This window comes from Maylandia zebra, linkage group LG22 (assembly GCF_041146795.1).
Source record: "Maylandia zebra isolate NMK-2024a linkage group LG22, Mzebra_GT3a, whole genome shotgun sequence".
Classification (NCBI taxonomy): Eukaryota; Metazoa; Chordata; class Actinopteri; order Cichliformes; family Cichlidae; genus Maylandia; species Maylandia zebra.
The window spans coordinates 22,620,319-22,764,497 of record NC_135187.1 but is presented as its reverse complement, the minus strand read 5'-3'; the positions used below and the strand labels follow the sequence as shown (position 1 = coordinate 22,764,497).

Here is a 144,179-nt window from a genome sequence, read left to right as displayed (position 1 = left end):
TTGCCATGTAGAAAACATAGTTTGTTTGGAACACATCAGCAGAGAGGTAGAATTCATCGCTGTTCATAAGAGTTTAATTTAATCAAACCTCATTTTACGGATCTAAGTGGCTCCTCATCACTAGCCAATTCACCATTTTATTTAAATATCTGAATTTTCAGAATAATGATCCAAGCGGGACACAGAGGCTGCTAGTTTTAACGCACCAGAATGCAAATATAAATAAAAGCCTGGCTATCCTGAGAGCCTAGCCGCAGCAACACCTTTCTTTCACACGGTTGCCTGGATGTGCGTTGGAGCCGACTTTGCTACCCGCACAGAGCGTTTCTGACAGTCGGGCGTTGCTTATACAACAGAGAAAAGCAACAATACAGCGTGTTTCTCTGCTCCAAGACATCCGCGGTCCTTTCACACGGTAAGCATGTCTGTTATACCCAGCGCATAAATGTCTGTATGTCAGCGCTGATTATTCAAACCCTGTTTAAAATGTGACACATTTGTTGTCCAAAAACAATTCTTCTAATTTGCAAAGTTACGGATTTAAAAAATATATTTTTGAATTTTTAATTGCATGACAAACATATGATAGACTCTTGAGCATGTTTTTATAGCTAATTTCACAATGGTATAACCGTGCTAAATAAAAGATGCCCAAGCACCAATGCACTCTAATGCAAGCCTCTGAACTGTATGTTGATAAGTGCATGAAGTGTACCTGTACCTCTGAAAACAGTCTGTATCCACACTTTGAGGATCTGCTGAAATGTTGTTAATGGCACTTTTTTTTTTGATGAACTGCAGATGATGAATTTCTCTTTATTGGAGAAACTGTCCCTAAGCTATTGTTGTTCATACTTACTGAGTTCCCTAGCTACTTCCTTACTATGTCAGTAGACATTTTGAACAATAAAAGGTATGGTAGATTTAAAGACACATTTTAATTGAAGCAAAGGAAAAATTAGAATGAATTTTATGTGACTGTTCATATTAAATCCAACAAAGTGAAAATCCAAAACCTGCTGCAATCCTTTGTATTAATGACCTCTCTCTCTCTCTCCCCTTCTGTGTGTGTGTGTGTGTGTGTGTGTGTGTGTGTGTGTGTGTGTGTGTGTGTGTGTGTGTGCGTGCGTGCGTGTGTGTGTGTGTGTGCGCAGCAGACGTTCTTGCCAAAGTAAAAGTCCTTTCCATTAATAACAGTTTGAATGTAAAGACATACCAATCCCATTCAACTCAGTCATACCGATTCACTTTGCTCTCCATCCTTTAATCTCTGAATCACATGCAGAAAGAAAAAGGGGGTTATTTCAGGAAAGTCAGAATGTATTTTCTTTCTAAACTCCTTCCTTTGTTCCTTTTTCTTTGTTTCATCCAGGACTCTAAGCTTTTTTTTCTTGCAACAGGAGCAAGAAATGTTAGCTTAAGGAATAACACTCAACGTGATGTCTTAGAAATCATGACAGCACTGCAGATGGAAAACATGCAACCAGTGTGCACTTGGTTAAAAAAATAAGAAAACAAAAGAAAGAAAAAAAAAGTCCTGCCATCTACAAAACCACCTCTGCTTAAAGGAGTTTTAAACTTTATACTAACTCAGTTTGACATTTCGCTGCATGGGACAGTCGGCTGTTGTTAATGGTCTTTAACAGAAAATTGAATTTTCAAACATTTTTTAAAAGAAATCTAAGGATACTAAAGCTATTGTTCTTGAGGAAAAAACAGTTTTATCTGTGGAGACAGCCTCTGAGCTCCAAGCCTGGTTTTTGGTTTTTTGGGGTTTTTAAGTACAAACAGTTTGACTTAACTTAATATCTGTCTTTTTTTCAAGATTTACCACTTTTGTGGACCCACTTTTTTATTAAATCCCTTAGATGCTAGCTAATTTTGCCTCTATTCTGAAACTGAAAACTAGTTTGCACGTTTTTTGTGGGGGGAAAAAAAGAGTCAGAAAAACAGCAAAACACCCTTTTTATGTGAGCGCAGAGTCTGAAATAGAAAGCCAGAAAGGGATTTCCAGTATTTCTTTTTTTTTTTTTAATGATTGGTGGTGGCAAATGAATGTCAGGTTTGTCACTTGTTGGCTTTGTTAATCTACTAAGCATGTCTCAAACATGTCTCTATCCTTTTGGCACAACACCTAACACATAGTTGATAATCACTGTCATGATACCGGTTGTCTCTATCTGGGAGTTAGAGTGGAGCGAGCGCTTTGGTGACAGTGGGAAGGAAAGACTCCCTTTTAACAGGAAGAAACCTCCAGCAGAACCAGGCTCAGGGAGGGGCGGCCATCTGCCATGACCGGTTGGAGTGAAGTAGTCCCTAATCCAAAGAAACGCTTCTTAGGATAACAGGTGATTGTGTCCCTTTTATGGTTTTCTCATATAACAACATATATTGTCACATTTTCCCAGACTTTAACCTGCAGCATTGACATAAGGCCAGGTTATGAAATACTCATAAGGAAGTACAGAAGTGTGAACAATGAGACCAATAGATAAAAAAACATGCATATCTGGAGCAAAATACCCATCGTTCCAGAAATTCACTTGTGTTTATTTATATGAGCCAGACAATTTTTCAAAACTAAATCCCAAGCCGGCCCTAAAGTTATTATATTTTTCACAATTTCCTATGGAACAAACAGAAATCAAAGCATCATGTTCTGTATGGGTACTATCAATTTAAAGTTATGTTAACAAATCTGAATTATTAAGCGAAATCCATAACACGTGAGTAAAGAAAATCATCTGTGTCTGAGTTAGTGAACACAAACAACGTTTTTTGTTCCGTTTCTTCATATGATAAATATTTATACCTTCATACAAAGAAAATACACAGGCAAAAAGGCAATCACCTGGCTCAGCTCACATGGGCCTTAAAGCCTGCCAAAGACTCAAAGCTCGCATGAGAGTTGTAAGGCTGCGGCGTGTAGGAGTTGTTCTCTAAAAGCCTTCACTGTCTGGGATCTGATCCTTGAGCTAAAAATAAAAAGAGCCTGCAATGTAAAGTTCTCACATTTGATTATATAACGGGATATCGGCTCTGGGGGGAACAGTATGGAAGCCGTATAGGATCAGGGGTTACTGGGTTCATAAAGTAGTGACATACACCTGTTTTTTACATGCTCCATGTGCATGCACATGCACGCAATTATGATTATATAACGTTGAAAAAAAAGCCTAGATAGACAATAAAAAAGGAAATCACGCTATCTTTTTCTAAATAGTTTATAGTGTTCATGGTCATCCTATCTTATACGGAATACACAAACACACACAGATCCCGGCACATGCGCGCACACACTCGTGCAAAATGTTGAAAACCAAACAGTGCAGACATAGCCTGGAGCAGAGTTCAGCTGTGGTGCAGATGTGCGGCATAGAGTGGACAGATGGAGTACAACATACACACGTGCACATATTCACACACACAGTTTCGCGCAATTACTTGTCAGTGGAGATAAAGAGGGAGTCTTAAGACGAGGCGAAGGGTGAGTGAGAGATAAGCGTCACATAACCTCTTCAAACAGGTACGATATTAAGATGGGGAAACAAAGGAAATATTCCTCAAAAACAGCTGCAGGGTCAGGAAGACAGAGTGAGAGGAAGTTGGAATGAAAGAGCAGAGGAATGAGGATGGCAGCGAGTGGAACTAAGACTCTGACATGCAATTCAGATTATGATTCGCTGCCATGGGCATCCTAAAAGGAGAAACCCGTGTGCCGATCCCAAAAAAAAAAACTGGCATTGTGGGGCTGGAGGCTCCTGAGAGGGCATGAGCGTTCTGCACTACTGGCAGTGTGGTGAAACAGTGCACGAACAGGTTCATTTATTAAACACAGTACTTCCCTGAAAGTAGGGACATTTGTGTCCCGTGAGGAAATAACTCACACAACATTTAACACGCTCAGACAAAACCTTACTCACTTGTTGGCCATTCCTGTTCCCACGCTGTGTCAGACAAAGTCAGCGTGCATCTCATTTTAAATAAACTGTTTGGAAAAAGCCAGCTGTAATTTGCACACACAAAGCAACATGAAATGATTCATATTTTTTCAATTTCTAATCGCTTGTAATCATGTTTTGTCAGTTAGGCAATGGAAAGCTTGCTCTCATGGTTTTTTAACTTAAAAAAGGCACAACTTTTCCCGAACAAATGATTTATGTTTTTGTGTCTGAGATCTTAATGCACCACTGATAAACAGGTAACACAAATTAGGCACAAACTCTCATATTGAAGTAATCAAAGTGAAGTAGTTTCTAAATGTGTTCCTAATAGGGGCCAGGGTGAACTGTTACAGGGTCTGTTTCTGATCTGCAAGAAAACAAAACAAAAAATTCCACTGAACTCCAAGCAAAAAGGAGGCTCCAGCATCCAGAGAAGGACCACCAGCATCATGTGGACAGACAGGAAGTTATTAGTAGTGTGTGTCATAGTAACAGACAGCCACAATACTTCGTCATATTATTGTTATATCATCTCTTGTTCTCATGTTCTGATAAAATGTCCCCCTAAAGTAATGGTGTTTGTTGGAGTGCCTCTTTGTAGTATTCCATCTGTTCCCCTAGCAGGTACAAATAGTATCTTTTCTGTAAAGAATGGGTCTTATTGGCATAGCAGTTTACCAAACCCTTCCACACCAGGCTGTTTTCACTGATTTGTCATAAGAGTCCTCGGGTCCTCAAACTCATCTGCGCCCCCGAATGGCATTAGGAAACCAGACAAAGACAAAGACACCACACACATTTTGGATGGACTCTACTATCCCACAGATATAATCACTTCTGGAAGAGTATCCAATAGTCTGTTTCCCATTTCAAACCTCAACGAATCCCATCCTTATCCTTTAAAAGCACACAGACACGCGTGCACACCATGGCCTGAAGACATGGTTACACTATGTCTACTCAGTGGAAAATTTCAGAACCACAAAAACAAAGGCATTTTTGGTAGAATAGAACTTTCACACCGGTCAGCCACAACACTAAAACCACCTGCCTAATATTGTGTGGGTCCACCTGATTCTCACATTACAGGTCACTGCTGTTGGTGTCTTTTTTTGCCCTGACGGCAGCGGTGGGATCTCTGTGAATCAGGCTTTCTCCTTGAGTTGTTGGATCAGACTGGAATCTAGGGAGTGTAAACCAATGCGTTATTGTGCTCCTTAAGCCTTTCCATGAGCAATTTTTGAAGCGTTATACAGGGAAGGCTGGTCTAAGCGAGCTGGACTTGGATTAAGAGAACTAAACAGAGGGTTAGAAGGTCCTTAACCCATCGGCAAGACCAGTATGTGCTCCTTTACGCAAAGAGGAACACTGCCTGAGATACAAAATGACCTCTGTAGAATAGGTAACAGCAATCTAACTGCCATCAGGTATCAGGATGAAAGCGTTGGACCCAGTATCAGACCCTACGCTGGTGCAGTAGATCCTGGGTTCTTCGTGGTGAACGACAATCCCCAGCCTTATGTGGCGGGAGGGTGCAGGCAGTTCCTTGACAATGAAGGAATGGATGCCACTGAATTGCCCCCACTAGATAGAAAACCTCTCACATATTATGTATCAGTACATCTAACCCAGCCGGGTTATAGATCAGACTGCCCAGGAGGATGCCCTAACACTGTTAGGCATGCATGAGTACCATTTTGAGCTGCTGCAATGGAATTTACCGTATCCTTTTTTCACTTTGATTTTCAGGGTGTCTTTGAATTCAGCCCTCTGTAGGTTGACATTTATTATTTCCCTTAAACAATGTGGCATCCTTTCTTTTCTAACACATTACCCGTTCCATATTAGTATGGCTATAGTCATGTTTTCTTCATCGATCTTTTAATTTTACATATCCCATTGATGCATGAAATGCCTTTTCATTTAGTTAGGTTCTATGCTGCCTACTTATTTATCCAGCTTGTCAATATCCTCATCATGTGTGTGATAGGGAAATCAATAAGTGTTTAACCTTTAAAGAGAACTGGCTATTTTTTTTTTTTATTCCAAATTTGAGAAATAGTCTACTTAGATGTTTGTGTCAGATTAAAAGCAGAATGTTCCTCATTCATGTTTTTGTTTTCTGCCTTTTTTAAGAACAGCAAAGCCTAACCTTCCAATGAGTTGATCTATTTAAAGACAGTAGTAAGTCCTAAGGCATTCTGCTCTTTCCTTTTCCGTGCTGTATGTCGCAAAAAAAGGAAAGCGTGTTTTTAAGCTGTAACATTCGGTCGTATGCCCTTGTTACAAAAACGGTCTTGGCTGGAGCTGTCTGTTTCCAATGTGGGTTCTGAGGATCAAAATGGAAACATATTGAAACATCGGTACAGATCCAGCTCTCTTTGAGTTGTGTACATTCTTCAACAGCAGTGAGCACTGCTGAATCAGAAAGACTTACATAACAAAGTTGCGAAACAAAGAGTCGCAGGGCAACCAAAAGCTCCTGGTTGTCCTGTTTGTGGTAGTTTTACCTCAAGTCCTTATAAAAATGTAAACAAATTCAGTGCCTTTCACCTGTAAGAAAACCTGTGCATATTTTTGCCATTTCATTACTGTGATCATTCCTGAGAATCTCCTTTTAAAGAGTTTGCAGGATATGATTGTAGACTGATAGAGGCCTTCACTGCCAGTTTGGCTCTGCAGATTCAGCCAGAATTGGACAACAGCAGTTTATTTTGTGCCTTTCCATGGTAGTGGTGGGAGTGATCAAATCATTAATGTCATCTGTATTTACAATTCAATTCACAAGGGAAGAAAGCCAGACTGACCACAGACTGTGCAACCTCAAAGTGGGCCTGAACACAACCATATCCTGCTTGCATCTGATTAAAATCCAACAATACAGCAGAAATGCTTTTACCATAAACAGGGATTACAGTGACACAAAACATGTCTCATACAGGGTAATAACAGGATATTAGGGACAGGGTACAACCAAAACACACCCGATAGTGCTGAGAAAGAGAGAGTTGGGGTAATTATTGTGATTGTAGACATGCAATGGAGCAGTGGTGGTGTTTTGGTCTCACTTGCCACTCTGGGCCAAACTTAAAACTATAGGACGGTTTGTTTCTCATGTTTCTCTGTTTATAGTGCACAGAGAATATCTGTGTGTTTATTGATGTTCCTTTTTAATTAGCACCAAAAGCAGAAGCAGTGAATCAAAGTTGTTACTTGTTAACTTTTTGCATTAACATTGACTAGACCAGGAATTTAGGTGCAGACCCCCAAAGCTAAAAATGAAGCCACTGCACTTAAAAGCTTAATGGAATTATTTCAAAATAATATTACTCATCCAAGAGATTTTGCCTCAGTTCTGGTGTGTGAAACGCTAGAATTTTTTATTTTTTATTATTATTATTAGGGGTTTTTTTTTTTGGTTTTCTTTCATCTGCTTGTTAGCGCTTAATGACTAGTGGTAGTTTCCAAAATGCTAACATTAGGGTTTCACACTACAGAGTCAAAAAGCCAATGAGTGGCTTCACTGTGGCTACAGTCTATGGTGCTAATTAGCTTATTTGTACTGACCTAAAATGGCAAGCATGCTAAGTACTCCATCCATCAATTTTCTACTGCTCATCAGCTTAAGCACAGATGCCCAGACCTCCCTCTCCCTGGCCACCTCCTTGAACTAGTTCCTTAAACTCAGCCAAGCCAGCCAAGAAAGATGTTCTTTGCAACATGTCCTAGGTGTGGCTCCTCCTGATATGCCATGCCTTTATCACCACACTTAAGAGAGCCAAACTTCCTCTGGCTCCACAATGAAAGGAATAATAATATCACACAAAGACTGATGGTGTCCTTCTATCGAGCTACCATTGAGAGTGTACTAACTGATGGCATATGCATTTGGTACCCTAGCTGTACGGCAGCTCAGAGGAAAGCACTCCAAGGGGTCATTAACACCACCCAAAAGATCACTGGCTGCCCTCTCCCTGTGCTGAAGGATTTACATGAAAACCATTGCTTGGAAAAAAATTCAGAACATGATTAAAGACACTTCTCACCCCGGCTATTCCCTGTTGAAACTGCTGCCCTCGGGCAGATGGTATACGACAAACAAAGCAAGAACAAACAGACTTAAACACAGCTTCTACCCAACAGCAATATCATATTTGAACATCAGCATTAGCAACCGTACCCTGTACCATGCTGTGGAATAACTTGCAACTAATTGATCCATATGTATTGGAATGAATGTGAATGTTCTGTTGTTTTATTGGTATTTCAAGGTTTTTAGCTGATCAAAGACAACTGTTAATCTCGTTGTTCAAGCGACAATGACAATAAAGATATTCAGTTCAATAAAAACAGACATGTCTGCTCACCTTTATGAAGCTGGATCCATATGGCGTTATTTTTGTGCCACTATTCTGAGTGGACGTAAAAAAAAAAAAGAATTGAGCGCACGTAAAAGAATTTGCAGGTGCAAGTGTTGCATTTTGAGGAGAAATTTATTTTGAGCGAAGAAAAGCTAAATTTGAGTGAACAAAATTCATTGCTGCGTGCAAAAAATGTATTTCAGTGTTTGCTGTTATCCATACACACACAATAGCAGCCCCTCTCGCTCAGTTTTTGCATTTGCGCTCGCTCGCAATGTCTTGCTTGGGATCTCAACATTTCTGCCTGTGAGCGCTCAACTCTTACAAAACTCTTACAAAACTCTTACAAAACCAGCCAATCACAGACTTGAAAAAAAAACTCAAACGAGGCAGTGGCGGAGGAACACAGAGTGGCGGAGTTTGAAATGTTACTCTTTCTGGGTCACAAAATAAACTTTTAAGATATTTTCATGCGATAATGTAGCTGTGTAAACTTCAAATATCTGCTCGATTTATCAAGACATCACATATTTGCATAAGTGCTCTAACATTTTTGGAGATGCCTGTTACCCACCAGCTGACCGCATAGCTGGACTGGCCATTGGGCATACCCAGCATTTACCCGGTGGGCCGATGGTGATTTTTCATTTTTATGTTTGCTTGTTTGTTTTTGTAATGGTATAAACAATGAAAGGTGGTGGATTAGCCAGTTGGTCATGATCAACTCTGAGCTGGACCAATTACAGTACAGCTGTATTGAGATGAAAAGGAACGCGATTCGTCTCGGACTTCAGCTAGAATGAGAAAAAAAAGACACAAAGCTGGAGTTATTCTGTCTTTACGCTGTCAGCTGCCTCTTCTCGTCTCATTCTCCCTCTCCTGTTGCTACTTCAATCATGAAACTGATCAATGATCAGCTGATCATCTCTCTTGTTTGTTTATCACCCACTTTGCGCCAGAAAGAGGAAACCAGCGGATGTTGCGCTAAACAACAGCAGCACGTTCAAGCTTGATAAGCTGTTGTTAGAATTTATTTAATATTACTTTCTAGTATCAGCTGATGTTTGCTGGAGCCACAGCTGTAAAAGCTGCTGGTCATGATATCGATTTGGATACGTGGTGAGAGGGAAACATGAAGGTGATACAAATCATACATATATACCAACAAGACAGTGTACATCACTGTCACAACAGCGTTTGTTTTAGTTCAAAGGCTTTATGGTTTTTCCTATAATACCTGGTGGTGTAGTTGGTGATTTTTTGTCAGTTCAGCCTTATATATTATGTTTAACCCGAGTGACCACCCGGGTTAGCTGGTGGGTAACAGCCATCTCAGAAAACGTTAGAGCACTTATGGAAATATGTGATGTCTTGATAAATCGAGCAGATATTAGAAGTTTACACAGCTACATTATCGCATGAAAATATCTTAAAAGTTTATTTTGTGACCCAGAAAGAGTAACATTTCAAACTCCGCCACTCTGTGTTCCTCCGCCACTGCCTCGTTTGAGTTTTGGACAAAATGGATTCTGGGATATTGCATTTCGTCATTTCCAGCTGATTGGAGACCAAAACAGCCAATCAGATTTTTTTGCATCCAAGTCTGTGATTGGCTGGTTTTGTGACATAAATATAACGGTGTACAGAAAGAGTTGAGCACGCACCGGCAGCAATGTTGAGAGCGCGAGCAACACATTGCGAGCGAGCGCAAATGCAAAAACTGAGCAAGAGGGGCTGCTATTGTGTGTGTGTGTGTGTGTGTGTGTGTGTGTGTGTGTGTGTGTGTGTGTGTGTGTGTGTGTGTGTGGATAATAGCAAACACTGAAATACATTTTTTGCACGCAGCAATGAAGTTTGTTCACTCAAATTTAGCTTTTCTTCGCTCAAAATAAATTTCTCCTCAAAATGCAACACTTGCAACTGCAATTTTTTTTTTACGTGCGCTCAAATTTTTTTTACGTGCGCCCAGAATAGTGGCACAAAAATAACATAGATCCAGAGGGGAGGGTGTGTTTCTGACCACAATTTAAAATAATTTAATATTCGAGTCAGATTCACAAACGTGTGTTTTTTATCATGCATTCATTCTACAGAATGTCTATTAATCAGGTCTGGGTACTGCTGTAATTTTTCATAATTCCTTCCTCACTTAAACAGCAAGAGGCAGGGAGCCATTAAAAATACTCTGCCTGTTTTAGGCGAGGAATTTTCTTGGATTAGATTATGAAGGAGACCTCTCGTGACCTGCAGTTCACCTGCACTATTCTAACATTATCCCATATCAAAAGCTGGCAAGTTAAAGACTGTTTAGTGTCCAGTCACCATTCTCACATGTACCTACACCAGGTAATGCTTAGGAAAGTTCAGGGTTGCAGTATGTATCTGGAAAAAGTTGATGAGAGACCACGTTTCACTTCTGGTGGAGCAAATCAAAACAATTTCCTCCGATTTTAAACACACCAGTTCTGATAAACCTTTTGTCTGGACCTCATACAGCTGCTTATACGGCTGTAGAGTCTTGTTGTTGTTGACAAAGTAGGTCAAATTGTGCTGTACTGCCCATTGTGCAGTAACTATGAATGGCTTAATAGCAAGCACAAACTGATAAGAATCTGGGCTCCGATAAATTGTAAAATGATTCTCAGATTTTCCTTTACGACCTCATTTTAGTGACCTTGTGTTGAGTCTGGACTCGCTTTAGGGTTTTACTCTGGTCTTTCTTATCACTCTATTTATTTATTTATTTATTTTATGCACATTGTCTATCCAAGCAAAATTATTTTGAATGTGTAGACATGATGTAACAAAGACTGAAATGGTAATTATGGTGCAAATTTTGTCTGGCTAAATGTTTTCATCCATGAACCTCAAGGCGTGCGTAAGGACTACCACTGAAACCACCTGTTAATACTCCCGTGTACAATAAAAGCAACGCCCACCCTTTGTCATGCTCACTGGTGAGGAAACAAATAGAAAATAGAAGCTCAAAGTGTTCCACAGACCAAAACAAGCACGTGGGATCAGATTTGTGTATGAGCGACTTTTCGGGTTTTGATTGGGAACATTCCACATTGGTGTTTACATTTGAAAGGCAGAATGTACAAAATATATCAGCTATTGGAGGGGGAAAAGATGGAAATAAGGTAAAAGTGGAGTCTCTCCAATTAGAAAATAGAAAACACATGTATTGGAGGAAGGTTGCCAATATTTTGTAAGTCTACAGACTTCAAGAATGAAAGCTCACATGACTGCTGTGCTACACATGTGCTACCCATATCACAAGGCTGAAAATTCATGCGTGTTTTTGTACTCATACACACACAAACCCATGCACATTTATTTGCACCACTTTTGGATCCCATGCCATGATTAGCATCGAGCTCAGCTTCTCTAGGGAGTTCAGCAGAGGGGGCAAAATTCTCTTTTAGGGCCCGCCACTAAAAATCTCCAAGGCTTTGCAGCGCATCGATGGCCCAGTGCTTCAAAACACAGTCCAAATCCTGGAGATCACGCTGAGAGGGAACATCTGTGGACTGGGACAGGCTGCAGATAAGACTCCAGAGTGTGTGTAGGCATGCATGTGTTTGTACGTGATTAGCAGATTGTGGCTGAGTGTAGTTAAAGGAATAGGTAGGCCATGATTTATGTGAAACAGTATTTAAATTCATGTACACTGTATAAGCCCTAATTACTGGGGTCACTGTAGTGTGTGTGTGTGTGTGTGTGTGTGTGTGTGTGTGTGTGTGTGTGTGTGTGTGTGTGTGCATGCGCACTATCAAGTGATCCAGGTCTGACTCCCTGAAATCCCAAAGCCATCAGTGTTTCTGGGTATATAATTCTGTAATTGGTATCATATGTGTAAAGAGACAAAAAGGAGGTATGTGTGAGGTATGTGTACATTATCCTTACATTTAACTGACAAGTGACCTCTTGAGTGCATTTAAATAATGATTACAACTGTATAAAAAAAGAAGAATCAGAGTTTTCTTTTCACCATCGAGTCCAAATTTAAACACCCTTAATCTTGACCCTGATGCAGTTTTAGAATGCACACATTCTCAGAAGGATTACACTACTAACAAACTACCTCCTTGTAAGTTCGGTATAACGACTTGGAAATCCCGCTTTGTGCTAAGGCTGCAAAGCCTACACCTCTCCCAGCTACAACGGCAACAACAGACATGCTGTAAAAGTTCACACACAGTGCAAAGACTTGATTACTGTGCAACCAAATAACCTGAACGTTATATGGACAACGTCCTTGAGTCCACATCCCTCACACATGCTGCGCTTTGAGCCAACAGCAACTCTGACAGCTTAAGCAGATTGAGTCTATTTGTTCCCGTCAGGTGCGTTGACTGGCGAGCAGAGGGTTTAAATCCAAAACGCCACTCTAAACAGAAAGTGGGCGTATATTTAAACAGGTCACCACCAACTAGCCAAGGAAAGCAGTGCTAAGTAGCCACCTCAGCAAACAGCTCGATCAAAAAGGATCTACCACCGATTTCTGGGTTAAAGTTACAGTGGAAACATTTGGAGAGAGGGTTGCTATCAACATGAATTACCATTGACATGTTAGCACATTTCAAAAGGAAGGGAAAGGGGGCATGGCAAACAACATAGCAAGGAGTGGAGAAATACAGAAAACAAAAGAAAAGAATAGGGAAGGTGAAAGCGTGGTGCTGATTTTATGAGAGGGGCCAACGACTTCCCCGATATGCGTTTCTCTGCGGGGAGCATGTTGAAGGCTGAGTACGCCCTAGTATGTGGTTTTTCCAAGGCCGAGCTAAACCAGGCTGGCCCGTCTCTTTTTCATAGATACACTGAGTTATACAGCACTTCTCAGAGGGAGGGAGAGGCCGGGTTTTCCTGTTCATGTGGAAAAAAGGGAGGGAAGAATGAGTGGAGGTAACCCTAGCCGCCGAGGTGGCCCTCTGGTAGGGCCCAAATTCTGCTATTCTCCTTCCTGAATGTCTCAGCCGCTCTCACATTTACAGACGCATACGAGCGAACTGAACACATGGGGCGAGGCACCGTGTATGGATGTCGTTTGGTAGGGTGGGCTCTGTATGCTGCTAAAGCCTCTCCCTGTTTTTGACCACAGTTATGGTACTTGCCAGTGGGTGTCTGGTTAAGAAAATAAAGCAGCGTGTTGGCCACGTCCAGGCTCATATATAAAGCATATGTCTCAAAACACAGGAATCCAAATTCCAAAGGCAGGAATTTTAGCAGAGTTCTTAAGTTCGACTTCACTGCAGCATTGAGTGCTTTGGATCCAAAGCGTGATTATCCTCCTAACAAATTGTTTTAGAAATGCATGGGTTTGCAGCATTGTGGAGAACTGGATTTAACTATAACTGTCAAACTCTGGGTTATTTGTGTCTGTCCGTATCTGGTGTCTACTTTCTTTCTGCTCCCTCCATCATCATGTCTTGCTCTTTCCTTCTCACTCCATCTTTCCCTTTCTCCCTTTCTTTCCCTCTCTGAGACACTGTGCAGGCAGCCCAGCGAGGGCTTGCTGAAGAGGGATGTGGATTCCATAAAGCGCTCGGCTCTATAAACGTCTCCCAATCCACATTCAGCACCTGGGTAAATATTATCCCAGCAATGCTGTGGTGACATCCTCAGAACACACGACTGATAATTAAGTTGATATTGATATTGCATATGGCATATTTTTAAGAATATTCATGGAGTTGTACGATAAAAACTGTCCAACAATAAAATACAACAGAAAGCACAAATATTCAGATAGACCATGGCTCACTAAGGGTTTACAAAATGCATGTAAAAAGAAAAATACACTCTATAGGGAATACCTAAAACAAAGAACAAAAGATGCTGAAAATAAATATAAAAAATACAAAAATAAGTTGACCAATATTATACGTGTATGTAGAAAGGAGTATTATAGTAAAATATTGAACAACAATAAACATAATATGAAAGGAATATGGGATGTTTTAAACGGTATCATTAAAAATAATTCTGGACAACAAAGTTATCCACAATACTTTATCGATAATGGCAATATTATGGAAAACACTGCTGATAAGGTCAACAGCTTTAATCATTATTTTGTAAATATTGGACCAAAACTGGCAGAACAAATTCCTGAGTCACTGCCATCAGTAGAATGTAGTGAAAACCTGATTGATAGGAACCCTAACTCAATGTTCCTCACATCAGTGGAGGAAAAAGAAATAATTGACATTGTACACATGTGTAAATATAAAACATCTACTGATTGTAATGATATTGACATGAAAATCGTCAAGAAGGTCATTGAAGGAATTGTAGGACCTCTAACATATATTTGCAACTTATCATTTCAGACGGGAAAAGTGCCAAACAAAATGAAAATAGCTAAAGTTGTGCCGCTGTATAAAACCGGGGATAGACGCCACTTCACAAATTACAGGCCTGTTTCTTTACTACCACAATTCTCCAAAATCCTAGAAAACCTGTTTAATAAACGATTAGACAAATTCTTAGATAAATATAAATTACTCTCTGACAGTCAATATGGATTCAGATCAAAAAGATCAACATCTCTGGCATTAATCGAATCAATTGAGGAGATTACGAATGCTATAGATCAGAAACAGTATGCAGCTGGAGTATTTCTGGATCTCAAGAAAGCATTCGACACAATCAATCATGACATATTAATTAATAAACTGGAACGGTATGGGATTAGGGGGGTTGTACTGCAATGGGTGAAAAATTATTTAAGTGACCGGAAACAATTTGTGAAGCTGGGTGTCCATTCCTCATCATGCTTGGACATTGCTTGTGGTGTTCCACAAGGCTCTGTACTGGGTCCAAAATTATTTATTATTTATATAAATGATATTTGTAAGGCATCTGATATATTAAAATTAGTATTATTTGCAGATGACACAAATATTTTTTGTTCTGGGGGGAATCTAAAGGAGCTGCTGGATACAATTACTTCAGAAATGTGCAAAATTAAAAAATGGTTTAACAGGAACAAACTATCGCTAAATCTAAGTAAAACTAAAATTATCTTATTTGGGAATTCCCTTAGAAATGCACAAGTGCAGATTCATGTAGATGGTGTGGAAATTGAAAGAGTACTTGAACATAAGTTTCTTGGTGTGATTATAGATGATAAATTAAACTGGAAGTCTCATATAAATCATATACATAACAAAATTTCAAGAAGTGTCTCAATCTTGAGTAAAGTAAAACACATTCTGGACCACAAATCACTCCACAATCTCTATTGTTCCCTGATTGCACCGTATTTGAATTACTGTGCAGAGGTTTGGGGCAATACTTACAAATGTTCGCTATCATCAATCTTTATATTACAAAAAAGGGCCATAAGGATAATCCATAAAACTGGTTACAGAGATCATACAAATCCACTATTCTTAAAATCAAAAATTCTAAAATTCACAGATCTGGTTCATTTTCTCACAGCACAAATTATATATAAAGCAATAAATAACCTGCTTCCTGACAATATTCTAAAAATGTTTTCTAAAAGGGAACAGGGATACAATTTGAGGGGGGAATTAAATTTAAAACATCCTCGTATCCGTACAACATTAAAAAGTTTTTGCATCTCTGTGTGTGGAGTGAAGCTGTGGAACAGACTAAGTAAAGATATGAAGCAATGTCCAAGCATGGCGCAGTTTAAAAAGCGGTTTAAGGAAAAACTGTCCTACGTCGGCACTACATATAACACAGCACGACACGATATGACACATCACAACGTAACAAACAACACAACACAGTATATTAACTTAGTATAAAAAAAGAAGAATAAGTGTATGTGTATTGCACACTGTTATTATTGCACATTAATTATTATTGCACCTTGTTATAAATATAAATATTATTGTTATCGTTTTAAACATTGTTACCTCCCCCTAAAAAGTCCAGGGAGGTATCCAGTCAGGTCAGCTATTTACATTGATCAGGGCTATTGCCCTGTTGTAAAAGCTGTCCTTGAGTCTATTTGTTCGGGACCTCAGCAGCCTGAACCTCCTGCCAGACGGCAGCAGCTTAAACACCCGGTGTCCTGGGTGTGTGCAGTCCCGTAGGATGCTGCGTGCCCTCTTGAGACAGCGAGTGCTGTACAGGTCCTTCAGGGAGGGAAGAGGATGTCCAATGATTTTTTGGGCCATGTTGATGACCCTCTGGAGTGCCTTTCTGTGTGCTGTGGTGCAGCTGGAGAACCACACACCGATGCAATATGTCAGCACACTTTCAATGGAGCAGCGGTAGAAGACGGTCAGCAGCTCCTTCTTCAGGTCCATTTTTCTGAGGATTCTCAGAAAGTGGAGACGCTGTTGGGCCTTCTTTAAGACCGCAGAGGTGTTAGAGCTCCATTGGAGGTCTGTGTCTATGTGCACACCCAGAAACTTGAAACTGGAGACCCTTTCCACGCACTCCCCGTTGATGCTGACAGGCTGCAGCTCGGACTTCCTCCTTCTGAAGTCAACTACCAGTTCTTTTGTTTTGGTGGTATTGAGGTCCAGGTTGTTGTCTGCACACCAATCTGACAGCCTCTGAACTTCAGCTCTGTATGCAGTCTCATCTCCCCCTGAGATGAGCCCCACCACAGTGGTATCATCTGCAAACTTGATGACTGTGTTGTCTGGGTGGGAACTAACACAGTCATGTGTGTACAGAGTGTACAGTAGGGGACTCAGTACACAGCCTTGTGGAGAGCCGGTGTTGAGGCTGAGGGCTGAGGAAAGATGAGGCCCCACTCTAACTCTCTGTACACGGTCTGAGAGGAAGTCTCTGATCCAGCGGCAGGTGGTGGAAGGAAGTCCAATTTCCAGCAGTTTATCTATTAGTCTGTCCGGGAGTATCGTATTGAAAGCAGAGCTAAAGTCAACAAAGAGCAGCCTGGCGTAACGGCCCTGCACTTCCAGGTGAGAGATGGTGGTGTGGAGCGTTGTAGCAATGGCATCTTCAGTTGATCTGTTAGCTCTGTATGCAAACTGGAGCGGGTCGAGTGTGGGTGGCAGGCAGGACATGATGTGACGTCGGACCAGTTTCTCAAAGCACTTCATTATAACAGGTGTTAGAGCAACTGGTCGGTAGTCGTTGAGGCTGCTAATGTTAGTACGCTTTGGCAGTGGGACAATTGTGGCTGACTTTAGGCACGGCGGGATGCAGGACTGGGACAGTGAAGTGTTGAAGATCTTAGTGAAGACCCCAGCCAGCTGGTCTGCACACTCTTTTAGGACCTTTGCGGTTACCCCATCTGGTCCGGTGGCCTTCCTGGGGTTCACTGCCCTCAGTGTGCGCCTCACCTCATATTCCTGCACTATGAGGCTTGGGCTGCTGCTGTCCGATGTTTTTGCTGCTGCTGCCTCTGGTCCCTTCACCTCAAAGCGTGCGAAGAAGTGGTTCAGCTCCTCTGCAAGCTCCGCGTTACCCTCAGTCAACGTGGTATTGCCAGGTTTGTAGTTGGTTAAGTGCTGAACTCCCTGCCATACCTGTCGTGAGTTGTTGGTGGTGAAGTGGTCTTCGATCCTTCTCTTGTACGCTGCCTTGGCCTCTCTGATGCCTCTTTTCAACTGAGATCTGGCTGCACTGTACTGCATACCATCACCGGATCTAAAAGCGGCGTCACGTTGCTTCAGCAGGACCTGGACCTCTTTAGTCATCCAGGGTTTCTGGTTGGGATACACCCGGAGACGTTTGTCCACAGTGACACTGTTGACACAGAAGTTAATATATGAGAGCACTGATGTTGTGTGCTCTTCAAGGTTCTGATGTTCGAACACGCTCCAGTCCGTGTTTTCAAAACAGTCCCGCAGCTGATGTGATGCACCTTCTGGCCAGGTTTTCACAGTTTTTGTGACTGGGGGGGCTCTTCTCCTAATGGGAGTGTATGCAGGGATCAACAGCATGGACATGTGGTCTGACAAACCTAGATGTGGTAGAGGGGTTGCTCTGTAGCCTTTTTGGATGTTGCTGTAGGCTTTATCCAATGTGTTTTTCCCCCTCGTTGCACATTTAATATGCTGTTCAAATCTGGGGAATACTGACCTTAAATCAGCATGGTTGAAGTCCCCAGCTATAATGTGCACTGCGTTTGGATGGGAGTTCTGCTGGTTGCTTATTGTCTTGTGCAGCTCCTCCATGGCAGAGTTAGCATTAGCATCGGGTGGTACATACACGGCCGTTACCATGACAACAGTAAACTCGCGAGGTATGTAGACGGGTCTGCACTTCACAGTCAAGTATTCCAAATCCGGGGAACAGTGGCTGTCTACAGTCTTTGTGTTTTTGCACCAGCTGTCATTGGTGTAGATGCATAAAGCCCTCCTTTGATCTTACCGGAGTGGCCGTTCCTGTCGTGACGGTGAACCGTGCGGCCTGCTAGCTCAATAGCCGAGTCCGGAATTGATGGCTGCAGCCAAGTCTCTGTGAGTAATATTATGCTGCTGTCCCGTACACACTTATTGACTGCAATTTGTAATCTCAGTTCGTCGATTTTGTTGGTTATGGACCTGACGTTGGAGAGGAAAATACTCGGAAGCGGTGGCTTAAATGGCTGTTTCTTTAGCCGAGCTAGTGGACCCGCCCTGCAGCCACGCTTTTGCCTCCTTTGTTTACGTTTCCTCTTTGTCTTGCTGCTGGGAAGAACCAACCACGGAGACCCTGGAGCTCTTATTATGTCCTCCGGAATGCTGTGAAAGTGGTGGTAGTCCGATGTAATGCTCCTTGCACAGCGTAATCCCAAACTCAAAAGGTCCTGACGACTGTAGGTGGACTCTACTCGATGTATAATGATAAAAAGCACACACATCCACACAGATACACGTAGAGAAAGTAAAAAACAAAACACCGAACGTGAGGAGCAGTGAGCCGCTGCGTCTGTGCGCGCCGCCATCTTGGACAACAACATCTTGGAATGCTACGGCGGAAGGGGCTACATGAATAGGATGACGGACCTATGGATTCTTCGATACCCAACATCCACAATGACGGCGAAACAACTAGTAGCTCAGTGTTCCAACATTCGAAAGAAGGGACTGCTCTCACAGCTAGAGATTGACGAGGTACAACACAAATGCTACGGCAAGGAGGAGTCAGGACGCCAGGTCAGGGGGGAGATATCATCACCCCCACCCGAGATTGGGTACATAGCCCCAAGTGCGATAGGAGAAGTATCGTTGAGTGCGAGAGGAACTGACCTGAAAAATAGGATAATGGCCAAGCTTGAAACCTGGATACCCCGTAGCCGGTTACCAAGATTACGTGAAGTACCCTCAGAAGGTCTGCTAGATGATGTTAATGCAGCACTACGGACAATACCTACAACCACGATTACCGACACTAACAAGCTGATCTACAATACGGCAGCAGTGATCAGTGAGATGCTTGGCTACAAGTTGAACAGCCACAAGGGGCAGTACCCTCCATGGAGAAGGAGGCTAGAGGGCAAGATCAAAGTAGCACGGAGGGAGGTTAGCCAACTAACGGAGTTGCAGAAAGGTGCGACAAAGAAGGTGCATAAGAAATACAGCAAGCTGTCCATACCTGAGGCCTTGGAAACTGCCAAGCAAAGACTCACAGCCTTGGCCAGCCGCTTGAGGAGGTACACCAGAGAGATAGAAGGCAGGAGAATAAACCAGCTGTTCTCCACAGAACCAGCAAAGGTGTACTCTCAGTGGCAAGGGAACAATAATAAGAGAACAGCACCACCAAGGCCGGAGACAGAGCAATACTGGAAGAGCATATGGGAGAAGGACGCAACCCATAACGGCAATGCTCAGTGGCTAGTGGATCTGAGGGCAGACCACAGCGACCTCCCTGAACAGGGTCCAGTAACCACCACAGTGGCAGATATCCAAGAAAGGGTCTCCAGTATGAAGAGTTGGACAGCACCAGGGCCCGACATGGTTCACGCCTACTGGCTAAAGAAGCTGACTGCACTCCACGAGCGTCTGGCAGCACAAATGAACCAGCTGCTAGTTAACGAGAGACACCCGGAATGGCTAACCGAAGGTCGGACGGTCCTGATCCCCAAGGACCCCAAGAAGGGACCGGTCCCCTCCAACTACCGACCAATAACCTGCCTCAGTACTACATGGAAGCTCCTGTCAGGCATCATATCGGCTAAGATGAACAGGCACATGGGTCAATACATGAGTGGGACACAGAAAGGAATTGGCAAGAATACCAGAGGCGCAAAACACCAGCTACTGCTAGACAGAACAGTCAGCCGAGACTGCAAGACCAGACTGACCAACCTGTGCACTGCCTGGATTGATTACAAGAAGGCCTATGACTCAATGCCCCACAGCTGGATACTGGAATGCCTAGAATTGTACAAGATCAATGGGACCCTAAGAGCCTTCATCAGGAACTCAATGGGGATGTGGCGTACAACACTAGAGGCCAACTCCAAGCCCATAGCACAAGTCACCATCAAGTGCGGGATCTACCAAGGAGATGCTCTGTCCCCACTGCTGTTCTGCATAGGCCTGAACCCCCTCAGTGAGATCATTAACAAGACTGGCTACGGATACCGACTACGGAACGGAGCAGTTGTCAGCCACCTCCTGTACATGGATGACATCAAGCTGTATGCCAAGAGTGAACGAGACATCGATTCACTGATCCACACTACCAGGCTATACAGCAATGACATTGGAATGTCGTTCGGACTGGAGAAGTGTAGTCGGATGGTAACAAAGAGAGGGAAGGTAGTCAGAACTGAGGGGATTGAACTACCAGAAGGCAACATTGCAGACATAGAGGACAGTTACAAGTACCTGGGGATCCCGCAGGCAAATGGGAACCATGAAGAGGCCGCTAGAAAGGCTGCAACCACCAAGTACCTGCAGAGGGTCAGGCAAGTCCTGAGGAGTCAGCTGAATGGTAAGAACAAGATCCGGGCCATCAACACGTACGCCCTGCCCGTGATCAGATACCCTGCTGGGGTAATAGGCTGGCCAAAGGAGGAGATAGAAGCCACTGACATAAAGACAAGAAAGCTCCTTACCATGCATGGAGGGTTTCACCCCAAGTCCAGCACCCTGAGGCTGTACGCTAAGCGTAAGGAAGGGGGCCGGGGACTGGTGAGTGTCAGCACCACAGTCCAGGATGAGACAACGAACATCCAAGAATACATTGGGAAGATGGCCCCAACTGACCGAGTGCTCAGTGAATACCTCAGGCAGCAGAAACCCAAGAAAGAGGAGGGAGACGAGGAACCATCATGGAAGGACAGGCCCCTGCACGGTATGTACCACCGGCAGATAGAGGAGGTGGCTGATATCCAGAAATCCTACCAGTGGCTGGACAAAGCTGGACTGAAAGACAGCACAGAGGCACTAATCATGGCAGCACAAGAACAAGCTCTGAGCACAAGATCCATAGAGGCTGGGGTCTATCACACCAGGCAAGACCCCAGGTGCAGGCTGTGTAAAGATGCCCCAGAGACAATCCAGCACATAACAGCAGGGTGCAAGATGCTAGCAGGCAAGGCATACATGGAACGCCATAACCAAGTGGCCGGCATAGTGTACAGGAACATCTGTGCCGAGGTCAAAATGGGACATGCCCCCAAGGGTGGTGGAGAATGACCGAGCTAAGATCCTGTGGGACTTCCAGATACAGACGGACAAAATGGTGGTGGCTAACCAACCGGACATAGTGGTGGTAGACAAACAGAAGAAGACGGCCGTAGTGATCGATGTAGCGGTTCCGAATGACAGCAATATCAGGAAGAAGGAACACGAGAAGCTGGAGAAATACCAAGGGCTCAGAGAAGAGCTCGAGAGGATGTGGAGGGTGAAGGTAATGGTGGTCCCCGTGGTAATCGGAGCACTAGGTGCGGTGACTCCCAAGCTAGGCGAGTGGCTCCAGCAGATCCCGGGAATAACATCGGAGATCTCTGTCCAGAAGAGCGCAGTCCTGGGAACAGCTAAGATACTGCGCAGGACCCTCAAGCTCCCAGGCCTCTGGTAGAGGACCCGAGCTTGAAGGATAAACCGCCCGCAGGGGCGTGCTGGGTGGTTTTTTTTTTATATATATATATATAATTGTAGGTTGTGTATCCTTGAGGTGTTAATGGGGTTATTGAAAATGTGTATATGTGCGTATGTGTGTATATACGTATGTATGGATAGATAGAAACATATATGTGTATATATTAAAAAAAAAAATTACACATAACATATAATGTAATTGCAAGGAGGTATTTCTGTAGTCTATTGATACTAGATAGTGGAAAAGGGGTGGGATTAAATAAGCTTATGCTTCTTCCTGCTCCTTTTTGAACATGGACGTTATTTGGAGTTGTGGTTGCTCGTTTTCCTTTTGTTTGCTTTGTTCATTTGTCTCTTTTAATTCTATTTTTTTTATACTTTTTCAACATGTTCAAAATAAAGATTCAATCAATCAATCAATCAATCAAAGTTTAAAAAAATTGTTATACAAACTTCGTACAAAAACCAGTGACTTCTTAATATTTACTTATAACTCATATTTTTTTAAAATGTCAGGTCATAAATATTCAGTATTGGGCAAAGGTCTTGAGACAGCCCTCATGTCAAGGAGCCACACTCTTTTGTAATTTTTTTAAAGTGGTCTTGAGCAACAGTTCTCCAGGTTTTCTGAAGGATGTAGGAACGAGCCAAACCATGAAGGCCGTGTAGCCAAACAGGAGGATCTTGAAATTGATTTTGAACCTCACTGGCAACTATTGGAGAGCTAAAACAGGTGTGATATGATCTCTTTGTCGGGTGCCTGCGAGGAGCCTACCAGCAGCATTCTGGACAGGCTGGAAATGAGAAAGAGAGGACTGAGTGAGTCCAGTATAAAGTGAATTGCAGTTTTCCAAGCGGGAGGAAATGAGAACTGAATGACAATTTTGCCATCTCTCACAGAAAGGAAGTGCTTCATTTTTTTTTTTGATGTGACGCAGAGATGGAAATAACCTCATCACAATTAGTAACACTGGAAGGACGTCACGGCGGCTTATGGAGGGAAGAATCCAAATTTAACATTTTTAGTTCAAGTCGTCATTATATGTGAAGGAGAGAGGTACAGGAGTGAGTGTCTCCAACCATCTGTAAAACACAGTGGAGGCTCTGTCATGGTTTGGAGCTGCATTTTAGCCAGTGGTTTGGGGGGTCTAGTCAAAATTGATAGAATTATGAATAATGAAGAATAACATCCGCTTTTGATCCACTATGTTTCTGATTGGCAATGGCTTCATGGTAATGACCCCCAAACACTCCAGTAAAGGCATACCTGGATAAAAGAACACACAATGGGTGGTTGTAGCTAAGGGAGAAAAGCAGTTCATCTATTAATGGGAAGGTTGGTGGTTGAATCCTTAGCACTATAATGAATTATCCTATGAAATAGGAACAATTTATTTTAAAACATCATACAGGAATTTACTATTTATGTCTGGCTATCATAAGTTAAGAAGGTTACCAACTAAGTTTAGCAAACTCTCAGCTTAGGTATAACTTGAGCTAATTTCTATCTTCATATTCTTATTCTTGGACTAGCATTGCAAGAGTCACAGTTCTAAACAACCCTTGTTTATCTTATACCAGGCCTTGGTGCAGCCCCTCAGTTTACCCACAGTCTAAAAAGAGACATTTTAGTTCTTTTCCTTTTAAGGTCAACTTGGTTTTTTATTAGCTGTAAATGGCCAATTTGAACAGCACATGGGTGGGACTATTTCTGCCCTCACTGACATACAGAGCCAGCAGTTCTAACAGTTCAGACTAATGTGAAGCCTGAGATTTAGCATACATAATTTTGCACTCTATTACCTTATTATCTGCCACTTTATAACATTATAACCTTTATTAAAGCGCTTTGGGGTCCATACAGGCCATTTACCATTTATTAGAGTATGTCCCAAAAGGTTGATTCTGTTCATCTGGATATAGCGTTTTCAGTGGGAGAAACACTTCGTCACTTATACAAGAGACTTCTTCAGTCTCAGCTCACTGCAGGTTTCCCCAACCTTATAAACAGTACATTTGCACAATAACTGAAACCAGCCCACTGAATGAACAATGGGCTGTGAGGTCAGTTCCTTGATCATTAATATGCAAATTGTCATGAACATTGATCAACAACCACTGATTAAAGCCCATTGATTAAAGGGTATGCAAAATAAATGACAAAAAGTATAAAAGTCTCCTTTAAGCATGTATAATAATAAATACTTGCATACATAATTTTGTTTTTTTAGTGGGGGGTAATGCTACACATCTGTTGTGTGGCTCATTTTTATTGGCTTTGTTTATGTGACCTCTAACCGCAATAGGAAACTAAGGTAGGAAGTGAATGGATGCCTCGGGAGAAAAATTTGGTTACTATATTACAGCAGATGAATGCAGCATTCAGCAACACATTTGCTCTTGTGTCTGAAAAGGCATATCTTCCAAACTCTTTGAAAGCTGAAAAGCTCCCTTAGATACCCAAGAACGCTGCTTTGGTACACTGAGAACTGGCTTGCTGTGTTTAGTTGCAGTTGCTAGGCTAGGGCTGGACAATCGCTCCTGTGTGGAGCAATTTTTCCACTCACACGCAGCATATTGTGTGTTTGTGAAATAAGTAGTTATTTTTGACTGAATCTGAAAGCTGCAAACACACACACGTAGGGCAGACCTAATATGTGACTGAGACTGTTTATTAGAACTCCGGCACCAACCTCCTCGACCACACGCAACTACAAAATCAGAGAAGTTTGTGAGGATGAAAAAGACTCGAGGGTATGGTACTTGTAAGATGTCTGTTCTATTTATCATATATTACCTTATTTTTGGTGGTTTGAGTAATGTAACAAATAAATGGCAGCACATTAAAAACTTAAATTACCATACTGTATTTAATGAGAGAGAGTTCATGTGACCCAAACAACTGGAACAAAAGTATGTGACAGCTTTGGCCCCCAGAAACTCTCCCCTCTACTTGGAATGAATTCTGTTCAATCTCTGTGTAAAAGAATGTGTTGCATTTTGAAGTACGACCACAGTCACGTTTTTAGGATTTTATGACGAGAATGTCTTAACTCAGAGGCATACTGCACCGTTAATAACTGCAGGCTTGCTGAGGAAACAGGCCAGGGGTAGTTACGGACAAATGAAGGGGAAGGAGGAATAAAGGAGCGATGTCTCGTCTCATTTTAAAGAATCTGTGAATTAAGGTGTTTGATAAATTAATAGCACGTCACTGGCTTGCAAATTAGATGCATTAGCAGGTCTTGTTGCAGCTGGCTTAAAGTCGATCCAAGCCTCATTTTAAATCTCACGTGAAGTCAACAGATCTTCGTCTAGAGTCAATCTGATTTTAAAAAAATGGTCCTTTTAGTTTAATCTCATAGCTAGGCCCAGAAGTCCAACATGCTCATTTTTAAAGGGCTTTGGTGGTTCAAAATAAAAAGCGCTCGAGTTACCGCAGCTGCACTCTGCACGGATCAATTTGGGAAACCAGTTTGGAAGGATGGATCCAAGATAGAGATGGGTTCCAGTGGACTCAATACGACCTGGACTACCTCAGCCAGTGCACACTGACAGTGATGGAGAAGAAAAACAAAGGGCCGCAGGGAGGGGGGGCGAGGAGTCGCAGAGGAAATGAATATCTTACAGTAACACATGGTGTGAAAGAAAGAAATGTCTCTCTGCTGACCTCCTTGTGCTTTTCATTCCTCCTCTCTACCCCCCCCCCCCCCCCCCCCCCCCCCCCCCCCCTCCCTCCTCCACCCTTCACTTGTGCTCCATGCCGATTGAAATATGCAAGCATAATAGTCTGGGAAATAGGATCAAGAGGTTTATGTAGAAAAGTGTGTTTGGCCTGGGGCTGCTATGCAGTGGTAAATGACTGTCTTTGATCGACAAAAAGGATTTATGCTCTTAAGGTAAATTGAAGTTATCACACTGCAACCACAAAACCTCAAAGAGAAAATGATGCAGAGAAGTGTAAAGGACGAGGATAAAGGAGAGTACTGAAGAAAGGCAAATTAATCAATGGTTTAGGCTTGAATGACTTACTGGACAAAGGGGAATTTTACTTATTTTATTCATCGTGGGCCTCACAGCCTGATGCAGCTCTCCAAACTTTAATTGCTAGCTCACCGACACATGCTGAAGAACAAGCTGGGTCTGGATAGTGACAGCATTCGTCGGTCCATACAAGGTCCATACAAGGAAAATGGACGAGCCAGGCAGACTGTGGTCAGACTACAAAGATTTAAAGATAAACAATTAATTTTCTCATCTGCCAAAAAACTGAAAGGTACCAATCTTTACATCAACGAGGATTTCTCAGAGTCCAGAACTGTTACCACAGCTGAGAGCGGCCAGAGACAGAGGTGATATTGCCGTCCTGAAATATGACAAATTAATTGTTAAACCGAGGTCACAGAACGCCGGAATTAATATTTAGACTTCAGCAATGTTGTCATTTGTAGCTGTTGAGATCAATCGGTCTGCAAATGTCTGACCCTATACTTGTTCCCGGATTCTCTGGTAAAGATTGTTCAGTAGCTCATGTCAATATTTGTAGCCTTAAATATAAGATTCTGGAAATTCAGTCACTGTTGTCAATAAATACGATAAGTGTGCTGGCTATTTCCGAGACTCATTTAGACGATGCCTTTGAGAATAATGAATTTGAAATAAAAGGTTATAAATTGTATAGGAAGGACAGAAACAGATTTGGAGGGGGCGTAGCCCTATACATTAATGATAATATGGCAAGCAAACTACGTATGGACTTAACACTTGACGATCTGGAAATTGTGTGGGTTCAGTTACACCCGCTCTATGGCAGGCCTGTATTAGTAGGTTGCTGCTATAGACCCCCATGTAGTAATATGTTGTATGATGTAGAACGAATGTGAAATGCTGGAAAGAGTAACTGAGGAAAACAAAGACATGTTCTTATTTGGAGACTTTAATATCAATTGGTAAGCTCCTTGTTGTCCTTTAAGGAAAAAGATAAGTTCATCAGCGTTGGCTTGTTGCCTGTGTCAGATGATCACCATTCCCACACGGGTCACGGTCAACGCAGGAGGTCATAGGTCATCATCGTGTATTGATCACATATATGCAAATGTTCCTGAGCATTGCTCTAATATTGTTTCTATTCCAGTTGGTTATAGTGACCATAATCTTGTAGGTTTGACCAAGAAAATGAAACCACTGAAAACTGCACAAAAGATTATTTTTCATAGATCATACAAAAATTTCAATGCAGATAAGTATATTAATGACGTATAAGGAATTCACTGGACTGACATCTGCCTCGAGCGTGACCCTGATATGGCATTATCTATTATTATTGAAAACTTTTGCTACCTGGCTGACAAACATGCCCCCTTTGATTTACTGATTTACTGTTAAAAAGAACTACGCACCTTGGCTAGATAATGAACTTAAGGCTGCAATGTCAGAAAGGGATATAGCAAAAGCACATAAGTCTGTCAGTCCACAAGAGTAGGCAAGATATCGCGAGTTAAGAAATCAAGTAACTAAATTGAATAGGCGCAAGAAGAAAGAATATTATCAACTCAAGCTCAAGGAGGCCAATAAGGACAGAAAGAAGGTGTGGAAAGTTTTAAATAATATAATGGGTAGTAAACTGCTCAAAGTTGCAGCCAAGTTTGTGTCCCTTCCTATAGGTCACATATTTAATAGATCTTTGGCATGCAGCTTATTTCCATTGCAGTGGAAAGAATCAAAAATAATTCCCATTCCTAAAAACAAGAATGACGTTTTTAATAGTGTCAATAACAGACCTATTAGTCTACTCCCCATTCTAAGTAAAATTATGGAGAGGATTGTCTATGAACAAATTCAACATTACCTAACAGAAAATCAGTTACTCACTCAGTTTCAACATGCCTACAAACCTGGTTATTCCACCAGTTCAGCTCTCATTCACATGACAGATAACTGGTACAAATATCTAGATAATGGGAATTTGGCCGGGGTGGTATTTTTGGATTTTAGTGCTGCATTTGATTTGATAAATCATGATCTTTTGATAGATAAACTAAAATGTTATGGATTTTCACCAGCTGCTTTGTGCTGGATAGAAAGTTATTTGTCTGGAAGAAGGCAAAAGGTTTATTATAATGGTTATTTCTCGGAGGGCTGTGAAATGAACTGTGGTCTCAAGGCAGCTGCCTCAGTCCACTTCTCTATTCAGTCTTCACGAATGATTTGCCGTACGTCCTGGATAAATCTCATCTTGTAATGTATGCTGATGATTCCACCATGTTTTATTCAGCCAGTAGCCACCCTGAATTGACAAGCGTATTACAACTAGATTTGCTGAACGTGTTTGACTGGATAAGTAAAAACAACACGATTTTAAACGTGTCTAAATCCAAATCCATGTTAATAGGAAGTAGAGTACGCTTAGTCAACAGCCCACAATGAAATCTTTCCATAGCTGGATCGGTATTAGAACAGGTCACCCAGATTAAATTACTTGGTGTTACCATAAACCACCACCTTTCATGGTCTCAGCACATCAACTCTGTTATTAAGAAAATGGGACAGGGCATAGCTATAGCTAGGAAATGCTCCTTTTATATTACTTCTTCAATTATGAAAGATGTCATTAATGCACTAGTATTATCTCATCTAGAGTACTGCTCAATCATTTGGTCAGCAGCTAATAAGACAGTAGTGTTAAGGTGTTCATATTATACAAATATTGATAAAATGCACGATAAACTTTCTTGGCTTTCTGTACAAGCTAAATTATACTATGGCTTACTTGTATTTTTAAAGAAAGCAATATTGGTAAACACAGTATCCAGATGAAATACATAATCATGCTACACGATTCTCAACTAACCACAATTTAGTAACTCCTCGAGTTAAAAGTAACTTTTTGAAAAACTCTGTTATATTTAGAGCATCTTTTCAGTGGAATAAGTTGCCTTATACAATTAGAGAATTGGCTTCTATTCATAATTTTAAAAATCACCTAAAAGCCTAGTTAGGCTGTTTTTAAGAGGGTAATGGAAATTGTGTATTTTGTTTGAGTGTTTTTTATGTTTTTTTTATATTTACATGCTTATATTTTCAGAATTGTAAAACCTTATTGTCGATGTAAGAGCCAAATTATGTGGATATTTTGCATTCACTTCATTGAATGCAATTAGAGAAAACCTGGCAGATGATATTTACGATAATAAAATACAGGAAAATACTCAAATAGAGATGCCTTTCAGACAAACGAGAGCAGTGTGCAAAAGCCCCAGCTAATTGCACAGTGCTAATTGCACTGTTGCCAGTTTTGATGGCCTTGGAAATAGTCCATGAAACAGGGCAGGCATCAAACACGAGAAGATAACTACAAACATGAGGGGAAAATAATAAAAGGACACAAGAAAAAAAACAAGCATTTTAATCTCAGAGCTGATGCTGGAAAACTTTCCAATTTGTTACTTCTAAGCAAGGCATCAGTAAGGTTAATATGGGTTCAAACCAATCATTGGTTCAAACAAGGGTGGTCAAAAAACCTGAAAGGATCCTAGCTATCCCAAAATCCTTCACAGCATTATATGTTCTGCCCAGTTTCACCTCAAAGTCACTTTGAGGTAATAAAGGCAGAAGGATGATGAAGCATCTATCTCCCCTATTCTGCATTACAGCTTTGTCTGCCTTCACTCACCCAGGAGGATAATAGATACCAATTATCCTGCACCACTGATTTCATAATTGCTTTAAAGGGATCACTACAACACACACATTCCCATCTTTGCCTGTCAAGAGAAGCTAATCAGATCCCTAAATTAGACTGAAGTGATAGACTTATTAGGGACTAATTTCTGTATTGCTAAACTAACAAAATCACCTGTCCAAAACCAACAAGAAATGATGGTCTTGATCATGTCTAGGTTGTTCTGATTATATCTTCTGATCACAGTGTCATGTTATCCCCAGAGAGCACATCACTCCCAGACTGCAGGCTTAGTTGTAGGTCCCAGAATTTCAATGATTAAGATGTAAGACAAAGGCTTTTCCAGCTGGATCAGGCGATGCTGAAATATCCCTCAGTTATGTTGCTATAGGCTCAAGCTGTTGGGGAACATCCTGTGATTCGCTGAGCATTTCTTCTCCACTCCCCCCTCTTTTCACTCCTTATATGTTTATATACCACCACTGCATCTCATTAGCTTTTTGGCCCCTCTCCCATAGTTTATTATTCCTTGTCTCTTTATGCTCTTCTTTTTTCTCTTTTTTTCTCCTCACTCCACAACTACTCAGCGGGTTCTGCTGAAGTCATTTTGCTTAAGCAAGGGGTTCGTCCTCCCTACAGTCGGCAAATTGATTTGCCAAAAGGGATTGTTTGATTGTTGGGGTTTTCTCTCTAATATTGTGGGCTCTCTCACATGCAATATAAAATGCCTTAAGGGGATTGTAGTTATGAAGTGATATAAAGACATGAATTTCAGCCTTCAGTTTAGCTGGAATGGAAAACATTAAAAAGGCTAAAATTTCTGAACTTTCCTTAGTTTAGATTCAATCTAATCTCAATGCATGATGCCCTATCAAAATTCAACACGCTGCACTGATCAGGCGCTATTGTAAGGTAAATCAGACAGAGATGACCTAAGCCGGCCCCAGATGACGACTTACATTTCCTATCCCCGGTAGACAGGTCACACAACTGCATCCTACTTCCTTTTCCTACAGGCATGGACATTCGTCACACCTCAGTCTCCTGGTGGCCTAAAACGGAAACATCAGATGGGAAACGCTGTTAACACCCTACAATATTCCCAACATGGGGTTGTGACTATTTGCGTATAGAAAGTTTACAATGGCTAAGACATACATCAAATGATTTAAATAAATCATCACTATAAAGATCGTAGTGTGTCTGCATGTTTGTTCTGAAACTTTTCCTAGCTAACTGATAATATAATATATTTATATAGCACCTTTCAAGAAACCCAAGGTTGCATTATACAGAAAACTCAAAGCCCACAGGCCTCCAGTATGTGAGGAAAACTGAAGGCGTTTTCACCATCTTTGGGAAATTAAAGTCATTCTCTGTTGCTTGGCCTTTAGAACGCCAGAAGTGAGGGTGGATTCAGAGGTGGTGTGGTGTGATGTGACTCTGCACACATCATACCACCACATCATTTTGGTTTTGAACACGTCACACACTTCCATTAGTGGCCAAAATGTGCAGATGGAAACATCAGATGGAGTTTTCCAAGCATGTTAATTCTTGCTTCTATTTTAGGATGCAGTGTACCTTTTTTAAATGAGGTACACAAGTCTATAAAGAGGTGCTAATGAATGACTCACACTTCATGGAACCCTCCACTATGCGTGTCATTCTTTCCTTGCTGGGTCCACACCTTGCACCACTGACTACTGACTAGAATAATTCTATTATTTTCATCACAGTAGCAATAAATACTAGTCACAGATCATGCCAACTCTCTTCTATCATTGCTTTTCACAACCCCTTCATCAATCCATCTGTTACTGTTTCCATCACCAGTCCCACCAGTCTTTCTGGAAGGTCTGTACACCAATATCATAAATGTGTCCTATGATTTAGGCAAATTCTACTACACAGCTTCTGTTAACTCTACACAAACCATCTGAATAAAGTTGCTTGTAATTCATCAGAAACTGAGCAATATACTTTGTGACAAATGCTTAAAAAGGAAGAAAAAAAACATTAATCATGGGCCAGTAAATTCAACCCCCAGGTTAAGTTTGCCATGGTGGAGCTCTACTGTAAAGTCCTGAGGTGTCTGACTGAGGACACTCAGAGCAAACCAGTCTGAAGTTTGGCATGTACCAGTATTGCACCCTATCTGCCCTGCTCACCAAAGTTGGGTCCCTGTAACATGTGTCCACTTCCACCAAAAAGAAATTCTAGTTAAAGGTTTGTCATTTTGAAACACTGAAGGACATCCAACACATATTAGACACACATTTACAGGATATTAAAAATTGCATTTGAAGAGGTCTAGAGGTGTAGAAGGAGACAACCTTGAAGTCGCCAATAAATCAGGTAACTTTTTCAAAACTTCATCTGTGTAAGTTGCAGAACTTGAGTTGCACCGAATACTAGGAGAAAGGTTTCATAAATATGTTTTCATAGTGCTTAAACATTTGAAAATAACTTTTGCTGCCTTTTCATGTTTCTGCAGGTCCATACAATGGACAAACCAAACACTGAGAGTCAGTCAGAGCCCCTTTAATGTTTCTGTTTTTGTTTTTTCTTCCTACATATATTCAGCTGGTTGTAATCTGCAACCTCACCAGTAGATGTTACTAAATTCTAAACATTGCATATTTAAGCAATTGTAGCTTCTGAGTATACTGGGGTCTACACTCAATGTATAGCGCATTATGTTGAGTATAAAGATGTTGAGGGGAGCCTCATGTATCATAAGACCCACTGTGTCAGTATTTTCGCCAGATGTGGCTCATAGGTCACTGGGGTGTGAAGGAGATGCGGGAAATGAAACTGACGGCACCTTGTTGCTAAATAATTACAGCTATGTTCAACCCTAGATTTCTTCCGAACACATTCATGTCCTGAATTGTTATTTTATGTTTTGTTTTGTTTTTTTCCCTCTCTCGTGTGCCGGTCTCAGTTATATCCTCCACTGACATGTTTTCTCAGAGTCTGTGTTATTGCTTATATGGTTAGAGCTGGAAAACCAAACAAAGCCTGATACAGCACTCCATCACCTGGCCCGATGATGTCATGATGTCTTAAGTGTCCCACTTTGACTGTGGCCCCACCTTCCTCTCAGCACATGTCAGAGGTTGGTGAACCATGCACAGGTGTGTGTGTGTGTGTGTGTGTGTGTGTCTGCGTGTGCAAATCAGTGACATATTTTTGGAGGCTGAGAACCCCCACAGGTTGTAAAGTTGTTCCAGACCACGTTGTACCGGAGCTGGGTGTGAATGGGGGTTATGTCTCTGAACAATCCACTCTTTGAGCTTCATTTCCAGGTCGACCCCTTCCAGAGCATGGTTCATGGTAGAGGTGTCGTCATCTGATTGGTTAGAGCTCCTGGCCTCACATTTTGCTGTTCATCAATCAAATCTAGATTTCCATTACTACCAAGTAGACCTGAAATTTCTTATTTCCGCTCAGTCTTCTTAGTACACGAGCCTTGCTCACAGTATGCTGCACTCATACTCCATTGACCTAAGTTCACACTTGCAGTTTCTTAAGTGCTAGTCAGAAGTTCTGCTAGTGCTTGAAGAAAACACTACTATAATTAAACATAATGATGATTTACATTGGCCAGCAGTTGAGCATGCTCCTTACAATGAGAGTGCCAAGATGCTGATGTTTGTTGGTAACATTTACCAAGACGAAAATACTCCATCCACACATTAAAGAGGTACTCATGTATTGATTTGTGGTGAGAATATTTGCTTCTTCGGAAAAAGTTCTGGATTTGCTGTCATGTGGACAAAGCCATGATCTAGTTACTCATGCCAAATAACCGGACTGCTTGAAAGAGCGTGTCATCACTTTCGTCTTGGACGATCCACTTCCTAATTTTTCTCACAGCGTCATCTATTTGTGCTCATTCACATCTGCCAAGAAGTAGATAGAACCGGTGGGAGGGATTTTGAATGTTGGATATCCCTTCACATTCACAAGTCATTCTTTTGCCTTCCAAGGCACATCTCCAAGGACATCCAGGTCTCATTCACTCAGCCCCACTGGCTTTTATGTCCACTGAAAATGTCTCAGTGGTGTGTGCCGCAACTTGAGTGCAAAAGAAACCAAATGTGGTATTCTGAAAACAGACTGTCTATGTGATTTTGTTACATTGTCTTTTGTTTCTGTGGAATACAGTTTTGGTTTAAATTATTATGGTTTAATGTCTAAATCAAAGGAACGCTTTGATAGGATTAAAAGAGAGGAAATGGGAAATAATTATATGGTCTCACAACACATTAGCAACATAAGAGGTTCATTGTAACAGTGGAACATGAAACCACAGTGTGCTCAAATGATGGTGGCTGGAAATACTACAACAAACACAGAGAGAATCTCAGTTGATGACAATCAACTGCTCTCTGTTTACTGAAAACAATAAAACCCCTCTGCTGACACGAGGCAGGCTTCTGGTAGAGTCTGTCCGTAGAAGAAACATTTAATGGCTCCATGTGGGGTTGTTTGCTGCTTAATCTGTGGTTGTAACATCCACTCAGACATGTGTGTCTATTTTTTCCTGTTTCAAAGCGTATGACATTCCTTTAACCGGATAACTGATGTGGATTCTGACAGTTGGTGGGGCCAGATGCTGACCTGGCTCATCAGAGGCCTGGAAACAATCCAACAAAATGCTACACAGCTTTGGAGAACTCCCTTCCTTTTTACTTGCTCCATGTATCCCTTTGGAGCAAGATGTTGCAGGTCAGATTTACAGTAGATCTATGCGCCACTGAGCCTAACTTGGGCAAGCTAATTGGAAAAAGGATTTGTACGTTATGTGGCCCGCAGCGGGTCCTTTCAGCAACTAAGCAAGGAAATCACAAAGGACGGCACACAGGTGAAGCAGATGTACATATGAATGTGTGTAAAGATATATCCTCCACAGTACGAATGCATGCACAGGGCTCTAGAGTGCGACCAATTTGGTCGCAAATGCGACCAAATTGCAGGTTTTGTCTCTCTCCAACTAAAATTCACCGAGCCAGCAGCAAAAGAAGCAGCAAACTGCGCTTCACATTTGATCAATGTCGTCATGAATTTTGCTGTTTTGCTTCCACGACTATTAAAATCACACTCCATGCACAGCTAGCTCTCTCTCTATCTCTCTCTGTACTTCAAGAACAGTTTCCCGTCTCCAATCTCTGTTTTCTGTATTATTCATTTGCTTATTACCCACCAGTCTACCGTTGTTTACAGAGCTGTCGGCTGCTGTCTTTTTTTTTTTCTTTTTTTCACTTAAATGACCTCGGACAAGAAAGCCTATTTTTTCTGTTGTTCAATACTGAAGAAATTTAAACTTTATATGCAGAACGTTGTAGAATATTTTTAAGGTTATCTGCTATAAAAAGCCAGACCAGGAAAATCTCCTTCATGTTTTTCTGTGTTTTATTCTCAGTTACTTTCACACAAAGGCATCTGCTGTGATGTTCACAACTCTGAAGAAGTCAGTACTGATAAATGATCAGAATTATAATATTTCTGACTGTCTGAGGCTAAGTTGAATCGAATCGGGACTTTGAAAACCGGAATCGAATGGATTATAGAAATCAGTGATGATACCCAGCCCTAGTGAGCAGCCTAGGCACCACAGAAGTGGATGTAGCTGTAATAGGAAAAGAACTATTGCTAACTTTTCTGTTAAGTTAAGGCCTGATCCTTCTGAAATTCATAGCCAGTGCTCTGACACGGTGTCATCAATCTTTGAATGCTGAAAAAGCACAGTGTATCCAGAAAAACACATTATATTATATAAATTATTATAAAATTTGTGTGCGCCTAACTTTTGTGCGCCCATGGCAAAAAGTTAGTCTAGAGCCCTGATGCATGTGCACACAGAATGTTTTGAAGACCATAAAAAATTAAGAAGTGATTTTGGCACGCTGCTCACATTACTGAATGACATGAACAAGGAAATGAGGAGGTTGAACTTTAAGTTACACATGTCTGGCAAGCACATTGCCATCGGAGAATACACTGACAGCATCCCAAATATATGTATGCATGTGTTATATATGAAGGGGAAAAAGATCAGGCATCTATACATGTAGAAATATGACTCATTTCCTGCACTGAAAACACTGTACTAATGGACTGTTCTGCACTCTTCTCATGCAATTTTAATTCTATTGTGTTTCTAACCTCATTTTATCTCTGATTTCCATTATGGATTGCCAAAGAGGAACCCTCTGTCTGATAAAAATGGTCCATTACATAAATGGCTCATCACTCCGAGGCCTTTGTGTGTCTGCCCAGCAGGTGAACAAGAGGTCTTCAACTTGGCAAAAATAGAAAGACTTTGAAGACTTTACAGTTGGAGAGACACATCATCACAGACTCCAGCAGTAATGGGACACAGTAACACTACACCTGATGAAAATAATACTAATAGTGACAATGTGAACAATAGTCTGGTCTTGTCATTCATGACAAAAGGTTGATGTCCCAAAATGATTATTAAACCTCATTATATCTTACAAGTTCATTTACTACAAATGTTGAGTTAACTATTATAGAACAAATTCTTGAAGTTGGTTGAAAGTGATGGACTTGTCTACCAACACTAGTGAAACTGAAATTGAGACTGTTTGCCTTCAAAGTAAAAGTTGCACCTTTTGAAACATGTTGGCTGCAATGCTGAGGCACAACTTTACTACAAGCAAATGTGGCAATCTACTAGAAACCAAAGCAATTACTGAGGGGGGAATACAACCTGTGGTTGTATCACATCCAATATGGCAGACAGCTGTTGAGCATTGTGCACATGACATCACATGAGAAACCTCAATAAAAGATGGACGTAGCCTCTGCAGGGCAAAAATGAAGCCAATGTGAAAGTGCCTTCTAGTGAAAACTACCTGAAAACCACTAGATGGCAATAGCTGTTGTCTAAAAAGATTTCTGCTTAAAACTTTAAGGTAGAAAAGCGTTTTGACTTGACTTGAGTCCAAAATAAGGTCATTTTGTAAATCTTGGTCATACAATGTTACTAAAATGAGGATTATCTATGGTAAAAACCACATTCTGACTAAACAGACAGTTACAGTGATGCAATGTTGAAAGTTTTAATCTCTAGGCTTCAAAACTGGGCTTTAGAAACCGATCAGTGATGTCCCAGTAGCCATATCCATCCTTTATACTCTCTATAGCTAGTTCAAAACCTACCACGCTAACGCAACTGCTCGGCGCAGCTCTAGCGTAACAACAAAAAGGCGCACCAGAAAAACACACAGTTGCAGAGAGGGCGTGTCACATGGTAACCATGGCAACATAATGCTGCCGCCTGAAACAACAGAACACAGCTGTCAAACAAAACCCAAAACAGCCCTGACCCGCTACAATATTTTAGCTGAAATAACAACCATCTAACATTTTAAAATAAGACAGTGACCACGATTAAATATTGTCTGTTGGATGGATGGATGTTAGTGAGCATTCTAGCAGAAATCAGTTCAACGTCAGTTTCCGTGTTAGCATTTAGCTCAATGTACTTAGTGTCATAAAGCTACTAGGATAGCTAGGTAGTCATTTCCCAGAAAGGCGAAGATCAGTATTGTAAATTAAGATTAAAAAAAAAAAATTACAAAAGTGTTCAAATGTGAGTAACAAAGATCAAATTTGAATCTGTAGAGAGCAGTTCTAACAGCTACAGTTTTTTCAGATATACATTGCCATCGGAGAATGGTAATTTGCAGATAACACTAACTATACAACAATAACTATATAGCACTAACTATACACCCATGTGTAACATTTTCAGCATAAAATTTGAAGAAAATATAAACACACTACTCACCTAATATTAACCTTTACAATGAAAATACATCCATGGCTAAATCATTTGTTAGCTTGTTTTTAACACGAAGAAGTCATTTAATGTGCTGACTTATTTTGACTTTATAACCTGTGTTTTGTTTTGCTTTGTTTGTTTATTTGTTTTAAGTTTGAAATGGATGAAATTATAAAATGGTGGCTACATTTTATCCAAGAAGGCAACACTGACCTATGAGACGTCTCATTAATTAACTTCAAGACACGTTACAATGTCAAACATAAACTGTCCAAGCTTTGATCAAAATGCAATATTTGCTACTATATGGCTTCATTTGCCATTACTTTTTCATTTTTTTAACATGCATAAAATGCACTCAACATTTAAATAGCATCATACTATATATTGCTACATCATGTTATTGGTCAGGTGAGCCTCAAATTCCAGTGTATTTGAAGAGAGAGTCAGTTTTTCAGGCATGAAAATCTTTAGCCTCTACAATGAGACTATCCAGAGCCCTTCTAATCACAATAATTTGCATAAAACAATTGCTTAAAATCAGGGGGAAATAAATGTTTTGCTGAAGATATAAATCCTAGAGCTGGTGTCTGGATTTATGCCTTGCATACTAGCATGGATAACGTACTATGAAATGTAGATAGATGGCCAGCTTGACTCATTTGAAGTAAGCTGCCCTAATTAGTGTACAGTCTGTTTTGTCACTCAAATTAGTGTACAGTCTGTGTGTCACACAAAATATTAATGTGACACACACACACACACGGTCAGCTCATGCTTGGCAGCAATGAGCAGTGACATCCCGTCCAGTGCAGCTGGTCTGCAGCCTCTAGGCAGTCCTACGCTCTGGGAGGGAAGCCTGGTTTGATTTTAGTCAAACCAGGGCAAACCAGGACTTTCACATTCCAGCTTTTCAACTGAAATTATTTGTTACTGCCCCAGAGACTCATAGAGCGCTTACATATATGAATTTTGGAGGAATAATGTCTTAAAGTGTTAGCTAAGGTGCTGTTTGCCCTCGGGCTAGCCAGTGTAAAATTACACACACCACTTTTTCTTTTCCTTTTTGCTCTTTCTCTTTCTCTCATTCTCCTTGCTCTATCTTGAAGTGAGGCTGTTCCAAGCTGGAAAGTTCTGCCGCTGTTACATAAACTCCAGCTCGAGCTGGGTCAAGAAAAAGGGAAGAAAAGAGGGAGAAAAACAAGACAAGAGCTGAGGAATATTGTGGGAAAATAAGGGCCAAAGATAAAAAGGATCTGGATTGGGTAAAACCTGTGTCATCAGGAATATCTAAAAAAAAACCTCCTCTTCATAAGATTCCGGAGAAAAGAGGAAGAACAAAAGAGCAGGAGGAAATTGGAAGCAGAGTGAAGGCAGCTTAGCAGCTCCTATCCAAAAAGCCTGGAAGAAAGGGAAGAAGGAAAAACTGAAAACAAAGCATTAAATGGCTTGGAATTGTCCAAGGCCCGCCTGAAACCCTCTCTGGAACCAGCCAGGCCGCCGCTGATACACAAAAGAGCCAACTTCAACCTGACATGTCTTCCTGTTGAAAAGACAGAAACACAACTTTCCCGGAGCACTGGCGATCCAGGAATTCATTGTGTGGGTTACCTGGTGCCGATCTGTTTTTATTGTTGGGAATTGAGGGGTTTTGTTGCTAGTTTAGTTTCTCTTTTCCTGCCAGCACACTTAATGACCCAAACATTACTTTGGGAAGCCTAATAACTTCTCACTTTCTATTGGATGTACAACCCATGGTAGATGACTGAGCGAAGCATGAGTTATTAGATTTATAGGAAGTGCTCAACAGTTTGTCTGGAAGTGGGTAATGAATCATATTCCAAATGGCTTGCAGATGCTGTAGCAGATCTCGGTGGGTACATGCTGCGACTGAATACCAAATCAACTTATAATTACCTCTCGAAACCACATCCACATTTATTTACTGAGGTGTTTATGCGCATAAATCCCAATCGAACATCCCCTCAAACCACTAAAAATCACACGGAGCAACAGGGAGGTGTGTTTTAGCAGACAAGGGACGTTCCTATGAATAACTCCTGTACTGGCAAGAGCATCTTTTCAGGTGTGCACGCTCATTAAATCAGCCACCTCTACTGCTTCACTGCCCAGGAGCATTTTTCAGTTAGTCAGGGTTTTAATTTACCATGAATCCACTTGTATGCTGACTCACTGCATTTTCTCCTTTTATGAAGTGCTGTCCGTACTGCTTTCATCTCAGCTGTTCTCACTGACTAGCTGCAAAACACACACACACATTGTGGAAATCTCTGAAAATCCTGGGTGACTGAATCTTCGGCCAGCCTTTACTTCACCTGTGAGGCAGCACGATTCCCAGCAGATACAGGACATTCCCAAAAACTGCAAAGTAAACAGGTTGAATAATGGAAACATTGTGAAAGTCAGAGGGAAAAAGGAAAGGGGGGGGGGGGGGGGCTAAACGTCAAGAGGATGGGGTTGGAAATAGATGGGGTGGAGGTAGAAGAAAGGGATGCGGTATTCAATAAGCGCAGGTCCATTACCAGGCTGTGTGCTGGGCTTTACTGTCACAGCGTGCCTTTCACCATTTGTTTCCCATAAAGGCCACATGGAAACATTTAGCTGGCTTAAAGCAGATCAGAGCACGCTGTCTCAGGCCCGTAACATTTGCTACTTGTATTCCAGGTCTGTCCTAATAAAGTTTTCTGAAAAATATAGGCAGCTGCAATAAATAATATTAATAAATATTTTTTAAATGGCAGCACGTCCGCTTGTGGGAGACGGCGAACAAACTGCCTGCATGTTAGGAAGCATCGTAGACTGTTTGAAACTATGAGACAGAAAGAAGGGGAATAAATATGAATAGCATCTTCAAAGTAGTTCCTCGTGGCTCGATGAGTCTTAAGTGCCTCAAACAACTCTTTTTTTCTCTCTCTCTCCCTCCCTCTCTCTTCTGTGACACCATCTGCAGTCCTGCAGAGGGAATAGAAATCCCAGATGCTCAGGTTATAAGCAGAGCGCTAGTTAGTCTTCATACTTTCTTGCTTAATGGGTAAAACTGTGAAAACAATCAACACAAAGCTCTCACCAAGAGCCGAGAAACAGTTGACTGTTTGCATGATCGGTCCTTCTAGAAAGCATTAACACCGACGCGAGAGTGCTGCGGCGGTAATAAATTCATCCTCGCTTTGGGCTCCGTGACCAGCATGTGTGTATGCATTTGTCAAGGTAAATTCCTGTAAGCATATGGCAGAGGGATACCGGTTTTCACAAGTACACAAACCCAGCTGTCTATGCATCCCTCAGGTCCAGCTCCAAACCTGCCAAGTCATTTACATTAAGCTTCTGCACACAACCACCCAAAAAATAGATTTCCTGAAATACTCTACATCCAACATCCACATGACAGGCCTACAGGGTGCATAGATACGCGCGCGTAATGTGTTGAGTGCTCGCCTAATGGCCTGCCGAGTTTATTGTTGGCCCTTGTGGTGCCTCCGCTTTCCATTCTTTATCCTTTTAAATGAGCGCTACCCCAGACGGGAGTAGGCAGATGCTTCAGACAATGCATAATAATGAGAAATCCCTCCCTAATACATCTTATAAAGTACAGAGTTGACTGTATGTTGTCAATGTTTCTCTCATCTCGAGCCAGATCAAAGCTATTAGCACCATCTGAAAAAAATAGAGCCTTATTATTTACGTTTTCTTGCAGATCCGGCCAGTACTCCCACAAGTAAGGGAATGTACACCCCCACACCGCAATATATCCATCTTTGGCAGGAAAAAAAAAAGTACATCGTTTAAACCACATGCCCGCAGAGGAAAGCTAATGTACACAGCAACCTCTTGTGGCTGTTTGGAGAATTGACCTCAAGTCAACAGAATTTGTCATGGGTTCATGTAATAGCACTAGTAGCTATAAAATAAGAATGTGTAGGGCCTCGAGGTTTCCAGCAGTTAATGGCTGACAGATTTCTCCAAAAGGAAATCCCTATCTGACAATCTCAATCTCTAAGTGCTTTCAGCAGACTCGTGAGTTTGGTACTCTTGCTGTTCTGTTACACAATAAAAAAAATGAATAAAAATGAGGAATTAAGAAAATATTGCTAATGTTCTCATTGTAGCCAGACCAATTTTTTTTCTTCCTTTCAAATGTGGAACCACAGATAGATTGTGTGTGTGCATGTGCTACATCTCATGAATGGCCGCCTGTGTTTTAAGTTATTGATGAGGTGTGCAGCAGGTCTGACTGAGAGGTTCTGTTCATTACTTGTAAGGGAGCTATTCACAGGTGTGACAGCCCCAACTGGTGACTTTTCTGCACCCATGCAAATGCTTCTATGGGCCCTGAACAAACATAAGAGAGAAATTAAGGTCGGTTATTGTTTGCCTTTGCAGAACAGCTCCAAAGAAATAACTTCCACAGTACACTGAAACATTTAGTGTGTTTGTGTAAGAAAGAGCTTGGTTTAAAGTGTTCAAGGTCCCCAAGCAGGCATGTTAGAAGGTTTCAAATCTCATAAATGGATGAGAAAAGCATCGCATCAAATATGTCACTTTTACTGAACATCATCATAAATTAACATGCCAAATAATTGGCAGCAATAAAGTGTGATTTCATTAAAAACAAAGAAGATAGACCAAAAAAAACCAAACAAACAAAAAAAAAAAGAAGAAAAACTTGGCATAAGACTTACTCGCCTTGTGCCGATCAAAAATAAACGAAACACTTTATTCATGAGAAAAAGATGTCAACGAGAGTCTTTAAACATGGGTTAGTAACAAATAAATGGTCAAACTGAAGCTACGAGTCGATTCAGGTATTTTTAGTGAATCATCCATCAGCCTCTTATGCTCACATCGACTCGTAGAGATGTTATGTTGCCAGAAAAGTAACCATCCTGTTAAAGTTGAGCATGCGGTCTGATGGTGTGAATCGTGTTCATCTTTTAAAGTGTGAAAGTGTTCTGTGTTTAAATCAGTCCTCCCTCTGTGGGATGCAGGTGATCTCTGCGTTTCCATCACTCGTCTCCCGCAGGCAGGTTTTCTTCAATCCTCTTAATGAACTTCATGCGGATTTCTGTCACACTGTCCCCTCTCAGAGTGTCCTGGGCAAATTTCACATCCACCGCCATCTGGACCTAAACCACATTCATAAAGATTTTGTTTTAAAAAAAACAAAAAGGAAGACAGACTTTTATCCTCATTTGTTCATTTTCCACTATTAAAGTTGTGGTCAGAAGTTGTATCTCATCATGGGCATGAATGTTCATCAGGTTTTATGTCCACAGCAAGTTTTACATTGTCATAGATTGACAAGGTGCTGACCAGGAAAGAAGCACCTGCTCCAAAATCAAGCAGCTTTCGGAAGAAAAGTATAATGTGAGATAAGACAAAGTTTGAGCTATGTGGCCACAATGACAAGAGATGTGTTAGGCTTTCAAATCTAAGAGCACGGCGCCTACTCTCAAGTATGCTGTTGGCAGCAAAAAAAAAAGGAGCATCATGCACGAGTGAAGGAGGACAACTATCTCGAAATTTTTCTATTTCACCTAGAATCAAAATCTTGACTGTTGAAGGCTGGACACAGCTGGGTGTTCAACAAGACAATGATCCCAAACACACAACAAAACTGGTGTTGGAATGGATAAAGCTGGCCAACATTAACATTCTGAAAACTTCCCAAAACTCCACCCTGGGGGGGCTGTAGCTCAGGAGGTAGAGCAGGTCACCTACTGATCGGAAGGTTGGTGGTTCAATTCCTGGCTCCTCCAGTCTGCATGTCAAGTATCCTTGGGCAAGATACTAACCGATGCATCCATCGGAGTATGAATGTGTGTGAATGTAGTTAGAAAGCACTACTTGTAGAGAAAGTGCTCGTGAGAATGGGTGTGATTGGGTGAATGTGGCTTGTTGTATACAGCGCTTTGAGTACTTTGGGAGAGTAGAAAAGCGCTATATAAGAATCAGTCCATTAACCCTATTGGAAATTTGTGGACTACACTTAAAAGCCAGGTCTGTGCCAGAAAACCAACCAATTTAAATAAACTCTACCAATGTATTTATATATGTATTTGTTTGAGCCTGTGTGGATTAGAGGAAATCCAAAATAAAATTGGTAGTAGACATCATTAAAGATGTATGCCATCATTTTACGGCATAAGCTAAATGTAACTGTGCACTGGAACCATATCACCATTGTTTCTTTATATTTTTCCATACATCCTATACACGCGGCACCTTAAAACTTCTGAGGTTTATCTTACCATCTCCAGGGCTCCTCTGAGGACGCCGCACAGAAGGTTGGAGTAGATGAGTGTGCTGTGGTTATCTGGCAACTCCACAAAGTCTACCAGTGGATTATTCTCGAGGATAAGGGAAAACTCATCTCCTGCAGGGCTCCAGTTGGTCACGCTTGGGGTGATTCCTAGGTACATTTTAAAAGCAACCTAATGAAGACCCCAATATTAACAACAGAGGAGAAAAAGGGAAAAAAAACATTAATCATTTACAAATATTTTCTGATAAAGTCATCAGTTTTTTTGGCTTTTGTTCTTCTTTATCACTTTTTCATAGAGGGAACGGCAGGCTTTCTCATTTTCTGACAAATAAAATTTCAATGGCGCAAACAAAATCCCAGTTGCACGCTCCAATTCCAACATTAAGCTGGCCTGGGCAGATTTGCACTCATATGTAAAATGTTTGCTGTCCTTATTCCAGTTTTTAAACATCACTAGCCATAGAATAATAATGAAAATATGATCCACAGCTGTAGAAAATCTGTTGTGACCACATAACAGACCTCTTCTGCGTCTATTTAACTGAAGAATTGCTGAGGTGATTTCAGAGTTTAGCTAGAGGTCACGAGATATCCTGAAGCAGTCATTCACTGCACCTTCCAAACCGCTGTCCCATAGTGGTCCTCCATTTACAGAGCTGACCTCTCTCTTCATGACCACGAGCCAGGTCCCTGAGCTGGAGTGTTGTTACATCTGTGGAATGACTCCCTTTGCACGCAGATGTAACACCTCGAAAGCAACTGAAGAGGCTCAACGTGCCCGAGAGCCGCCTTCCTGGTCTGTCTGTGTCCTTTTGTCACAAGGAAGTCATATGGAAAAACTGACAGCCAGGTGACTTAGTATAAAACCAGACTCAGTTATGCAGCCCTGTTGCCAAAGCTGAACAGAGACCCATTTTGTTAACTTCCAGCTATTTTAACAACTATGCATGATTCACATTTGAAAATAATTCTTATTTTTCTTATACTGGGCCTTGGTAAAGCACATCACTACATCTACTACACGAACAATAAACAAATAAATAAATTGTTCCTTTTAAGGCCTGTAACCTTCTAACTGGCTGCCGCTCACTACCAGAAAGTTTGAATAGCAGGTGGGTGTGGTTTCTGTGCTCACAGCCAGTATTTAGAGCCTTTGGTTCATAGGGATTACTCTTAACTTGTTACTTTGGCCATGACAAATGTGAGCGTCTATGATAGCAACAGCAAATATGTTAGAGAAAATAAGGAAAAGCTTAACAGGTTCTCTTTCAAAATAAAAGTCCAAAGATGGCAAACCAGAGATGTTTCACTGAATTCGCATCACATTTCACATCGGATCATTTCTACACACTCACACGAATGTGATTTTAGCATAAAGTTTAGAAATATGCTTCATTCTGTGTTTTGAGCTTTTCTTGTCTACTTACCCCTTACCCTTATCCTGACACTCTTTCACCCATCCTGTGTTAGGGTGTTTTATTAGAAATGTTCCCTCTAATCTGTCCCTTCTGTCCCTTCCTCCCTCTCCTATTTCCCTCTGTCTATCTTGGGAGAAGTCCATGGTCATGCTCTGATTGGCCTGGAACCTTCCAGTTACCTTAGCAATGACATCGGCTGTTTCTCGGAAATCCTGACACCTGCCGATGCTTGAGCGTGCCAGGAAGTCCTCGATCAGACGCACACCAATGTTATAACCCCTGTGGAAGTCAGAACGTCAGAGAGAGAGAGAGAGAAGTGGGTAAGAGACAAAGTCATGTTTTCTTTTTATATTAAAGGAAAAGTAGTTGGGGGGAAATGACAGGCTAACCTGCGGCAAACTGTAAAGCCAAGGCAGACAGCTTCAAATCCTTCAAAATATTTTTGGTTCATATACTTGCCAAATAATGACATTTCTGATTAAAGAGTCCAGACAACTTAACCTAACAGCAGAGTCTGAAGCCAATGGATGCATCCCAATCCTAACATGGTCCGTCTCTAACCAGCTGGATGGCATCTGGCAGATTGGGCAGTGCAGATTCACTGCCTTCTAAGGCCAGGTAAGACGAGCCCCGTCCTGACAGCTCAGGGTTACCGCACAGCCAGAGAAACAAAGTACATCCAGTCCAAAGGTCTGTCAGCATGACAGGATAATTTAAATTTCTTAAGTTAGAAACCAATCATTTTGTCTTAATCTTATTCTGGGGGAGTACTGTCTCCTGCTTGGCATTCCTAAGATTCTTCTGTCTTAATATTAAATATTTGCTTCTTCAAAAGACCCCATCCAAAGAACTTACAAGAGGAGAAGCAGCAGTGTAAGAAATGAAATCCGATAAGACTACGTCTTTGCTCCATTTTGTGTCAAGCTATGTTATGAACTGAAAATAGGAAAACGCTTAAAGAGTATAATGAAGCTGTCAGCTATAAAGAGTCACCCAAGAGGCTTCAAAAATCCCAAAGGATGCATGATTGAGAGCATCCACTGAAAACCACAGGCTCAACATATGCGAGACAGAAGAACTGAACTTTGTTACAGATAAATACTCATGTACAGAATACTCGGCAATACCTTGTCATCAGCATTGTACTTCCTGTGATACGTTCAAAATTATGTATGATGTTATAAATTGTGTGTTTATTGCATTATGGCTTTGTGATGCACACCTGCACATCATAACAGTTATGTAGTGAGTTTCAGCGGCTTGGAATTATCTACCAGAAGAGCCAGGTTTATGTTTCTTAATGTATCAAATTAAACAGGCTGAATGATAGCACATACTTAATGGTACATAGATGAACTTATTAACTATAAATTAAACAAAGGGTGCCTTTGTTTTGACCTCAGATCATCAGATTGAGATGATCTGAGGTTTGGGACATGGTACTTAATCCTGCTGGAAAAAACCATCAGAAGATGGATACACTACACATTACTACATCACCAGCTTGATGCCGGACTGATCCATGCCTTCATGTTATTTAATAGCTTATCAAGCTTTTACGAGCTTAAAAGTCAGTTTTCTGTGTCACAAAAGTGGCTCTCTTTTTACCTAGCTAAATCACCGTGGTAACTTATGTTGAAGACCTGACCAGGTTATGTTCCAATTTTCAGTTTAAAATAAGCTGGATGGACCATGTTCGCACAGGTTTTTTAATTTGGTGCCAAATCTCTTTTACATTGCTGGAATTGCAGCTACCAGAACAAAACACATTCATTTCACTTTCCTCTGCTGACAAAGTAAAATGATTTCCACATCTCCTTTGTTAGGCTACAGAACAGAAACCTTTAATGTTTAAATGGAACTAGTTCAAAGATTCAAAGCGCAAATGTGCCGCAGTCACCTTTAAAATAAATAGCAGCACATGGAACTGTTTATTTACCGCTGTGTGAAATAAATCCCAAGATTAATGTTCTTCAGTAGCATTCTCTTTGTGACAATGGTGCATTTTACTGGTATATTTTTAATCACCATTTTATGATCATTATCTGAGGATCTGTCTCTTATTGCAGTAGGTGATACTCACTTTGTGTGAAAGAAGAGTCACATGACCTGTAAAATCACTATTTTTATGTAATCATTCACATAGCAGAGCAGAAACCCAGCTTAACAGAAAGGTGGTAAAAAGCACTGTGGTGGCTATTTTCGGTGACTGGGGCTTTTGACTGTGTCAAGCCAGCTAACACAGAAAAAGCGCTGTGCTTTTGAACTTCTGCTGCTGTATCCCAGTGTTTGACACACCGTGTATTCACAGATGCTCTTCTACATACCTTGGTGGGAACAAGTGCTTATTTGAGTTACTGTTGCCTCCCTAACAGCTTGAGACAGGATAACCTAAATGAACTGAGGTGTGATTGGCTGATTAGGAATTTGTGTTGAAGGGCAGCAAATAGGTGTACCTCATAAAGTACCTAGTTACTGTTTAAGTGATGGAAAAGTTTACCTTCTGTGTTTCTAATTAAGTAATGCTTTTTTGTTTCACACAGCAAGTGCATTTAACAGTATTTACACAATTTTCAACCGACAGCTGGGTGTGAGCCCCAAAAGAGGATTTGGCAAGACTCGAGCTTAATTCAAAGTTTGTTATTCAAATGGTCACAAATTGAAGCACTAATGTCTGTCGGTTGTGCTTTAAAAAAAATGCCTTTGCTGTATGTGGAGCAAATGGTTCGTTCAAAGACAGGAAAAATCCTGCTTGAAAGAGTACTCACATCTTATCCAGCTGTTTATTGACCTCCTCATCATTCTCATAGTCTTTACAAAGCTGGGTGACCAGGGCCCCATAAGTCAGTGTGAACAACTCCGAGTTCTAAAAGACAAACAAACAAAAAACCAACAGAAACCACACAGATCACGTTATGTTTGCCACACACAAATCTGGACAAATGACAACCTTTTTACCAGCAAGAAAAGCCTATATAAAATTTTTTAAATTAAATAATAATTTGGGGATGGGATATTTTTGAACATCTAGAAGTTAAACAGATCGTCCCAGGGCAGCTCCTAGAATTGAACTAACGTTTGATGCCAGCTTAGGATTGAATAACGTTTCATTAATATGTGGCACATTTTTCTATTGCTGATCTTTCAGTTTTCACACCAAACTTTAAAAGCTATACAGATCTAATGCTATGACCATAAAATAACTGTTAAGATTATAGCCACAGCTGACATGAATGACCTGTCACGGCACAGGAGCTACGATACCTGCTTGGAAAATAGTGTTTTAGCGTCGTTTTTAGAAAGGTATATTACAGTTTTAGTCAGCTCAGTTAATAAATTGCAAATTCATATACGTTCAACTGAAAAATCCTTTAAGAAATAGCTTTTAAATGTGTTTTTGTGTTTTGTTGTCATAGCTTAGCTTGTAGCTCCACTTCCTGTCAAAGCCAAACCCGGCATTAAGCAACAGTGAAATAAATGTTAAACAGGTACAAATATACCTCTTGTACCTAGCCACACGTGCAAGATAAATATGCATAATTTGGCGAGTAGCTCAGCTCAGAGACATGAGTGAGTTGTTAATTTAGCCTTACAGCCACGGTTAGCATCCTGCTAGCTAAGCTTGCTATGTTGCCATTAATCCTGTGGGAGTCGCCTACCATCTTCTTGCTGTCTGTTGCCCGGTTGGCTTGTCTGGACATTGTGACGGGTGTTACGGGCTTACACAGGTGGTGCACTCGATATTAATCCTTTATTTATTTGATTCGGGCTAAGCAGTTATTTCCGTAATCGCCTGTTTAAGTCGCTCTCGCTGTATCAAGCGTCATGAGATAGAAACATGAACTTCCGGTCTTACTTAAAAGTAAAAGCTTTATTGCGGGAAATTCGCGAGTAAACCATTGAAACTAAAGAAAACGGTGCAATGAGGAATAAAAAGCCTTTAAAATTACACTCTGTTGTTGCCGATATTTAGACAAATGTAGCCTCTTATGTATAACACCAGATAATACACTTTATTTTGAAAGAAACCCATTTTTTCCTACAGTTTTAGGGGTGTGTTTGACGCCGTTTTTGTTCAGCTGCTTATCTTACCGCCCTCTGGCGTCTTGGAGGGGAACCGAGGACCGCAAATTCTTGGTCTCAACAAAATCTTCCCATAATTGACCACACGATGGCGATATGGGCAATATATTGATAAATTGGGAGTTTTAAAAGCCTGCTTTATAAAATTGTAAGATTCCTTGACAAATAATTTGAAACCTATAGTCGTTAAAAAAGTTTTTTCTCAATAAGTGTAGTGATTACTCTTGCTCATAACATAACTTTTAACTCTACAGATATTGTCCGTGTGTGAAAGAGAGAGAAAGTGAGGTAGAGGGAGAGGGAGAGAGAGGGAGAGAGAAAGACGGAGGAAGGGGGTTCACACACACAGAGAGAATATAGTAGTGATAGGTAACAGATGTGCTTCAAAGTCAGCATCACATTTTAAATCTCAGACATCACATGGCATCCTCTTCGTCCTGATTGGGGGTATTTTCACCTCGAATAAGCCGCATGCTGGTTGGTTGAAAGGCAATCATCCCATCGTCGTGAAGCAAACTCTGCGCTCCACGGCGAGGAAGAGGAAGAAGAGGGACGGCGGAGCAGATCGCCCGTGCTCACACTTTCCTTTTTTTTTTTTTTGTTAAGGGCTCGTTTGGCAATAGCCGGCACAGACCGCAGGAACTGTTGTGTTGGTGGTGGTGGTGGAGGAGGATGATGACGGGCAAATCTGTGAAAGACGTTGACAGATACCAGGCTGTCCTCAACTCTTTACTGGCGCTGGAGGAGAACAAATACTGCGCTGACTGTGAATCGAAAGGTAGGTGATTTCCATCAGGGTCATGTTTCCCCGGGTTTTGTGCCCGAGGCGCGCGCCCGGCGCTTGAATCGACCCTCTTTGATCGTTTACTACGCTGGAAAAAAAAATGCTGCACTGCATTCATCATCCCTCGGCCAATTGCATTGTACTATGGTGCAAAGACGTGGAGCCACATCCTTACACGGCTGGAGCATGGCATGCAGTTACATCATGCCAAGCTACCTCAAGTAATAGGATCCAAAAAGGTTTTAAAGGGTGAGAACTGCGTGGCGGGATGAAGTGAGAAAATGCGCTCATTAGTGAAAATGACTCCAGCTATCGCCGCTCAGAGATGGAGTTGAAGGCACCTGTGCTGACTTTGAGTCACCCTGAACACACTGTTCTTGCAGACTGGGAGCAGGCAGTGAAACCCAACTCTTAACAAAGAGGCACTGCAATGTTCTTACAACACTGAGCTGCAATTCTCAGTGATTACCTATATAGCAAGGAGACTTATTGAGTTGCTTGATTGTAGTGGAGCCAGGCTGTCTTTTTATACACTGAATCACCATAATCAGACTGTCAGGTGTTCTGTGTGTTCATTTGTGTGTTGCCTCAAGGAGGCCTTGAACCTTTATTTTTGCCATAGGGGTGGGTAAACACTGGTGTTTTGGTCGCAAATACACTCAGTCAGAGTCTTGAGTCAACAAACAGACTATTCAAAGGTTGCTCTTTATTTGGTTTTCGGATGAGCCATCAACAAGTTGATGAGGCCGTGGGGCTGTTTCCTTATGTTAGTTAAAGAGCTCTTGCATATTTTTCTGGAAAAGGAATGTTTTTGTTTACATGCATGTTGTGTGGGCCTTGTGGGTGGATTCTGTAGAGCATACAGCCGGTGTTGGGCTTATCGAGATCAACATCACTGACTCTAAATGTTTGAAAGGAAGCGCTGTGTGTACACAAATCACTGTAACGCAGGAGGACACCCTTGGTAAATACAAACTTTGAGAATGATATGTGTAGACAGATCCCAGTTTAAAATGGGAGTATTCACTATATATGCGAAAGTTACTGACCACTTGGCAAACATTAAAGGCAACCATCAGAAGATGGGCACACTGGGGTCATAAAGGGATGGACATGCTCAGGAACAGCACTCTAGTAGGCTGTGGTGATTTAAACGATGCTTAGTTGGTATGAAAATATTCCCCACGCAGGATGGATCCATGCTTTCATGTTGTTTCTAGCAAACTCTGACCCTAACATCCAAATATTGCAGTAGAGATCTCGATTCATCAGACTGGGCAACATTTTTACGTCTTCTGTTGTCCATGTGTGGTGAGCTTGTATGAATTGTAGCCTCAGTTTCCTGTTCTCAGCTGACAGGATTTACACCCAGTATGATCTTCTGTGGTTTGAAGTACATTTGCTTCAAAGTTTGTTGTGCCTTCAGAGATGCTGTTCTGTATACCTTGGTTGTAACGAGTGATTCTTTGTGTTTCAACATTAAATCTGTCTGGCCATTCTCCTCAAACCTCCAACATCAACAAGGTATTTTCAGGCAGAGAATTTATGGTCAATCTTCTGTTTACAAGGGGCAACCAATCAGATTTGGCTTGTCTCAGACATAGGAAGATCTAAATGAAGATAAATAAGGATTATTCTGAACTCTGATTCATGCAAAGCTACTTTAGCAGAGTCCAAGACTAAAAACACAGACTTAGTAGTGAGCATATTAGTATCCTTTTTTTTATAATAATACCGAATTCTATGCAAAGTTTTGCCTTAATAAAAAAATCTAACATCTATAGGCTAAACTGTATAGTCAGCTAAGTCTATACAAGTTCAAGTGTGTAATTAAAGCTTTAGAAAAAATCAGTTCCAGCTGTCAAGTCAGTACAGCACATCATCTGTCCTGGGAGGATGTTAATACTGTATCTAATTTGTGATAGACATTTTTTTCCTTTTAAAACACATTTGTACATTACTTTAGTAAGATGACATGTGACCACAAGGTCTTAGTTGTATTTAAACTGAATAAGTCACCAGATCTATGAATACAACAACGCAGGGTTTTGTTAATGTTCCTATTGCCTTTGGGTGCTCTTTTAAACAAGATATTTAGAAGTGATGCTGTTCGCCTTCAGGCAAACACACTCGTGACTGCTCAGTGGACAGTTTGAAAACAGCACAGTATGATTGGGCTCCTGCAGCTTATTTACATACTGTTTGAAGGCTCGGACGCAGACTTCAGAAGCACAGAGAATAAATGATATCTTAGAAGATTATATTTGCATATGTGATGCTAATACGATGCTAATTTTATGACTTTTTACTCCCAAATCAGGCACATGTGGAGAGAGAAAGGGTATTTAAGTTAGCTACACAAGTTTGATTACTACTACGTTTCTCCTTCTTCTTGCATATTAAAATCATGGTCACAAAGGCTCTCTTGGTGTGAACTCTTTAGATTTTCAATGTAAGAGCTCGACATCCCTGCCAACCACACCCACACACACGAACAAAAACATGTTTTCTGTCAAGATTTCACACATTACAAAATCTTTGTACAATTTGCTAAAAGGGTGTCCACACAGGAAGGCTCTTGCAGCAATGTGACGAGCAGTGACCGTGGGATGACAGTAAAAATTTGAATTGTGGTCACAACAGGAAAAATAACCACTGGCGAGTAAGGGAATTAACCACCAATGGGTTTAAAGAAAATGACTGACATGTGACTGTGTGATTCATGAGTACACCCTGGACAGGTTGCCAGATCTTATTATTTTTGATTTTTAAAATATAATGTTTTGTTCCAAAATAAATTTTTTTCCAGTAAATATGAATACAGTTTTAAAGAACAGCAAATATTATTTTGTTATAAAAAGCTTTTATTTTGAAAGGTTACAAAGTCCTGGCTGACTCTGTGATCTGAGCTGATGCTCAGAGAGTGTTTTTTTACCTCTTTGCTGAGTAGTGCATTTCTCAAAACTGTAAGTACAGATTCCAGACTACACACTCGAGTCGTGCACAGCCGCACAAGTGCACACCTCAAGCACATTAGTGCCCTCCCCTGCCCTCTCTCTCTTATCAGGTTTTCTTTTTTCTTTTTGGCCATATGGCTCATAATGGGGTTTGGTCTAATCTTGTTTGCACCTGATTGCCGTTGCACGTTCATCACCTACCTCTCTCCCTCCCTCCCTCCCTCTCTCAGGATGATCAGAGAGGAAGTGGTGTGGTGTATGGAGCCAAGAACGTGTTTATTCCAGCGAATGCAAACACACAACAGCAGCACTCTCAGACATTCCCCTGTCTATTATATACTGCGCCGCTTAACAATATCTCTTTCTCCGACTGTAGATTACTGCCTGTGCGCCGCAAACTTCCTGTCTCTGTCTGTTTCTCTGGGCTGAATGACTTTGTGTGCTATTTGTTTATTTATTTCTACCACTTCCTCATAAAGTCACACCCCTCCAGTAAATCCTTAATACTGCCAGGAAATAATAAAGAGACAGGGGGAGAGGCAGAGGGTTAGGCAGGGTGCATAATGTAGTCAACACTTCAACCTCTGGCTTCAGTCTCAAGGGGCTGTGTACATGTGCGTGCATGTGTGTGCATGTGTGTTTGAATGAGCATAAAAGCATGTCTCCCTTATTGTCTCTATTGTACTTGTGTTTACTCATGCTGGGCCCTGGTTGCTGTGGTGATATCACCTGATGATGCCAGGCTGTCTACCTCTACCATGAGCTCTCAGTCCCCTCCTCCCCTCGGACCCTTTTTAATCTCATCCAATGAGAAGTCAGCAGAGATTTCCATTCAGAGAAGAAGGTTATTGGACGTGTGTGTCGGTGTGTGTTTGTTTGCGCGTGTGTCCTTGGCTGGCACAAAGTACAGAGCCTCAGTACCAGAGAGAGGGTGGCACCGTGCTACATTGCTGTGCGCACAACTCTCTAATACACAGCGATGGCCAGATTAAGCTGCAAAGGGCTTTGGGACAAATAAGCTGCTGGGTCCCTTTTTAACAACCCTGATCCTGCTTTTACACCTGCAAATCGTATCACTGCGCAGGAGGACACACGCGTCTCGTGCTAGTGACAGCGTGACAGGATGTAAACATTAAGGGAGTCCTTCCTCAGCTGAGCTGTAATGTTGTCAGCTGCATGCTTCCTTACCAAGAAAAGGACTCATACCAGAAACTGCTCACCGTAGTGTTTTGGAGTAAATGGGTCACGATTTCTGGAAAAAGATGCTACTGTTGAGTTAGTAAGCAGTTTTTAACCATGTATTTCCATTATAATGAAAAGAAGGCACAGCTAACATCACCAAAACTAGTTAACTTTATTAACACAGAATATCAAAACAGAGGAAAAACCCATACATTTGCTTTTGGTGTGAACTATCCCTTTAAGAATGCTGAATATGTAAGCGCCAGCTTAGCAATCGCTAAGCAATAGTGGGAAGGAAAAAGTGTCGTTTTAGCAGGAAGAAACCTCCGGCACAACCAGGCTCAAGGAGCTGCAGCCATCTGCCATGACTGGCTGGGGGTGAGAGGATGGAGACACAGGACAAAAGATACACTGTGGAGGAGAGCCAGAGATTAATGATTAAATGCAAAGTGGTGTATAAACACAGAACGAGTGAAAAGAAAATCAGTCTGAGGCTGAGCTGGGCTCTTAGAGAGTTCTTGTACATTGAAACTTTGGCCATTTTTAACATGAGCACTGACCACTGTAACAATTTATAGGATAAAACATAAAGATATTGCCCCTCCGTAAGACTATCCTAAACACGACTTTTCTCGTGGCCCCTGAGTTGCCCGTTTGGACTGATTGGTGATTCAGCCTTATACAACCATGTAGGAAAAACACACAGAAGTATAATAAGGTCACACGTCAGTCTGCTGGGGTTTTTTATCTGTGAATTGGCCGCACAGGAAGCAGACAAAATGTCAGGAGCAGCTTAAAGAGAGCAGTTATTAAAAACCTAAAAATCATATAGCTGTGAGCTCCTCAAAGGTAAGTTATGTCACGTGAATTGTGCTGTTACTGTTTCACCGGGTGATAAATTGGTTCTAAGGATGCGTTTTAGTTCTATAGATAGTGGTTATCTTAGTGTAGGGGATTGCTCTAATAGCTAAGCAAATAACACAGATGACTACTCAGCACAATAACCTTATAACATTTCAGGGGATAAAAACAATATGTGGGCAATAAGATTAAAAAAGACATAAAAGCAGGACTAAAAATTTGGACTACCTTACTCATCTTTTTATATGTAACACTGTTCGACCTCAATTACTCACCTGCAGGATCACAGTCATGATGTTTGCATGGTAACACAGATGGTGGGTGTGCCTTTTGTAAATTATCAATAGGTTCCATCTGCTTGGTTCAGATTGGGTCACTGGGTGGCTCCAGGGTATCTGGATTGGTTTAGATGCTAATGGGCTAGAGAGTAAGGGACAAAGGGGTGTATGCATGAGTGTGTGTTTTGTGTGGCGGCGGAGCAGGGCATGGGATCCGCTGATGGCTGAGATGCTCCGTGGGATTAACTGGGTACATGCAGAGAGCACCATTTATCCTTGTGGGATGTAGGCTAATGGACCATATGTACCTGCTCATGAACAAGTGTGTATGTGTGTGAGAGTCGGTGGACCAGTGTATTTGTGTAACGTGTGCACCTGTGTGTTTGTAACTGTAAGGATTCAGACAGGGTTTTAAACAGAGATGTGTTTAAGATGAGAAGTTAATGACTAAGTCGCCAGAAATGGTATGGAAAAGCATTCAAATACGTGTGTGTAAATGACAGCGAAGTTCATTACAGATCTCTGTGTGCGCTCTCTGCTCGTCATACCCCCGTTACACCCCAGCAGGACGTCTAAAGTCCACCATTTGATGACTATAAAAATCCCCTCCTGCTTGTCTCTGTTTTTGGCTGTCGCTGTGGCTCTGCCTTCTCCACCCCTAATGTGCTTCAGCCTGCGTGTTTCACAACCATGACCACAGCCATTTTTTTTATTTAATTATTTATTTAGTTTTGCCAGGGTGATTCATCAGTTGTCTCTGCTTTTGGATGCTTTTCCGTGTAAAAACTGAGAAAGGGACTTATTAGTCAGACCTGGAGAATTTAATTAGACCTTTAAATGATGTTGGCATTTGCTCTTTTGATCACATCAAGAAAAGAGGACATGTATTCACTGCTGCTGGTGAACGGTGGAGCAGTCTACACTCACTGTGATGCCAGCCACAAAGAAAAAGTGATTCATAGGGATCGTTGGTTCAATCTTTTCTTCCCTTTTTAGACGTCTCCTCCACCTACTTCCTTGTATATCTGTTCAAAGCACCTGTAGGTGTGCAGTGCTGCCGGACAGACGCACTGCATATGGGTTCTTACTCAAGCATAGCATTGATTGGAACAAGAGAAGGCTGCTTCTCTGTGGTGTGCAGGTGTGATCTGCCTTAAATGTAGCCTTCATCTGTGTGCTCTTTCTGCTCCCCCGGCTCACCGGATCAGCGCACTCGGGTGCACACCTGAGGACCATGACTCCAAACATTCATAATACCCAGCTGGAAGCAGATTAAATCTTCGCATGAGGGGAGAAAAATAACAGGCAGTGTATGGAAAAAGGACTCTGAAGCCATGCTAGCAGCTCAGTTGAACTGTATAACAGCGCTTTTAGCTAAGTGCTAACGTCAAGATGCTAACAGTGACGGTGCTGATTTTTACTGGGTATGTTTATCGGTTTAGCATGTAAAGGCTGATTTGGACTTTTGTGGTGAATCTTTGTAGAGCCTATGACCTACATACAGTGGCTTGCAAACGTATTCGGCCCCCTTGAACTTTTCCACATTTTGTCACATTACAGCCACAAACATGAATCAGTTTTATCGGAATTCCACATGAAAGACCAACACAAAGTGGTGTACACGTGAGAAGTGGAACAAAAATCATACATGATTCCAAACATTTTTTACAAATAAATAACTGAAAAGTGGGGTGTGCGTGATTATTCAGCCCCCTGAGTCAATACCTTGTAGAACCACCTTTTGCTGCAATTACAGCTGCCAGTCTTTTAGGGTATGTCACTACCAGCTTTGCACATCTAGAGACTGAAATCCTTGCCCATTCTTCTTTGCAAAAGGCCAACTTTGTGCGGTGCATGACTAATAGTTGCCCTATGGACAGATTCCCCCACCTGAGCTGTAGATCTCTGCAGCTCGTCCAGAGTCACCATGGGCCTCTTGGCTGCATTTCTGATTAGCGCTCTCCTTGTTCGGCCTGTGAGTTTAGGTGGACGGCCTTGTCTTGGTAGGTTTACAGTTGTGCCATACTCCTTTCATTTCTGAATGATGGCTTGAACAGTGCTCCGTGGGACATTCAAGGCTTGGGAAATCTTTCTGTAGCCTAAGCCTGCTTCAAATTTCTCAATAACTTTATCCCTGACCTGTCTGGTGTCTAGATCCAATCAAGAATCTGTGGCAAGATCTGAAAACTGCTGTTCACAAACGCTGTCCATCTAATCTGACTGAGCTGGAGCTGTTTTGCAAAGAAGAATGGGCAAGGATTTCAGTCTCTAGATGTGCAAAGCTGGTAGAGACAGACCCTAAAAGACTGGCAGCTGTAATTGCAGCAAAAGGTGGTTCTACAAAGTATTGACTCAGAGGGCTGAGTAATTACGCACACCCCACTTTGCAGTTATTTATTTGTAAAAAATGTTTGGAATCATGTATGATTTTCGTTCCACTTCTCACGTGTACACCACTTTGTGTTGGTCTTTCACGTGGAATTCCAATAAAATTGATTCATGTTTGTGGCTGTAATGTGACAAAATGTGGAAAAGTTCAAGGGGGCCGAATACTTTTGCAAGCCACTGTAAGTGGCCAACACTGTTACTAGTATTCATGCTTGTGCATGGTGCATTATGTGTTATTAATTATTTTAAATGCTGTACCAGCCATGACAGAAACATATTTCTCCGTTCCCTCATGTCCACTCCAGTAGTTTGTTACGACGTTTGTTACATCTTAGGGTTTCAGAGGGGTGTGCGTTTTTGAGTTGTGTTACAGTGTAACACAGAAGTAAGCGAGGACAAGTGTTCCCTAATTGACAATAAATAGAAATTACAGCTGAATTTTAGTGTAATTCCGTTAATCAAGAAAGAAAAGGTGTGAGGTTGTTCACTGTCAATTACTAGTGGACATGCATGCTCCAGTCACATAGGTGGCTGGCTACCTCCCTTAAGCAGGGGTTGGGAATTAATTTTCCCAAGGGGCGACATGAGAAACTGGGACTGTTGTAAAGGGCCACACCAATAAACTTCTTCTTTTGGCTGCTCAAAGTGGGTTCTGTTTACTAAGGACCCACCAACTTTGAGTTACTTGAACAGAATATTGTCATTTTACACATTATGACTTCCTGATCAAACCTGACTAATTTATCAATGTTTACATTGCATATCATCCAGGTAAGTAAATCCCCAAAAGTTGATTCTGTTCATCTGGACGTAGCGTTTTCAGCGGGAGAAACGTTTGGTCACTCATCCAAGTGACTTCTTCAGTCTCAGCTGACTGCAGGTTTCCCCAATCTTATAAACCGTACATTTGCAAAATCACTGAAACCAGCCCACTGAAGGAACAATGGGCTGGGAGGGCACCTTCATCATAATTATGCAAATTCTCATGACCATTGATCAACAACCACTGATCAAAGCTCATTGATCAAAGACAATTGATCCATGGCCGTGAGTACCATTCACAGAGTTGGGGAATGGCTGGAATCACAGCATTGTAAGATGGCGAAAGATGTAACCTTAGGCCCCCTCCTCGATTCAGAGATGGTCTTTCCCTTTTCGTATGACTCTGCGCTCACACCAGCGTTCCTCCCTGTCCAGGATGTGTACATCCTTATCATTGAAAGAGTGTCCACTGGCCTGTAGGTGTCTATAAGATTGGGGAAACCTGCAGTCAGCTGAGACTGAAGAAGTCACTTGGATGAGTGATGAAACGTTTCTCCCACTGAAAACGCTACGTCCAGATGACAGAATCAACTTTTGGGGATTTACATTGCATAGTTTGTCTACCAGACGGCACTCTACAGCTTCCCTGCTGGCAACATAACAACCAAACAACCATCCGAGGAGAGTCAGACAAACGAGGCCAAATGAGTAAACAAAGAGTTACACGTAACAGATGTTAGGGAAATCTATGTTTTGTGTGTCTAAAGGGACAAAATACAAACGTATAGTGGTTGGGCTCTGCCTGTTAAAGCAAAGTTAAGCTATTGTAACGCATGCCATAATTTCGAAGACATTTCAGCTAAAAGCACAGACATCAGCCTCATAATGATGACTGAGAAGAGGTCAGGTCAGCTATGATTCATCTTCTGAACATCAGGAGCACCTAAACTATGTTTCATGACAGCTGATCTAATTGTTATTATAGACTCGCCTATTTTTTTGTAGAGACATCAGTCAAAACTGTGCATTGCTATAAAAAAAAAAAAGGAGAAACTTTTCAATATGCAAATGGAAAAAGCATTCCCACAAATCGCAGAAAACATGAGGGCAGAAAATAAACAGAAAGGAAGAAATGGAACTGGTGTGAAAGAGATATAAGCAGACAAAGGAGAACATGAGGGAGGCAGCCGTAGTGAGAAAGATAAGAAATGGCGGCTAGAGCACAGAGGGAGCATTAGAATAAGAGATGAGAAGGACAAACTAATTCCAGTGTTCAGGGACTTCAACACTATTGACAGCGTCTCTGTCTTTCTCTGTGTCTGTGTCGGCGTGTACAGTGGCTAAGCAGGCTTTGCAGAGTAATTCTACTATTATTAGCCAGTAGACAGCTAATGCTGCAGCTAGACAGTGAGGAAGACCAGTGCACATGGTGTTTTTTGCATTTGTGATTCGCAGTTTAAAAAGATGGAGAAAACTGAAAACTAACTCTTAATAGTGCAAACAGAATTCTAGTAGGATTCAAGAAGGAGCCTATTCATTGCAGTGTTTTTCTCAGAGGAAAAGAGGAAGGCGCTGCATGTTTTTCCCTTCTCAAACTCGACTTCCCCTTTCATTTGCATAGAATGGCCTTTTCTTAAGCTCTGCACAATGCCTTTATCTGCCAGAAGAGGAGAAATCCAAATCGAAAAGCTGCTCTTCCCCCTAGTGGCGTGAAGGCCACAGTGCACGGACCTGTGGCAGCAGGGTTGCAGGGACTCACAGCAGAGATGGTTTGGAGAAGTGGAGGCAGAGAGTCGCAGAAAGAGATGGAGGCAAGGAAAGAGGAGGAGGGAGATATGGTAAAGATGTAAGAACAGCACAAATATTATCTTTGAAGCTGAGTGCAGTCCCCAAAGAGGATGGTTGCATATCTTGAGCAAAAATAAATAAATAACGATCTCATCTATGATGTTTTTATTTCTTTTATGTTCTGAATATAGAAGAAAGATTTGCAAGCATGCTTTTAAGCTAAAACATATGCAGCATAAGCAATAAACAGGTCTCCACAAAATCTGAGTGGATCCATACGTTTGGCTCAGATCACAGTGCTCCCACACACACAGGCTCTTGATCAAATGAGTAATCATCCCTGCAGGTATCCAGGCCCTGAGTGTGTGTGATTGCTTGTGTGTGTGAGGTGCGTGTTTGTGGGACTTTGTACTCCTCCTCTCGCCTCTCAGTTATGTAGGCTAACTCTCGTATTGGATCCTGTTATGTGTTAGGCCACCGCATGACTTACACAGGATTAGATGTGCTCCCTGCTGAGTTCAGACTCATAATTGAGGTTTCAGACTTGTCTCTTTATAATTGGTCTAAAATTAATTGTTTTTTTCCCTCATGTTTCTCTAGTCTACTCACTTAGCCCTCTTTCTTGTTTAACCTAAATCTCTTTTATACGTTTAGCTTGGCTTATCACCACCTCCTTGCATCGCTCCTCTGCGAAGACTCTCTCCTCTCCTCTAAATTTCATTCCCCCCGTTGCTCTTCCAGGTCCACGATGGGCATCCTGGAATTTGGGCATCTTCATCTGTATCCGCTGTGCTGGTATCCATCGAAACCTGGGGGTTCACATCTCCAAGGTCAAGTCTGTCAACCTGGATCAGTGGACGCAGGAGCAAGTCCAGGTCAGTGGTCTTCACTATGAAAGTTTCATAACCACTAAAAAACCCAAAAGCTTTTAAATATTGGGTTAAATATTTTGAACTGTCCCTGATTATTAAACGCTATAAATGTTGGCTTTCTTATTTGTTTTTTGGTTGTCTGTTTGTTTTTCAAGTTTCTCTAATTAGCTTAACTGACACTAGCCTGGCTCAAATTTCCTTGTATGGTCATTTCAGACTAGAAGGTGGCTTACAAGGCATGGGTTCTGTTTGTGGAAGCCAAGTGAGGGGCATCCAATCAGAAGAAGGTTGTCTATTAAGGAGTGGCACATTAAAGAGACAGCTTATTTCAGATAGAGGATAAACTAAGGGGATGTATTATGACCCAGTAAAACATGTGTAATGGGGGGCGGGGCGGGGGGCGGTATACTGTGGATATAATCCAAATCACAATCAATCAATTAGCTTAGCATAAGATCGAGAAAAACCACTACTGTTCACTTTTAAACTGGTTACTTAAAAGTTGAAGTAAATAAGATTATTGTGTTAATCAGTGAGTTTGTTTTAAAATGGTCAGACATGTTTGGCTGACTCTGTTTTGAGTCTTTATGGTAAAGCAACACAAATGAAATGTGCTGGTTATATCTTTAGATTTTTAAGTTAAATTTTAAAATAGGTGGTATTGTTCATTGCATAAGACTGTTAACAAGAAAACACCTGTTTTCCCAAAATTCTAAGCTGTTGCTTCTTTTGTGAAAATCTTTCAGAAAGTAAAACCTTTAAATAAAATAGATTTCCATGCAATATAGAGATGGATAGAAAATAAACAACAATATAATTTTTTGTAATTTAGTAATTTTATTCTATGTATATATGCTTATTTTATCTGGTAGTTGGTATTTTCACATACAGTATAACTGACGATTTTCCACCTCCGAGTAGCCTCTTTCTCTTTAGTATGCAGCTCATCTCGTCTGGTCTGATAGACAAGACAGTCAGCGTGATGCTTCTCAGTGTGAGGGGATTTCTTTGGTCAGCACTTTTTCTTTAGTTCTCTACAGCTCTCACTGTAAGAATCCTGCTTTTTCATATAACCGCACTTTAACAAGGACACCTTGGATATTGCATTTGAACATTACTAGATTTCTTTGCAATGTGTCAGTTTTTTTGTTCTCCGTTGGTATCCCCAGTGTGTTCAAGAGATGGGAAATGCCAAGGCCAAACGGCTCTACGAGGCTTTTTTACCCGAGTGCTTCCAGCGTCCCGAGACAGACCAGGCTGCCGAGATCTTTATTAGGGACAAATACGAAAAGAAGAAATACATGGATAAAGTCATTGACATCCAGATGCTCAGGGTGAGTCCACACAAACAGATCCACGTGTTTGTTCTTGTGTCTCCAGCAGAATCTGCAGAACAGGTTTGGAGAGTGAATTTCTCTTACTTTCCTGCTACCCTCGACCAACCTTGAGTGTCGTCAAACAAAACCACTTCTTTTCTTTGTGCAGAAAGAAAAGAGTTGTGACAACATCCCAAAGGAGCCAGTTGTATTTGAGAAGATGAAATTGGTAGGTGCATCATTCCATGTTCATATCATAGACCAGAGATTCCATTCTGGCCTTTGTTATCTTGGTTTTGTTTATTATATTGTTAAGTTGCTAAATTGATTTAAAAAAAAATCAAGAGGCAACCAAAGTCTAATGCAGTAGTAGTCAATCGTCGCAACCACACTCCCTGTCTTCAAGCCTGAACAACATTTTTAAAAAAAGGTCCAAAGCTAACCCCCAACCGGTTGCCAGAGATGGTTGCCCCTCCCTGAGCCTGGTTCTACCAGAGGTTTCTTCCTGTTAAAAGGGAGTTTTTCCTTCACACTGTCGCCAGGTGCTTGGTTGGCACCGATAGGAGGTTGTCTGATTTTTGGGGTTTTCTCTGTATTTTTGTAAACTCTGTACCTTACAAAACAAAACAACTTGAGTCAACTGTTGTGATTTGATGCTATATAAATAAAATTGAATTGAAGTGATATAAACATTTTAGCATCTGGACAGATGATGCATATTGTAGAACATTCTTGTTGAACTTAATTATCAAATACAGGTCATCCCTGTATTTGAAAAGGCGTCAACAAAAGGCAGAGAAAAGCTGGTAACTTTTATTGTGGTGACTTGAATGGAACAGTCATTTTATACCACTAGTGAGTGTGAAGAGTAAAAGAATCGGCAGACAGACTCATTCGCCAGTGCAGAATTGTTGCATTAATTACACTGATTTTCTCTGTTGTGACAGAAAAAGGACGTCAGCCCAAAGACAGATTCCCAGTCTGTCACAGACCTGCTTGGACTAGGTATTCTGCCTTATGCACCTGCACGCATGCGCTTACACTAACACAGAGTCCAAAATATTAGCACACCAGGAAACTGCTGTCTTAATATAGAACTGCTTTATGTTGCAAGTCTGCACCTAAAAAGCAAATAAACATGCCAGGCATCTATTTTAGGACAGAAAGCTGAATCTTAATTAGATGAGCTGCTTTGAACGTGGATACCTGAAACGGTTGTTATCATCATTACCTCTATTAGATGCCCCAGCTCCAAGCCCTGTGGTGTCTAATGGTGGAGGATGTGTTCCAGACAGTAATGAGAGCCCAGTGGTGTCTAACGCAGCCCTTGCACACTCTGCCCTGGATCTCTTCAGCTCCCTTGCAGCCCCCTCCCCTGCTTCCTCTACAAAAAGCACGGTAGTAGACAACACACTGTACATGCTATAAGCTGCTGAGTTTTTATTTGCGTACATTCAGACAGACTTTCATCTTTGCCTTGTGTCTGTCCAGTCTGTTTCCAGCACCATGCCTCAGAGCAGAGTGACTGCCTCAGTGCCTGAGAATCTGAGCTTGTTCTTAGACGCAGCACCCAAAGCAGAGGAGGGCACTGTCAAGAAACTATCCAAGGACTCCATTCTTTCCCTGTACGCCTCCACTCCCTCGGTACATGCCAGCAGTATGGCTGCACATGGTAAGAGTTTATAAGATTTCTGTCAGATGTGGTCCAGATCTGGATGTTGACACGGTGATAGTCTGCTCATCGTTATTGGTGTCTGTGATTGCTCTCAGCAGGCTTGTACATGAACCAAATGGGATATCCAACACACCCGTATGGTCCATACCATTCTTTAGCCCAGGCGGGGGGAATGGGAGGCACTATGATGACATCACAGATGGCCATGATGGGGCAGCAACAGAGCGGGGTGATGGCAGTGCCACAAAACAGCATGATTGGAATTCAGCAGAACTGCATGATGGGGCAGCAGAATGGCTTAATGGGCGCTCAGGGTGTCACGGCTCAGCCTAGCGGCGTTGTGCCGTCGCGCTACATGACAGGAATGATGGGACAGCAGCAAACTGGAATGATGGTACAGCAGCAGAACAGCATTATAGGACAGCAACAAAGTGGGATGATGGGGCAGCAGCAGCAGGTTGGGGGTTTGCCCGCATTACCCCAGCAGCAGACTTATGGAGTCCAGCAAGCCCAGCAGCTACAGTGGAACATCAGTCAGGTGTGTGTTTGTTTTTTGGGGTTTTGAAAGTTGTGAGAGGAGTGGATCCGTTGCTAAAGTTCATTTTGTGCCCTTCAGATGACTCAGCACATGGCCGGCATGAATCTTTACAACACCAGCGGTATGATGGGATACAGTGGTCAACAAATGGGAGGTTCAGCAGCTCCAAGTTCGGCACACATGACAGCGCACGTGTGGAAATGAGCTTGTCTATCTGAGATTCGATGGAGCGCCAACGACCCACAAAAGGAGAAGAGAAACGACGTGGATCAGACTCTCCATTAAACATTTTCTGATGCAAGGGAGGAGGAGGAGGAGACTGAGGTGGAGAAGAAGAAGAAGGTTTGAGAAACCACTACTACCTCTCTCTCTCCTCTCTGGCCGCGCTTCCTCTTGCCGTCTCATGCATAGCCATGTTCTGCAGATTTCCATGTTTGCCTTCAGGACCTTTTCATATGACGACTACGACAAGGCGGTTCTGAGGCCACTGGTTAGGACTCCAGAGCTTTCTTTCTGCCCAGCCTTTATGAGAGAGAGCTTGTGTGCAGAAACATTATGAGGGTATCAAGCAGCTGCAGAATTGCACTGTTTCATATTTAATCAGATGGCACTGGGGTTGGCATTGGGGTTAGCCTAGCTTTAAAAGCTCAAATAGACCGAGATATATAATCTGGCAACCTAAATAGGTGGCTCATACTTTACGCCCTACATTACCAGTATTTACCCAACTGATGGGGCGACATTTAGTGATGATATATACAGTGGCCCTGAGAGGTCAAACACACTGCTGCCTAATAAAACACCAGCAAAAATGAAAAATGGTGCAAAATCACACAAAAAATAATTGAAGTTCAATAAAACCCAATGGAAATGGAAAGAAAAACACTGGAGAAGCTAACAGAAAAAAACCAAACAAAACACAACAAAAATGTTTTTGGCTAACAGCTAACAGTAAACGGCTAACAGCAACCATGTACCTACAGTGTCCATTGTGTTTTGTCAGAATTTTTTTTTCTATGTCCGTTATGTTTTAATCAACTTCTGTGGTGCTTTGCAAAATGTTAATGTTTTGCTGGTGTTTTCTACAGTTGCAGTGCATGTGACCTCTCAGGGCCACCGTAGACATAGCTACATTTTAACAGCAGCCATATTTGCAAAGTGTAGCAGCTACAACTTTATTCAGCCAATTTCAAGTTCGAGATCTAGAGCTTTTCAAAAGTATATTTTCACATAAGTGAGATGAGCTGCTGCTAATTCACTTAATAATCATTAAAAAATATAAAAGCTAGGCTAGCCTAATAGTCCCTTCATGCTGCATGCAGAAGACAAATACGCATAACCATTTTTAGCCACATATATCTAGAAATTCTACTCATCTAACAATATTTAATTCAAGCAACAAATCCTACCTACACAGCCCGTAATATTGATGTCTTCATCTGAATATCTAGAGGGCTTCTTTTAGAATCTTTAATCTTCAAATGTCAAAAGTCCAAAACCATATTTTGGGAGACCAAAGATCAACACTAGCTTTACTGTAAGTGGACAGTATTCCTGTATGCTTTTTCCTGTTCAACCACTTAACTAGTGATTAATAGAAAAAAAAAACAGCAATTCAGCAGTCCAGCATCACTGTCTTCACTGTGCTGTTCTTTCACCAAGGGTAGGACACTTAAAAAAATAAAAAATAAAAAAAGAAGAAGAAAGAAATAATTTTGCATGCAGTGTCATCAGCGCCCGCACACCTCCAGTTAAGAATCTGCCTGGTGCATTAGTGGCCTCAAATAACGTTGAATGTCTGTAAATAGGAGGTGAACAGAGAAGTGGGAGTAGAAACGGAAAACTTCAAGGTGAAGGTCAGCCGGGTTTCAGATGTTTCCACTGAATTGCATGAAAAGAATGTGTATCTAGCTCTGATTGTATGTACTGTACTGTATGTTTGTTAAGATTTGCGAATGTGTCTCTCTGAATGTTTCTCCCTCTGACAAAGTCTTTGATAAAGACTGACAAAAAAACAATAAAAAAAAATGGGTAAAACATGTGCTCTGAATGTGATCTCGGTTGACTCGTTTGATCGCGCGCACTTGTGTTTCGATGTGTTTTTGTTTTTTATATATTCCTCGTCTAGAAACGTGCACCTTGTGTCTCTCGAACGTCTGTGCTCGATGGCATCCTGTGGGTTTCCAGTTTTGCTGTAACGGCCTCACCTTTACGTTGGGGGCAAACAGTGAGCTGTTGTTTTGTTTTTTTCTTTTTGAGAGGGGATGAGAGTATTCAACAAGCTGGCCAAACCACATCGTGAAGCATAAAGCGATTGTACATCCGCAATCTGTCACATCTGTTTTAGCTGATGCTTGTACGCTTCTCCCACACAAACCATCTCTGTGCCCCAATTTCTCTTAAAAGTGTTGCTAAATCTGCCTTTTCTGATGAATGCTTATGGAAATGCTGTGTTTCTGTTATTTTAATTTTATTTGACACTTGTGTTAAGCTGGTAAGATGCTGCTTTTAATGTGAGTGGCAGCAATATAGGAGGTGCCTATGTGCAGCATATAAGGACTTATTTCACAACAGTGTGACAGCAGCAGTCACCTTCTCCACTGAGAGCAACATTTATATAAGAGAGAGCACATCCAGCACAGCAACAGCAAATCTGTCAGTCAACAAAAGCTTCTGGAAAGGCAATGCAAGTCCACCTCTGTGGACGCTAAGGCCTCACCTGAGCTTTTCCATTTGTGATCAGGCTACTTTTTTTTTTTTGGTCCAATATTTTTTCAGTGAAATAAAAACGAATAAAGGAATGTAACTTTGTACGTACTTGTCGATCAAGATACTGTATATTTTAATTCTTTATCAGAATATCGCTGTATATTATGTTTCTTAAACAACATGTTCTGTATATTAGTTTTTCTTTTCCACATGCTTTGCCCCACTTTACACAATTTCAATAAAATTTAACAATGTATATGTGACATATGATAATTGTCCCCGTGAAAACATGCAAATAAATATTGTTTTCGTTAAATTTTATGTTGTTTTGTTTGTTGTGTTCATTGCTGGGCTTTGTCTTTAGTCCCTTTTCGTTATTTCTTACACTATTAAACCACGCAAATGCCTGTTCACACGATTCTTCTGCATGAATTGTTTGCATTCTGCAGAAAATCGCCTATTCTGCTTGACTGCTGTCAACAAAAAAAGGAGTGGCTGCACAGATGTTTAATACTACTGTGGAAGTTTGTTAGTAATTTTTTTCTGGCCTCATGTACAGGTCACAAAGGTCACGAAGCTCAAGGTAGTTTGAGTATAGACACATTAATGTTGCTCTGCATGTGCATGACTTAAACAGTAGTAAATGGTTTCCTTGTAGGCTCTCAAAATCAACTAAAAGTGCAACTGTGTAATACTATAAAGCTTGTTTCTACTGCCCACTAGTGGCCATACATGTTCATGTGTGGCTGACTCATATGCTTTGTTGTGTGGCCTACTTCTTTGTCCATTTTAATCTAACTGAGACCATAATTTATAAAAATGAGCATCTTGTTGTATTAAAAATGTGTGAAAGCAGCAACTGAGGCCATATAACCAAGAGAAAGGTGTTTGCTGAGGTCATTAATGGTGTTTTTTTCCTCATAGACTTTTATACGTTTGACTTCTTTTTCCATAGGGAGGAGGTGCCCCCTGGTGGCCATCGGAAAGAATGCAGCTCTTCTTTTACGTGACTTGAACAAAGATTCATCAAAGATACACAAAGAATGCACGACCTGCATTAGAAAAGTGAAGACACGGAGAATGAATGTCTGTGATTCAAATAAACTTTATTGACTTTGCGTCCAGATGTCAAAGGGCATGCAAATACAGGCTTCTGAATCCCATTGTTTTTTTTCCTTTTCTCCTCAGTTTGGTTCTATTTTCTTACAAAACTACGTGCACCTTAAGTAATCAATTTTGCAGCGTACAAACCACAAAAATACCAGTTTTACATTATCAAATACTGCACATAGAAAACATTTACAAAGCACAGGTATAAAATTACAGCTCCCTTTGTTTTGTTTTGTTTTTTCCTTCATCTTTGCCATAAACCACATCCTTTCATCAGCCAGGCAGCTACGCTATCCTTCGTTTTGCTTCTTGGTGGAACGTTTAAGGCCTGTTCAGAAAAGACAAACCCTCATTTACCAAAACAGCTATTCCAATTGAACTGGGATGATGAATCCGTAATTTGCAGGGAAAAAGAGGCATCGAGTCTACTACATGTGCTTTGGGAATGTGATTGTGGTCAATTTAAATATCAGTTAAACCATTAGTTTGGGTTGTGTTCTGTGCTTTCCTAGGCTTGATAAGATAAGGTTTGCCTTGATAGCAGGGAGGGGAGCTACTATGGCCCTAATACAATCTGACAGACGGCGAAAAAGGACAGAAAGGTTACAAAGCAAAACTTGTGCTGTGATCGCTGACATAGACGTGGATGAAGACAAACGAACTGAGGCCGTCAGGTCAACGGCAATGTCTGTGTTTGTTCTCATGGACAGCTGTAACGCTGGCAAATCAAACACCTGGAATGCATGCGTCTGGAATGCAACGTCGAAGAGAAAATTAAACTTGTTGATCACGAACTCTACTGTCATACAGCAGTAAATCACAATGCACTGCATGCTTTGTTAAATTTATCCCAGCGCTTAAATTTATGGTTACACTTTTATCTTATTTATGGTAGCTCAACTGATACCAGTGTTGTGCCAAAAGCCAGAAAGTGATTTCTGATGTTTCCATGAGTTTCTTTGATGTCTAATATCTTTACTCATATCGGTAAATAGACTGTAGATGTATGAAGGGGTCAAATATGAATAAAGAAATAACTGGTTTTTCATTGCCTTTTGGTCCCTTATAGTGTGTTTCAAGAACTGTGATGTTGTATTTGACGCCCTCTCGGCCAGATCTCTCTTGAAAAAGACATTTTTAATGTCAATGAGACTTTTTACCCGAATATATAAAGGAAATATAACAGTCACTTTGCCAAAAAACCTGATTCAAGCTTCTACCTTGTGAAGGGGAACTTCTTTCTGGCTCAAAATGACTTGATATCATTCATGAGAAATAAGTCCGATATATTTTTCACACAAATTAGGCCAATCACTTTTTGGGCGAATACCGGAAATCACTTTCTGGCGCCACATGCTCAGCTCTGGGGTCGAGAGAGAGAGAGAGAGAGAGAGAGAGAGAGAGAGAGTGAAGCCGTGGGCGAAGGCGCCCACGACAGCAAATGCTACAGCCAATGTTTATTGCCAGAAGAAAAACATCATAAAATGTAAGGCTTGGCTCATGCTACTGCAAGATAACAGTGTTTTTAATCATAAAAGTTCTTTTGCATCTCTCTGGATGCTGTTCTGGGTCTGATCGCCCCCACCGCTGTCGCTTGTTGGTCTCATCGTGATCAAACCATCATTAAAGGTTAAATACAAGGTCAGAAATGCAAATATCAGAGTAACCATGCGGCAAATATTTCCTAGATCAAAATACAAATATAATAATTCCATCAGCTTGATAGACAAAGGGTTGGTGGCGGGGGGAGGGCAAACCCTTCTGCTCAAAACCCATCTTGGCGATTGAAATAAATAAAATAACCGCATCTCGCCAGACGGAATTCATGCTTGTTTACAAACACAGAGCTGTTCCTTTAAAACACAAATCATAAGACATACAGTATTACAGTACAGGAAAAGTAGGGGCCGCCTGATTGGGTGCAGGCGGGGTCCCCGGAAAGTCTCCAGAAGAGACAGTATAGCAAACAAGATGACGAAAAAGAGTTACACTCCTCCTCGGTGTTAGGGTTTAGAAATACATTCATAAAACTATACATATACACATAGAGAACTTCGGTACAATATCTCAAGCAAAATACATTTGTTCAAAACTTTCAGCTGTGTGCTACAAGAGTGAAGCAACGTCTCCTACGCAAAGTAAGGCCATTGTAAACTGAACAAGCCCTCGTTTTTTTGCAAAAAAAGCTAAAAGGCGGGTTTTGCCCACGCTGTCCTCCTTCTCTGAATAATACCTCTGTCCTTAGAAAAATAAAATACATATAATACTATATTTCGATATAGTGCACAAACTATGACTCAGGTATGTGTTATTAAGATGCGTTACACACAATACATTTTTTGGGTTAAAAAGATGCTTTTTTTATAGCAAGTTTGTGGGGTTTTACATTCTGAGCATTGGCAGCCTCTCCATTCAAATGTCACCTGAGCCGTGTCGACTTCATGCATCTGGACACCTTCACGTTGACAAAAAGAAAACGAAAACAGTCTATGCGTCACTCAGCTCCACAAAAGCACGAAGACTGGCAACCTGCTTGATCTCCGTCCCGTCATCCCTGCTGCTAATGAGGCTTCGACCCCCTTTTTTTGTTAATTGTGTGTCCAAATAAATCAAATGACCTTGTGTGAGACAATGCACAATGATCAGGTGACACTACAGTTTATATATAATATTTTTTTTTCTTTAAATGTAAGGTAAAGAGAAAGTTCAAAGTTAATGTTGGCGTTCATATCTGAAAACTCTGATCCACTCACACCTTGCTGCCCTGTCGCTCATTATGCATCACACTAACATCTCTCTAAAAGACATACACCCGCACTACACTTTAAACAAAGGCAATATTTAAAACTTATCCTCTAGGTTGCAAGAATCAAAGGATTTGGGCAAGTTTTGGCTAATCCTGCCTTTCTTATAAGATATATAATACATTTCTTTGCATCTATTCAATCATTAGAATGGGTAATGCTCTGAGGATGATTGATATATAGCAAAGGGACACACATACACACGCAGTCTCATAAAAGCTCCACACATTTTCAACAGTATTTTGATAGTTTACCAAGGAGTGGAACAATCAGCAGGGAAGTTACACAGATCTATAAATTTCATTATCTTGTTTTTTGAGGATTCTTATTCCTTTTTTTTCCATATTTGTATAACATGCCAGCTGTCCCAAGAAAACAAATCAATACATGAAATTACTTCCTAGGCGGGACCATACAAGTACAGATCCAGCAAGGAATAGCTCCGAACCATAAAACAAATGACAACACCTCTTTAACAAAGAAAACATTTTGTATACATATGATAGGAGGATTAAAAATAAACATCATAAATCATCCTCCCAAAAATTCAAGAATGCCAGATATCCCTTTAGTTTATCCAAAGTTCAAAAAGCATTGAAACGTGAATTGTGTTGTTCTGAGGTGCTGCGAGACTAAAAAAAACCTCGCATTTTCCCTTTTTTTTTGCAGAAAGATGAGGAGAGAGGAACAAATGAGGTGGTGATAAAAGCAAATTCAGAGCTCATAAACACGCAGAAGCTTTTAAGAGAGGAACTCGAGACTGTGTCTTTGCACCTCTTCAAAATATGAGCTCTGTTAGCGTCTTTGCCCGTGTTCATGTATGAGAAATATATACAAGGATTGATGTTGGTCAGAAAAAAATAAAATAAACCCTCCCCCCCCAGACATCTGCACCTTAAATAAACCAGTAAGAAAGCAGTAGCTTAATTTGGATGCTAGTCCCTCTGCTGCCAGTGAAGACTCCATTATCATCACACCTTTAACTGTTTTGTTGATTTTTTCTGCAAACACCCATATAGTTAGTGCAAAGCGGACTCAGAGGAAATGTAAATGGGAAAAGGTGGCTGAACAAGGTTAAAAGCCTTCAAGAAGTCTAAATCCGGCAGCAGAAGTCACCTGGATCAGCTGTTCTAGTGCACTCGACTTACATTTCCATGCTGCAATTCAAAACAATTGCGCAGCGCAGTGTGACCAAATAAAAATGCAAACGAAAATAAAAAGAAGAAGCAGTCAACCGCCGCGTGCTCCGCGTGAATATTTTACAGTAAAGTGCTATTTAAAGAAAACGCAAACACGCCGCCTGACGGGAAATATAAAACGAGAGTGCTGGAAATGTGTCACTGCCACGTTTGCACCTGAAACAAGTAAAACCACCATATGGCAGGTACGCTAGTAAATGTAGTGCTGACATAATAGTCGGCTATCGCAAAGAAATTCAATTCACACTGACACATTTAAAAGAGGTTTAGTTAGCGTCAAAGGGAAAGTTAGGAGGGTTAAAGGTTTCACAAGCTGTGCGCATGTTAATGTTTCCGGTGTTGTCCCAAAAAGTCATTCCCGTTGTTCCTGTGTGTTTTTTATGTATAATCTCTTTGCTTATATTGGTAAACAGACTACAGAGTCTATTGGATTTCTGAAGGGCTTATATACAAAATGAAGAAACTACCTGTTTTGAAAGCTTCTTATCATGATTGTGTATTATTTGCACCTACATTATAATCAATCCAGTCTCTTCTGGCTTTTCTAAAACATTTATGCTATATTTGTTGCAATTTCTGTTGCCCTCTTGGCTGGATTTCTATTACAATAAGACATTTATAATGTAAATGACACTTCTTAGCTAGATAAATAAAGGATTTATAAGAGTCACTTTGCCAAAAACTGAATGTATCTTGTGACAGGAATGTTGTTTGTGGCTCAAAAGGACTTGATATCATTCATGAGAAACAGGTTTGACATATGTTTCACAGATTATAGGCCATTTACAACAGTTTATTTTTTGGCACAACACCGGCTACATTTGATCGGAAAAGGAGAGGTGCAGAGGCACGCCGGCCATCTCCCCACATCCCTCATCAAGTAGGACGGGGAAAAAAATGGGGAACTCAACTGGAAGCTGGAACAAGTCCAGGTGCTGGTAGAGGCCCTTTCCCCAGAATACGCGAGGACGGGCTACAAAGCGGTCACATTTCTCCGAACGCCTAAGGTGAAGGCAGGGATCATAAATGTGTTTGTCCGCTGGCTGGCTTATTTTGTTCTCGTCTTCTGCAGATAGCGATGACAGCCAACCCCTTCGCTCCGCCATCACCACAGCCCTATCCTTCTCCCCAACTCAGTGCGGTGTGCTCCCTTCTCGGCACAAAATAAAGCAGCACTACACTGCTGTCACATTGGTCAAAGCAAGCTAAATGAAAAAGGTTTAAGCACTTTAAAATGTCTCGCAAGCAAACATGCAGAATGCAGCCGACACATATATATAAACACAAGTAAGTTTTTAACTATATATCTATTTTGATATATATATATCTATATATAAACTCTGCCCTGTGAAAATTATAGAATAGCAGTGTTGCTACCTCACATAATAGCCATTATGTGAATATCCGAGCCTGTTATCCAGGTATGTGTATGTGTTTGGCCTCCCGTGCCCAGCTTGTGTGCGTGCGCGTGCGTGTGTGTGTATCGTCATTTTTTTTTTTTTTTTTGTATTACATCTAAGTCATTGACTCTGCTACATATCCATATTTTATATTGTATACTAGTTCACCTACTACTTATAATAGTAATATTAACAACAATAACAATTGCTTTGGTTTAAAAAATAAAGTTTTTTTTTCTTAGTTTGGCATAGAGAGTTTAGAAACTGGCATCAGGATGTGCCCCGGGATGAGCTGTGCCACGGAAAATCTTGGACTGCAGAACACCCGGTGAATCCTGGTTTTCGTGGTATGAGATGTTGGAAACAGGTGGGTGGAAAAATGCTACATGTTCAGGTAAATTACGCCTTCTCCTGTTTTGGATCTGCTAATCGTTTTGCCAGTAAACACTGAGCGGTGGGTGAGAGTGTGAACGGACAGTCGAGAGGATATTCCAGTAAAGACTATGGCAGCATGTTGAGAGTGCATGTGTGTCAGTGTGGCTGGGATCAGGTATTTGTGTGTATGTCAAGTGTGTCTTCCTGCACGGATGCATCGCTTTGTGTATGTATGCCTACCTGGCTTTGCACTTACATAGTCGTCGTGTATATACAGTACGTGCGCCTGTGTGTGCGTGACTCTGCCTTGCACGCGCGTGTGTGTGTGTATGTATTCTGGGTGTCTAGGTGCATGAAGGGCTGGTGGCGCTCTCCAGGGAGGACTGAGAGAGGCGTCGGGTGAGGGGTCCGATGCTGGGGTCTGCCAGGGAGGAGGTAGGGAACAGCTTATACCAGCCGCTGACTGTGGCAGACAGGTCCAAGTCCTCCAGGAGGATTTGGGCCATTCCCATGAAGCACTTGTGGTCCATACGCCCATAATCCCCCCACACTATTACCTGGAGAAGAAATGACAGCAATTTTTTTTTTTACTGCTTTCCAGTGCTGTGGAGACTTCTCAGCTACTGGAAGACCCCAAATCTATTTTTCATACAACAAATTTACTAACTCAATAATTATAAGTCCTATGAAGTTTTTGATTGGTGCATAAGAACTTTCAGTATCACCCAGTTTAAACCTGTGAGACCAGCAAAGACAGCGTAAAATCAATTATTTGGGGTGTTCGGGATCAAAAGAAAAATGCGTGAGACGTTTCATTTTTGGGTGATGAAGCTTAAAATGTTTGGCGGAAAATTGTAAAGGCTAGAAAAAGAGGATTACTTACCTGTAGGACTTTGCCCTGAGGACTCTCATCGAACAACAAAGCCTGCTGGTAGGTGGGGTCCAGAGTCTTCTTCACTACTTTGGTTTTCTTCTTAGCCAAGCACACGCCGTTCTCCAGAAGATACACCTTCACATAGGTTGCTGCAGAGGAAAAAAGAAAAAGTGAGCCTCATGCATGTGCTGCTAAGCCCACAGAATTGTAGCTTTCATCAAGAAGTGAGTACCTGGTATGTTCTTGGAGCCTGGTTTGGGGGTCAACCCTCTGGCCTGGTTGACCTCCACCTCTAGCTGCCCTCCTCTGTCTACCATGCCTACATTTACATCCCCTATAGATCAAAACAAACCAAAACTCAATATAACACCATAATAAAAATTTTTTTTTTTTTTTAAAAACCCTGAAGTTTCAATGCAGCTGAGATCTCTGTGGTACTCAGCTAACAATCAAACGAGAGCCTGGACTGCAGCTGCAACAGACAATGTTCAGCAGCAGAGGGCCACATAGTGCTACAACGCCATCTTCACCACCAGATATAAAGGAGCACACTGCTCTGGGTAGTTATTTTTTCAAAACCAGTAACCTTTGCATGAAAGATTTATAGCTCACGCAGGAATAACTTCATTCCTGCTGAGCGAATACACGATTACTGGGCAGTATTTCACGATGCTGTTGTGCATTTAAGTGGATGCATGCTGCAAAAAGTTTTAAACAGAAACCGGAGGTTCCGATTGATGATGTATTAACTGAATGATCTGACTGTGCTGGTGTGCGATATATTGTCCTGCTTATATGCCTCACATTTCAATCAAACGCTATCAAGTAGAAACAATTGATGACTTCTACTAGTTTTGTATGATAAAAACAGATGAGAATGGAGTGGACTGCACGGGACTAGATGGTGATGCTGGCCGACTTCACGCTTACCCATTGGGGGTGTGGCTAATGTTTGCCGGCCTACAATCTGAGCGGGGCCTAGTCCGTCCAGGAAGTCACTGAACTGGCTCTCAGGGCCCAGGCGTGTGGTAGGGAAGACAAACCTGCAAGAGGAGAAACAGACTCATGCTGGATGAACAGGTATTGTGTATATGGACGAGCGAACGGATACACTGTTGGACGGGACACGCACGTTCCATCGGAGCTGTTTGAGTTAGTGCTGCCGTCGGTTGAGTCCTTGCTGCCCTGCCGTGTCACTCGGTTTCTCATCTCGACGGCGATTCCGGTCTCCGTGCTTCGCCGGATGGTGCTGCGGAGCTTCTTTGTCCCGCCATCTGAAAGCAGAACACAGAGGTCATGTTCCCTTCTTTAAGTACCTTTATTTCAACAGGCTAATCCACTAAGTATAATAATCCAAGGATTATTAGAGCTGCCTGTTAAGGGCGCCAGGGGTTAACGGTGAAATTATGTGACCCTTATGAGAATTTAAGATACTTCGTAAAGCCAAGCAAAGTTTACACACATACACACTCAGTTGCACAAATTGCCTAAAAATGTCTGATGTTTCTCTTTAGTTATTTGTGAGTGTGTTTCTGTGTAAAATGTTTGCTTTTTCAAAGCTACCTACCACAAATAATCAAGAATTCAAGTTTGCCTAGAAAGCTCAGATTCCTGCACTCTTTATTATGAAGCGAGGCCACTCTAGCGAGAAGGCAATATCCACTGGGGTGTCCCTGCGCTACTGAAAAACAGCTCCACATCACAGGTATAACTACAGTCCATTTTAAATGCACAAAGCCCATTTTGCAATGGCTGTTGCAACTAGGGAGCAATAAGCCTTTAGCAGGACCTCCTGAGCCTCGGCTTGTAAGGCAGAAACACAAATTGGCAGCATGGGGAAGAGTAGTGGGTGGCAGGGCAAGGGGAGAGGTGAGAGGCTGAGCTCAGAAAGATGAGGAGATGAGAGGAGGAGAGGGGAGGGTTATCAAGGCTTTGCAAGTCCTGCTGACGTTAGGAGAATGAGAGCAAGCCAGAGAGTGCTAACCCCAGAAGAAGCTTTCAGGACATCATCCCCTGTAATGACACACTGTATCTCCGTGTGACTCGGCATGCTGAAATAGCAGCAGCAGGGCACAGATGAAGTGATTTGGGTTCAGGATATGAAGTGTAAGGTTGTGCAGCTCTTTCCTTCACTTTTACCACTCCACACCTCGGCCTCGATGTCATTCTTGTAGCATTAGCCATAGAGTTTTAGGTCAGTTTTATCAAAGAGTTGGCATTTGCCAACTCTTTGATAAGAGATCGATGTTCACAACTGTAAATTCACACCTTTACACGGGTATGCAGTAGGGGTGCAACGATATTCGTATCGATATTGAACCGTTCGATACAGTGCTTTCGGTTCGGTACGCATATGTATCGAACAATACAAAATTTGTAATTTATTTTATCAACTTTCCTTCTGACGATGCTGTCTGTGTTGAGCGCTCAGTGAATCTGTGTTCGACTACTCCGCCTAGGCTGCACTGTCCAGCGCAGATCCACTGAGCGCTCAACACAGACAGTATAGTCAGAAGGAAGAGCGCAGGGCACCTCCCCCACCCTCATTAAGATCTGGCGTTTGGAATTATTTTGGTTTTCATGTGACGTATGACCCTGAAGGTAAGCGAGTCATGGACTAAAGTAAAACAGTATGTTGGATGTGCCATGCAATGCTCAATTACATTGGTGTGAACTAGTGTGCTAGCGCAGTTAGCTCGTTAACGTGTTGGCCGTCTAGCCCCATGCACAGAGCGATCGGCGGTAGCTCGTTAACGGAGATTTGCCGTGTTGTGGCGTTAAGGTCATTTCAACGAGATTAACCTGAAAGCACTAGTGGGAACACAACGAATATGACTGCACATTTACGCCGACATCATCCTAGTGCAAAGACAAGTGGAAGCAGACAAAAAAAAGCAAGCATGCTACTAACTTTAGCGGAGTCATTTAGACAGCTGTTAGCACATGATTCTCCTTATGCTGCTGAGAATATAGCCCAGAAGAAGCGGATAGTATAGCTTTTATTTTGGAAAGAGACATTTCTCTGTAATAAACTCTCTTTTCCAAAGATGAGTGATTCCTCAATCAGATACAGGGCTTGCAATATCGCTAGCCCGACGTCCCGGAGCTAGCGACTTTTTCAGTCGGGCTACCAAAATCTATCTCTGCCCTGCCCGTCGGGCTATTGTAGGAAAAATATATGTCAATGCTTTTGCATTCTTTCAGAAATGTAGCTGGGTAATTATGTTATTGGCATCGGTGAGCCACTGTCAATATGTGACATATTGAAGTCGCGTTTGAATTTGCGCTCGTTTTTTTGCTTTCACTTTGCAATCGTGCGAACTGTGTATAGAGAGCGACAGTACTGATCTGTGAGTGATGATAATTTGTGCACCAATTCCTCTGACATCGTCTTATTAATCGTTAGCTTACTATGCAAACATGACAAGTGAAATCTCCCGCAGCTTAAACATGTGAGAGGTTGATCGCGCAGAGAATCGCTGAGCTTATGTGAGTGAGCGTGTAAAAGCATTTCAGTTCTGCTGAGCCAAATAAGACAGGTCAGGGTGAAGAAGTGACAGCCAAAGAAAAGCTTACCACAAAACGGAGAAGTTATGACAAATCAGACTATAAGGCAAAAAGAAAGTGCAGCTTTATGGTTTCATGGACAAAAGAATTTCTGTGGCTGCGATATGACGAGCTAAATAACCAGGGCTGCACATAAGTGGTCCGCAGGTGCGCATTCGCTGTCAAAATAAAAAACACGCACAAGGGTTAGGGTTAAATTTAAAAACTGTACTTTTGAGTTAAAATATATATTTATAATTTTAATAAATGACAAATTAAAAATGCATGAACATTTTTTTGTATCGAAAAAATATCGAACCGTGACACCAAAGTATCGAACCGAACCGAACCGTGAATTTTGTGTATCGTTGCACCCCTAGTATGCAGCTTGCGCACTCACACCTCTGTGCAACATGTGCACAAAGTGTCTGCACGTGAACAGCCCGGGCCACACAGTGACAGTTTAGTCACACGGGAGGATGAGAAAGCAGCTGTGAGCTGTCATGTCAGCAAAGCTCACTTTAGAAAAACCTCCACAGTGGCTCTGACTAATTTCTGGGTCAACCCTATGAAAGGAGATTTTCTGGCCAAAAATATTTTTCAAAAACTTTCCAGTGGAGATTAAAAGCTTTCCTCTTCTTTGAGCTTGTTAATTATGAGGCAAATGGCTGCTTATCAAAGCAATAACAAAGAGAAGTAATACATCACAGAGCGCCTTTACGACTACAGCGGTGGTTGCTGTAGAAACATGTACATCTGCCCTGTATAGGAGCCTGGATATATAGCAAAACAGCACAGTGAAGGCACAGCAGACTTAACAAGTGGTTCCTTATCGCTGCCAGTTAAGCGAACACCCAGCCGTCCCACTTCATTAGCCCGAGCATCTCCAGTCTCATTAAGCATCCTTACCATGCCAGGCTCATTACCATGACAACCACAGACACCCTGCATCATCACCATCACTGTGGAGATAAACAGACAGCAAAACAGAGGCCCTTGATGGTAGTTTTGGGTGTTAAAATGATGATAATGACAGACGAGGACAGATCTATGTATCTCTCTATCAATCTGCTAGACCTTCTCTTGCTTTCACCTGAACAAATCTTAAAATGCTACAGGTTACTGAACAGAGCTCTTTTGTTCCAGCTGAAAATAAACTGTTGTGCATCCCATGTTAACAAAAATGCTGTCGATGTCTGCAACAATCTAAAAAGATGCATGTTAGGTTGAAGCGGACTAGTATAAACCTTTACAAAAAAAATGCTGCATCTGTGGGGCTCTAAAGAAGAGAGAGGACGAGTGCTGAGGATAGATGGGTGAAAAGGAAGATGAGAATGATAGGGTCCCATGGGCATTGAAGATGAGGAGAGGGGTGCTGCCTTCTGGTACCTTCTATTTATAATCCTGCAGTAAAGAGTATTTCCAACAGCCTGTGTGTGTATGTGTGCGTATGTGTGTGTGCGCGTGTGTGTGTGTGCACGAGAGAGAGACACCGAGAGAGAAAGGGAAAGGTCTGTATGTGTTGTAGCATGACACCCAGACAAACTCCATGCACTCCTGCTGCCATGACAACCCCCGCCCTCAGATCTGGACCTCAGACAATGCCACCTGAGACAACTAGCGCCATAGCGACAGGCTCATCCGCTATTGCCTTTTATTTTATTTCATTTAAAAAAAAAAAAGAATCGTAACTTGTACAGGAAATACTTGACTGTAACTTCTGCACTAACTTCCTCTCCAAAACTTTGTCCTCGCTCACAACCAAACCGCACAAGTCTGCTGAAGAGTGTGTTTAAATTTTAACACAAGTGCGACGACGCCTCTGTTACGATGAGTAGTTTCATGCACACAAGTGGGAGAACTCCAGTGTTAAACTATCGAGAAGCTATTCATTTAACTCCATTTCCACACTTGTTACTCGTTTGTCTACCGGCCCCTCCCCTCTCGTGAAAATAGCCCCCTACACAGTATGAGGCACTGATCTCTTCCTTCCTATTTAATCCCCTCCTCCTCCTCCTCGTCTGCTCTTTCCCTCCATTCGTTTCCATGGCAATGCCTTCTGCATTGCACCAAGAGCCCCGGCCGGCATGTTCGCTCACAAGCCTTTCCCCCTTACTCATATTGTCCCCTCCACAAGTCCCACTCTTTGAATCGAGCCTCCACTGCTTTTCCACTGTCATATTCTCCTCTTATTGCTCCTCTTTCTCACCAGCTTTTTGTCTGCTAGTTATCTTATGAACCCCTTCCTAACCAATTCCTTTTCTTCTTTTCTTATTGTATCTGCCTCATCTTATTTCCTGCTTCATAATCATTTTGGATGTATTTTCTCCCAACCTGCTGGTGAATTCAGTCTGTTATACTGTTAACATCAAAACACACAAAGCACACATCCCGGAAGAAGTAATTAGAGGTTGTCTGACATATATGCCATTTGAGCAGCTAAAACAAAAACATTGCATAAGCTGTTGTGCTTTATTGTGCTACAGTAGAGGGTTTTCAGTTTCTGTGTGTTACAAAAACAGTTAAAGTGTCTCCTGTTGGCTTCACTACGATGAGTAATACCCCGCCCCTGTAAACAACCTCATGAATCTCGCGGAAATGCGAAGCACGGGAATAAAAAACACTAAACTTTTTTTCTCAGCTGCTTATGCACATGTTATGTATCATGGTAGAGGAAAAAAATATAAGGGTGTAACACAAAAGTGTTAGGGTGGAAAGAACTAATAGGTTCAACACTGAACACTATTAGGAAGGTGAGATTGCTTAAAAATGCCAACAATGCAGAAAAGAGCCACACACTGTGACTGCATGCACACTCACACATGACATATAGCTTCTTTGTGTGTGTGTGTGTGTGTGTGTGTGTGTGTGTGTGTGTGTGTGTGTGTGTGTGTGTGTGTGTGTGTGTGTGTGTGTGTGTGTGTGCTCTCAGTAGATCATTAAAACTGCTCTGACATTTGGAGAGCACACTGATGAAGCCATTCTCATTATATGCTGTAATATAGAATGCTGTTTTTAGACTCCCGGGTTACGCCGACATGCCTATTGGATGCACCGGTGACGGCAACGATCCACCATGCATAGCAACAGTAACCAAGCATGGGTGTTGGAGATGAAGGATATGTTGTGGTATATTTACTGCCAGACCCCAGCTAAATTTGGACTAAGGGAAGATTCAAAGTGGAAGCTTAAGTAAGACCAAGAGGTTATAGTGTACATATGAATCAGAGATTCAGAGCCATATTTACAGTTTACACAATTCATGTGTCATATGACACATTTGGAGCTATTCCTGTATTATGGAGTTTATTCAAAATGAGTCAAGCCAGTTAACAAACAGCAAATAAAAACTTAGATTAAGTTTAAAGGTTTTGTTGAACACCCCACAATGTAACCCTCTAGTTTTTACAAAATAATCAACAATCACTAGCGACCTCCTTTGCTTTACCTTAGGAAGCTAAAATCCTGAAAATTAAAACTCCTAATTAGCCTGGCATTATTGCACTATTTGTGACCACAGACTGTATATAAAAGATGGAACACTCAAAAAAATCACCCATTGGTTTTTTGACTACTGCTTTAACATCTCGAGTCTGGTGCTTTGGTCATTGCTGTCGTGGTTTAATAATGTCGAGAAGTGACAAGATCTGAATAAAACTGAAAACATTATCAGGTAATGCTGGTTATCTTGATTAGCAATGTGCGTCATATAAACTGATATACCCGCCAATTACTCACAACGCAGAAAAAACACAATCCTAGAATTTCAAGTAACAGAAAAAGATGGATGATTAATACATTAAGTTCACAGCAAAACATATTATTAGTAACATCACTTTTTTAAATAACCCAAAGCAATTTAATTAGTTAAGGTGCAATTTGGTAGACAGCTAGCACCAATTATATTAGCCTCCGTGACACTATTAGCATGCTTCTGATAATGCATCAAGTCCTTACACAACACAAACTTCACAGCAGCCATTTTGATATGAAATAGTAGGTAAACACAGGTTTTTAGCGTATAATTAATTTGTTCTTGTTACAAAGGCAAAGGTTTAATGAGTGTGACAAAAGTATCATTGGATGTGTCTATTATTTTATGTCAAATTGGCTTAAAAAAGCAAACTAGCTAAACCGGTATAATTCAGCCACTGATGAATACATGGTGAAATTAGCTTAAAAGGCCCACACTGTTAAAAAAAAAAAAAAAAAAAATAGGACAAACAAGCGTGGCAATCTTTAGAGAATGATTTCTGATGCTTTTAGAACCAATTTCAAACGGCTGTTGGAGGATCAGCAGTTTTTACTCCAGTTAGAAAAAAAATAGTCTAATAGCAGTTGGTTGACTGGCCAGTTTCACTCTGTGAAATGTAACCAAACCACATCTACACAGACGTAACATTTTTTTAGTGCAGGGCATAGTTGTCTTTTGATAAATGTCTCAAATGTGCATTTGTAGTTTTTGCCAAGAAGTCTGTAGGATAAATACAACTCTCATTTCAATACTAAAGACTGGATTGATTCAGATATGAAGAGATATACAGATATTTGCAAAGCCAGTTATTTCTTTATTTATATAGAACCCCTTCAAATATCTTCTTCACTACAGCCCATTTACCAATATCAGTAGAGATATTAGACATAAAAAAAAACTAAAAGAAACATCAGAAATCACTTTTTGGCAATCCATTGTGTCAGTTGAGCTACCACAAATAAGATAAAAGTGTAACCACATTTTCAAACACTGGGAGCAACTTAACAAATCACGCAGTGCATTGGGGTTTACTGCTGTATGACAGTAGAGCTTGTGACCAACAAATTTAATTTTCTCTTTGATGTTGCATTTCTTTTAGAAAGACGCATGCATTCCAAGTGTTTGTTTTGCCAGCGTTACAGCTGTCCATGAGAACAAACACAGACATTACCGTTGACCTGACGGCCTCAGTTCGTTTGTCTTCATCCACGTCTATGTCAGCGATCACAGCACAGGTTTTGCTTTGTAACCTTTCTGTCCTTTTTTGCCATCTGTCAGATTGTATTAGGGCCATAGTCGCTCCCCTCCCTGCTATCAAGGCAAACCTCATCTTATCAAGCCTAGGAAAGTTTAACTTGGAGCCTCTAAATGAAGATAGCTATGATAACATTTAAATAGTGATAACATGTGATTAAATAGATCATAATCACATTCCCAAAGCACATGACTTAATGCCCCCTTTTTTCCCAATGATGAATTATTCAATCAAGTTGAATTGGAATAGCTGGTCTTGGTAAATGAAGGTTTGTCTTTTCTGAACTGCCCTTAAACATTTCACCGAGGAATAAAAAAGGCAAAGCAACACATAACAATATAACAAGTAAAAAAAAGCATGAAAATCACTACAGCCAAGTTAACTCAAACATGTAAACAGCAGAAATTTACCGAGCAAGTTGGCTCGGCTGGCTTTTTTGTTTTATTGATTCCAATCAGCCCTCCCAAGAGACCCCGGGCATCTGTCTACAGTCACGAAAAAATAAAGGTCCACCTCTTTCAGTTCTAAGGTTTTAAATATTAGTAAGTACACCCCATGATTCAGTATCTTGTAGAACCAAATTTAGTCATGACTTTATCAATGTTTGACATCATCATGGAGGAAATCTGGGCAGCTCATGGGGCCAAAGAATTGCTTCAGTTCATTTTGCAGGCATTTGTTTATGCACAGTTGTTATCAGTTTGATGTTTGGACTCCGAGTGGACCAGAGCAACATTTTTATTTTCTTCTTTAGAAATTCTGTTGTAAATGGCCTGTATTTATATAGTGCTTTACTAGTCCCTAAGGACCCCAAAGCGCTTTACATATCCAGTCATCCACCCATTCACACACACATTCACACACTGGTGATGGCAAGCTACATTGTTGTTGTAGATTCTTTGCTGTGCTTGGGATCATTGTTCTATTTTAAAACCCAGAGTTGGGCAACTTTTAGCTGTAAAGTAGATGCCCTCACCTATTTTGTCCCGTGGCTGTAAAATAAGGCCAAATCATCACCCTCCACCAAATGTAACACTGTGCTTTATGACCAATCACCTCCACTTTGGTATCCTTTGAGATCTGCACAGTCTGAGATAGAGCCTTTTGTTCTTTGCAGTTTTTTTCTTTTTTCTTTTTGATCATTGAATATATATTGACATTGGATTGCATTTGCTGAGATGACCACTCCTGGAAATCTTAGTCACAAATATTTGACTAAGATTTCCAGGAGTGGAAATCTTAGTGTAGAAAGCTGAAACTCAAACTGTTTGAAAATGGACTTATAACCTTTCCCAGATTGTCTTCCCAAAGATCGTTGATGATATCTTTCCATCTTGGCATTGTGTTAACACACCTGGTTGTTTACTAACCTTCCTGATTTCTATGGAAGCAGTAAGGGTGTACTTAATTTTTTACACAATGTTTTGCATTTTGGTTTGATTTTTGCTAAATAATGTTGTAATCATTTGGTTTTTGCATTCACCTCATTTTAAAACCAGCCAAGGATATGATTTGTATTTATTTTATTTTTTACTGTACAGTGAAAGCAGGACTTGATCAGCCATAATCATGGTTTGTTTCCCCATCTGTATGCTAAGATAAGCTAACTACAAGTATTTCTCACTTTGAACCATTTGTTTAAGGGCATATCAGCTTTTTGACAAACAACAGCCATAGAACGAATATAATGTAGGGGCAACAGTTCAGAAAGTGCATAAAAACTATTTACAGTACAAGTAATTAGGTTAATGATCGTGACTTCTCAAAATTGGTTTATTATGTTGTATTAATGTGCAATCATAAGCTTTGTTTCCTTGTTTTTTCCCCCATTTGCTGTGCTGCATCTGTATTTTTATCCTTCCAAAAGAATCCTTTTCTCTATAATTTAACCATTTATGAAACACTGCCAGCGTTCCACTTTTCCAAGTCAGTTATTTAACTCTAACAGAGCATGCAAAAACAAATAAATGTGGTCGAGGGTTAAGTGTAGCCTAGTCTTACCCCGTCTTTAAAGATAATGCATGGGAATTAAACAAATCGAATTTCCCCTTTGTGTGCACGTGTGTGCACGTGTGTGCACTGTCGCTGTGTGTGAACTGCAATGCAACATTTCAGGCAAAGACCTAAGTTAGGGAGTGGTCAATGTGAAGTAAGTGATTAGCGCTTCTCAGCATCGGGTTGCATGGGAAATTATTTCATGAAATCAAAAAAAACGTTCATGTATGGCAGGATGTCTGTCAGCGAGTTAATATGCCACACAGGCTCTTGTCTAACGGCAATTAATTACGATGAGGAAAAGAGTAATTTAATTTAGATGTAATTTCCTCTTGATTACTTGACTCTGTGGCTGATGACCAAAGGATTAGGGATGGCAGAGCATTTCATTTTTTTTGAGAAAAAGCAGATGAGAAAAAAATAAGACAATATGGGCAAAATATGGCGAAAAAACAAACGAAATCACAAGACCTTCTGCTGCTTGTTAAACTACCACTAACACACAGAGCAAAACATGTAAAGAGCAAAACAAAACTGATCTCAAACCTGCCTTTACATAAATGCTTTGTAAAATTCTACTACTGGGATGGAATATTTTAATTTCCTTCTGATTTAATTTAGCTGTTTTCCAGGTTCCAGCCAGTGTATCTTCAATAAAAGCAGGATTATGAGAGCAATAACTTTTCATGAAGAAAATTTCATTTAGGTCAAGAAAATTCCCCAAACAACCTGATCAGAAGGGGAGCTCTATATCTAGCTTACAGATACTTTGTGCTCCGGTTCAACAGGAGATAACATTTCAGGGTAGAAATTAAATCGCTTGTTGAGCGCTTCCTGCAGTGCAGCAGCAGCAGCGTCTCTGTGCCATGAAACAGAATTAGAAATCAATCTGCCTGTATGTTCCCATTGCTTGAGAAAGAAGCAGAACTGTGTGCTGCTCCTATGCACCAAAAGCTATTCTCCCCATCCCCATCCAAAACACCACACGGCAGGCAGCAGTAGGCTTGCGTATGCTCTGTGTAAGCGCAGTGTTTACTGTGCTTTTTAATTTTACCTTAGACTTAGATATGTTACATATGAACACGTTGACTCATGCCTCGCTTATTGACATGAGCAGTTTGGGGATATTTATTGAGAAAAGACCACTCTGCTGTCAAGTACAATTACGTGACTTTGATCAAGTGTAGAGATCTAACATTTTGCAAAATATGTTTATTAAATACACAGAACAGCAGACAAACAAGATAAAATACTGCATCAATGCACCGATGTATGCAGAAGAGCGTCTCTGAGTGGACAACACGTTGAACCTTAAAGCAGATAGGCTACAACAGCAGAAGAACACACCAGGTGCTCTTCCTGTCGGCCAAGAAGAAGAAAGTTAGGCTGCAGTTCATACAGGCTCACTAGAACTGGACAAGAAAAGTGTCACACTTTTCCCTGTTTCATTACCACTCACTGGCTAGTTGGCAGTGTTTGGACAAATGTACAAACCAATTTCATCTAGCGACAATCACCCATCTCTGGCAATCACCTGCAAACTGGCCGGGGAACATTTTTCCCTTGCGACCTGTGGCTAGCGGGCGCTTGCTGACTTGTCTTTAAGCCTGTGTGAGTGAGGCATTTGGGGTTGTCAAAAGATTTATAGCCATTTGGACAGTGGGCAAGCCTTTTTGCAAAGTCATAACATAACGGTAACATAGGACACCATATCAGCTAGCATATCAGGCGAGATGAGCTAACCCCCATCCCCACTGAAAATCATTTGAAAATATTGGCAAGTATGCTGCTGTAAACAGTTGCATCTTAAAGACGGTATATCAAATGTCAACGTTGAATCAGATTGCAGGCAGTGTGCTTTGAATCCACATGCTGTTTAGATGTAGTGTTTTACATGCAGAAGCTACACTTCCAAAATTGCAAAGCCACAAAGAAAGAAAGAGTGAAATAGTTCACCAATCTGTCTCGCTAAGAATAGAGCATTGATGGGTTGGTGGGCGAGATTGAGAAAACGTGATAGATGCTGCGTGAAAGTGAGAGCCAAAGAGATTGAGATTAATTGCGGAGAGATAAAGGGGAGGGGAAATTACGATGTCGGCGAGCTTGTGGAAACAAAGGGAGGACAATGAGGAAGTGGAGACATGAGAGGCAGAAAGAGGACAGAAAGTGATCGTCGGTCAGTTTAGCTGTGTGTTTGGCGGCCTCCAGAAGGACCAGTATGGAGGAGAAAGCTTTTAGAGACAGGAGTAAGGTTTCAGTTTCTACAGTATGTGTCAGGAGAGCCAATCACACAATGTCGCTTTCAAAGCAAAAAGACGTGCCAGCGCTTGAAATTACAAAAAAAAGAGCAGTTTCACCTGAAATAGCAGCTTGAAAGACGCAAGGACTTTTTCTTTGATTAGTCATAGTGGATAAGAATAGCAATCAAGTGAGTCATCCACAGAAATAGCTTTCATTATCAAAAGGGCAGCGCGTGTGTTACTACAGTTCGGATGCTGCAGAGACTCAGCAACTTTCATTGTTATTATTCTAACAATTCATAGTCTTTGCTCTTGCTCTTTTTGTCCGGGCTTTTCTGAGCTAAAGTGACATTTAAGAATCTCCCTTTGGAGGTGAGTTTTCCCTCAAAGGATCTAAATCACTGTAAGCTTTCCAAGATGCGCCTGCCAAAATTCCTAATGTGTGTTTCCTAGCTTTGACTCAGAAACTGAGCTGGAAGTAGGGCATGAGTCACCACAAAAACACCCTCAGAACTGAAACGCAAGGTCTCTTTAATCTACTATAGTATAGTGTAGAGGACGCGCTTTAACTTGTTGCCTTTAAGTGTGTTGTTGCTGGGCTTATTTCTCCTGTCAAAGCACCCTTTAAAAACAAGAAAACATTATTTACAAGATTGTGAAGAGAGAGAGATCATTTCCTTTCAAAACATTTTCAGTTAAGAGTGAAGAGAGAACCTCAAAAATGAGAGAAAAAGACTTAACTAGATGGAAACGGCTCCTCCGAAAAATGTATCCTTTGCTATCTTCCCTCTGCATCACATCATCCTGTCTAGCCTGAGCTTTTTCAGACTGGGGGAGTACAACCTTCATATTATCAGTATTTAGGAAACTAGGAGAACTGCTACTGGCCGCCTGGCATTGTCCTGCAGATATACCGCTATCAGCTTATATAACGTCTTATCTTCTTTTTTTCTTTCTGAGAACCTGATGCTTGTAGCAATTTTAGAAAAGTTGTCACCAAATCTCTGGCTCCACTGTTTAAAATGCTCTGTGCACTGTCGGCCACACATGTAGCATCACAGCTTAGCAGATGTTGGTGCAGAGTCAAGCAGTCTCTTTGCAATAAATTGCTAAATATGGGTCAAACACTGGCTGAGTTTTCATCCACAGCTGGTTGCATCTTATTGTAGCTAACAGAGTGTACAGTCATATCTAAAAGCACATTTGCATTGGACTCTGTGCAGTCATGTAAAAAAACTAAGCACACCCAGATTCATTGGCTTTAGAAGCAATAACTTGAAGTAATCTGTTTCTGCATCACTTTATCAGCCTCTCACATCTTTCCCTCATGCCTTTACAGCGTTGCTTCCGTTCATTGAGGTTTATGGGCATCCGAACATCCAAAGCTCTCTTAAGTTCCCACAACAGCATTTCAATCAGGTTGAGATCTAAGCTTTTACTGACTGGGGCAACTGCAACACTTTGATTCCTTTCGTTTTCAGATTTGATGCTGTGATTGTGATCATTGCCCTGCTGCATCACAAAATTTCAGCTGAGCTGTCAAACAGATGGCCTCACATTTTAATATTTCGGTACAGAGAGGAGTTCGTGGTCAGGCGCCCAAATTCTGTGCACGGTTGTCGAAAAAATTGGTACCCGGACACTAATCAATAATAGAAATTGCTACTGAATTAAATATTCTTTTGCAACAGTATCAATACCAACAGTGCCATCTTCGCCTCCTGCTGCTGACACACAACCTCAGACAGCCCCTCTCCTCACTAGCAGCTAAAGTAGTTGACGTTTTTCTCACACCTAATGAGAAATTTCAAGAGGTCACTATAGCTCACATTTCAACAGCGTTGAACAGTTATCATAAATGTTAATCTGTCCGGGGCATGCGAGCCATTGAACTATTAGCAGTTAACCAAAAGTAGCATTAGCTATCATTAAGTTAGCGGCTAACAGCTATAGCTAAATAATGTGATAGCATTAATGTGAAAGGTAGGCAGTTATCAGTCCCACCCAAATATAACAAGAATAAAATTGTAAACACTTTCCTGGTATTGGTACTGAGTTTAAAATACTAGTCTTGTGACAACTAAAGCTTTGTCGCTTAAGTACAATTTGTCCTGTGTTGAGAAACAAAAGGCTAATTTAACATAAATTAAGTATTTGCTCTATTTTTTTTCTCCTTTGGTATACAACAACAAAGTAAAATTCACTGGAGGAAACACCTGTGTTATTTTCTTGAAAGACAAATATAAAAATGAGTCAGAAGCACTTAACATTACTGGCAATGGTGCAAGTCCCTCTGCATATTTTTCACAGCCTGGAGCTAGAGTTACAGGCTCAAAAATATTTGTCTGACGACAGCATACTCAGAAATGTGGTTGCTATTGGTCACAGAGCGTAGCTGGAATCATTTTAATAAGCAAAGGAACAAGTATTCTCGTCACGTGTCAAACATATTTCCATTTCTGTCTCTGTTTCTTTTCCGTATCTCTGGCGTCCTTCCAGCAGGAGCTACAGCGTCATAGTAATAAATAATAAATAAACACACAGGAGTCAAGATTTTAAAAAGGAGGTCAAAGAAAAAAAAGCATGGACGCTGAGCTAAATAGAGCAGGAAAGAGTAAGGTGTTTTAGACACATATGAGCTGGGGTGTGTGTGGGGGGGGGCTTTCAGTGGGACACACAAACATGCATATCTATGCCTGGTTTCCTTTAATCTAACTCTCTTGGTGCACTGCATCACATGATTGGTGCTTGTTTCTCTGAATCCACGTCCCTCTGTGCAGACAGACAGTGCACTGGGAGCGCTCTGCTGGCTCTGTTTTTCGCAGTCATGGATAAACCTGCTCAGAAGATAAGACCATGTTCAGCGGAGGAGTGACTCACCCAATAAACCTGGGAAACCGTTTCTGTGTGTGTGTGTGTGTGTGTGTGTGTGTGCCTTCTCCTCACCGGTACTAATAATAGCAGGTAATAAATAGAACACAGACAGAACCAAAATGCCATCCCCAACACTGTTACAAAACCCAGAATAATGAGACAGTGGGAGTCGGGGCTTTGAATGGAATAACATGAGGAACACTGAGCTGCATTACGGTAGAAAAAAATACACCAAGTCGGTAGGAAGCGTGAAAATAGTCAAGATAGGGAGCTATACATGGTATCAAATGTTACACAACAACAGAACACAAAGTGTACTGTACTTTTATACAACATGCAGGCACTCGCAGTGTATGTAACCTTATTTTCTATACCACTAGATAAACTTGTAATGTACATACTGTAAGTGTCTTTACTCTGACCTGATGCTTTTATTCATGCAGTTCTCTTTAAAGAGACAGTTGCTGAAACATTTCCACTGAATGACAATTACCCATTTTGCTGCAAAATAGAGACCTGACCCCTAAAGTCTTTTTTTTTTCTTGGAAACACCTAAGGGCGCAATTAAATTTCACGCATTAAGACGACGAACTGGCAGAGGTCTCAGCTGTTGTCTGACAGTTCTGACAAGTCCTAGAAAACGTCCTTGCCCTACTTCAAATATGTAAAATCAGTTTATGTATGAATAATATACTTGGATAGGTGGGTCAATTCCCAAAAGCACTAATTAAATAAATTAATAATCTTGTTGCATTCTTCACTGCGCACAGTTTGTTCTCATTTTCCACCTTGTGACGAAGGAGATTTGAGCATGTGTCAGAGATCCTGAGTGCTTTGCCACTGGGAAATTTGCCCTGAAGCAGGTTTAACCAAACAGACTGATCTCAAATGATTGGCCTGATGAAAGACACAACACCAGCTCTCCAACTTAAGGGGTTGTGTGTGGCAACACTGATACTTAATCAGCAGTTCTGCCTGGAAATTTACAAGTAGCTGATTAGGAAAGGAATTTTATCTTTGTTACAACCCTAATGACAACTACAGAAACGTGATTCAATGTAATTAAGCCTACCTTGACAAACGGTCAAGAACCCCACTAAGAGCATCAGATGATGCTGATGTTGTTATTTGGGAATCAGATAAAATAAATGTGCTTGAACGCATCTGTAGAAAAAAAAAAGTTTGCATTAGACCTTACCTTAAGTGATTCTGCAGATCGCTGTAAATTGACTGGATCCAATTCACAAAATAAGAACGTACCTGGTAGGAACTGTGACACAATAATACCACAAGTGCATTACCTCCTAAAAGCGTTTTATCGGTAAGATGCTGGCATATTCCTTCAATGTCTTTACATTTTGGTGTCTACCAGTTACCTCGTTGCTAAGTCACATTCTTCATCATTCTCCTTCACCGTGTTCACGTTTTGCACACAAACTGTATTGTTTGCAGCAGCAGAACCATCCATTTTTTTTAACTTGATAACAAGAAGGCTGCTTGTGATCTCATTTTAAAAGTTATGAAAAAATAGAGCACAACACATGCAGAACACTGAAGTTACTGTATATGCATTTAATAGATTTGCGGAGTGCTGTGAGAGTCTGTGTTTCTCCTCAAGGTTCCCTTCCCCAACAACATCCAATCAAATCAATCAATAAGTCATTTAATGAAATAATCTATGTTGAGTTTTGGGTTCGTTTTCCTTTCCCATTCATGCATCCAGTCCAAGACCAAATCTGCATCAATATTGTGTGTTATTGGTTATTAGCTGGTCATCTTTTCCCCACATACCTACCCCCCTCTGGTCAATCGATGCTGGTGTCATTCTAAACATGGAGCACCGAGAGCTGACCGGATTAGGTCATTATTGACTGCCACAAAGAAAAGAAAGGACCCTAATCGAACCCGACCAAGTGAGAAGGAATGTTGTGTGTGGGTCACATGCCTAATTATCTGCATCTGATATGTCCTTCTAGCTGGTGTAAACTATGAGCTGATGACATGTTAGGTTGGAGTAAACAACCTTGTTTTTTTTCTTCCAGCAACAGGTTTTCAGTCTTTACCTGGTTAAGCTTTGAGAAACAGGCAAATTCCTAGTAGAGCAGTGACATAATCTTGTTGGGTGACTGTTACGTAAAAAGACCTGGACAGTGATTCAATTTACACCTAAATCAATTGGAATGTTGACTGTCTGAGCCTGAGCCTACCCTCCACTTAATCAGCTTGGAGATGCAATGGCCAAAGTGATTCTGATACTCGGGATATCTATCAGTACTGAGTCACAAAGCACTATCAGTTCTCTCTTTTTCCCCAAAACATTGAAATCGATATAACACTGATGCCACTGTCAGCAGGCTCTGTATCTACAAAGCTGCAGTTGACTCTATGAGATTCTGTTAGATGGGCTGCACACAATTGACCTGTGTGTGTGACCCATCTCTCCTGCTTAAGTGACACTTTATAGCTCAGTTTATCAGATTGGCTGCTAGTAGCTTATTTTTAATAAGATATTGTGTCCACGGTCATGATCTAAACCACTCTACTTTAGAATATCTTGTTATAGGACTGAGAACAGATTTCTTTATTCATATCTCGTACTGAGTCTCAGCTCATCAGAGGTGTGCTTTAAAAAAATCATTTCATAACCTGTTGCCAGCGCAGCAAAGTGAGAAAACTAGCGAACTTCTAATGCGGTGAGATGTGGTATCGACAGAAGAAGAAGAAGAAGAAAGAGCCATCTACGATACTGTGATTTTGTTCCAGGCACAATGTGCTGCTCCGGCAGCTGAGAACATCTAAATTTAGATGCACCCCTTGTCTCCCCTTCCTCTTCTCTACCTCGTCAGCCCCTCCTAGCCTCCCCATCTGCACTTTCCCTTTGTTGTGCTCTCTTCATCACCGCAAACACGACACGAAAGCCCCCGTGGTGAAAATATCGACAGTTCTCCCTGCGTCAGACAAGTGTCAGCTGTGATGAGTGAAGCAAGCTCTTTGTTTGTGTCACTGTGTATGAGTGTGTGTGTGTCCACAGAGCCCTGGTTACAACAGCCATTTTAAGCTGATTTCAAAGGCAGGTAATGATAGGGGATAACAATGCAGAATTATGGTGAGTGGATGTGTTTGCATTTATCTAATGGTTGCTTTCTTCTTACTTATCCTTCAGGATAAGCTGTCGCTGGAGACAGAAAGTAAAGCTAAACTGCCTGGCTTTGTTACATTTGCGGTACAAATAAAAGCCGATTAATAAGTGAATCAAATGACCTTGTTTGACAAACATGCAGTCCTACACATATCAAGATGCGCTATAGCCAGAAAATTTATACTTCGGCTGCTATACAGTGTTTAAACACTGACCCAAATTTTTTACTTAAATAAATATAATGTCAAATTATAACTTACGGGACATGCCAAATGAGTTCAATAAAGAATCTGTACATAAAAGATGGATGTAGCTGCTGTGTCTGAAGAGTTGATACAGATGTGCTTTCTTTAAATGTTACAATTTACCCCCTAAACTGGAGTCAGTTACAGAATTTGCTTCTCTCAGTTAAATAGCTCCAAAATAAAGTGGTCTGCTACTGAAAAGCAGCACAAATAATTACCCGGACAAACCTGACATTTTTCACTTTACCAAACAAAACCAGGCCGACAGAGTTATATAACAAAACAAATTTCAAGTACTTACATCATTTTCCAGCATTTTTTAAATTCACCAGACACTTGCACTTTGTAATTATCCCCATAACTGCTTTGATCCTCTTGCTCTTACCAGGGCAGCTGGCCTCTGGCTGGCTCTGAGCTCTGGACAGCCACTTTGCTTTTGTAAGCCTCTTTAAAGTGTCCATGTTCAGGCTGAAGGTGATTTAAGTGTCTGATTAGTTCTGTTTTTCTGAACATTTTCATGGTTGTCCCCCTACAGTTTACTTTGTCAAACTTTGTTTTTTCACTCTGCGTGAAGAGCTACCACACTAACTGCATGCTAGCGTATGAATGTGAGCATACAGCTATGTGCCTGCGCCGCTGTGCATGTGTTGCCCATGCATGGAGCAGACCAGTTCATAATCGGACTTTCATTAGGCTGAAAAGCTGGGCCCTATTTCAGGAAGCCGGTTTAGTGCAAACTCTGAGTAAGTATACCCTGAGTTAACGAAAACTCTGGGTTTTCGGTTTCACAAAGCGAGTTTAGATTAATCCTGAGTGAGTTACTATGACGACACACTCCGTGAAGCTAACCTGCCCCCTAGCAGGTTTACTTCAACTAACCCTGACCTTCTCCGCCTCTTTGTCGGAAACCTGACTGTAGGAAGTGTCAGACATGGCGTGCTCCTTCCTTGAAGAGCCAGTAGATGTTGAAGCCCAAATTCTCCGCAGAGCTCTCCGCCGGGAGAGAGTGATTAGAGCGCGTTCGGACATTTTATCATTTCCTGATGATTTCCTGTGTGAACGTTACCGTTTTTCAGCACAATCTATAATTTATTTGAATAACATCCTCAGGCCTAATATTGCTCATAAGACACATCGCGGACATTCTCTCAGTTCTGTACATATTATTTGTATTGTACTTCGGTTTTTTGCAAACGGGAGCTTTCTGTATAATATTGGTGACGCTGAGCACGTTTCCAAGGCTACCGTCTGTCGGGCAGTCAGGAATGTTAGAGTTGCACTGAAACGTCTCCTGTACTCGTTTGTGGTGTTCCCCGGTCATAGACCCACAAGATTTATCAAAGAGGGATGCCACAAAATTGCAGGTATCAGGATGACCAAAACTTAATTCATGATGTGGTGATACTTGAACTACTACTTAAATTTTACATTTATTCTCACGGTTCCCAGGCGTGATTGGCTGTATAGATGCACTCACATTCCAATCATTGCTCCTTCAGTAAATGGAGGAGACTATGTGAACAGGAAGTCTTTCCACAGCATTAATGTACAGGTACACAGTTCCCTGTAGCATTTCAAACTAACAAATTATTTCATCATAGTAATGGATGCTAATTTGTGTTCTCTGCACTGTGAAGATCATATGTGATGCTGCCAACATTATCACAAATGTGGAAGCCAACTGCTCAGCCTCTGTGAGTGGTGGTGGTGGAGGACCCCCACCTGTTTTTCTCATAATACAATTACACCTTACCTGTTTGGACTATATTTTTATATTTCATTTTTACTTGCTGCCAGGAACGTTTGGGGCCTGTTGGGTTGCACCTGCGCTCACATCACATCACAAAATAAAATGTATGAAATAAAAAATAAAATAAAATAGAATAAAATAACGTGTTAAATGGGTGGAAATCCCTAGATCAATGTTTAAATTAACACTCACGCATTGACTCTGTCGGCTATGTTTTGCCATGCATGCTCCCTTTCTTTTGCAGCTGAGGCTGTGTTACTTTTTTTCCGCAAAATTTGCATGTTATCGGCATATGCTGCCATCAAAATTTCGGCCTCAAGCACTGTAAAACACATTGACCGCGCCTCCTTTCCCTCCGTCTCCATGGTGACTCGCTTAATCTGTGCTCCACTAATCAGGGCTTTATGTATCCTCGTGTGCGCGCTTAATTTGGGGTTAAAGCAACTCCGCGTTGACTGAACTAATTGTTATCAGCCTTTCTGAAACCGAATATTCCGAGTTGGACAGTTCGGGGTTACTCAACCCCGTGTATCATTTTTAACTCTGAGTTTTCTAAACCCGCTTCCTGAAATAGGGCCCTGGTCTCTGGTTAGGGCACAAAACTGTCATATGCCAGCCGTTGGCCAATTACTCGGTGGAGTTCTAAGAATAAATCACAATTCTATGAAAAATAATATGCTTTAAGGTCCAAACTTAGCACCCCACAGAGTATCACAGTGTCAATTAATAGCCACTAGCTCAACTTGGCAATATACCATCAACTATCACAAAATGTGCATGGGGTCGTTGTAGCAACGCAGCCAAAAGTCCTGTGACATCATTTATATTCAACACCAACACCACAACAATGGAGGATGTTGAGACGATGGTATACCTGCTGCTCGTTGTATGGCTTTTTGTCAGACTCGGGAACCACTGTGCTGCTTTTTGTGTAGCCATTTCCCATATTGCTGGAATGTATTTTCATGAAGGGACTCATAGGGCTCATGACTCATTAACTGAAGCCACTGACTAGCCAAACAGTTGGATGCAGTCTGTTGATGTCACATTTTCACCTCAGATCGCTTGGAACCCTGGCCGAGTAGGTACTAAAAAAGTACCTGGTACCAGATACTACCACTTTATGGAAAGCCCTAAAAACAGCATCAACCCACGCTGGTACTAGTGGAAAAAGGCTATAAGATATCTAGGGCTAGAGTTAGGCCCCACTTGCATAGCCAAACATGCGCCATACGGCAATAACAAATTGCGAGGGGAAAATGTGCATTCTCCAACCGATTGCTGGAGCAGTCACTGTGAAATCGAATGCTCCACTCACAAAAGCCTTTAGACCGGTTAATAATGCCCACTTGTAAGCACTGTTACCCAGGGATAAGTGTGTATTCTGCAACCAGTTAGCAAGTGATTGTTGGAGGCTGCTGGGAGTCACTAGTGTTAAATTTGGCGCAAAGAGCATAGCACAACTTCTACTTTGAAGGTGAATGTTCTCCGGTTTGTGCTACACCTTTTTTGGTTTCAAAACAGCTTAAAAAATAAATGGCAAGTGTTTGCAGATGAGTCAACGCCGTCTATTGTGAAATCTTTCAATTGCACAGTTTTGTCTGACTGACAAATATACACAACTGAGCAGGTACAATAAATACGTATTTGACATTTTTGTTTAAAATAAAGCGCTTATATAATTTAAAGTACCGGTAAAAACACGCTGCTGCACAAAGCAGCAGAGAGCCAGATCTTGTGATATATTTCAACACTTACACAGAATTAGACACAGACGGTGTACAGCTAGGCAAGAAGAAAGAAAGAAACATGCAGACACGAACACTCTGTTCTGTAAAAGTTACAGTTTGATGTGCTGAGACGAGAAACAGAATGTGTAAGAGGACACGAGGAGATGAACAACTTCTTTCATACTGACAGATAGAGGAATGAAAAAGAAAAAAGGAAAAATTTGGCTGCACTCAAATAAGATGCATCCCCTGCTCCCCTTGCCCCTCCTGCCCATGCCTCTCAGCCTTTACAAAGTCTCAGTGTGTGACATGTTTTTCTTATTTTCCACCAGGAAAGAGTAGGTTTGTGTTCGCCACTGAGGCGCAAAGTGAGAAACGCTTTTCTTGCAGCTGCACAGGATCTGTAATTATACGCCGCAGGAGACGCATTAGAACATAATGCCGCTACCAAACAATCACCATGCGTACTTGCTGCTGCCGCTGCAAACCCGCTGCAGAGTTCAACACGCGGCGACGCTCACAAATGTGCTGCAGCCTTTCAAAAAGGACTCGCTACAATACTAACACCTTAAAAGATAAAGCTTGTTCAATCAAATACTGTAGCTGTCAAAATAACCCCAGATACACTTTAGAGTGGATTATGCTAATGTTAACTATAATAATAATTATTCTGTTATAACAGTTTTAGTGTCATTTTAACAATTGCAGCAAGGTATTTAAATCAATTTAAAGGAACAAGGGTTAAAGAAAATTCAGGAGGATAAAAATGATCCTCCTTCCTCTTCGAAATAACAAAACCCCAATTTTAAAAAGAATCTAAAATCTTCAAACTTTTAAAATCACAATAAAACAGATGGGGAGAGACCAAGGTTAGAACTAAGGAAAGGATACAGAAAGAAAAAACAGAAGCTATGAGGATGACGGCTGGGGAAATGAGGAAAAACAGATGAATTTGCCTTGGTGAAAGTGTCAGAAAGGTGGAATCAGAAAGTGAACATACATAGAGAGAACGACTGACAGATTAAGTAGTTTAGACTGTAAACTGACCTTGCTGGTTGAGCTGCTGTGTGCTCTTGCTCCACTGTGACAACCCCACAATGGCCACCATCTTGGCACCCAAACTGGAGCGCCGCTTCTTAGTCCCAGTCAGTGATGCAGAGTCTGGGCCCCCGCTGCCAGGACTTTTCTCCAGGCTGTACATGGCCCCTGAGATACTGGAGGAGCGCACCACGTTCCGGGCAGCCGTGCTCAGCCCGCTCAAGCCACTCATCCCTCCCGGGCGGGGCACCTCCACGGAGCTGCTGAGCATCATGGTCCTGTTGGACTGGAGGGCCGATGGGCTGGGGGGGGAGAAGGGGCCGGAAAGTTTGGCTTGACAAAAGAGACGAGAGAGGACAGAGAGTCAGGTGATCGTGAAAGAACAAATAGGGGAGAAGAGCTCAAATAAAAGGACGTCTTGACGTGCAGTGTGTCTCATAAAACACAGTGGAAAAGCTTGTCTTACAGCCGCAGCAGCAGCTCCCCGGGGCTGAAGGACACCAAGTTTCGATTTCAACCACAGTTTGGTTTTACACACTTACTGCAGAGGCAGAAAAAATGAGTTCTTACACCATAAAAGACACAGTGAAAAAGTGAAAAGCTCTAAAAAGTCTTTTTCATCTTCAACAGTTTTGAAAACTGAGAAAACAAAGAACACAAAGGTCAGCAGGCGAGGACAGTGCAGATGGCAGCACACTGTCCAAGTGAGGTAAACTATATCTGTGGCATCACACATACTCACGCACACAAATGTCAGGACTGGCCTGCTGTTGAGGGGTGACCCTGTCAGCTGGTATTTGTCTCCTGTATTTTTTTTAATCTTTTTTTTTTTTTTTTGTCTGACCTTAAACAGCGACAGATGATAAACTCCAGAGCCAAGTCATCACTGGCTGGCTGAATCATGGCAGTGCGCGCGTGTACTCGCTCGCCAAACTCTGATCACCTTTGTATTCTCAAACTGATGTGTACGCCACCTTTTGTACTGGCAGAGGTACAATTCTACTAATAAAACTTTTTTTCACTAGCTATTAAATGGGATTCAGCCATTGCTTACACCTGCAGTTGTGTTAAGCCAAAAAAAAAAAAAAAACATCTGTGACTTGGGACCTTCTTTAACTCTGCTCCTTTTCTCTCCCATCACAAGAGCGATCATACGGAGGCTAAACCGACAGCCTGGAGGCACATTAAATATGTAGTTGTGCTGTGGCCGACATTGTGCTTTTATACTCACCCTAAATATTTCTTGTTCATCACTGCGCATTTTCTATAACGCTTATCTCATTGCCTCATAAAATTTGTATCACATATCACACTCAGGTAGCTTAGATGCCTAAACTTAAAGTAATGCAGATGAGAACTAGGTTAAGACAGTCAGAATTACATCACTTCGACACATCTATTGAACCTTAGAAGATAGCTCTCTTTCAAATGACAATGGCACAAATAAATGTAAAACAAAAAGAAAAGAGCGGTTTGGCCACCCTTTCTTTTGCAAATTTAAGACCTCACAGTAGGATAATATACTGCATTAATTTAGAGCCTTAGAGCTTTCAACCAAGTGCCCCCTTGTCTTTGGGTCTCTTTCTCCCGGACCTAACTCACAATACTGATTCTCTCCCGATCTTTAAAGCCAGTCATAAAACACATATTTTATTTAAAAATGGCCTATTCTGTTTGAATTTGAGGTTATGATGTATTAGCTTTTTATTCTATGGCGTTTCTTAACTACTTTATGTATACTGTGACTTTGGTAAGTAATTCCTTGTCAGGTGTTCTTATTTAAAGGTGAAAGTCATCTGTACATGAAATGTATTATTAGTAGTAGTAGTATTATCCTATCACAGCACTTCACTCTCAGACTGTAGGCTTACTTGTTTTTCCTAGAGTTTTGAAAAGTAAGAGCCTTTAGCTGTCAGGAGACAGACAGCATCTCTACTTTCAAGATCAGGCTTCGAAGTTTTTCATATTTGATAAAGCAAATACTTAGAGTTGGATCAGCTGCCACAGGCTTAGGCGTGCCAGAAGATTTCCCATAATGCAATGAGCACCTCTTCTCCACTTCCCTCTTTTCAGTCCCCGCGTGTTTAAATGCCATGATTGCATGCCATTGAGTTTTGTCTTCTCTCTCCAATGGCTTCTGTTTGGTCCTTTGTTTCACATAGCTGCCCCTCACTGAGCCTGGTTGTGCCGAGGTCTCTTCTTCTTCCTTCCCACTGTCACCTAGTCCTCCTCATAGGGCATCTATTATTCTAACATCTTTACAGTCTAAAGCACTTGGAGGCGATTGTTGTTGTGAATTGGTGCTATATAAACAGAACTGAATTAAATTGACTTTGCCTCCCTGTGACTTTATTTACTTCCCAATGGTGAAACGCAGTGAGGTCCAGCACACATCAGAGGAATAAATACAAATGTGGTTTTAGGGCTTTTTTGTTTGTTTGTTTTTTTACAGAGTGATCCGAAAACTGCAAGCACGCTTATAACATTGCAGAGGTGCATGAGAAGATCATCTTAAGAGAAAGATCAGTCCAAGTGTATGTATAAGGTAAGGTTTTGGATTTTTAATAGAGTAATGTCTGGGATTTTTGGTCTTCTCGCATATGATGCTAAATGAAACAATTAACTCAGGACAACAATCCTTCATCTCAATTCAGCCAGACCTATTGGAGCAGCAGAATACAGTTAATCATTCCTTACAATTGTACTACAACCACTGTGATGTCACAGTGATGCATAGTAATGTGTTTGACGCACTGCAGCTGAAATTGCCCTCTTTTAAGCAGTTTTAATCGCCCTGTCCTACCATGTTTACCATGCATGTTTAGCATGCTACAATGTGCTAGCCTAATCTGATGGTATAGGAGAGCTATGGAGTTCCTCAATGTCAGTAGAATTCATCATTTTAGGATTTTAAATGTCAGTGGAAAACTTCATGGAAATCCTTCTATTCATTATTGCCAAAAAAGCAGTGGAAATTTCCGTCTCTCCAGCCGTCCCACATGTGTGGCTAAAAGACTCAGTCGGTGATCGCTGGAAATGGCACAAAATGAGTTTACTATTAAAACATCCCCACAGCTGGAAATCATAAATAATATATACATACATGCAGTAAAATATGCCCTTTATGCATTTTTGGAAGAGAATACATGTAAAAGCAGTGTGTTTCATTTGTCTGCGTGAATCATTCTCCCAACCACTTTCTGCCACGTCACCATAAGCCCAAAGTAGCTGGCTGATTTTTAGAAGAAAACAAAGCAAAAAAATGACCAGAATAGGCAAAGTGGATTATTTTGAGGAACAATGAACTGATGTAGCAAAGGGCAGATTTTGGTATTTTGTAATGAAAGTCATAATAATAAGCTGAAGAGGGGGAGGAGGAGGTTGAGGCAGCGGGTCTGCATGCTTTGACATTTGTTACTGAGAGGAAACAGAGGCAGCAGGAGGGGGAGGAGCAGGGGCTTGAAAACAGAAATCCAGGTGAACATGTACTCCCTGTATATTCTTCTCATGTCTTTCTCCTTTTCCCCTCTCTTCTCTTCTCTCCTTTTTCTCTATTCCAGCTCTCTCTTTTCTGGCTCTCTTGGAACATGCAGTGATAGAGCGGGAGAAAATGAGGATAGGATAGAGATAGAGAGAAGGCTGCGAGAGATAAATAGAATAACTGTGGGTTTTAGAGAGGACACACAAGAAAAGTGAAGGAAATGAAAGGATGGGGACTGAAACGTGGGAGGATGAGAGATGCTTCATAATGAATGGACAGTGTAAAAAAGGGGGGGAAACTGCACAAAGCTGCAGTCTGATCTGTGTGAAATAATGGAGAGAAGGAAAGAGGAGAGGGAGAAGAATATGACACTGACAGTGACAGTAACTGAGACATCTATCCCAGCCTCCTTATTCTTTCTAATGAGATCTTCCACAGTATCAGTGAGTGTGGATCACAGGCTTAAATGTGACACAAGCTAAACTGAATGTGTGCTTCATATATGTTAATTTGCTACATTAATGTATTGCATTAGAAGCTAACAAAAGTAAGTATGTTTGTTTCTTTTTCACAAACAAAGAGTTAGAAACAGGCTGTACATACAATCAGTTACAATTCATTATTACTTATTTTCATTCGTTATTAATAATCTCGGACTCTCTTCCACCGCGTGTCTTTTGTCCTGTCTTCCTCCCCTCACCCACAACCAGTCATAACAGGTGACTGTGCCTCCCTGAGTCTGGTTCTGCTGGAGGCTTCTTCCTGTTAAAAGGGAGTTTTTCCTTTCCACTGTTACCAAAATGCTTACTCATAGGGGGTCATCTGGTTGTTGGGGGTTTCGCTTTTTTCTCTGTATTTTTGCAGGGTCTTTAAAATTTAAAGCATCTTGAGGCAACTGTAGTTGTTATTTGGTGCTAACTAAAAATTTGAAAACACACTTGATATAGAAACCAGCTCTGCAAAGTGGAGCCAATTCAGAAGGGACTTTAATCTGTGTTCATTGTAGTACCCAGCAAGGGGAAAACTAATCTGCTTGTCGAAACGACCTCAGTTGAATTGGCAATCATGCTCTTAAGGAGAGTAAAATAGAAGATGAAAAAGAATATTATTTTGGGTTTGCTTACATCGTGATTAACAAGCCATGTGAGATTCACATTCATGTCATTCAGATTCACCCATCTGGTTTAAAATAAAACAACAACAAAAACCCACAAGACAAAATACTGTCTCTGTTTTAAGGCTTCAGAAATGGACTTCCAGTGGGTGGCGTCACTGTGGCTAAATCCATCTTTTATATACAGCTATGGTTCAGAATCAATGTCTTAAGCACTTCTCCACTTCCTTACACTGTACCTTAAATATAGAGCCATGAGACGTTATCTTAGCCCAGCGTTGCAAAAAGACTGCAGAAACAGCATACCTGTCTCAGTCCATATATAGTAAATCTGCCTACCAGCAGTTCTGGTTGTCTCCAGTGGTTTCCTGGCAACCAAGTCAAATGGTTTGGGATACCACGTAACTGCTACCCCCACAGTTTGTTTCAACTGTCAAATCTTTGTCGCATACCACACATCCCTCATTCTTTGCTCATTTCCTACCTATCAAAAAAACCCTTAACCTCCTAAACAGCCACACATTTTCGGTTTTTACATTTTGTTTTGTTAAACAAAGCAGACATAATGATGAGCTTTAAAGTCACTAAGGCTACGTTCACACTGCAGGTCTTAATGCTCAATTCCAATTTTCTGTCTGCTTGTTCACACTACAAATAAAATGTGACAGCAAACGCGCTCTAGTGTGAACCCTCAAAGCCGCCCGCGTGCGCAAAAGAAGACGTCACACACAACGCGCTCTGTTTAGACCCAGACCAAACAGTATTGTTTGACTGATGGCCGTTAATATAAAGACTTGTTTCCCAATTTTACTTTAAGTTATAACGTTATTTTGTTATTTACATATGGCCTAATAATTATCCTTATTGCTGTTTTAGAGGAGCGGTGCTTCAAAGGATAGTTGCAGATTTCTGTCAGAACCTGCAGATTATACAGTACAAATAAAATGTTCACGTTTCTCCAACGTTGTCTTCCAAACAGTTTCACTAACATCTACACTGGATGGCCAGGAAGCATTCGCGATGACATAAAAGACGGATTTAATGCGACATGACCATTTAAACAGCAGTCGCTTCTAAAACATCAGATATGTATCGGATTCAGCACCGCATACGAAAGTGACCCAGTTCGGTGCACACCATTGTTTTTCTTGTGACATTACCAATAAGTTTGATGTGTCACATGGCCCTCTTCCTATTGAAAAAACAAAAGTTGTATCCAAGATGGCCGACTTCTAAATGGCCACCATGGTCACCACCCATCTTGAGGAGTTTGCCCCCTCACATATACTAATGTGCCACAAACAGGACTGATTGGAATGATTTTTTTTCCCTTACAGTGTGCCATGATGTATCAAGCCAAACAAAATATAATACATTTAAAGTGGGTCAGATCATTTCAGTAATAAGTAATTCTTTTGTTCGTTTGTATACTGCAGTGACATGGTTACACCACCTAACATTCTTTCAGTCTGTCTACTTCTAAAATCTAAGATATAATGTCACCGCTCAATATGGCACTATGCACCTGTCCCCATACAGCGTTTTCCTCAACCTACAGGCAGACTCAGAGCCCATCCATCCTCATCTCTATGTCAGACAGCTCCCTCGCCATATGTCTCTGTGCTCTCTAACTTCTCATCTCAAAGCTCATTTATTTCCCCTCCTGTCAGCAAACCACCCTCTCCGCCCATTCTGGTGGCTCTGAGCTCACCCTCCACACCTCAACATAACCCGTCTCCAGCCCGCAGAACCCCTAGCTTTCACTTATTAAAGTGCATCAGGTGGAGTCAAGTAAAAGTTTATATCTATAGTACATTTTAACAACCTCAATTGATCAAAGTGTTGTACATGTTATACAAAACATACACTAGACATAACAGTTACTAAATTAACAATAAATATACCGTACAACTCATCCGGTAAAATAAAGTGAATAAGACTGCTTAGTCAAAGCCAGGGTACCCTTCTCAACTGGAACTGAAAGCAAACGGGAATAAGTAGGTTTTCAACTTTATTTAAAAAACAAAAAACAAAAACCTCTTTCACTCCCCTAAGGTTAAATATGACTTAAAGTTAGCATGTCAAAACCAATTCACTGTTTCGTTCTTTACCTTTTTTTAGGCTTTTGTGCAAAGTCTTTTTCTGCCCTGTGCCTTCACATGTTTTTAACACAGATTAGAGAAGCATCCATTAAAATATGAATTTGATGGTCCTCTCATTTAGCTTTCAGTAACAACACAAAGCATATTTACCGATGTTCACGTGTTTCACAGTTAACAGCTTATTTTGGTAGTTAACTGGTCAGAAAGGCCCATAAAAAAACAAGGAGAGCATTTATATATTCAATTGAGTTCAATTCAATTCAGTTTTACTTATATAGATCCCAACAACAGTCGCCTCAGGGCGCTTTATATTGTAATTAAGAGACCCTATAGTAATACAAAGGAAATCCCAACAATCAAATGACCCCCAATGAGCAAGTAGTTGGTGACAGTGTGAAGGAAAAAACTCCTTTTTAACAGGAAGAAACCTTGGGCTGAACCAGGCACCTGGAGGTGTAACCAGCTGGGGCAGAGAGGAGGAAAATAGGATCAAAGACACAACAGGACAAATGACAGATACACTTCATGTTTTGAGTCTTCCAGGTTTAAACTAATATCAGCTTCCAGAAAACCATGTAAAGAACCAAAAACAAAACTGGACTGTTTATAGGCAGCATAATTCAGCTGCTGAAAGAAAGCCCAGAGAAACAAAGGAGCGGGGGAAAAAACTTCTCTTTTCTCTTCCTCTCGTAAAATGCCACAACCTTGTAATTAGATATGGCTGAGCAATCCATTAATGGTCTCTTAAAAGTTGCTCTCTACTATGCAGACTACACTGGCCGTGCACTTAATTAATTGGCAATTTAGCAGCAGTGTAGATATTAAAGATTTACTGTACAGTAGGTGTGAGTGTGTCATCAGGTGACTCACCCCTCAATGTAAACTGACCCCGATAAACAATCTTACCTATTTTAACTTGTCTTTTCTCATCTGCTAATGCTGTTACTATTTACTCCCTCTGCTGATAGTTATTACTGTTTTTAGTTAGCTTATATTATTTTCTAAGAGACATATCTATTTTCATGCATCCTTGCCAAAAGCTTTTGGCTGAATTTTCCCACATGGGACAGTGAAGGGTAAAGTGAGCTAGATCACAACTAAATTAATATGGGGGAGTATATTAATTAAGACAGTGTTGTTCATTTGATATCAGTCAGATGACATCAGGCATTTAGAGGCACACAATACACAACTTACACTATGACAACCAGATGTTAACTATAAAGAGCGTGTATATTACTGAAGTGGATAACAGCTGTCCTGGCTAACAGCACTTTTTGGTTCATTTTAGAGATGACATGATACCACTTTTTTATGTCAGATACCGATACCGATATCATAAATTTGGATATCTGCCGATACCGATATGAATCCGATAGTGTTTTTTTAATCAATAAAACTGTTTTTTAATATCTTGCTGCATTTTGTATAAGTTCATACTCAAATTTAAAAAAAAATAACTCTAAAGATATTCTGTTATACCTGTATGCAAAAAAATACACTGCACCCAAAATATTTCATAATTCAGCAATACTGATCAGTCTAATAAACTTAAACCTACACCATCCTCCCTATTCTGGTATTTTAAAGAGTAATTAGCGTAAATATTAAGCAACCTAACTAACAGGGTTCCAACTCCCAGCAACAACAAAAAAAAGGGAACCACCCCCCACGCTCCACCTCATGATGCTTAATCAACGTAATCAACCTTAATTTGATGCAGTGTGAAAAAAAATGCACCAAAATCAATTATTTTTCAAGAAATATTAAATAGATTCAACATCTTTCTTCTACAGAATTGCAGACTGCACAGTTGTTGCCTTTCCAAAGGAAACTTAATAGTTACTATATACAGTAATGGACTTCTATTCATTTTACATCAAATTAAAACTTTGGGTGTAAGATTCAGATAATTATTTAATACAAGCGAGAATAAGAAAGAAAAGTATGTATTTTTGCCCCCTTTTCCCTGTTAATGCCCTACCTGCCCCCTTGGCTAAACTTTGCTAGATCCGCCCCTGCACAGTTACCAGCCGTCAGCTACGTAGAAAAAGATCCTGGTGTAGAAAGTAACATTAAATAGATTCTAACAACAGCTTATCAAGGTTAAACGTGCTGCTGTTGTTTATCCGCTGGTTTCCTCTTTCTGGTGCAAAGTGGGTGATAAACAAACAAGAGAGACGGAGTCGCGACAGAAAAGCCGATCAGCTGATCATTGATCAGTTTCACGATTGAAGTAGCAGCACGAGAGGGAGGGAGACAGAAGAAGCAGTCGATCCATATATCGGTTGTTAAGCTTAACGCTGGAATGCTTTACAAACATTCAGAGATGAACTTACACACTTGCTTTACTTCTCTCTGGGATAACTTTGTCGGAGATGAAATGCCGGGTTGGTAGCAAGGCTCCAAATGCTCAACCAGACCACCGACAGGTCTTGCACGCCACAGCCGCTCTATCACGTGATGCATACTGCTCCGACGTGCTAAGGTTATGAGCCGAGTTACGCCATGTCACAAGTTTTGTGAGGTGCTTTCGTTATATTTAATGGATTGGATTACATTTTTTATTTCTCTGCGATATCCGATCCAGTAATTTAGGCCAGTATCGGACCGATACCGATATGTAATATCTGATCGGTCCATAGTTCATTTCATTATAAATTAAGGAACTGTGCAGATAAAATTCCATCCAGCACAGAAATTGATATCTGAATTCTGACTAAAGGAACAACATGCCAACTGATTAAAAAAAAAAAAAAACAGAATCTGAGTTTGTCATTGTTCCCTGTGTCTCCTCGGGATGTTGTTGTTGTAATCTCTCTCTCTTGCTCTCCTCTGCCAGGGTGGAACTCATTGCGGGTTCCAGCAAATAATCACGCACCTGCTTCTTGTTCTCCGGACACTCCAGCTACTACTTAAGGTGATGGCTCAGTGTTTCTCATCGCTGGATCGTTACGACACTTGTCGGTGTAACCCCATCTCTTTCTTGTGTATTCTCATTCCCGGTGTTTTTCCTGGCTTCCAGTCATGTTTTCTAGTCTATAGATCTTGCTGGACCCGTCCCCGTTTCCACCCCTGGAGTTGTGACTGTGAGCGTGAGTGTCTTTGTACAAGAACCATACAAGAACCATGTTAGGCAAATTCTCCAGCAGCTACTTGAGAATAAACTGTTCATTAAGGGGGAGAAGTGCAAATTCCATGTTGAGACTGTTCCTTTCCTGGGGTATATCATTGAGGAGGGGAACCTGAAACCGGACTCCGTCAAGGTTCAAGCTGTTGCTGAATTGGCCCGAGCCCACAGATAGCAGGCAGCTCCAACATTTTCTCGGTTTCTTTAACTTTTATCGTAGATTCTTTTCGTGACTTTAATAAAATTGCTTTTCCTCTAACCCACGTAACCTCTCCTAAGATTTCTTTCCAGTGGGATTAGGATGCCCAAGCTGCCTTCACACTTCTCAAGGAGCACTTCGCCTCAGCTCCCAACTGGATCTGGGTCTCCAATTCAAGGTGGAAGTAGACACTTCCAACTCGGGGGTGGATGCCATGCTCTCCTAACAAAAGGATGGAGTAAGCTCCCTCCATGTGCCTTTTTCTCTCACCATTTGTCCCCTGTAGAACACAACTACGACATGGGAGATCAGCGTTGCTGGCAATAAAATTTGCCCTGGAGGACTCGAGACCCAGCTCAAGGGCACGGTCCAACCTTCATCTCATGGACGGATCACAAAAAGCTAGCGTACCTACAGTCCGCCAAACTGTTAAACCCCCGGGCAAGCCAGATGGACCCTGTTTTTCACCGGTTTCCATTTTTCTATTACCTATAGGCCAGGTTCTCATTATGTGAAACCGGACACTCTATCCCAGCTCGTCTGATTGGGTCCTTCTCTGAGGACCCAACTGACACTGCACCCATCCTGCAACCTACCTACACCATTGGGACCATTGCATGGGAAATTGAGTCATCGTTCCAAGAAGCACAGGGACCAGGCCACTGGCATGCCTCTGTCTTCTCTATAAAATGGACTATGGATTCCAGGCCACGGGGGGAGAGGATTTCAGTATCTGGCGGACTGGGAGGGCTATGGCCCTGAAGAACACTCCTGGATTTTGCGGTCAGTGGTTCTGGACAAAACCAAGCTTTGAGAGTTCCACCCCTGCATCCTGGCAAGAATGATGGGTCGCCAGCAGGCTCCCATTTAAGTTCGGGGGGTACTGTCATGGTTCCCTGTGTCTCCCCAGGCATGTCTTTGCTGAGTGGTGTGTGTGGCCGAAGAAGAGTGTGCCCCCCCACCCCACCACCACCACCAAGTTTCCACTCACACTTTGTATATGGCACCTGGTGATTGTGTAAATAAACTGTTATTTTTTGCAACATCAACAGAGTTCTGCGCCTGAGTCCGGTCATTCATTGTGACAGAGTTTTAAACACATGCAAATCTAAAATAGGTACAAACCTATTCTTCTCCTTTCCACCATCACATTTGTATTCTTAGACTCTAATAAGAGTGGCTTAGCATGAATCACCGTTCAAAATAATCCTCATTTACCATAGATTGGGTGTTGGTGCAGCAATGCCATTCTTGCAATATCTCAAATAATCCATTTTAGATCCTCTCCCTTTAAGCCAGATTTCTTCTGACTGGCTGCCCTGGCAAACAGAAGGTCTGAACAGCAGGTTGATCATCCATCTGCACTTGCAGCTAGAGTTGTGTGCCTGAGATGAGCATTTTAAGGATGTTCCTCACCCTCCTTAACATCATGCAGAGCCAAGAGTAACAGGAAAAACTGTCTGAATTTGAGTCTTCACAGTAGTTGGAAGAATTAGCTTTTTACTCACAGGGATTAGTTACACATCCATCATTTTCTCTAAACTGAACACCCACATAAAGAACAGTATGTAGGCCTATATATATGGTAGAAAATAATAAAAATTGAATAACATTGTCGCTTTCAACGACTTAGTATATTAGTTTCTTCACCAGCTGAAACAGCATATCCTGATCATACACTTTGTTTTTTACATCCTGGTAAGTAATGAAGAATGAAAAGAAATATGAAAGAAATTTAGTACACAAGGGCAAGGCAGCACCATTAAAGCACTTCGTCTTGGGGCCACTATGGAAACTTCCCAGGTTATGATATTGTACGTGTGAACCCCAGCGCCTGCTGCCATTGTATTATACCAGACCTTATACCGTGTGTGTGTGGGTTAGGGGAGTACTGTATCTCTGTGATCATAAGGGGTCTGTGAAGGCGAGGAAACAGAAGGCCGGTTATACAGCTACACACAGAGGAGAGCGTAAGACTGCCAAGCTGTGGGAAGACTGGGAGCCAAATGGATCACACACGTAATCGCACACAGAGAAACGCAGCATAGTGCAAACACACATATGCTGTGCTGAACGTATGTGCCAGAGTGGGGCAAAAGACAGAACCAAAGTATTGAATGACATAGGGTGTTGACACTGATGTCTTGGCTGCTGGTCTTGAGCTAATATCCAAATCTTCTGTGAACCACTCGGCTCACACACTCAGATCCGATTTCTTCAGTCTCACTTCGACTTGAAAAAGTACAAAGTATCAGAAGGCACGCTGACCAATAAGTGAGAGCACCACTCAATATTCACAAATTTCCATTTCACACTTTGCAGAGCAATATTATGCCTGATGCACACAGACACAAATCTGAATCAAATGCTAACAGCCATGAAATGAACAGAAAAGAGAAAGCTTTTCGCTTTCCCTCTCCTGTTGGCCCAATCAAATTTTTATCCAATAAAATCTTTAATGAGGTGAGTCACCAAGTCACTCCCTCTACATCACCTTGTGACAGCAGACATAAATTCGATTCGTCACACCACGTTTTCGCACAAACTGCTGAAATCATGTCGAATCGGCTGCGGCAGGGAAGCAAAGCTTTGAATTTTCCCCAATCACTGCTACAATTACAGCTCAAATTAGCCTGTCGGAGGTTGTTAACAATGAAATGTGGCATTAAAAAGTGCACATCTGTAAGCAAACAGATGGATGACACTGTGTCTTACTACCATCAGGCAAATGTCAGCCAATGACCAACATCTCTTTAAAGTTTGTTTTTAATTGCAAAAAGAAATATTTGTGATTAAAAACAAATTGATGATAATACAGAAAAAGCACAAAAAATGTTAGGTATTAAACAAAATGGAAATTTAGCTTTTTCTCTACCTCAAATAAACAAATTGCTTAATATAGATGGCCAATCTATATACAATGGCCAGCAGGGGGCGACTCCACTGGTTAACAAGAGAGGTTCAATTGCATGGAAGGTTGTGAGAAAATTATGCTACTTTATGAATTCAGGACTTCAGCAAACATTTTCCTGATGAGCTCTTAGATTAAAATCTTCTTTAATAAAGTCTAATGTTTGCTTTGTAGCAAAGTGACCCATTCAGAGCAAAAAACAGACTCTAAATGGTATACGATAAACTTTAAGGTATAGCCCACTTCCAATCGATAAGTTGCTTCCTCGTGGACATCCAGTTCAGCAGTTAGTTTTGCTCGTAGATACGAAGGATGTACGGGCAAAACTAACTACGAAGGACTTGCCAATCAGTTTTTCTGTGAAGCGCATTTTGTTTTGTTTTTTTTTTGGGGGGGGGGGGTTACAGTGCATAATGGATACATCTCACTAATCAAACTAACAAGCAGCAGCTGCAGCTTATCAGCTCTGCCAACCTTCTAAATGTTCAAAATATCAAAAAAAAAAACTGCACAGGTTGGTGTTAAAATATATTAAATATTCACTCACTCATCCCCACTTTTCCAAACCTATTTCTCTATCATTGAGCTAGAAACATTAGACTTTCATTGAATTAAACACCTTGTCCTGGATTTGAGCCCACAGCTTTTTGGATGAGGCTCATATCATCATCGCATGCCCCACAGAAGCCTCACTAGCTCACAGGGTTTCTCTCTACGCACCGCCATGGGAAATCTGGTGTGAAAACAAGACACACTTTATCACTGCGCTGTCTTCTTTATCTGCCTGTAGTGACAGAAGCGAAATAAACTTCTTTTAATCATTATGTTTATCGTAAAAGCTGTTTGGTAGAAGACAGTCCATTTCCTCGCCGTTTCCCTTGTTGCACTACAAAGGTTGACCCTAAATCACTTTCCACTTTCATCTCTCACTGTAACCTGCAATCTGTCCAGCACTGGACTATTCTCGTTGCACTCTCTTTCTCTTTTCATCACCATCAAAAGAAGGATGCAGAGTTACTCAGTCAGCAGGGGGATGGAGAGCCAGCAGAAAATAGAAAAATAAAAGTCGGAACGGCTGGGCTGAAAGGAAAGTGGGTTAAGAGGGACGTGATGGATGAGACAGCGAGCTTTCCTGACTCATGGCCTGCTTTTGCTGGTGACTAATGTGGCCAGTGACATCTTTCTCACTATCCCTCAGCCCCCACGCCCCTCTGTCTCATCCCACCTGGGACACTGGTAGTCTGCCTGGGGCGGAGTATCACATAGGATCTCACCCAGCTCAACATGTCAAATCACCAAGTTCCAACTTAGAATGCAAGGGCTTGTGTTGTGAGGTTTTCGAGGGCTGCAGTAGGTCTGTAGAGAGATAGCTAGGTTTAACCAAAGCACAGCTTTCTGTCTTATTTACAGCTAAACATTTTAAAGGGATGTGTGCAATGGAATGCATACAGATCCTCCAGGAAGACAGGATAAGAGTTACATGTTTATCTTATATATATATATATATATATGTGTGATATATATATAGTATCGGAGCACTAGGTGCGGTGACTCCCAAGATAGGCGAGTGGCTCCAGCAGATCCCGGGAACAACATCGGAGATCTCTGTCCAGAAGAGCGCAGTCCTGGGAACAGCTAAGATACTGCGCAGGACCCTCAAGCTCCCAGGCCTCTGGTAGAGGACCCGAGCTTGAAGGATAAACCGCCCACAGGGGCGTGCTGGGTGTTTTTTTTTTTTTTTATATATATAAATATAAATATACAGTGGGGCAAAAAAGTATTTAGTCAGCCACCGATTGTGCAAGTTCCCCCACCTAAAATGATGACAGAGGTTTGCACCAGAGGTACACTTCAACTGTGAGAGACAGAATGTGAAAAAAAAATCCATGAATTCACATGGTAGGATTTGTAAAGAATTTATTCGTAAATCAGGGTGGAAAATAAGTATTTGGTCACCTCAAACAAGGAAAATCTCTGGCTCTCACAGACCTGTAAAGTCTTCTGTAAGAAGCTTTTCTGTCCCCCACTCGTTACCTGTATGAATGGCACCTGTTTGAACTCATCATCTGTATAAAAGACACCTGTCCACAGCCTCAAACAGTCAGACTCCAAACTCCGCCATGGCCAAGACCAAAGAGCTTCCTTTAATTTTTTTTTATTATTTTGTTGTTTTAGCAACATTAAATTTAAAAACTGTACTTTTGAGTTAAAATATATATTTATAATTTTAATAGATGACAAATTAAAAAGGCATGAACATTTTTTTGTAATGAAAAAATATCAAACCGTGACACCAAAGTATCGAACCGAACCGTGAATTTTGTGTATCGTTGCACCCCTTCTTTTTTTTTTTAGCTAGACCTAAATGTTATTCTTGTTTTGCTGATATAAATGATTTCTTAATAATAATAATAATGACTATTATTATATTTCAGGGATTTATTTTTATCTGCAGCTGAATCCATACTGTGTTTTTACAACATAACATGCAATCAATTATTATGTTTTATTATTATAAAATGACAATCCTAGGTTTCTTCTAAGGTTTATCACAGTTCAGGTTCCTCTTCTTTTTCTTCTAAATGTGTGTCAAGCAGCAGTGCTGAAACTAGCTCGTGACACAGAACATCACCACTTTGGTGGGGAAAGAACCTGAGTCAGTGTGAGGTTGAGAGATACTGGCTGGATACAGTCAAGCTCACCTCAATTCATGGCTTGGGCTCTGGAGCTAGCGTCCTGAAGAGAGGCCGAACTCTAATAAGAAGACCTTCAGTTCCCACATTCAGCTTTGACAGCATTCCGAGGGAGGCTGGGGACACTGAATCTGAATGGACCACGTTCAATGGCTCAGGAAGCTACACAGAGCTGGCCATCAGAGGTGATGAGAGCCATTAAACGGAATAAAGGGTCCTATCAAGGTTGGTTACCCTACAGGACTCCAAAGACAGCTGCCAGATACCAGCAGGCCAATCAAAGTGCAGCTCTGGTAGTAGCTAAAGCAAAAAGTCAGGTATGGGAGAAGTTTGGCCATAGAGCCAGACTGTCAGTTGGCCTTGAAGCGATTCTGTCAAATCATCACACAACTCGGGAGGCGGAAGCAATGCTCTGCCCACACAGTGTTAATAGTGCAAGTGGGATATTGCTGCTCACAGTAGAGCCAATTCTTCTACACACTGGAAGAAGCTAGTTGAGGTGGTTTGGGCACCTGACTAGGATGCTCCTAAGCACTTCTAGAGTGCGGTGTTTTAAGTATATACCACCAAAAGAAGGCCCTGGGTTAGACTCAGGAGATTATGTGGAGAGATTGCTGGAGAGATTATACTGTATCTCTCAACTGGCCTAGGAATACTCCATTGGCTAACCTGAAGGAGTGTGGCTGAGGAGACAGAGATCTGGGCTGCAGCTGCACAACCCAGTGCTTGATAAATAGCAGATAGCAGGTAGCTGGATGGATGGATAATTGGGCCAAAAAATGAATACACAGACACTAATGGATAGTAAAAGTTAGTGTTGGATTAAATACTCATTTGCAACAGTACTGTTACCGACACTGCCATCTTCGCTCCTCTAACTGACACACAACTGCCCATAACATCACTGCACACAGGCCAGAACACTGGTCTTTCAACCTGGACAATTCCCTCACTGTGTCATGAAAAATGTAAACTTCAAAAATATAGGTCAAAAACCCCCATCACATCCATATGGGCTGACCTCTTCTGGGCAAGGTTCAGTCCAAGTATGCAAAATAATCTTATATAACACCTTAGTGTCTCAGTGGTAAGTCCAGTTTGGAGTGGGAGGTGAGGCGCGAGTCAAGCCAAACAATAATCGTCAGCCAATCACAACCACCGCCATTGATGACACATACCAGTTGGCTAGTGAATTGTGCCCCACAGATGGCTGTCCACGAGTGCACGCAGCGACATACGGTGCAACAATAACACACATATAAATAAGCACCCAGACACGCACACCGGAGCCTGTTCATTGCTATGATAAGTGTCTAGCTCTGCCTCTTGGTTGTTTTCATTTGATTTTCATTTCAAAGAGCACCAGAACCAGCAGCGGGCAGCTACAGATCTGAAGTGTGATCAGATGTGTCAGTGCATTTATGAGTGTGTGTGTGTTGCACTGCACTTTGCCTTTGCCCTTTCCAGCTATTGGTTTTTAGTATTGTGTGTGTGTGTGTGTGTGTGTGTGTGTGTGTGTGTGTGTGTGTGTGTGTGTGTGTGTGTGTGTGTGTGTGTGTGTGTGTGTGTGTGTGTGTGAGCTGAGGCTCTTTGATGGAAGATGATATAGTGCACAAAAGTCAGGCTGGCCTTTGGAGCAGCTCATCTGATAATATGTGATGCTACTCTCCCCACCACTAAGACTCAAGACTATGCACAATCATACAATTGTGGTCACAACTTTACATAATATGATGGTAATTTGAGACTTTTATTCATTTCTTTCAACTTTTCTTTGTCCACAGTGAAATTATTGTACAGCAGACATGTTTACTGACTTAGTGGCTTATTTTGGATTTTCTCAAATCCATACAGTATACAAACGGACGTATTCAAACAGAAGTTTGCATACAGGCTCAAACATATACATAAACTTACTCAAAATCTTTCATTAAATTGTGCTGGATGTTCTACAAGAACTAGTCCAAGGTCATCAGTTTGAATAATGGTGTGTCAAAGTTATTCGGACGCGTCTCCACTTTGCCCAGGTCTGGCAAAAGACTCAAACTGTCACCCTCAGATGAGAGGAAATTTGTTGGGATGTTAAGGAACAACCCAGAAACCACCAAGACTAGAGCCTGCCATGAACCGAAAACTGTTGGAACGCCAGCATCACTGTCCACAGCGAAGCAAGGTTAACAACGCTGACTGAGAGGGTACTCATCATTTTATGGTCAGAAAAGAGAAAGATTGATGTTTCTGGCCACAATGACAAGAGATATGTTAGGAGGAATAAAGATGAGGCTGTACTAACTGTCAAGCATGGTAGCGGTAGCATCATGCTCTGGGGCTGTTTTGTTGATATTCATACACTGCACAAAGTGGATGGAATAATGAATAGTAATCAACGACTAGACGAAACTTGGAAAAAACTGTGCGTTCCAGCAGGACAATGAACCGAAACACACATCAAAACTGGTTTGTGACTGGATTAAACTTCTGGAATGGTCTTCCTAAAGTCTTAACCTCAATCCTACAGACTATGCTTGAAATCCAGGTCCATGTCACGGTTCTGGGTCGGTTCGACCCAGCATTTTGAGTTTATTATGTTTTGATTTATTTTTGAATGATCGTTTTGTTACTCTTGTGCTTTGTTGATCATTATTATTATTATTATTGGAATTCTATGTGTCTGTTTATTCATGTTTTAGGAATTGTCCTTCGGTTGTGTCTGTATAGTATAGTTCAAGTTCCATGTGTCATTTTCTGTCTATCTCTCAGTGTCGTGTCTGCGTCCTTGTGTAGTGTTTTCTTGTTTCCTGTTTTATTGTGAAGGTCGGCGTCTCATGTGAGTGTGTTCAGTTTTGTCTCGTCTCGTTAATTACTCCCAGCTGTGTCCACCACCTGTGTGTAATCTCCCTGTGTTTCTCTGTGAGTATTTAAGTCGCGTCTCCTGTCATTGTAGTTGCTGGTCTGTCTGTGTATCCACCATGTCTCACTCGTGTGTTTTCCCTGCTGTCCGTCGTCATTCTCCGCTGCTCATCCTCCGCTGCTCATCCTCCTTCATGTTCATGTCCTGGTTTGTGTTCACTAGTTTAGTTGTTCTCAGTTTAGATAGCCTTCTGTTCCTTTTGCCGTTTGCCCATTTTTATTTTGTGTTTAATAAACCACCCTCACACCTTTACAACTGCCTGCGTTTGGATCCTCCTTTATTTGCGAGTGAGATGAGTTCATGGAAATCACTGTATGTAAACTTCTGAGCACAGCTATATATTTCATCCAAGTAAATATTTTACAATAAGAGGCTTTTGTTCCATCCCAGACTTGCAGCTCAAAAGCTGCTTGGAAAGCCACACCCAACCAAATCTGGAGTAAAACTGTGACACGAGCACATGAATACTTCATAAGCAGACATGTGAGCTAAATGGCAGCTTTTGAGGATATAAAATGGGATGAGTGATCCTTGGTCTCTCTTAAATCGGTACAGAATAGCAAATTTATGAAAACTGGCTTCTGTGAATGTGTGAGTTCAAATTAAATGGAAGTACAGGGCCACAGCTTTCCACAGCACAAGTTTCAGTCTTTTTAAGATTTTATTTACTCAGTTGCGTTTCATTGGATTATTCAAAGGATCGAGTCTGAGTCACGGTAGCATTTTAAGAGTTAAGCATGAGGATAATTATTCTCTTTCTCCTTGAAACAGGCCGAGAAGATACAGTCCTTTAGTGCCAGTTAATGCACTTACTCGCTCTCGCTTACTCATGCTTAATACTAACAATTACAAGTGTCACAAATATCAAACTGCCTTCATACTATTCCCTTCACACGATTGAGAGAAAGTCAAAGTACAGCTACTTTGAAACCAAAGACTCTTTATTTTAAAAGGCCTTAGAAGTGTTAGAGACAAAACCTTTTTCTTTCCATCACTGTCTCATGCTTCAGAAATATAATATCTTCAGTTTTAAAAATGTTTAAATATTTACTTTTGCTTGTTCTTTTTATAAGATCCTACATGGACTTGCTCCACCCTCACTGAGTGAGTTCATCATGTTTAAATCCAATATCAGTGGAAGAGTAATCAGATCCTCTACTAGAAGGGATTGTACAGTACCTTTGGTATCTCACTACCTCTGGCAAAGATACTGAGATGTGGAATGGTATTCCAGCTGTATTAAGAGAATGGACTTCCTTCAACACATTTAAAACTAATCTCAAACGATGGCTAAACAGGAATCAGATTTGCAATCACTAGTTTTATATTAATATGTGTTATTTTTAATGTTACATATTTTGGGTTTCATTGTAATATAACATTTTGTGCTGTAATTTCATGTATTTGTTGTCTGGACTAGATTGTTGTACACTGTCTGAGGGTTTGCTAAATTCCGTATTTATTGTTTTTGTCTGACCTGCCAGGTGCTACAGATGTAAATTTAGCCTGTTGGCTAACTCTGGCATATTTACATTGATATATGTTCATTAATATGCGCTGTCTCTTTTTATTCAAAAGAAGATCCTGAGTCACATGTTTCAGTTTCCTTCCACAGGTGGGGAGCACAGTCTGCGCTTCCATTCTGGTGTTTGCATCTCCCTTCATTTGTGTGCATACACGTTCATGCAGCCATCTGATACAACCTCACACCTCAGCGTGCACTTGGCACAGGCAAGGGGCAGGCATCTTAAAATATGCTCAGTTTCACTCACACTCCCTCCTTCCTCTCCATTCACTGTCACGTGCAGCATAAACAAACACCATAAGAAAGGGGCAGCAGTGCATAAACTGAATTATAGCGAGGCACCTTTATGCCTTTGACCTCATGCAGCCATCCACAGATCACCAGAAGGGCACAGCTGACCTATGACATGCCTGAACTTTCTCCCTACATGTCTAAATCAGCAGAGACAACTGGTTCCACATCTCTTAAGCAAACATCAGTGTAGACTAAGAATCATCAGAATCAGAATACTTTATTAGTAAAAGTGAAAGCAAGAAAATTGTGTCTATGAGTATTTAGGCCACAATGCTATATCCACCACAGCATCACTGTGCATCATATATACTGTCTCTTATGACCGTATTAATCTCTTTAAACACTTAACGAGATTAAAGTAAGAAAAGACATGAACCTGTAAGCTGTATCGTGGCAATTGCTTACTAACAAAGATGAGAGCATAACAGAGGAAACCAAGTATTTCCAGCTGATGTGATGCAAATAATCTAATCCAGTCCACTACCTCCAAAATGCCTATAGCCTGTACACTGCAAGATTAAACACAGTTTAAGATATCTGCGCCATGCTCCTCTCATCTGCTCAGATATCAGTTGTATTATTCCGATCATCAGTCCATTGGTGCGATCATTGTCCTGCACGGACACTGAGCACCGCGAGCCGCGCAATTAAGAAGGAATCAGTGCACTTACCACTTACAGCAAGGAGCGGCGAAGGCAAGGTGCGGGGAGTCGGAAGTTGTCAAATTAATGTTTGCTTCTGTCGTTTTTGTAAGTATGTCATCGTTTGGGTTTTATTTTCGCTGTGCTGGTGTGAGGACGGCGGTTCGCAGGACGGCTTGTCGGCTCTGTGATGCTGGTCACACGGCATGCAAGGCGCGGCGAGAAACGCGCTGCTGTGGCGAAAGGGATAGGAGGGTGGGAAGGAGGGAGAGGAGAGATGGATTACAAGCAGGCCCAGCCGCTTGGAGAAGACAGGCAAACAGCGACTACGCGTGGACATGTGTGGAGAAAGCGTGGAGGGAACTGTAAATGTTTACCTGTGCAAAAGCGTCCACCTGTCCTCACATTTATCATTGTGATTCACCTTTGCCATTCTTCGTTTCGGCCTCAGGAGGAAACTGTTTTCAGGCTGGAGAAAGTTACATTTTACGTTTTATTAACTGCTTTGCACCAGCTTTTAGCCCAGTGGTTTTCAAAAAAACTATTTCTGGCATGACCCAGTTGTGAAATAAATTTTACAAAATTATAATTTTAGTTAAATAAAAAAGTAAACACAGCAACCTTTTATTAAATAATAATGCTAATGATAATAATGTAGCTGCATTTAAAAAATATGTTACAGGAACTGCCTTTTTAAAAACCTTAATTAGGCACTATAAACAGCTAGCAGTAGTTGATATGCAGTTAGCATATAAACTAGCTTACCAAGCTAGATAGCAAAGAAAACAGGAAGAATAGAAGAATTGAATAGCCAATTTATAACGTTAATCACATAAAGTAACAGCTGTATGTGTAAATAAGCAAACAGGGTTTTGGGGGGGGGGTTAGCTAAAAAGGTTATGTTGATGTTCTTGTCATAGTACTTTTTTTATTCCCCCAAAGTGAAATATTAATCATAGCTGGTGTGTTAAATCCATAAATTTAGGGTTTTCATGTAGCAAATTCACAATGGGGATGAGACTCACTCCAACAAGTCACAGTCCATGGCTGTGAAATAGTTAACACACATTATAATGTGTTAATTGGCGATTTTTAGATGTGTTGTCATTTTTGCAGAGAGCGGCAATAACTTTGCCACTCTTGCTGTTTTGTTAAGCTAATGGTCTCCTGGCTGCACAAATCAAATCAAATCACTTTTATTGTCACATCACATGTGCAGGCACACTGGCACAGCACATGCGAGTGAAATTCTTGTGTGTGAGCCCCACAAGCAACAGAGATGTGCAAACACAACAACACAAACGAGCAAAATACAAGAATGGCCAACCTGAAACTAATAAATATATGTACAATATATAATAGTGTATGCATTTCTGGATGTGTATACTAAATATTTTCCTACGTGTGTGTGTGTGTGTGTGTGTGTGTGTGTATACACATTTTTACAAATTAAATAGTGAAAAAAATAATAATAATAATAATAATAATAATAAAATATATAAAATATACAGAGTTGAATATGTGCAAAACAAGTGGCATTTATATACAGTGTGGAGTGCATAATGTTGAAGTTCCAGTAGTGAAGCTGAGGTGTCTATGACGTGTTCAGCAGTCTGATGGCCTGATGGAAAAAGCTGTCTCTCAGTCTGCTGGTACGGGACCGGATGCTGCAGAACCTCCTTCCTGATGGAAGCAGTCTGAACAGTTTATGGCTGGGGTGACTGGAGTCCTTGATGATCCTCCCCGCTTTCCTCAGGCAGCGCTTCCTGTAGATGTCTTGGAGGGAGGGAAGCTCACCTCCAATTATCCGTTCAGAGCACCGCACTACTCGCTGGAGAGCTTTGCAGTTGTAGGCGGTGCTGTTGCCATACCAGGTGGTGATGCATCCAGTGAGGATGCTCTCAATGGCACAGTGATAGAAGGTCCTGAGGATGCGGGGGCTCATGCCGAATCTTTTCAGTCTCCTGAGAAAGAAGAGGCGCTGCTGGGCCTTCTTCACTGTTTTGTTTGTGTGTACTGACCACGTAAGATCCTCAGCCAGATGTACACCAAGGAACCGGAAGCTGCTCACTCTCTCCACAGCAGCGCCGTTGATGGTGATGGGGGTGTGTACTTCTCTGCACCTCCGGAAGTCCACTATCAACTCCTTTGTCTTTGCGACGTTGAGGGTGAGATGGTTGTCTTGACACCAGTGGGTCAGGGCGCTGACCTCCTCCCTGTAAGCCGTCTCATACTTAATGGACAAAAAAGAGAGTAAAAGAAATCTTCTAATGTTAATTTCAGCAAAACAACTAAAGGGTGTATGTGGCAAAATGTCAAACTCGTTTACTCTAAAGCGTTGTAATGAGTTATATATATTTACATGTGTCCTAGCTCCTAAAGTTATTTAATCCAACAAGTGTGAAGAAAACAGTTACTTTTCTTTTGCAGCCACTCATGGTGAACTTCAAGAATTGTTGAACTCTTAGGCGGTCGCTGCCTTTTGCAAGACTGAAATTATTCTCTGATCTAACTCAAACAGCTGCAAGCAATCGCAGGCTGGAGTACGTACAGTAGGCCTATGCAAGTTGAGACTCTTGGCTTGGACACAGCATTTAAATTTTTCCATTTCTGTAATGTATAAAACTCAACAAGTATACTGGATGTTTGCTAGAGATGACTCATAACACATCACATTGTTACTGTCTGAGTTACCCAGTCTGTACAGCACCAGTACACTAGATTAATGTGAAATGAAATTTCAAAAAAAAAAAAAAGCAGACATGATCTTTACTGGAAAGTATTTTGAATTTATATGAGATCTAATGAAATTGAAATGGCTATGCTTCCGTTTCCACTTAGTGAGTATGCAGCAGTGTCTGCACAGTTAAGATTGATGCTTTGAATTTATTTTCTATCCAGCCTTTTTGGATCTCCAGTTCAATATTTAAAACAAGACCAGCCTTAAATGCAGCATGTGCAGTATATTCTCTAAGCCAACGTTTCTTACTCTCAGTGTGTTAAGCGGAAGACACTAATCCTACTATGAAACCATAAACATCCTCAGCATGGAAACACAAGGCCAGACATGGACCTATAAAAATATATTTGCAGGTGAAATATGTGCCACCAAGGCCTCTTGCAAAAGGCCAGTCAGATAGGCATAAATCAGAGGCCTTGGATCAATGCCCTGTTTCCCATAGGCAAACTGCTGTGGCACAACACAATCAATTCTACCTCTGGATTCATAGCTCCAATTACTAAGCCTTGTTCTCTGCTACAACTATAAAAGGGGTGGTGTGTGTGTGTGTGTTGGAGGGGTCACCTGGAATCATACCCTATTTATAGTAGTTTTGGATTCAACTCAGTTCCTCTGAAATGTGCAGAGGGGCAACCGAAGCGTTTCTTTCTTTCCAGTGCTGACATCAGCTAATGCAGACACCACAGTGGCAATGGAAACAGCGTGCATTTAGTCACCCTATAATAAAGACAAAAATTGCTGATCTGGAAAAGTTAGCAGCAGGCAGAAGTCATAATTCAAAGGGCTGCTACACAGCCGGGGCATGCAGTCTAAAGGAGGGCATCAACCAGACAGACAGCTCCTGTTTCCCTCTTATCGATAGGTGTGTTAAATATATTAAAGCACCATATACTGTGTACATCTGGTTCGTGTTGCTGAAGTCAGGGCACAGTCAATTGGATTACAGTGCACGCTGTGTTGTTTAAGCAGTGATTTCACAGGAGGGTTGGGAAGGGAGGACTGAAGGAGCATATGGACTCAAGTCTTGACGCTGTATTTCCATCATTTTAAATGTAGGGTCCCTCTTGGGGACTATTTAATGATCCATGGGAGGAAAGGAGGGTACGCATGTGTGTTAAGATTACGCACAACTGGTCAGACGAGCAATCCCACATCATCACTGAGGTGATGTATCTGAGAGTGAGTAAATGATACCAATGAAACCCCGTGCGTTTCTGTGTGTGTATTCAGGTATCCACAGACTCATCCCCTCACTCATGCATACCCTACGTAAACACAAGCAATGCTATCGATTTGATGCCGTAGCAAACCTGCTTATTTGGTGTGGGGTGGGGTAACAAACACTCACAAGCGCCCTTATTTATCAGTTAGATTGCTTTAAAAGTCACAGGACAGCAATACAAACACATTTCAGCGGCACGAGGGAGCAAGTGCCTTTTCATGAGAGCGTGTCTTTTTCAGTCGTTCATTAATCAGCTGAATTATTTATCATCTTCTAGCAGGGGGTGGGTGGGAGTTTACTGCTGAGGGACAGAGGAGCAGGAGAGAAAATGACTGTGTTGCACACTGTTGCTCACAGTTAATGTTCAGTATTTATAAGAACACAAAATTTGTATTAATTATATCTACAAGGCCTTTTTGACCTGGCTGTAAAACACGGACACACAAACGCAGGCAAACACGAAACCCAGCTTCACCTCCGACTGAAGCTACGCACTCCCCGTCAGCTGAAAATATGCTCGAGTCAGCAGAGGTAGAGCCCCCTCAGCAGAATGGTTTATTGCTGTCACATGGATCACTCTTGCTGTCCCACCATTTGCTCAGCACCTAATAAATACATTCTGAACAGCTTATTTCTTCTCTGTCATTTGGAAGCTGCCTCACTTTGCTCTCTGTTAGCAGAAATCTGGTGTGAATAAATGTTTGTTTTTGGTTTCCAGGCCTTGATTTTGTTGTTTTATCACATTACATTGCAAGGGAAAAGTAGCCTGAAGTTAAAAAGTACTTCTAGGTTAAAACACAAGTACACTTAAATGCAGAAAAAATAACAATAATAATAAAGAAAAAAAACCCCTCATGGACAGCTTGTATTGTGACACCACCTTCTGACTGACACATGTAATTACAGCAAGAATTCCTATCCCATGAAACCTTAAATGAAATACATTTATTTACCTTTAGCCCAACACACAGATAATCTCAAATTTACTCCACATAAAGTTCAAGAAGCTGATTTGCTGAATTTTGCATGTTTGATCATTAAAAATTAAAATAAACCTTTAAAAGATTTTTTCCCCATCAACTTTTCTTGCTGTACCCTTAGGTACTTAAAAGGGAAAAAAAAAATCAACAAATTAAAACCCATGCAACCTAAAATCGTTCAAAAATAGAACTTTTTATGACAAAAGATAGCTCGAAAGTACACAGCACACTTCCAAACTGAGTTTTCTCCACCTACACTGAGGAGAAGTGTGTGGATGTCAGCCACATCTTCAAAATTACTTGCACGGAAAAGGTTTAAAGCTTAAAGTTTACACAAAATTATAGTTTTTAGTTTAATAATCTACCCATATTCTCCACAGTATCACACCACTAGCAGGTTAGAAGGGGGGGGCTTCAGTGGAATCTGTCCCAGAGTGAATTTCTTAGCCTTGAACTGACTCAGTTCCTCTTCGGTCAGTTTACTCTCAGGGGAAAACAGACTATCTGACGCCCCTTCGGCAGACCCAGTTCCTGAAGTGGGCTGAGTGGCTGCTGCCCCAAATCCTCCACTTGTCTGCCCAAAAAGACTGCTGCTTCCTGTTGTCGCAGGGGCTCCAACCCTGAAACTGCTGCTTGCTCCAGTGGGGAAACTAAATCCAGAGGCAGATCCAAATCCTGACGCAGGTGCTGGTTTGTCCGTGGTGGTAGAGGCGAAGGAGAAACTTGAAGCTGAAGGTGTAGAGGAGGACGCAGTGCCGAACCCAGAGGGAGGCTGTGTGGGAGCTGCTAAGATGTCACCAAAACCTGTTGAAGATGACTGTGTGGCTGCAGAGCCAAATCCACTATTTGAAGCAGAAAAGCTGAAACCGCTGGCCTGGGCTGGTGCACCAAAATCTGCAGGAACAGAAGGACTTAGAGTTATCATGGAGTGATGGATAATTTTATAAAATACCTTTTATTATGAAATTCTGAAAACCTATACTTTGATTAATTTAGTGCTAAAATACTAAACTACATGCAGTCTCTGTAAAATCTGCTCAAGCATCATAACTCATTAGAAATGGGAAGTACCTTCAAAAAAGAAAGACAGTTTATGATTCAATGAAGAAATCGTTAATCTTTACCTTTGCTTCCAAAGCTGGAGATTGAGGATCCAAATCCAGTTGCTGTTGTCGAACCAAACCCACCTGAAGATCCCTGAGGTGCGGCACCATTTAATTCTGCAAGCTGCAATGAAAACAAATGAAGTAAAAAAAGAAAAAAAAAAAAACCCACTGAATTAAAAGCCCCAAAACAGACAGGAGCAATGCTAGTGTCAAATCAGAACGTCAGCATTAAATCTAAACCAGGTGTTCGATACGTTCAAAGAGTAGAAGGAAACTTTATTAAACGAAAATGTATTCTGACATTTCCATTGCTGCACACTGCTGACATGCACACCTAATGGCAAAAATCTAAACACATCTTCTCAGTGCTGTTTGGTTTTCACGTCTCATTAGGGACCAGTTATGGACTCTGGAATTGTAACAAATGATCTAAAGTTGGGAAGCGATGTTTGTGAGGATCTGTGTGTCTTACCAGTGCCGCACGAGTGGCTGGATTCATAATCTTCAATTCCTGGACTCTGTTTTTCCACTGACTGAGCAGCTGATTGATGCCATTCATCTAAGCACAGACAAGAGGAATTTCTTATACTCTTAGAAATACTTAAACACATTTAACCTTTTGCCTTCCGATATTAAATTAGAGCTTGATTATAATAATCAAGCCCATGTAACAAAAAGACTTGGGGCCATGCTTCTATCCACGACGAAGATGTGATACCGCGGAAGCACTAGCTGGTAGTCGGGCCGTACGCGTGTCTTTGTGGATTATGTTCAACTGCACTAAGTCCGCTTGTAGTCGAAAAACAAACAGGCAAACATTTATTTCCACAGTTTTGAAATACAGTGATCCGTTTGAATGTTCCTGTACACTGCAAACACAGTAAGAAACTGTTTTTCTCCACAGCTAGTTAAAGCCCCCGTAGCTCCACACTGCCCGTCGCGAACGTTCCCCCCGTGCACAGTTACCGTGTGTTAAAGGAACAGTACGTAAAAATTAAATAAGGCAAGAAAATACAATTTAACTGTAAATCTTACGCTAAAGAAATTATAAAGTAAAAACTGAAATTCCCCATTATCTTACACTTATCCTTATCCAAAATGATTCAAATTATTAACAAATATACACTCTGTGCAATCTGAGTAAACTAAGAGATGATTAGACCTTTATCCTATACAAGATGAATACTGACCCAAAGCCAAACAGACATGACATTACTAAGGAACACTACACTTACGTAGCCCTGCAGATCTCCTGAAGGTCTTGTGGAGTAGTATTCCAGCCGGAGCTCTTCAGGGGAGAGGTCAGTGAAACCTGTAGTCAAAACATAGGAAACATGTTCAGGTCCAGTGTTTCAGTTTTTAAAAATATACATTTAAAATGAAAAATCTCATACACACCAGATACAAGTGTCTTGAAGCTATAATAACACGAGAATCCCCACTGGCCAGACTTCTCCCAAACATCCATGTCCATCTGAATAACTTCCCTGGATAACAAATATGACAATGATTTCCTTACGACTGATAAAAAAAATTTGTTTAAAAAAAAAAAAAAAAAAAAGAACATTATGTTTTCTCATAAAGACTCACAGTTTTTTGTCGTCGTCTTCATCACCAACTGTTCCTCCCGCTGGCCTTCCTCCCCCCCTGCTTCCCCTGTCAAAGGTGCTGGGAGTATTAAGAGCTGAAAATCTGTTTTGACTTGAGAAACTAAAGTCGGAGCTCTTCACATTTTCTCTTCGCCCTCCACCACCACCACCTCCTCCTCCCCCTCCCCCACCTCCTCCATGACCCCAGTCGTCACTTCCGTGAGAAGAGAAGGATGAAGGCTGGATGTAGTTTCCTTTTTGCTGGGAAGGATTCACCCAGACTCTGTTTCCAAACCCTGGAATCAAAATACAAACCAGTGTCACAAAGCATTACAAATTGTGTAAAATACACTCCATAGTGCATCATCATTATTAACCAATTTTAATCCTTGTTTAAATCACTTTATTAGCTCTCTGGATAGCTTTATCCTCAACTTTCTGCTTTACTGAAAGCTGGTTGTCTGCTTTACATTCATTTATTTGATAACCACCATGAGGTCTCATGAAGTGGTAACATGAAATTAAATTGCTGTTGTTTAGCACACACCTGACCTTTGTAAAATATGTATTTGTTTCTAGTATAACTGCATTGGAAAAGAAACTACGACACAGTAACATTACCCATCCCTCCTATACTAAATGTGCATTCATGTGGCTTCAGAATAACAGGAAAACCTCTTCTGTGATGCCCATTCAAGTTTGGGAAAAATAAAAAAATAAAAAACCCATATGCCAAGTTGTTGACATACTTAAAACTTAACAGAGTTGATATTTTTGACTGGGCCCCGTGCTATGAAGTGAATTCAACATACTCAGGCTACCCTTCCATTTCTAAATAAGCTAGCATGACGGGGACACACCCCAGTAAGAAGTGAACCACAGTTGAAAATCCAGGGTTAACTCCATGGTTAAGTTACCTAGATAAGCACAATCTCAGCCCACTGTTCAAATACCCTACCCACGAAGCAAACTTAATTTGCCTACAATTCAGTGGAACAGTAAAGGAAGGCTAACAAAAGCTAGCTAAGAGAGCGAAAACATCACACGAAGAATGCTAAAGAAACTGAAAGTACGTTTAGATGAATGTTAACTTATCAAAGACGTTACCTCCACCTCCACTTCTGGGCTGTTGCTGACCAGAGGAGCGGTTGCTGTAGTTGTTGTTATATCCTCCACCACCTCCTCCTCCTCCTCCTCTGCTTCCTCCTCTTGGGTGCTCATTCCAACATTTTTCGCCGTAACGACAGCGGCCCTGAAGAAAGAAGTTGCACACAGGCATTTCCAAAAGGTGCTAAAGGCGTCTTTTAGAGCGCAAAAACACCACTTCCACTCGGCAATATTTTCTGGCCGTGTCTGAACTGCGGTCGCACGAGATTTACGTCACCACTCGTCCCACGTGGTCTTTTTTTTCGGGTGGGATTCTTTTTTTTTTTTTAATTTCTTTACCAGATAATTTCTCTATCAGATATTTTTTAATTTTAACAAAAGTTATATAATAATATAAAATAATAATATTAATAACAAGAAATTAAATAATCATATTAAATTAAAAACACATTTTATTTCATTTTTTGTAATTTAACCTTTACCAAAGGAAAAACAAATCTGTATTTTTATTTTATTTTATTTGACCAAAATGTAAGGAGAAGAAACTACAGATACCTGAAAATTGTAGTAGTATTAGTATTTGTACTTGGTAAAGTATGGTAAAGTCCTTGGTAAATGTTGTTAAATAATGTCACAACTACTAATAACTCACTCAGCTACTAACTTATAAGATCTTATTAAACATGACTCAGCTAAAATAATCACTTCTAAAATGTAAATTACAGCTACAGCATGATGTGTAATAATGTTAAAGTTAAAAGTGATTTAATGTTTGTAAGACCTTAGAATATTTAATCATTATTAAATATTTGCACAAACTCTGACTAAAATCCAAGATACACCTTTCATCACGCCTTTGTGGTTTGGAATCTCAGAGTTGGAGAAACTTTTTGAACCTATGAAAAAAAGCACACTGAAGATGTCAAACACTTTCTTACCTACAGTTTGTAGCTGTCAGTAAATAGTAACCTTAAAAGCTATGGTGGAACTATAAGAAAGTTACGGTGCTTACTGTAATGTAAAAAAAATAAGTAAACACTAATTTAAGATAATTAGAAATGGTGTAAATAATCTGTATCGATACCTCACTGATACACAGCGACTACACCACACTCGTTCTTAATTTCCAAAAATGTAAATGTAAAAGATGATCATTTATAGTTTTCAATACAGAAATCCTCCAATGCACTACTTTCTCTAAACGTGTACAATAAAATGTAGCTTGCATCACATTTATTTTTCTATGGAGGACACAATTCACAGAAAATATAAAAGTTTTATTTTTGCTTTCCGTGTTATCAAAATGATATACTTTGATACAGACAACTACATGCAAAACACTTTCTTTGAAAGCCCAGTAATATAGTCTTTCTTAACAATAAATTAGAAAGTAAGTACCAGTAAGGTCATGAGAAAAGGAATGTCATAAAAACATATAGTTCATATATGAAAACACACGATCTTCTTAATAAAAGCTCTACTTTTTAAAAATGTCAATACTGTATTTTATAGTGTAGCTTGTTTTAACAAAGTCTGGTCTTCAAGAGAATATTAAAAATAAAGCTTTCTTTAAGTAAAAAAAAAGTTTAATGCTATTTTGATTATTAAGATGAGCAGCAATACAATGCCGTACCATTTAAAATTAAAAATCCTTGCATGAATTGGCATGTAGCATGTTTTTCACCACATAGATATGGAAAGGCTAGTTGTTTTACATACCATAGGCATGGAACAAACTTCAATTTTTTTATGTTAATTGAAAAGCTTAAAATTGCAGAAGTGTAGAGCTGCCAGCCAGGCAAAAGAAAAACAGAGCTATATTACGTTATGACATGAAAAATCTAAAAATATACTTTTGTTGTTTGTTACATATATTTTAATGTTAGTACAATATCCTTTTTTACGTTTGAATAACATAATATCACGTTATTACAATATACATAATTATCACGTTTGTACAATATAATATTTATATTGTACGAACGTAAACGGTTTTTTGTTATAACGTGATAATTATGTTTATTGTAATAACATGATATTATGTTGTTCAAATGTGAAAGATATATTGTACAAACATATAAAGTATATTGTTAGATCAATAAACGTTTCACGTTATAATGTGATATAGCTCTATTTTTCTTTTCCCTGGGTGGCAGCTCAACGCTTCTGTATAAAATCATCAACATGTAAACATTTCTTGAGCTGAGAAATTTGAACTACCTTTAGCTTAATCGCCTTTCAAGTGATCCCTGGTTAGTAAATTTTCTAAACGATGAGATTTACTAAAAAATTAAAAAAAATTGTGTACCAAAAACTAGCAGATAAGAACGTCTGGATTGAACTTGTAGGACAGATTACTGTAAGGCAGTTGTCTCGAACTCAAGTCCTCCAGGGCCGCTGTCCTGAAATGTTTCCATGTGTCCCTGTTGCAACACACATGAATACATCATTAGCAAGACTCTATAGAAACAATTCAGCCATGTGATTCATGTTACAGTAGCTCATGAGTGAATGAACCTGGTGCAATAAAAGTACTTTTAGAAGTACATTTTTCCAAACACTTATACTTGAGTAGGGTTATGGGTTGCCACTTCAGCATGCAATCAAGTTCTATACTCTTGCTAATGACCTACTAATTTTATTCGGGTGTGTTGCAGCAGGGACACATGTAAAAGTTTCAGGACACCAGCCCTCAAGGACTGGAGTTCGAGACCCCTGCTAAGGTGTCTAATCAAACTCTGTGAAAAGTAAGAAAATGAAACAATATATCATATCAGGGCTTCCCCACAATATATCAAATCCTCCTTCAATTAATCACTATCTATCAATATATATTTCTTTTTTTCAAAATACATGTTATACAATGTTTGTTGCCGGAAAAGGGTGGAGTGCCCACTCCGGGTCGGGGATGAGTTCCTGCCCCAAGTGGAGGAGTTCAAGTATCTCGGGGTCTTGTTCGCGAGTGATGGGAGAAGGGAGCTGGAGATCGACAGACGGATTGGGGCTGCGGCTGCAGTAATGCGGACGCTGCACCGGTCAGTCGTGGTGAAGAGGGAGCTGAGTGTAAAAGCGAAGCTCTCAATTTACCGGTCGATCTACGTCCCTACCCTCACCTATGGCCACGAGCTGTGGGTAGTGACCGAAAGAACGAGATCGCGGATACAAGCGGCGGAAATGAGCTTCCTCCGAAGGGTGGCTGGCCTCTCCCTTAGAGATAGGGTGAGAAGTTCGGCCATCCGGGAGGGGCTTAGAGTAGAGCAGCTGCTGCTCCACATCGAAAGGAGCCAGCTGAGGTGGTTCGGGCATCTGGCAAGGATGCCCCCTGGGCGCCTCCTGGGCGAGGTGTTCCAGGCATGTCCCACCGGGAGGAGGCCCCGGGGCAGACCCAGGACACGCTGGAGAGATTATATCTCTCGGCTGGCCTGGGAACGCCTTGGTATTCCCCCAGACAAGCTGGAGGAGGTGGCTGGGGAGAGGGAGGTCTGGACCTCTTTGCTTAGGCTGCTACCCCCGCGACCCGACCTCGGATAAGTGGATGAAGATGGATGGATGGATGGACAATGTTTGTTTTAAATAATAAAAACATATTTATGAAAAAAAAAATTTCCCCTGCTCTGTAATAAATCTAAAGCAATGTTTTAAAAGTAATAATGATAATAATATGAAAAAGTCTTGTAACAAACGATAGCAAGCTTACATGTAATAAGATTTTAAAATAAAAAAAGAAATGGTGCAAATACAATCAATAAAAAAGGAGAGGGAGTGCACACTCAGGCACTACAACTATTAAAGTGCATTGCAGAGCAAACACAATCCATGGATGCTGAGGAAGAGGACCACTGGTAGGACTCCTGCATTATCTCTGGTTTCCATCCACAGGAGGTCAGCGTCTCTTCTTAGCATCACACTGGCAGAGGAAAGTAACTGCTCTGCCAGCTGAAAGGCCTGGTTATCCTGCAGCAGGGCAGGAAGAGACTGAATGTTGAGAACATCGCTGCTCTTTAGCTTGCACACCTGGGGAGATAGGTAGGTGGATCAGTGGACAAGTTTTTTGTTGCAAAATGTTGGTTTACAGATTCGAATTCTACTTTCCTCAAAGAACTAAAATAAAGAAAGATGAAATGGTTTAATAAATACTATAAATTTATGTCATAACATTAGATATAGAGCTAAAACCTCATAATTGGTTGTAGTTAGCTTAGCATAGCTAGCCTGGTTAAAGCAGCCACCAGAAAGTCACAAGGAATTTTGGGGGGTAAAAAATACATAAAGTAGAAATATTGTTATTAATTGAACTTTAGAAGGTCAGATAGGTGTGTATTTTGACACCTCTGGAACAGAGATAGGCTAGCTAGTTCCCCGTTTATACTAAGCTAAGCAGGTGCTTGTCATGTTTAGAGATATAAAATGTATTTTTAATACATAGTTTTCTTTTGTGTGTGAGTGTGTTCTACGTAAATATTGAATTATTGAAATAACTCAACCACCAATGTACTAATCATGGTACCAATCATTACCAACAATGTGTACTAAACTGAAACAAGTTAGCTAACCAGCATGTTGAAAGCCTGCAGAAAGTCAGGAGCGCTCTTGCTCAGAAGTTCCAGAGTTTCTTTGGGCAACTCTATAAAAACATTAAACAGAACACATGATGAGGTTAAACCCACTAAAAAAAAAAAAAAAATCTGCAGCACTGCTTTGTATGCTGAGCTTTTTTTTGTCTGTAACTTCCTCTTACCTTCCATGGCACTGACCAACAGGTGCGCTGCATTTAGGGTGCTTTCAGTGGGACTCTCTGCACTGGGCTGCTCTTCTTTTGGGGTCCCATTGTGTATTTCATTGCTACACAAATCTTCAAGCTGACATAGAAAAAGGGCTTCAGATTAGAAGGAAAAATAAACATTTTGGGATGCTGTGGTTACACATTTATTCACACAACCGCAAGACAGACTATTTTAGCCGACTGGCTAGTGGTCACCACGAAGATAAGATAAGATAAGATAAGATAAGATAAGATAAGATAACCTTTATTAGTCCCACACGTGGGAAATTTGTTTTGGTCTACAGGGCATTACCAGTTTCACTCACCACAAGCTGCAGATATGACAGAGCAGCACTGTCATTCAGAGTTTCTTGGAGCTTCTTGAATAAAGCCCATTGGGTCGGCTGGGGGAGCTTTGCCAGAGGAGAAAGGACTTTTTCCTGCGATTCTGCAACAAACCAGAAGATACTGTTTGTTTATTATCGATTATTATAACCATGTGACTGCTGTTCTTTCATATTGTCATAATCATTTTTTTAGGTATTACAGCTAGTTTTAGTGGCAGTGTTTACTACTGAGGAAAGTCAGCTCAGCTATAATGTTTGAGAATAAACCACAAAATGCAACGGCATAGGCAACGTTTCAGTGAGACGGATAAAATAACAGTTGTATTTGGGACAAAAAGGAACCTTCCTCGGTTTGCCATAAGTCTACTGTGTTTCATTTGTTATATTTTTTTCCATCAACAAGTAATTGTGTGAATGTATGAATGAAGGGACAAACCATTATGAAGTGCAATAAGGGGGGCTTTCTGTGGAACCTTCTGCTCGTTGCACTTTCCATCCACTGTGTCGAAGCAATCATCAGAAGGCCAGGACCTCGAGATGGAGTCTGACTCAAAGCCTCCAATTGCACCAGGTTGTAGACATATGTCTGAAAAATACAGAAAACATCATAAACACATGGGCAAACACATATCACACACAAATGTTATCTGATTATTGAGTGTGTAAACAGAAGAACTTACTGTTGCTATTCTATCCTCTAACCATGTTTGGCTATCTATCACTAACACTTCTATTCCCAAAATTTTATTTTCCCTTTCAAAGCATCTAAGTCAAGAAGAATAACTGCTCTTTATAGTGCGGCTTCCATGTATGGGTGTAATATAGTGTGTCCTATCTGATACACACATACACACACACATAGCAGCAGCAAAATGGCTGGACAGGAGATGGTAAACTGAGATAAAACTAGAAAAATTTACATTTCCTGCGAAAATGCTGTGTGGATGCCTTAACGCTGAAGTTGTCTGCTGAAAAAGCTGAAAAAGTTGAAAACTTGCAAAAAGTTATATGGCGGTGAAGAAACTGAAAATTCTGCTGAAAACAGGTGAAGAAGCAGAAAATTTTTGCTGAAAAGTGGTGAAAAGCCAAAAATTCAACTGAAAGGGGTAAAGACGGAGAAATTTTTGCTGGCCCTCCTGGTCTCAAGGCGGCTACTCATCTCACGGAGCCAAACTTATTCTCACAAAGAAGAGGTGGAGAGCCTGACAAATCTGCTGAAATGAGCAGGAGCTGCTGAGAATTGTGCTGATAAGAGGTGAAAAGGCTGAAAACTTTGCAGAAGAGGTGAATAAGCAGAATTTGGGCTGAAAAGAGGTTAATGAGCAGAATTTCTGCTGAAAAAAGTTTTTTTCTGAAAACAGTAGAAAAAACTGAAAAATTTGCTGAAAAGGGGTGAAAAGGCTGAAATTTGTGTTGAAAAGAGTTAAAAAAGTTTAACTGTTAACTTAAAGAAATGTTACCATAAGCGGGATTTGAACCCGGGCCTCCCAGTCTGAGAACGGCATCTCATCTCACTGAGCTAAAACACAGGTCAACCTGGCGAGGAAAATCAGTGACCCCACTGACAATGTGGAAGAAACTCTCACTCACACACACTCACAGTATTGTCCGTCTTTTTTAACCTCCAGTTCCAGGATGCTGTACGCGATGACTGTACCAGAGGGGATCTCCACAGAAACATCGCTGTCTATCTCAATGCTGTTGCTGTCCTTCACACACACCTGGGAGCACACATATACAGGGAGTGCAGAATTATTAGGCAAGTTGTATTTTTGAGGAATAATGTTATTATTGAACAACAACCATGTTCTCAATGAACCCAAAAAACTCATTAATATCAAAGCTGAATGTTTTTGGAAGTAGTTTTTAGTTTGTTTTTAGTTTTAGCTATTTTAGGGGGATATCTGTGTGTGCAGGTGACTATTACTGTGCATAATTATTAGGCAACTTAACAAAAAACAAATATATACCCATCCATCCATCCATTCGCTTCCGCTTATCCTTTTCAGGGTCGCGGGGGGCGCTGGAGCCTATCCCAGCTGTCATAGGGCGAAAGGCGGGGTACACCCTGGACAGGTCGCCAGTCTGTTGCAGGGCTCAAATATATACCCATTTCAATTATTTATTTTTACCAGTGAAACCAATATAACATCTCCACATTCACAAATATACATTTCTTTTTCTTTTTTTTTTCTTTTTTTTTTTAAAGAATCACGGTGTTGCAATGGCCCAGTCAAAGTCCGGACCTTAACCGGATTGAAATGCTGTGGTGGGACTTCAAAAGAGCTGTGCAAAATGAAATGAAGCAATGTTGTAGGCCAGAATTCCTTCACAGAAACATGAGCAACTGGTAACGTGTCTCACGGTGTTGTGGAGACAACTTGATAACTTGTGATATACAAGCTATTAAATCATGCAAAATATGCAGTTTTTTACAGACAAGAAGGAGAACAAGAAAAACAATGGTCTACTATCTGTAAGAGGTTATATAATTCCTTTAAATATTTAATATTTTAGACATAAATTTCCAAAAGCAATTATTATTTTACAATAAGAGGAAGAAGTGAAGCAATGCAAGGCAGTGATACTGACTAAACTCCAGTTGCTTCTCCTGAACACAGATTACGAGATATTTGTCGAGTTATGACATTAATGTTTGCACAGCATTTACCACTCAGAGGGCAATATACATTTCTGACATTCAAAAACAAAACAAAAACAAATCAGCGACCAATATAGCCACCTTCCTTTGCAAGGACACTCAAAAGCCTGCCATCCATGGATTCTGTCAGTGTTTTGATCTGTTCACCATCAACATTGCGTGCAGCAGCAACCACAGCCTCCCAGACACTGTTCAGAGAGGTGTACTGTTTTCCCTCCTTGTAAATCTCACATTTGATGATGGACCACAGGTTCTCAATGGGGTTCAGATCAGGTGAACAAGGTGGCCATGTCATTAGTTTTTCTTCTTTTATACCCTTTCTTGCCAGCCACGCTGTGGAGTACTTGGACGCGTGTGATGGAGCATTGTCCTGCATGAAAATAATGTTTTTCTTGAAGGATGCAGACTTCTTCCTGTACCACTGCTTGAAGAAGGTGTCTTCCAGAAACTGGCAGTAGGACTGGGAATTGAGCTTGACTCCATCCTCAACCCGAGAAGGCCCCACAAGCTCATCTTTGATGATACCAGCCCAAACCAGTACTCCACCTCCACCTTGCTGGCGTCTGAGTCGGACTGGAGCTCTCTGCCCTTTACCAATCCAGCCACGGGCCCATCCATCTGGCCCATCAAGACTCACTCTCATTTCATCAGTCCATAAAACCTTAGAAAAATCAGTCTTGAGATATTTCTTGGCCCAGTCTTGACGTTTCAGCTTGTGTGTCTTGTTCAGTGGTGGTCGTCTGTCAGCCTTTCTTACCTTGGCCATGTCTCTGAGTATTGCACACCTTGTGCTTTTGGGCACTCCAGTGATGTTGCAGCTCTGAAATATGGCCAAACTGGTGGCAAGTGGCATCTTGGCAGCTTGACTTTTCTCAGTTCATGGGCAGTTATTTTGCGCCTTGGATTTTCCACACGCTTCTTGCGACCCTGTTGACTATTTTGAATGAAACGCTTGATTGTTCGATTATCACGCTTCAGAAGCTTTGCAATTTTGAGACTGCTGCATCCCTCTGCAAGATATCTCACTATTTTTGACTTTTCTGAGCCTGTCAAGTCCTTCTTTTGACCCGTTTTGCCAAAGGAAAGGGAGTTGCCTAATAATTATGCACACCTGATATAGGGTGTTGATGTCATTAGACCACACCCCTTCTCATTACAGAGATGCACATCACCTAATATGCTTAATTGGTAGTAGGCTTTCGAGCCTATACAGCTTGGAGTAAGACAACATGCATGAAGAGGATGATGTGGACAAAATACTCATTTGCCTAATAATTCTGCACTCCCTGTACACACACATATAGGATTGATTAGAGGAAGGCTGACTGATTTCTTTTTTTCTTATATTTTGGGGGGTGCATAAACAGAATTTCACAAATTTATGGCGATCAAACTACAAAATAAGACATATGCTGATAATAATTTACCTGATAGAATTATTGAAAACTTTCATGGCATCATGACTAAAAAAGCTTTTAAGAGGCCTACCTTAACCGAACTCCCCAGCATGCCAACCAGCCCGAGCACCCCTTGAAAGGTGCACTCTTCCACTTTTGTCTGGGTGATGGAACAGGGGCTGGTGGTGAAGATCCTCTCCTTCACTAGCCCCACCACCTCAGCCCGCTTCTCTATCTGCCTCACCAGCACGTGCTGCATGTCCACCGACCTGATATGAAGAGAAGCTGGTGTTAATGGTTTGAGACAGACTGATTGACAAATGGAAAATGACACCACGCCGCTGTGGTCTGAGGTGTTTAGCATGTGATGCCTGAAGTCCACATTTATAAGGAGTTCATTACATCACCATTGATGACCTCATCTCCTTAATCTTTGATTACAACCTGTATATGTGAAAGCAGTTTTTAAAAATAAAATAAAAAGCTTTTAAAATATTACATCATACCTGTTGTCCGAGTCAAGTAATAGCTTCTTCACATTCACCTCCTCTTTCTTCAGCTGGCCAAAACATGACTGGAGCTTGGTAGTGCCACGCCCCTCCAGTCTGATACTTGCAGAGCCGGCTTCGGGGCCCAGATCACTAGCAAGTTTAGCTCCATATGTCCCCTTGTAGGTCAAGAATTCTGACTCTGACACTCCTGCAAAAACACAAGGTGTTACCCCGATATCAGCTTTGTTGAAATGTGTCTGGGAACTCACATGCACGACATTTTTCCTGTAACAACTTAAGTTTGAATCTGCACACCTACCCGGGATGAGCTCCTTGTCACCCAGCAACAAGTCGCCGAGAGTGAAATCTGTTGGTTGGTACCTGGGTCTCTGCCAAAACCAGCGCTTGCGTTTGATCACGAGGGCCATGGGAACCAGTTTGTGAGAGTCATTTACTCGAGAGACGTGGATGAGAAGTCCTTCGGGGTCAATCTCACGGACGAAGTTGGCAGTGGCCTTGGAAAACATGACTCCAGAAGACGAGCACCACAAACAGCTGGAAGAGAAAGAAATTAAAGGTTTCAGCTTGGGCTTAATTTCTCTCCAACAGCAACCCTAATGTGTTTTATTTAAATATCTAAACAACTGTAGGTGATTTCCAGTTGGTATTCTCTCCAGCTCTCTACCCTTGATTGTTTATGAGTGACTGAGAGGCCTATGTGTGTGTGTGTGTGTGGGGGGGGGGTAACCCCCAAATAGCAAGAAATCAGTGACTCATCGGACATAGAGGAAGTCCCCTGGATGTTAGGATACAACTTTAACAACAAAAACATGAGTGCACACAGACACCAAGGTCCACTAATACTGCAGTCTCAGTTTTCATTGTTTAAATATTCACAATATTTGGATGTACAATAAAGAGGGGAGGGGAGTTTGGAGGAGAAGGCTGCGCAGCATTAGATGGTAGAGGAATGTTACATAAAAGAAGATGATGGAGCTCAGGCTTTTGAAAACTATCCTCATGAATAAAATGTAAGAATGTTCAACTTTGCCGTTGAAGATTAAGGCAAACTAACCATGACTTGACATAGATTCACTGTGTTGAGTCACTTGGGTTAAATTATTAAGCAGCTGCCGTAATGTCACCTGGGACTGTCCTTTAACCCCAAACTCGCACTGTAAAAGCTCACATTCTGAATATTTCATGTTTCTTTTGTTTAGTGTGTTCTGAACCAAGGAAACAAGGGGCATAAAAGGAATAACTGTCACATGCAGTAGATAGATAGATAGATAGATAGATAGATAGATAGATAGATAGATAGATAGATAGATAGATAGATAGATAGATAGATAGATAGATAGATAGATAGATAGATAGATAGATAGATAGATAGATAGATTTTCTATAGTAATGTAATGTGTCGATGAGCATAATCAGACGCTTTAGGTTGCTAAAGTTGGACTCTGACAGTCCTGTTTTCGGCTCAGGCTCCACGACCACCCCCATACACACGTGTGCCAGCCCATTTCCCGGCAGCCCACTTTTTCCAGTTCAAGCTTTCAAGCTACAGTAGCTGGGGCCGCGCACGAGCTGGCGTAATGAGTGAGGTCAATTGCGCACGAGCCTCAAGACGCATGACTTGGATGAATTTAAAGGGAGCCGGAGACTCAAAAATACTTTGACCGCAAAATAACAACACAGGTTGGGACAGTGAAACCATTCTTAGTCTCGTCATCGCACAGAAACACAGACTGACACGCAGTAGCCAATAAATAAAGTTTTTACCTTTCTCAGAGTTGACAGTCAGTAACGAAATGTGACCGATGATGACGTAAAAAATAAAATCCAAAAGTAGTCCTTTGGCTTTCTAAGTGAAAGTTCACACACAGCTATTTGAGCAAATGACGAAACTGTGAAGCAAATCCCCGAAAGACAGCACTGTCCGGGAGAAGCTACAGGCGAGTGCTGAGAGGACTGTATAGCCAACCCTAACCCTAACAGAAGACCGCCTCCTGGAGTTAATTCTGATCATATGAGCACACTGGGACGTGTATCTGTGTGTGTATCTGTGTGTCCGTTTCGGGACATGAGCAGATTTGCCTGTTTGAACTTATTAATATTATTCATTCATATGTGATGAGTAATCTTTAAAACGGATGTCTTTTTCAGCAAAAGTTCATTCAGCAGCCAAACCACATCTTGCCTCACAACACAACCATTGAGGTGGTCAAGCAATTTTAAGTCTTTATTTATTTATTTAAAATGAGCTAGAACATTAAGCTCAAAAAGATAATTTAAAAAAATAATAAATGAACTCATATTTAAAGGATACGAGAAAGTTTCGTGTATTTAGTCTCTGTGTTTTCATTCAGGTCGTCTGTTTTCCTCCCTCTAAGTAACTTCAGGTTTAAAGTCTTTCATGAGTCTGTTCAGGTCATGTTCATTTTTCGTGTTTTCTCTTCATAGTTCCTCGCATGTACCTCTTCAGAATCATGTTCACTTTTGTCATAGTCATCACAGTTTATGTTTTCCCAGTTTAGGTTTTAGTTTTAGTTCTCACCCCCTGTTCACCTTGCTTTGTTTTTGTATTCATGTTTTTTCAGCCTAATAAACGGCTCGCCTTTTGTTTAAAGTCAGTTCTGTCTCCTTTTGGGTGTGCATTTGGGCCCTCCATCTCACTCCAACACAGTCTACTTCCGCGGACCGTGACATATGGTACTATAACAGGCTCTGTGATCAGGAGGTTTAAAGTTCATAAAAGTAATTTTCATGTTCATTAGTGAAAATGTAGATGCATGAAAGTAGTTTAACCTTTAGTGCCTCTACAATTTCTTAATAATATTGGGAGAAATTATTTTTTTAAAAAGAAGAAGAAACCACAGGGAGGAAAAACAGCTTAGTAAAAAACAGGAGGTGAAACACAAATATACCTGTTCACAAAAAGATGATGGTGATTGTTTTTGATTCATATTTAAAAATCATCAATGGTGATTTTTTTAAATTTTGGATATTTGTTTATAAACAGAACATTAAAAAAAGCATAAAGAAAAAGAAAATATGTTCTGGTGCTAAATTTATGATACTGAACTCATCTGTGAAATCTTCCTTTAATTGTAGATGTTATGAAATTTCATATTTTACAGTGGAAAGTTTTAAACAACAGACATCATTGTAATATTACGTGCATTATTTTTGTTTTGCAAATGTTCTGAAATTATCTATTTGATTATGGAGTGACGATGTAATTGGATTTTTGCCACCGACTTTGATTACAAATATTACTAAATGTAAGTTAGGTCCTGACTGTAAAAACCAACACATTTTCAAATGGCAAACGGCACAACAGTCTGGTCTGCCATTTTTACTATTTAAATTCTGTCTTTTACATCTTAAGTTTCAGTTCCTTTAAGAGTTCAGGGTTGGGTCATTCTGACCTCCAGCGATCCCTTTAGTTGGCACAGGAGTGTAACTAATAAAGGTCCTCTTTTCTCTAAGTCAGAATAACTGATGATTGAGGCAACAGGATGCCTGCTTGTCACCATGTCCCACTTCTTTTTTCACACATTTTCATTTTTCTTCCAAGTGTCCAAGAAAGTAAGATTAATAACCTGACTTTGCCTCCATTAACAGTACTCGCAGCACGCATTGACTATACTGCACAGAAATCAGAATATATTTGATCAATCTGAGACTATTAAAGCAAACTGCAATGACGCACACATGGACACACTATTTTTTATTAGGTACACCTTTCCAGTACCAGGTTGGACCTCATTTAGCCTTAAGAGCTGCTTTCATTCTCTGGTAGTACGGATTCAACAAGCTGCTGGAAACATTCCTCAGAGATTTTGGCCCATATTGACATAACAGCATCACACAGTTGCTGCACAGGTGCTCTGTTGGATTGGGATCTGATAACTGTGGAGGTCATTTGAGTAGAGTGAATTCATTCCAGTATTTAAGGAACCAGTTTGAGATCATTTGAGCTTTGTGACATACAACGTTATCCTGCTGAAAGCAGCTATGAGAAGAAGGGTATACTGGGGTCATAAAGGGATGGACATGGTCTACAACAAAACTCAAGTAGGCTGCGTTTAAACAATGCTCAGTTGGTACACTAAGACCAGCCTGAATCATTCATATTGGCAAGATTGAACCATGCTTTTCTGTTGTTTAAACAAAAGTCTGACCCTACCATCTGCATGCCAAACCAGGCTCATCAGACCAGGCAATGTTTTTCAAATCTTCTGTTTTTAATGAGCATTTGCGAATCGTAGCTTCGGTTTCCTGTTCTTAGTTGACATGAGTGTGACCCGGGGTGGTCTTCTGCTGACACTTTGTGCATTCAGAGATGCTCTTCTGCATGCCTTGGTTGTAACAACTGGTTATTTGAGGTACTGTTGCCTTTAATCTGCTGGAAGCAACCAGGCTCAGACCTTTCTGATGTCTGGCATCAAGAAGGCGTTTTCACCCAGAGCTGCTTCTAAGTGGATATTTGAATGGAAAGAGTTGCTGGCAAGTGATTGGCTGATTAGATATTTGCATAAAGGAGCAGTTGAACAGGTGAATCTTCTAATGTGGCTGAGAGTGTAGTCTTTAATTTGTTAGTGCGTTATCGCAGTGGGAATCTGCTACTGGTCCAGATTCCCACTGCAGTAATTAATATTATGCATCAATGTGTTCTTTGAGTATACCTTTATAATCTGAGCCAATACATAATTTATGTGATTTTTACCAAATATATTTCTGTGCAGGCATTACTCACAGAAATGTTTCAGGTATTTAAGCACAAAAGGAGGTTTATGGTCCCGTGAAATAAAGATATTCTCTTTCTGATTGACAGGCATTCCTTTGAGAAGATCTTGAGAACTAAGAGCAAGTAAAAGTGGAGGTTTTTGGAAAACAGGAGGACATCTGGAGAATATTAAAGTTAGGAAAACTGATAGTAGGAACAAGAAGCATTTTGCAAATAAGAACTGACTATGTGGGAAAGTCATCAGATCTAATGTGAGCTGGGATTCAATGGAAGCTCGCACAACTCTGCAAATGACACGCAGGTCTACATAATGGATGGACAGTGTTTTAAGATAAGATAAGATAAGATAACCTTTATTAGTCCCACACGTGGGAAACTGTTTTGTCACAGCAGGAAGTGGACAGTGCAAAAGTTATATAGCAAAAATTAGAATACAATAAGAATAAAATACTGTACCCAACTGTACAGAATAGAATAAAATAAAATACTATATACAGTAGAATAAATAGAATAAAATATACAACAGGATAAAAATAGAATACAAATGCTTTATACAACTGAGTAAAAATACAACTTTGTCAGAAAAAGAGTGTTGCACTTAGTGTTATTGCACATGTGTGGATGTGTGTGTTTGATCAGTTGGAGTCTTTGCTGTGGAGTCTGACAGCAGTGGGGAGGAAAGACCTGCGAAATCTCTCCGTCCCACACCGTGGGTGCCGCAGTCTCCCACTGAAGGAGCTGCTCAGTGCTGTCACAGTCTCCTGCATGAGGTGGGAGATGTTGTCCATCAGGGATGACAGCTTAGCCGCCGTTCTCCTGTCACTCACCACCTCCACTGGGTCCAGAGGGCATCCTAGAACAGAGCTGGCCCTTCTAATCAGCCTGTTCAGTCTCTTCCTGTCCCCAGCAGAGCTGTTGCCACCCCAGCAGACCACACCGTAAAAGATAGCTGATGCCACCACAGAGTCATAGAAGGTCTTCAGGAGTGGGCCCTC

General features: G+C 41.1%; 5 protein-coding genes across 9 annotated transcripts; 1 reads left to right on the top strand and 4 right to left on the bottom strand.

Annotated features, from left to right (window-relative positions):
* Positions 1–42,344: 42,344 nt before the first annotated feature.
* Positions 42,345–49,344, bottom strand: trappc3 (trafficking protein particle complex subunit 3). Its single transcript, XM_004547825.6, has 5 exons — positions 49,163–49,344; positions 48,272–48,369; positions 45,683–45,782; positions 44,072–44,254; positions 42,345–42,946 (listed from the first exon to the last, which is right to left on the bottom strand). The coding sequence occupies exons 1-5, from the start codon at positions 49,202–49,204 to the stop codon at positions 42,827–42,829; spliced, it is 543 nt and encodes a 180-aa protein (XP_004547882.1). The 5' UTR covers positions 49,205–49,344; the 3' UTR covers positions 42,345–42,826.
* Positions 49,345–49,911: 567 nt separating this feature from the next.
* smap2 (small ArfGAP2) lies at positions 49,912–68,017 on the top strand. Of its 3 annotated transcripts, none has more exons than XM_076878961.1 (9): positions 49,912–50,364; positions 61,328–61,461; positions 62,628–62,792; positions 62,944–63,003; positions 63,722–63,779; positions 64,015–64,172; positions 64,266–64,446; positions 64,548–64,987; positions 65,066–68,017. In XM_076878961.1, the coding sequence occupies exons 1-9, from the start codon at positions 50,259–50,261 to the stop codon at positions 65,189–65,191; spliced, it is 1,428 nt and encodes a 475-aa protein (XP_076735076.1). In that variant the 5' UTR covers positions 49,912–50,258; the 3' UTR covers positions 65,192–68,017. The 3 variants fall into 3 exon arrangements, with proteins under 3 accessions (XP_076735076.1, XP_076735075.1, XP_076735078.1); XM_076878960.1 differs by having other exon boundaries at positions 49,913–50,364; positions 64,545–64,987; XM_076878963.1 differs by lacking the exons at positions 49,912–50,364; positions 61,328–61,461 and adding an exon at positions 61,470–62,506 and having other exon boundaries at positions 64,545–64,987.
* Positions 68,018–68,785: 768 nt separating this feature from the next.
* Positions 68,786–120,263, bottom strand: rims3 (regulating synaptic membrane exocytosis 3). Of its 2 annotated transcripts, none has more exons than XM_004547828.4 (7): positions 120,056–120,263; positions 99,034–99,357; positions 76,591–76,732; positions 76,389–76,501; positions 75,691–75,792; positions 75,468–75,607; positions 68,786–75,141 (listed from the first exon to the last, which is right to left on the bottom strand). In XM_004547828.4, the coding sequence occupies exons 2-7, from the start codon at positions 99,296–99,298 to the stop codon at positions 74,929–74,931; spliced, it is 975 nt and encodes a 324-aa protein (XP_004547885.1). In that variant the 5' UTR covers positions 99,299–99,357; positions 120,056–120,263; the 3' UTR covers positions 68,786–74,928. The 2 variants fall into 2 exon arrangements, with proteins under 2 accessions (XP_004547885.1, XP_076735285.1); XM_076879170.1 differs by having other exon boundaries at positions 120,063–120,263.
* Positions 120,264–124,515: 4,252 nt separating this feature from the next.
* Positions 124,516–129,042, bottom strand: nup42 (nucleoporin 42). Of its 2 annotated transcripts, none has more exons than XM_004547829.3 (7): positions 128,770–129,042; positions 127,664–127,958; positions 127,472–127,560; positions 127,309–127,385; positions 126,546–126,632; positions 126,092–126,194; positions 124,516–125,861 (listed from the first exon to the last, which is right to left on the bottom strand). In XM_004547829.3, exons 1-7 carry the CDS (start codon positions 128,939–128,941, stop codon positions 125,350–125,352), a joined length of 1,335 nt encoding a protein of 444 aa, XP_004547886.2. In that variant the 5' UTR covers positions 128,942–129,042; the 3' UTR covers positions 124,516–125,349. The 2 variants fall into 2 exon arrangements, with proteins under 2 accessions (XP_004547886.2, XP_076735400.1); XM_076879285.1 differs by having other exon boundaries at positions 128,776–129,042.
* A 2,767-nt stretch (positions 129,043–131,809) lies between these two features.
* LOC101463613 (gasdermin-E) lies at positions 131,810–140,403 on the bottom strand. Its single transcript, XM_004547830.4, has 10 exons — positions 140,214–140,403; positions 138,748–138,983; positions 138,444–138,636; positions 138,029–138,206; positions 135,479–135,599; positions 134,315–134,464; positions 133,858–133,979; positions 133,508–133,628; positions 133,323–133,393; positions 131,810–132,783 (listed from the first exon to the last, which is right to left on the bottom strand). The coding sequence occupies exons 2-10, from the start codon at positions 138,953–138,955 to the stop codon at positions 132,556–132,558; spliced, it is 1,392 nt and encodes a 463-aa protein (XP_004547887.3). The 5' UTR covers positions 138,956–138,983; positions 140,214–140,403; the 3' UTR covers positions 131,810–132,555.
* Between the last annotated feature and the right edge of the window lie 3,776 nt (positions 140,404–144,179).

What these genes read in the sequence shown, in the direction of transcription:
- trappc3 (XM_004547825.6), bottom strand. Translation starts at nt 49,204, where the DNA reads ATGTCCAGACAAGCCAACCGGGCAACAGACAGCAAGAAGATG. An exon ending in CAACAGACAGCAAGAAGATG is followed by an intron (nt 48,370 to 49,162) that starts GTAGGCGACTCC and finishes TTTGTCTTTTAG; the next exon opens with AACTCGGAGTTGTTCACACT. An exon ending in TCAGAGGAGCCCTGGAGATG is followed by an intron (nt 42,947 to 44,071) that starts GTAAGATAAACC and finishes AATGTGGTTTAG; the next exon opens with GTCCAGATGGCGGTGGATGT.
- smap2 (XM_076878960.1), top strand. Translation starts at nt 50,259, where the DNA reads ATGATGACGGGCAAATCTGTGAAAGACGTTGACAGATACCAGGCTGTC. An exon ending in CTTCCTCTACAAAAAGCACG is followed by an intron (nt 64,173 to 64,265) that starts GTAGTAGACAAC and finishes GTGTCTGTCCAG; the next exon opens with TCTGTTTCCAGCACCATGCC. An exon ending in CAGCAGTATGGCTGCACATG is followed by an intron (nt 64,447 to 64,544) that starts GTAAGAGTTTAT and finishes GATTGCTCTCAG; the next exon opens with CAGGCTTGTACATGAACCAA.
- rims3 (XM_004547828.4), bottom strand. Translation starts at nt 99,298, where the DNA reads ATGATGCTCAGCAGCTCCGTGGAGGTGCCCCGCCCGGGAGGGATGAGT. An exon ending in ACAGCAGCTCAACCAGCAAG is followed by an intron (nt 76,733 to 99,033) that starts GTCAGTTTACAG and finishes TTCTGCTTTCAG; the next exon opens with ATGGCGGGACAAAGAAGCTC. An exon ending in TCAAACAGCTCCGATGGAAC is followed by an intron (nt 76,502 to 76,590) that starts GTGCGTGTCCCG and finishes CTCCTCTTGCAG; the next exon opens with GTTTGTCTTCCCTACCACAC.
- nup42 (XM_004547829.3), bottom strand. Translation starts at nt 128,941, where the DNA reads ATGCCTGTGTGCAACTTCTTTCTTCAGGGCCGCTGTCGTTACGGCGAA. An exon ending in CAGCCACTCGTGCGGCACTG is followed by an intron (nt 126,195 to 126,545) that starts GTAAGACACACA and finishes TTTTCATTGCAG; the next exon opens with CTTGCAGAATTAAATGGTGC. An exon ending in CTCCAGCTTTGGAAGCAAAG is followed by an intron (nt 125,862 to 126,091) that starts GTAAAGATTAAC and finishes CTGTTCCTGCAG; the next exon opens with ATTTTGGTGCACCAGCCCAG.
- LOC101463613 (XM_004547830.4), bottom strand. Translation starts at nt 138,955, where the DNA reads ATGTTTTCCAAGGCCACTGCCAACTTCGTCCGTGAGATTGACCCCGAA. An exon ending in CCTTATTGCACTTCATAATG is followed by an intron (nt 133,980 to 134,314) that starts GTTTGTCCCTTC and finishes GGTTTGTTGCAG; the next exon opens with AATCGCAGGAAAAAGTCCTT. An exon ending in TGTCATATCTGCAGCTTGTG is followed by an intron (nt 133,629 to 133,857) that starts GTGAGTGAAACT and finishes TTTCTATGTCAG; the next exon opens with CTTGAAGATTTGTGTAGCAA.